The sequence below is a fragment of the Crinia signifera genome, chromosome 7, assembly GCF_055691185.1.
Source record: "Crinia signifera chromosome 7, ASM5569118v1, whole genome shotgun sequence".
In the NCBI taxonomy this organism is placed as follows: domain Eukaryota; kingdom Metazoa; phylum Chordata; class Amphibia; order Anura; family Myobatrachidae; genus Crinia; species Crinia signifera.
The window spans coordinates 29,250,720-29,394,898 of NC_139223.1; the positions used below are offsets into that span (position 1 = coordinate 29,250,720).

Sequence of the window (144,179 nt, forward strand, 5' to 3'; positions counted from 1 at the left end):
CAGCAGATAAGAGCGAAGGTTGGGTGCCCAGTTATCCACCATGGCTTCAGAAAAACAGAATTAACAGGTAAGACCAAAATTCCTGTTTTTTCCTTCAGCCTATGGTGGACCACTGGTACCATGGGACGTACTAAAGCAGTCCCTCAAGGGTGGGAACGCTCCCTAACTGCACTGAGGACTCCTCTACCAAATGCTGCATCAGCAGTGGCGAAGGAGTCAAACCTGTAAAAACGGATAAACGTATGTAGAGAAGACCAGGTAGCTGCACTGCAAATCTGCTCAGCAGAAGCACCCTGGCCCGCCGCCCAGGACGCTGCTACTGAGCGAGTAGAATGGGATCTAACGGAGACCGGAACTGGCTTACCCGAGAAAAGATAGGCTTGACGAATGGGCGTTCTGATCCATCGTGGAATGGACTGTTTAGAGGCTTGCCAGCCTCTCTTATGCCCATCATAAAGAATAAACAAAGAATACGTTTTTCGGAGAGCCTTGGTTCTCCGAACATAAAGGCGTAATGCACACACAACATCTAAAGTAACAACATCCAAATCGTCGGAAGAAGAACCAGAAGGAAAAAAAGCCGGGACAACAATCTCCTGGATACTACTTTAGGAAGATAGTCCAAACGAGTACGGAGTACCGCCCGGTCTTCGTGGAAAACTACAAAAGGTGTCTTAACTGATAAAGCACCTTGGTCCGAAACCCTCCGAGCCGAAGCCATGGCCAGGAGAAAAAACGTCTTCCACGTCAACCAAAGCAAAAGCGGCCTCCGCCAAAGGCTCAAACGGAGCCTTCTGTAAAGCCTCGAGAACAATAATCAAATCCCAAGGGTGAACTGGAGGAAACATAATGAGGCTGCAAGTGTAAAACACCCTGCAGGAAAGTCTTAAGAAGACTGAGCAATCCTCTTTTGAAATAAAACAGACAAGGCGGATACATGGACCTTTAAGGATGCCAGACGCAATCCTGTATCCAGTCCCTCTTGTAAAAAGTCAATAACCTTGACAAAAAATATTGCCTAGGCAAATGACGCGTTAAACACCACGCAAAATAAGTCCGCCACACCCTGTGGTAAACGCTAACTGTAGACGGTTTACGAGCAGAAATCATAGTATAAATAATTTGGTCTGAAAAACCTCTACCCTTTATGACCGACCGCTCAACCGCCATGCCATCAAATTCAGACGGGAAAGGTCTGGGTGAAGACAAAGGCCTTCCATGAGTAAGTCTGGCTGTAGAGGTAGACGCCACGGGGGTGCACTGGAGAGATCCTTGAGATCTGCGAACCACGCTCGCTTTGGCCAGTTGTGTGCAACCAGAATGGCTATAACCCTTTCCACCTGAATCTTTTGAAGAACCCACTGAAGCAGGGCAATCGGAGGAAAGAGATACACTGTTTGAAATGGCCACGGAACCGCCAGTGCGCCTATTAGAAATGCACCGGGTCTCTTGTGGATGCTCCTTAACAAAGAACCTTGTGGTTTTGCTGTGAGGCAAACAGGTCGATCTGAGGCCAAACCCACCGCACCACCAACTGGTGAAATGCCTCTGAATGGAGGGAAGGCACATGCAAGGTGAATGGAGACAGTCCTTAGATATAGGAACATCCGCACTAAGTCCTGAACAAGACTCTCTGTTGTCCTGGGGAGGAAAACCTGTTGCGACGAGGTATCCAGAAGGGTACCCAGGATAATCATGTGCTGGGAGGGAATCATGCTGGACTTACGCCAGTTGATGAACCATCCTTATCCCTGTAAAATTGTTACTGTCAGATTGACATGTTCCTGAAGACTGGCCTGAGAGTTTGCCATTGGAGAATATCATCTAGTTATTGTACGTCAGGATTCAAATCCCTTGCAGTAGCAAGTGGGCTGTTATCACTGCCATCTCCCTTGTGATCACACAAATTGCAATGAAGTGACCAAAAAGGCAAGACTCAGAACTGGAAGAGATTTCTCTGAACAGTGCACCTCAGGAATTTGTCAATCGAGTGACTGTGGACCTAGACATTGTCTATCTGTTATACCGTAGCCCTTGCTGTTGTCATAGTGGGAGGAGTTTCAGAGTCCCCCTGTGATTAGTGTCCACCAGCCTCTGCAGTGGCGCTCTCTCTCTAGCTGGATATATGGTCCTCTCACCCAGTCTTCTGAGGACGGTGACCATACGGCACTGTCACACTATCCAATTACAACTGTTGCCCTGTGCCAAAGGGATCTGGATTATAAGTCGATGATGTATAGGTCGAATTGACAAAAGGTGGACGTGCACGCGGTCAACTTTGACAATTGTTTTCTAATTTTTCATACGTTTCCGACTACGTGGACTTGGAAAGGTAAAGAGTTCTGGACACTACTCTAATAAGGGGGGCCGCATGTTAACTTGACATTGGCCCAAAAAAAAAACTTTTTCCACGTCGCTCTTTTTGTCAAATTTGACAGGAAGCAGGTAAGTTGTTTATTCGGTGATCATTAGCGTTTGTGTATTTCACACCTTGGCTTAAGTACAAATCTAAGCTGTTGGTGTAGGAGAATGGGTGTTACCGGTGCCTGAGGAAGGTAGACGTGTAGGAGAATGGGTGTTACCGGTGCCTGAGGAAGGTAGACGTGTAGGAGAATGGGTGTTACCGGTGCCTGAGGAAGGTAGACGTGTAGGAGAATGGGTGTTACCGGGGCCTGAGGAAGCTAGACGTGTAGGAGAAATGGGTGTTACCGGTGGCTGAGTAAGGTAGACGTGTAGGAGAATGGGTGACACGGTGCCTGAGGAAGGTAGACATGTAGGAGAATGGGTGTTACCGGTGCCTGAGGAAGGTAGACGTGTTGGAGAATGGGTGTTACCGGTGCCTGAGGAAGGTAGACGTGTAGGAGAATGGGTGTTACCAGTGCCTGAGGAAGGTAGATGTGTAGGGGAATGGATGCTACCGGTGCCTGAGGAAGGTAGACGTGTAGGAGAATGGGTGACACAGTGCCTGGGGAAGGTAGACGTGTAGGAGAATGGGTGTAACCGGTGCCTGAGGAAGGTAGATGTGTAGGAGAATGGGTGTTACCGGTGGCTGAGGAAGGTAGATGTGTAGGAGAATGGGTGTTACCGGTGCCTGAGGAAGGTAGACGTGTAGGAGAATGGGTGTTACCGGTGCCTGAGGAAGGTAGATGTGTAGGAGAATGGGTGTTACAGATGCCTGAGGAAGGTAGATGTGTAGGAGAATGGGTGTTACAGGTGCCTGAGGAAGGTAGATGTGTAGGAGAATGGGTGTAACCGGTGCCTGAGGAAGGTAGATGTGTAGGAGAATGGGTGTTACCGGTGCCTGAGGAAGGTAGACGTGTAGGAGAATGGGTGTTACTGGTGCCTGAGGAAGGTAGACGTGTAGGAGAATGGGTGTAACCGGTGCCTGAGGAAGGTAGATGTGTAGGAGAATGGGTGTTACCGGTGCCTGAGGAAGGTAGACGTGTAGGAGAATGGGTGTAACCGGTGCCTGGGGTAGGTAGTTGTGTAGGAGAATGGGTGTTACCGGTGCCTGAGGAAGGTAGACGTGTAGGAGAATGGGTGTAACCGGTGCCTGAGGAAGGTAGATGTGTAGGAGAATGGGTGTTACCGTGGCTGAGGAAGGTAGATGTGTAGGAGAATGGGTGTTACCGGTGCCTGAGGAAGGTAGATGTTTAGGAGAATGGGTGTTACCGGTGATTGAGGAAGGTAGATGTGTAGGAGAATGGGTGTTACCGGTGCCTGAGGAAGGTAGATGTGTAGGAGAATGGGTGTTACTGGTGGCTGAGGAAGGTAGACGTGTAGGAGAATGGGTATAACCGGTGCCTGAGGAAGGTAGATGTGTAGGAGAATGGGTGTTACTGGTGGCTGAGGAAGGTAGATGTGTAGGAGAATGGGTGTTACTGGTGGCTGAGGAAGGTAGATGTGTAGGAGAATGGGTGTTACTGGTGGCTGAGGAAGGTAGACGTGTAGGAGAATGGGTGTAACCGGTGCCTGAGGAAGGTAGATGTGTAGGAGAATGGGTGTTACTGGTGGCTGAGGAAGGTAGACCTGATAAGTGTGTAACAGTCTTTGCTCTTCCACTGCAGAACACGAGGGTCCGGTGAAGCTGCGTGTGCATCAGTCCAGAAGGTCTGCGCGTCCTATCCTGCACTAGAAGCGGAGAGCTGGGGGTTCTGGATGTGCCCTCCCGGGGTTACCAGACTCTAATGCGCTCACATACAGACTCTCTTCTAGCCTTTTCCACCCACCCATCTCAGCCTCAGCTGGCCACTGTGTCCAAGGACAACACGATCCAAATCTGGGACCTGTGTTCTCTGCAGCAGGTAATGTGGCACCATGCACACGTCTCTTATGTTGTGTCGCAGGCTTCTGTATGAACATTGACTCTTAGCAAGAAGTGTACCCGATCGCATAACAGGCCTGTGCAACAATGATGCCAATCTCACCAACTTGTACCCTTGTGGTGAGGTTATATGTAACTTCTGAAGCTGACATCATTGCTGTGTAACGTGATCCCTGTGATCTCACAGCCAGCAGAGGTTCTCATTGCTGAGCTCCCCATGTGTAATAATGTGACATCCCTATAAATCAGCATTTAGTGTCCGTAACCTGCGTGACAATGGCTCACAAGATTCAACCATCTGCAGCATGATTCAGTGCTCATTGGTGGGTCCCATCCCACAGTCCAGCAGCAGCGGTGGGTGCACCGTTGCGTTCTGCAGTGCAGGCTGAGCAGTACCAGGCAGGAGCTGTCCTGTCCCCTATTGCAGGTGTTAGCAGGGCTCCTGGGACAGAGCTGAGTAACTGTGCAGCAGCAGAGGGTGCGTTACAAAGCTCCATTGGAAGAGCAGGGATCCCACTGTGAACCAGCAGGTGCCTCTCTAGGAGCCCAGAGGCAGGAGTCTCCATTCCCTCTGGGAGTTACACCCCTGGTGTGACTTCTGAAGCTTGGTTAATGGGCCAGGGATGTGGCTGGGCCTCAAGGCTGAGCTTACAGTAAATCTGTTTGGGACTCTGCTTCTGTAATATCTGGTTTATAGATCTACAGTGTCTAGATAGACAGTCAATAGGTCTACCATAAAAGGTCGACATGAATTAAAAATCCCTGTCGGCATAGGAGGAGAATATTATAGCGAGCCCAGTGAGCATACGCATTACACTACGTGGGGTCCATGCCGACATTCACAACAATAAAAAAAAAAAACAACAACTCATGTCGATCTTTTTATGTGTCTACCTTTTTCATGTTGACCTATTGAATGTCGACCTTTTGAGGTCGACCTATTCTCTGTCTATCTAGACACTGTCTGTAGTGATCCCTGCAGGATTACAGGAGGGCACGGCGCTGGGGGATAGGGGGCCCCGGGCTGGGCCCAATGACATTGCTAATGTGGGCAGGCCCTCCTGCTAACTTCTCTATTGGGGCATTCCTCGCCAACACAGCCTCACCCTGCCAACACAGCCTCACCCTGCTAATACAGCCTCACCCTGCTAATACAGCCTCACCCTGCCAACACAGCCTCACCCTGCTAATACAGCCTCACCCTGCCAACACAGCCTCACCCTGCTAACACAGCCCCAACACAGCCTCACCCTGCCAACACAGCCTCACCCTGCTAACACCGCCTCACCCGGCTAACACAGCCCCAACACAGCCTCACCCTGCCAACACAGCCTCACCCTGCCAACACAGCCTCACCCTGCCAACACCGCCTCACCCTGCTAAAACAGCCTCACCCTGCTAACACAGCCTCACCCTACCAACACCGCCTTACCCTGCTAAAACAGCCTCACCCTGCTAACACAGCCTCACCCTACCAACACCGCATCACCCTGCCAACACGGCCTCACCCTGTTAACACAGCCTCACCCTGCCAACACGGCCTCACCCTACCAACACGGCCTCACCCTACCAACACCGCCTCACCCTGCCAACACAGCCTCACCCTGCCAACACGGCCTCACCCTGCCAACACGGCCTCACCCTGCCAACACGGCCTCAGCCTGTTAACACAGCCTCACCCTGCCAACTCGGCCTCACCCTGCCAACTCGGCCTCACCCTGCCGACTCGGCCTCACCCTGCTGACACGGCCTCACCCTGCTGACACGGCCTCACCCTGCCGACACGGCCTCACCCTGCCAACACGGCCTCACCCTGCCGACACAGCCTCACCCTGCCGACACCGCCTCACCCTGCTAACACAGCCGAGATTGAACACTTGCATACCCTTCCCCATAGTTACCAAAACCTGGGGTGGCGTGAATGTATTTTCCTGCAGAAACACTGTCTGGATGTTGTCAAATCCTGTTTTAGTGCATTGTTCAATGTTAGTGGAGATATGTGTCATTGTTTTTAATGTTGCTGTATGTAGAGACCTTGTGCTTGTAATAGTGGAGCGGATTATGGGCCTGATTCAGCTTCATTTGTACTTTTGGACGCCCTCCCCACAATGCAATAGCAGAAATGTAGCAAATACATCGCTATAATGCGAGTGCTGTGCCAGGTAGCCAAGCGCTTGCATAATACCAGTAAATAGCGATTTAAAAATAAAATGTTTGCATATCTGCGCTCACTGCTGATCTAGGTCCTATATGAGAGGGCACAGCCACACTATTGGTTATATCATCCAGCCCTAATAAATAGGCAGAACTTTTACCTCCATCTATTTTACTTTCCTAAAGCTAGAATTGCAATCCCATTCCTGTTCTCCTGTGTGTGACTGGGCTTGTTGCATTGTCTGACTTCCCTTCTGCATCTCCGTTTGCCTGATCTCCTGCCCCACTGCTCAGCCATGAAGGTTGCAGTATGCAGCGGGCTACAGTACATTTCTTATAGAAGCCGTATTGTATCCTTCTGAGGAAGCCGCTGAAATCAAAGGCGGGGAAACGCGTTAAGGAGCTACTCACCGGTACCGGTACCCCCTACTGCCACCACTGAGCATTTGACTGACTGCCCTGTAATCCGGGAGCGTGGACGAGTCCGCCTGGCTGCACTGCATTTGCAGAGAATCTGCAGCTGAAAAAATCCGGAACCTGGCAAGTTATCAAAACCTTTCAAGTACTAATAATACTAATTGGTCCTGTATGTGAACTTCCAGTGACACATAGGAGCTGTGAGAGAGCTGCCTAGTGTGAATGGGACTAACCGGCTAATATTCAGGCCAATATTATTACCACTAACCCCACTAATTGGTTACTGCATGCAAGAATACCCCTCAATATATAGGGGCTGTGAGAGAGTCACCTATTGTCTAAATTGGACTAACTCAATATCCACAGACTAACATCCAAACTGCCAGTTTTCATAACACAGGCTGAACTAAAATCTACTTGGCACCCCCAAAAGGAATCACTTCCTAATTAACTTACCCCCATCCCCCCTTTTTTCATTATTGTTTTAAATTGTGTACTGTGTAACACCGGCCGGTGACTAAATGCTATTATAAAGATATTAATTAAATTTTTTCAATAAATTTTGATATATTTACAAAAAAAACTTGAATCAGCGCTATCACTAATTTCTTTTCTATCCGTATTAGATCAGCTTGCACAATGCAGGGGAAAGTAGAATACGCTTTTCGTGTTGCTCTTTGAGTGTTGTGCACTTACCTTTAATTTTAGAGTTTCCCAATAAAGCGATCTTCTTCCCGCTAATTGTGTTTGTGTATTATATACCGGGACTCCCATTAATTGCATGTAGGTAGAAGCCAGTTGGTAAAGTATGCAGTCATCAGTTTGTGGTGTTGTTGTTAACGACCCGCGTGTATTACTTGGTGTGTATGCTGCCTATTGTCTAGTGTGTACGCACTATATTGTTAATGGTGCACGCTCCCGCAGGTTGTTAGTGACCCCAATGTCCTCTATCCATGCAGCTCAATCCTGGCTCTATGGCAGGCATGGCCAAACTGTGGCCTCCAGCTGTTGTGAAACTACACATACCAGCATGCCTTGCCATAGTTGTAGCGGTCCCTAATAGCAAAGCTATGGAGGGACTTGTAGTTTCACAACAGCTGGAGGGCCATAGTTTGGACATGCCTGCTCTATGGTCTGTGACAGTATACTCCTGGATGTGGCCACTGAAGTTACCTTAGAAGATTTTATTTTTTGTTTCTCCAAGATATCGTTTGTCAGTGAGTTCATGGGAATCATGAGCGACACTATCGCTGGAATATTGTCTAGTGTGTACCCAGCATTAGACTTCTTAAAAAAATATTGCGTTGGTCCATGGTGGCTGTGCCACTACCAATTCTTACAGAACTGGTAACCCCATCGCCAAGGGGCCACGCCCGATAGCCATGCAATAACAGCCACGGGTGGGGAGGGGGAAAGGGGAAGGGGAAGGGGAGGGGTGTGGGTGTCTTTGTCTCAGGTTCCCAAGCCTGTATGTGGGTCTCTTTGTCTTCAGTTCCCAAGCCTGTATGTGGGTCTCTTTGTCTTTGGTTCCCAAGCCTGTATTTGGGTCTCTTTTTGATTCCCAAGCCTGTATGTGGGTCTCTTTGTCTTTGGTTCCCAAGCCTGTATGTGGGTCTCTTTGTCTTCGGATCCCAAGCCTGTGTGTGGGTCTCTTTGTCTTCGGTTCCCAAGCCTGTATGTGGGTCTCTTTGTCTTCGGTTCCCAAGCCTGTATGTGGGTCTCTTTGTCTTCGGTTCCCAAGCCTGTATGTGGGTCTCTTTGTCTTCGGTTCCCAAGCCTGTATGTGGGTCTCTTTGTCTTCGGTTCCCAAGCCTGTATGTGGGTCTCTTTGTCTTCGGTTCCCAAGCCTGTATGTGGGTCTCTTTTTGGTTCCCAAGCCATTATGTGGGTCTCCTTGTCTTTGGTTGCCAAGCCTGTATGTGGGTCTCTTTGTCTTCGGTTCCCAAGCCTGTATGTGGGTCTCTTTGTCTTCGGTTCCCAAGCCTGTATGTGGGTCTCTTTGTCTTTGGTTCCCAAGCCTGTATGTGGGTCTCTTTTTGGTTCCCAAGCCTGTATGTGGGTCTCTTTGTCTTCGGTTCCCAAGCCTGTATGTGGGTCTCTTTGTCTTCGGTTCCCAAGCCTGTATGTGGGTCTCTTTGTCTTTGGTTCCCAAGCCTGTATGTGGGTCTCTTTTTGGTTCCCAAGCCAGAGCTGTACTGTCTTAAACTGATGGTATGAGCAGCTCTCCACCTTCAGCTTTAAGATCCTCCAAGATCTGGATGAAATATTTTGGATCCATATGGAAGCGGAGCATTTTTGCACTCATTAGGTTGAGAATAGAGAGGACACGGTTCCAGAAGGCTTCCCTCGAGCTGTCAATTACGAAATTGCTCATTGGGCAGTTTAGTTCCAGTGGCGTAACTAGAAATTTTGCTCCCCCCTGCCAAAAAAATTCTGGCGCCCCCCCCCCCCCCCCCTCCCATTTTTAATAAAACAAGCAGGACTATATCTTGGCGATTCAGCTCCCAGTGCAGACAGTAAAAATATCCCCCTCTTTACTTGAAAAAAAAAAGGATTTATGAAGAACATAAAGAACCTATAGCGTGCCCATTCCAAAAAGGGTATGTGGCAATGCTTAGTAGAAAATATGCCACACATTGTAATGCACATTACAGAATATGCCACACACCGTAATGACTCTTACACATTACAGTATGCCCAATATATAATGCCCATTACACATTATGTCACACACATGCAGAATGCACAGCGAAGCGTTTCTTCAGCTTGGCTGAAGCCCATAGTACGCTTATTGATGCTTTTATTTATTTTTTACAAAGAGGCATTTGAATGATATGAGAGGACAATGGGTACATCTGGACCAGAGAGGCTTGGAGGGTCAGGGCTTCCAATTCGGTTAAAAAAAATTTGCCTGCTGCTCCGACATCCCCATCTTACCCCATCATTTTTTTCAGTCACGGTGGTCAATGCTGCTTTGATGATGGCAGTATCAGACAGGACAGGGAGCCTGACTGTGATATACTGTCTGCATTGCGCTCCCGCCGTCTGGCATCCCTTGTAAGGTGAAAGGTCATGAGGTGTGGCAGAGGGTGCAAAGTGTTTTGTCCAGTGCCCCACTTCTAGCACTGCCTGCCAGCGTATAGCAGGCAGCGCCATTCACACAGCCTGTGCAGCCACTGCCCAGCAAGTTACAGGGAGCCCAAAGATATATTATAATACACATTGAAATGCCCATTACATACCACACTCATTTATGCCACTGACAACATTTTATGACACACAAAACATATTCAGGTAACAATATACCCAATAATGTAAACATACATTAAACTGAAAACACATAATATAATGTAGTAAAGAAAGTACTGTAAAATATCATGAAAAACAGGGTGGAGGCACTGGGGCGGGGGGGGGGGCAAGCAAAGTAAAAAAATAGGAAATAATACTATAAATGCAAACAATGATCTATATAATATACACACATAATTTATGACAGGCTGAATAGCAGAACATGGAGAGTGGTGGGCACTGAGATGATAAGTTTCAATGTGCTACCAACTTACCCGGAGTATGTAGTAAGTCAGGTAGGAGGCATGAGAGGAGCGTGGGACACAGAAGGGAGGAGGATAAGAGAATGAAGAAGAGGGATATTGTACTTGGGTGGGCAGCTGGGTGTGGGCATGCTACAGCACATTGCCGTCGGAGGGGGTGCGGATGCTTTTGGGAGTGCGGCACAAATTTGGTTTCACCCCACTGAAGGGTGACACCTGGCTGCAGGTCACTGCTGGGTCTGACCGCAGCAGCCACCGTTACCCGCAGCACAGAGTTAGTCACCTTACTTCATGGGGACCCAAGGAATACGCAGCACGATTGCTCTGTTCCTCTCCCCACGTGGACTGCTCCCGTCGGTAGTGGCAGCACTGAATCGCAGCAACTCCGTTCTCCTCGTAGGTGTCAGCCACACAGCTTTGCCTGCAGCACAGGCAGGCAGCCAGCTTGTGAGCTGACATCCGGTGGCTATAAAACAGCGGGGCAAGCCGTGCGGCGCACAGTGCACTGGTCCCTCACACAGACAGCCAGAGGCTGAGAAGGCTGCTGCAACTCTCAGGAATCTTGCCTCCAGCGCTGTTAGAACGCCGTGACCTTGCGCCCCAGTGGCACCTGCTCCCCCCCGCCATCGCTGGGGCTGCGGAGCGATAGTTACGCCAGTGGTTCACTGCCCATGTATGAATATGAGATGTACAGACAGGTTGACAGTGTTTCCATTAGTTCCCGCTTGGTGTCCAGCTCTGATGCAATCACTTCACGGCAGAGCATGTACAGAAACATTAAATTGGCCGGTGTGAGGAAGCCAAAGGGCTGCCAGGTTCCAGTGAGAGATTTGTCTACAGACACCATCCATTCAGCAATGCGTATTGGTGACACCCGCTGCTTGCACCTGCGACAGAGGAACACCGAAAGACAGGCCAGCAGCTCGCCGGTGGATGCCTGCACCTTCTTGCATTCTGGTGGTGATAACTCTTGCTTTTCTTCAGCAGGCTCGCAGTCAGGCTTCTTGCATTCTGGTGGTGATAACTCTTGCTTTTCTTCAGCAGGCTCACAGTCAGGCTTCTTGCATTCTGGTGGTGATAACTCTTGCTTTTCTTCTGCAGGCTCACAGACAGGCTTCTTGGCAATAGTATCTTGTGAGTCCTGTGTGTAGATTGATAAGTCAACACAGGAGATGGAATTCTTTAGGCTCTCATTGACAAGATGGGTAACATCAACCTGGCCATTTATGCGCGGCCTTCTTTTAGTCATAAATCGCCTCATTCGGCCGAAGAGCGGCTGTCTCTTGGCAGATCTTCCTATCTCACTGTTCTCGATAGCCGTGGGCTTGGCCCCACTTGATGTGTCTTCACCAGGGGTGCTTGCCTTGCGGCAGCATGGGAATGTCAAGCAATTCCACATTCTTATTCAGTATCCTGTTCTTTATAGCACTGATTGTGGTCTGTGGTGGCTCTGATTGCTGAATATACTCCAATAATAAGGGTCTGTTTCCAGCACGTTGTATATGATGCTTCCTGGTTCAGTCCAAGGCAGCAAATGAGTCCAGCAGATTGTAGCCAGAGGTGTTCTCTGCTTACACTGGGCATTGTGACATCACATGCTGATTGTGACATCACAGGCTGATTGTTATGTGTTATTTATGCCACTGATGATATCTAGGTAATTTCAAACAGTGATTAAAATTGGTGCAATATAGAATGTATAATCACCCTATTTAGATATAATTAGTTGAAATTCACCAAATAAAAAAAACTATTTCCCGTCAGCATACCTTCCAACATGACCCATTTCAGGAGGGACAAAATGCTCTTTTCCTGGTTTTCCTTGCCAGCTGCAGATGTGCAGCTGCAGCACAGTCCAAAATTCTATAGGGGAGCTAGATCAACTGTCACTCCAAACACTGACTACAGCCAGGGACTCACTGACAGTTGGTGTGCCACCCCTCTTGGCACTTTGGGCTGTGCTGTGGCTGCAACTGTCGCTGGCTAGGAAGTCCAGATACAGAGCATTTTGTACCTCCTGGAATGGGTCATTTTGGGAGGTATGCGTCAGTAATGGACCCAGCCTTCTCCTCCTATTTATTTAGAATTGTATCCCCTTTTATTATGAGATAGCAGCAGATCATTCATGTCTGTGGATGAAACGCTGAGATAATAGCGACTCAATGGCTATTTCCACTGGCATTGTAGTAACAGAAACTGAAGGTGCACTGACTGAGTATTGGGTGTTTGGCGGACACATGTGTGCTTATGGACAGCGCCTGTGTGCTTATGGACAGCGCCTGTGTGCTTGTGGACAGCTCCTGTGTGCTTGTGGACAGCGCCTGTGTGCTTATGGACAGCGTCTGTGTGCTTATGGACAGCGCCTGTGTGCTTGTGGACAGCGCCCGTGTGCTTATGGACAGGGCCTGTGTGCTTATGGACAGGGCCCGTGTGCTTATGGACAGCGCCTGTGTGCTTATGGGCCGCGCCCGTGTGCTTATGGGCCGCGCCCGTGTGCTTATGGGCTGCGCCCGTGTGCTTATGGGCTGCGCCCGTGTGCTTATGGGCCGCGCCCGTGTGCTTATGGTTAGCGCCTGTTTTCTCATATAATATAGTATTAGTAATAACTGACTGTAGGTAATTGTACAGTGGGTCACATGACTGTATCTTTCTAATGCCAAATACACCAATTCAGTTGCTACAGTGCCTTGCAAAAGTGTTCACGCCCCTGGAATTTTTTTTTATATTTTTGTTGCTTCACAACCTGGAATTAAAATGGATTGTGTGAAGGTTTGTATCATTGCGCTCACAGAACATGCCGGCAACTTTGTAGATGGTATTTGTGAAAAGCCCATGTGGTCCTAGACACTGTCCATCTTATGCCTGTGTCAACCTTCCATCCATGACCTTTAGTGGTGGACCCAATGTATGTTGCCCTAATATTATGCTAGTAAAATGTGCTGTTACACTGAAAGAAAGCAGGTTCTCCACCCAAATAGCACAATCCTATTGGTTAAGGTGACAATGCCCTGGAGAAAGCATTCTACCCCTTGGTCCATTGTCTCTGATAAAAGGTCTCTCTTATGTATCCGCAAAGTGTACAATTTATTCTCTGCTCTTGTGTGTGTTTGCAGCTGTATGACTTCACAGCCAATGAGGAGACTCCGTGCACTGTGACCTTTCACCCTGCCCGGCAGGCCCTGGCCTGCGGCTTCAGCAGCGGGGTGGTGAGATACTTTGATGTGACGGCTACCACTATGCAGCAGGAACACAAGTAAGTGCGGCTTTCTCACTCCTAGCCGGTTCTCTGGCCGGGGTGTAGCTGTGCTGGATGGAAGAGACAACGGGGTGGATGTAAGAAGGCTCGTTATGGGGGGGACGCGGTATCCGCACCATTATGTGCACTGATACTGCTTCTACCCCATGTATGAAGAAGTGTGGCTCCTGGTACAATGGGCCCCATTAAGGTTGGCTTGGTAAGCTGCAAACTTGCGAGCTTGCATACAGCTCGGCGACTATGTAAGTCACCGAATCCATCCGCAAAGGGGGCGGCACATGCGCATAATAGACCATGCACAAGCACGGTCCCCAGAGCACCGGGACGGGGCCGAACTCGCACAATTGGGAGTAGACCAGAATCATCCCCAATATTTGTCCTATGTTTAATAGAAATGTACTTTCCCGAAAAGACCCCGTACTGTCACTGGTGCTCAGCGGGAGACCCTTCATTACATCCTGAGCAGATGACGGGCGGCTGTCAGTCACTCCCATCATGACAGTATTTTCTATTGATCTGTTTGTACACCAGGCAGCACCGAGGTGCCATTACTGGCCTTCTCTTCTCTCCTGATGGCGGGCTGATGTACAGTGCCTGCACTGCGGGATCTCTGGCTCTCTACAGCATCGGACACCAGGAACAGCATGTTCTGCGGGTGCTTGGTGAGTGATGACATAGAAACATAGAATTTGACGGCAAATAAGAACCATTTGGCCCATCTAGTCTGCCCCTTTTTTACCCTTCAGGTAAACTCAACCCTTTTTAATCCTTATTTCTTTGTAAGGATATTCATGTGCCTATCCCAAGCATGTTTAAATTGTTCTACTGTCTTAGCCTCTACCACCTCTGATGGGAGGCTATTCCACTTATCCACTACCCTTTCTGTGAAGTAATTCTTTCTAACATTTCCCCTGAACCTACCTCCCTCCAGTTTCAGTGCATGTCCTCGTGTTTTATTACTTGTTTTCCTTTGAAGAAAATTTCCCACCTGTACTATGTTAAAACCCTTGATATATTTGAAGATTTCTATCATGTCCCCCCTTTCCCTTCTCTGCTCCAAACTATACATGTTAAGATCTTTTAGTCTATCCAGGTAAGTTTTGTGATGTAGGCCATGAACCATTTTAGTTGCCCTTCTTTGTACACTCTCCAATGTATTTATATCCTTCTGAAGATATGGTCTCCAGAACTGGACACAATACTCTGGATGAGGTCGTACCAATGACCTATAAAGTGGCATTATTACGTCTTTTTTTCTGCTACTGATTCCTCTCACTATGCAACCAAGCATCTGACTAGCCTTCCTCATTGCTTTGTTACATTGCCTCCCTGCCTTTAAGTCACTTGAAATAGTGACTCCTAGATCTCTTTCCTCCTCAGTAGTTTCCATTATAGTACCCTTGATACTATATTAAGCCTTTGGGTTTTTGAGTCCCAAGTGCATAATTTTGCATTTTTTAGCATTAAACTGTAGTTGCCATTCTCTTGACCAATTCTCAAGTTTACTTAGATCATCAGTCATTTGATTTACCCCTCCTGGTGTGTCTACTCTGTTGCATATCTTTGTATCATCTGCAAAAAGGCATACTTTCCCTTCAATACCATTTGCAATGTCACTAACAAAGATATTAAAGAGCACTGGTCCAAGTACAGATCCCTGGGGTACTCCGCTGGTAACATGTCCCTCCATAGAATGCACTCCATTTACGACAACTTTTTCCTATCCTGCAACCAGGTTCTTATCCATTTAATTGTTTTATAATCCAATCCCACACTTTCAAGTTTATTTAGCAGCCTGCGATGTGGGACAGTGTCAAATGCCTTACTAAAGTCTAGATATGCCACATCTACAGCCCCCATTTCATCTAGTATTTTGGTCACGGAGTCAAAAAAGTCAATAAGACTTGTTTGGCACGATCTCCCTGCAGTAAAACCATGCTGTTTTGGATCCTGTAAATTGTTTAATTTAAGATATTCCACTATTCTTTCTTTTAATAGTGTTTCCATTATTTTCCCTACTACTGATGTAAGGCTCACTGGTCTGTAGTTACTTGCTTCTTCTTTGCTTCCGCTTTTGTGCAGTGGAACTACATTTGCTTTTCTCCAGTCCTCTGGAACTGCACCTGTATCTAGTTACTGGTTGAATAAATCTGTTAATGGCGCTACCAACACATCTTTTAGTTCTTTTAGTATCCTTGGATGCACTCCGTCTGGCCCCATTGATTTATCCACTTTCAGTCTTGAAAGTTCTGTTAGGACTTTCTCCCTAGTAAATGTACCTCCATCTACCTTATTTTTCTGAATGTCCTTGCAACTTAACTGTGGTCCCTTCCCTTCTCCTTCTATAGTGAATACAGAGCAAAAGTAATTATTTAGATGATCTGCAATTGCCTTGTCTCCCTCCACCAAATTCTCAGTGTCTGTCCGCAGTCTTATTATACCTCCATTTGATTTTCTCCTTTCACTTATATACTTAAAAAAAGTTTTGTTTCCTTTATCTACCGACTGAGCCATTTTCTCCTCAGCTTGTGCCTTGGCACGCCTGATCACTTTCTTAGCCTCTTTGCATCTGGCAAGATACACTTCTTTGTCATTATTATTTTGAGTCTGCTTGTATGTCCCAAAGGCCATCTTTTTTGCTTTTACACTAGTTGATACCTCTTTTGTAAACCACACTGGCTTCCTTTTCCTGGTACTTTTCTTAACCCTTTTGATACAAAGGTCCGTTGCCTTTAGTATTGCACTTTTTAATTTTTTCCACCTCTCCTGCACTCCTTTCACGTTCCTCCAATCTGCTAATGAGTCGCTTAAACATCTCCCCATTTTTGCAAAGTCAGCCTTCCTAAAATCCAACACCTTAGTTTTTGTGTGACTGGAGTTGGACCCTGCCTTGATACTAAACCATACTGCTTGATGATCACTGGATCCCAGGTTCTCACCCACATATATGTCTGATATCCTGTCACCATTTGTGAGTATTAAATCTAATATTGAGTCTTTGCGAGTAGGCTCCCTCACCAATTGCTTGAGAGAGGCTCCCTGTAGGGAATTTAGAAATTTGCCACTTGTAGATGATCTTGCAAAAGACTCCTCCCAATTCACATCAGGTAGATTAAAGTCTCCCATGATTATGACTTCTCCCTTTAAAGCCATTTTAGTGACATCAAGCAATAGGCTCCTGTCCAAATCCTGCCCCTGGCCTGGTGGCCTATAGATGACCCCAGTACGAATAATGTCCTTCTCCCCCATTTCTATGGTCACCCAAAGGGCCTCAGTTTTTTCTTCAATGTTTTGTATTAAAGTAGCATTTATGTTTTTCTTTACATACATTGCTACCCCTCCTCCGATTCTTCCCATTCTGTCCTTCCTAAATAAATTGTATCCTGGTATAGCTACGTCCCAGCCATTGTTCTCATTCCACCATGTCTCTGTGAAAGCCACAATGTCTAGGTCATCCCTTGTCATTATTGCAATTAGATCAGGAATTTTGTCTCCTAGACTTCTAGCGTTTGTGTGACACCCCAGACCCTGTGTGTACTCTGGGGTGCTGCCCCAAGACATGGCCATGTAGTACCCCACAGAAGAGTTGCTAGGCAACCGTATCCCAGGCAGTCACATTACAGCAGGGCCTCACAGGGTTAATCCTGCAGCTGAAGCAGGGCGCGAAAGGAAGAGGGGAGGAGATGCCCCATGATTGGAGGAACCGGGAGCGAGAGGAGAGAGGGGTGTTCCTTGGCCCCAGCACGCAAAAAGAGCGAGGGAAGGAAGCACTGACCTGGGCAGCGTGCGTGCGGGAGCTGCCTAGAGAGAAGTCGGAGGGCAGCGTGTGAAGCGAGCAGAAGTCCGGCAGAGACGAGAGAGGCTGAGCCGGGCACGTGTGACGGACGGCGGGAGCCAGGAGGAGACCCGGCGGCGCGAGAGACCAGCCGCAGCATCGAGCCGCGTCATCAAGGAGCCCCCGGCAGCAGCCAGAGAGAGAGGCGCACGATCCCCACAGCCGCCGCACAGTGACCTGAGGCCCGGCGGTGATGGACAGATTGCCCGGCGCCGACCCCACCGCAGCAACCGCAGTGACAAGCGGACCAGGGTCCCAGCAGCTGGCGGGACGCTCCGGGGCCCCGCACCGCAGCACTGATAGTGCAGAAGGCCCCAGGAGGAATCCCCTTGCACCCACACGAGCCCAGCAGTTATCCGGGATGGCAGGTGCCGCATCCAAACAGTAAGTGCCACGCATATGCACCCTGATCCTCCAAGGCCCGCGCAGGCAAGCACACCAGATACTGCCTCCCCATACTCTTGACCACAAGTCTTGGCTGCACCCCCTTTACAGGTCAGCACAGTGACTCACAGACCCAGATAGTATAGTGTGGGAGCGGAGGGACAGCGACAGAGATCCTCAGCCACTGAGAACCCCTTACAAGGATCTGACCCCTGTACTGTAAAAACCAGGCACCCCACTAAGCAGAGTACTGCCATTTTCTTAATAGAGACCCTACAGCGCCATCTTGTGGCTCAAATCAGGAACTTCCCTTGCCAATCCTCAAGCAGAGACTTAAGTGCTTTCTGGATTTAGGACATTTTTCCTTCCGTGTCATCTGTATCCAACCAGGGAGACTGTTTTAGGTTCTAACGGACTGCGCAGTAGCGGAATAGAGGCCTCTAACAGACTTCAACACTAGGCCTGTGCACAGGCCTGCCTCAGAGGCAGTGGTTAAAGACACACTCATTGGATACCCAGTCACGTGACACTGTTGTGGGTTTAATGTTGAAGTGATTTATATTGTCTGCAATATTTATGTGGTTTAATGTTAACGTGATTTAGATTGCAAGGTATATTGAAGTGCAATTGTGTTGAGTATTCTCGTGACTTTTAGCGAGAGAAGTGTTAGAGTATTCCTCAAGTTGTCTGGCTGATTCACATCCGAGCGTAGCTTTGGGTTTGCCCACGTGAAATAGTACCTGTGCCGCTTGCACGTAACATAACAGCGCTAATGTGGATCAGTCACGGCGAGAGGACCTTTAATTAAGTACCGGAGTCTAACCTAAGTATTGGAGTATAATTATACGGGTTTACCTAACTGTTAGCAAGTGCCCGGTTGCATACGCACTTTATTTGAGGCGATACTGACATTGTTAATGTTTGCCAAATATATGCTGTTACATTGTTGTGAGTGTTTTACCTGTGACAAGTAAGTTGGTTACCTACCTCAGACTACGGGTATTCCGGTTAATAAACACCCTTGAAGCATACCCTCAGCCTGTTTATTGTCTCAGCCGCCAAGAAGAAAGAAGACATCTGTCCAGCTCCAGTATCAAGGTAATACAGAGGGTTACTGGCCGACCTTTCCGGTGCACCACATTTGCACACATAGTTTTAAAAATTTTGCCTGTGCATCTGTTATTCCTAGCCATGTTCATACAGTACAAATTCGAAATCTAAAGTTGAAATTACCTGTTTGATGATGTTGTTCAATGTCTGTTTTTATTTTTTACTGTTCAGAAAAGCTGCAGGTCACTAATTCTAAGAATATAGTGAGTCTGTTCAGGTCAGGCTACACCTGAACACTAACGGCCAAATGGTCAAAGGAGATAATTTGCACTGTGTTTGAGTAGACATCAGGCAGAATGCAACACTAAACTATGCTTCACTGAACAACGTCCCCAAACAAGTAATAACAATTACAATCAATTCATTACATCAGAACTTTTCAAATCATACAAGAGTTTGCATAACACAGAAATAAAGAGAGCATATTGGAGATGAATTAAATACTCTTGAGGTATCAATGCAGTCCATGTGTGTTTTTGTTGATTTGTAGTAGTTTGCCTTCAGTTTTCCTTCGGTGCAACGCAGGTATAACGCTCGTAGTTATGACTCTGTTTTCCCACTTTAAAACGGTCCCATTCAATACAGGGCCACAGCTAAACTATGGCCACAGCCGTATGCAATGAGAACTAAGATACTCTAACAATGCCTTCTTCCCAATTTCCAATAATTGGAATCTACACCCTCAGTCCCCACCCCCTGCTATACAGAGCAATAAAAGTGGCTTACAAAAACAGTTCTGGCATTCCAGGATACTACTGTATATCTCTTTTAGAATAAAAAATACATGCCTCACTACACACAGGCAAGGTACTGTTGTTATTTACACAGATCAGATATTTGGTTGAATTTAACTATAAGACAATCCCACACACAAGGGATGCAATGTTCTGCAGTGAAGACACTTGCTTGCAAATGTACCCAGTAGAGTTCAAAAGCATGTGGATGTTACAGCAGAGAGAGATAGTCTGCACGTATGCCTGTGACAAAGTTGAATTTACCTATAAGACAATCCCACACACAAGGGATGCTAGATGGACGCTCACATATTACACAGCGCAATACATGTGACCCGTCACATTGCCCCAGTGCTGTGAAGCCGGAATCCTTCTTGATCATCCAAATGCTTCTCTTCACCCCTCTCCTTGACGTACCCTATATCCTCTGTTCCCTTCTCTTCTGTCAGGCCGCAAAGGTCTAAACACTGTCTAATGCGCAGGTAACGTGGTGTGCAAGAACTCCGAGCAGGGGCCCCAGTCTCTGTCGCTGAGCATGGACGGATGTCTCCTGGCGTTCGTCGGACCTATCGAGTACACCGTGACTGTCATGCACGGCCGGTCATTAGATGAGGTACCTCTAGAACATTGGCCTAAAGCCCAGTTTAGTGTCTGCCCTCTGACCCCAGTACACCTCGTCCTCCTCTTCTGTAGCAGGAGCTCTCTTGGAAGAGCCGGTTCTCTCTGCCTCCTCGTCACTTGTTGTTCTTGTTCCTTCAGCTCCTGCGCATTGATGTCAGCATCCTGGATCTAGGCAGCACTAAGCTGGACTGTGCCCTGAGCCTCGCATTCAGCCCACTTCGCCCCTATCACTTGCTGGTCTCCACTTCCGGCAACAAGATCTTGTGGCTGGATCCTAAGACCGGACGTCTCACCAGAGAGGTGAGGGTTCTAGACCATAAAACACCAGATTTAGCACTTTGGTCTACATAAACACTGCAGCAGGTTACGCGTTTTGCCAGGAGACCAACGGTAAATGATCGTAATAAATACACATTTACATTTTGGATATCTCAGAAGCAGCAGACTCAGGTGGTACATCTGTCTATCCGCATGTCAGTGTTTGGTAAATAAAAAACCAGATTTACAGGTGTTTGGTAAAACCGTTGTTGTTGTGGTGATGTCCCACATGTAGGTGACACCTCTGATCTTCCTCAGGTGACACAAGTACATAAACAGCACTGCTACACCCTGGCAGTGAGTGATGACAACCTCTTCCTGCTGACTGCTGGGGACCGAATGATCAAAGTCTGGAACTATATGGAATCGCCCGCCCACAGGTAACGTGACCAAATAACGCTGTCTGGTTTCTCCTCTTTGTGGCGTCATTCTGTGGTTGCTATAGTTTATAGTCCTCTCTCGCTGCATCTGTGCATTCACGTCCCTGCATCTTGGCTCCTCCCCCCTTTCAGGTGTTCATCGGACACTCGGAACCTGTGCAGCAAGCAGACTTCTCCCCAGATCAGCAGAGTGTGATCACTGCTGGGGACGCCATTTTTATTTGGGACTTCGAAGCGGCCCCGATGTTCCAGTTAGAAGGTAATATTTTTTTATTTGATTTTTATATTTATGTGCTCCTTATATTTTGTATGTGTGTTTTTGGTAACTTTTAATTCTTATTAGCCTGCTAGTTTTTCTTTACTTATATACTAAAAGACAATTTTTATTTTATTTTACTAGCTTCATCCCTGGTGGAGGTTCAACGTTTGCCCGCCAGTTGAGTGTAAATGGCCCTTTACCCTCTGCCATCCATTCCAGCACTGGTAAGTGGATCAGTACAGTGGTGATTACTGGCTGCAGGTGATTTGGCCGCACCCCATGAACCTAATCTGGTTCTCCCGTAACAGGTCCCGTAGATCAGAGGAGAGATTCCACATTCATCTCTAGCGGAGTGCCAAGGGGCACAGCTCCTCATCCTTGTATCTCCTCCTCTCCGCGCCTGGATATCAGCCCAGTGCAGCATACAGGTTATGCAGGTGAGAGGAACTATCGCTGTAATATGGTATGGTGCGGTATAGAACACCCCTGTGAGATATCATCTTTGCACTCTTTCATTGCTGTCCTCCCATCTCGCTGCTTGCAGGGCTCCTTTCAGAGTCCGATGATGGGGACGCGGTGGCGGCCGGAGCTGCGCACGCAGAATCTGTGGTGGAAGAGGTGGAATTGCGAGATCCACTGGAAAGTGATAGGCAGTCATCTCTGATCATTATAGAGAGCCAGCCCAATAGGTCCAAGCTGCCCTGGGGTTCCAGGACCATCAGCAGCAGTCAGGGAGAAGGTAATGATGAACCCAACATTGTCAGACAGAATCACCGTAACCCAACGATGCTGATGTGTAGAGCAATGCATGTTCCCTGTATGCGGAGATGAGTGCGCGCTAAGCACCTGTCAGAGACGGCTGATTGCTGAGCGGACTATGGACGTCCATGTCAGTGTTGGGTAAATAAAGAACCAGATTTACAGGTGTTTGGTAAAACCGTTGTTGTTGTGGTGATGTCCCACATGTAGGTGACACCTCTGATCTTCCTCAGGTGACACAAGTACATAAACAGCACTGCTACACCCTGGCAGTGAGTGACGACAACTGCTGACTGCTGGGGACCCAATTATCAAAGTCTGGAACTATAGTCTGGCTGGAATCACCCGCCCACAGGTAACGTGACCAAATAACGCTGTCTGGTTTCTCCTCTTTGTGGTGTCATTCTGTGGTTGCTATGGTTTATCGTCCTCCCATGATGCATCTGTGCATTCACGTCCCTGTATCTTGGCTCCTCCCCCCTTTCAGGTGTTCATCGGACACTCGGAACCTGTGCAGCAAGCGGACTTCTCCCCAGATCAGCAGAGTGTGATCACTGCTGGGGACGCCATTTTTATTTTGGACTTCGAAGCGGCCCCCGATGTTCCAGTTAGAAGGTAATATTTTTTTATTTTTTTTATTTATGTGCTCCTTTTATTTTGTATGTGTGTTTTTGGTAACTTTTAATTCTTATTAGCCTGCTAGTTTTTCTTTACTTATATACTAAAAGACAATTTTTATTTTATTTTCCTAGCTTCATCCCTGGTGGAGGTTCAACGTTTTCCCGCCAGTCGAGTGTAAATGGTCCTTTACCCTCTGCCATCCATTCCAGCACTGGTAAGTGGATCCGTAGAGTGGTCATTACTGGCTGCAGGTGATTTGGCCACACCCCATGAACCTAATCTGGTTCTCCCGTAACAGGTCCCATAGATCAGAGGAGAGATTCCACATTCATCTCTAGCGGAGTGCCAAGGGGCACAGCTCCTCGTCCTTGTATCTCCTCCCCTCCGCGCCTGGATATCAGCCCAGTGCAGCATACAGGTTATGCAGGTGAGAGGAACTATCGCTGTAATATGGTATGGTGCGGTATAGAACACCCCTGTGAGATATCATCTGTGCACTCTTTCATTGCTGTCCTCCTATCTCGCTGCTTGCAGGGCTCCTTTCAGAGTCCGATGATGGGGACGCGGTGGCGGCCGGAGCTGCGCACGCAGAATCTGTGGTGGAAGAGGTGGAATTGCGAGATCCACTGGAAAGTGATGGGCAGTCATCTCTGATCATTATAGAGAGCCAGCCCAATAGGTCCAAGCTGCCCTGGGGTTCTAGGACCATCAGCAGCAGTCAGGGAGAAGGTAATGATGAACCCAACATTGTCAGACAGAATCACCGTAACCCAACGGTGCTGATGTGCAGAGCAATGCATGTTCCCTGTATGCGGAGATGAGTGCGCGCTAAGCACCTGTCAGAGACGGCTGATTGCTGAGCGGACTATGGACGTCCTTGTCCTCCATACTCCCCAGTTTGTGCGCACATTCTATATAATCTTATCTCCTGTGTTCCTTCATTAGATGTGAGGCAGGAGACGCCCCGTCCTGATGCTTACACTCATTTCAACCCTCGTTTCAAAGACCCCTGCTTGGCAAAGGTAAGAAGCTCACAGTGGGGCAGATGTATTACTCCTGGTGCAGGGATAAAGTGGAGACAGAGTAGGAGGTGGTAATGCACCAGCCAATCAGCTACGTTTGAAAAATGACAGGCGTTGATTGGCTGGTGAATTGATGTCATTGCACCTTGTGTATTGTACAGGGAATGTGCCCACCTCCGCCCGGCCAGGAAATGTTGCAGCTGAAAGCAGTCATTGGGTACAATGGTAACGGCAGAGGGAACATGGCGTGGAACCCAGATACAGGTACATGATATATACATAGCCTCGGCTCCACATGTCTTATACTGTACGCTGCAGCCACTGTGTGACAGTGTATATGAAAGGCTGCGTTACTGGGATATACTGTATAATATGCATGCTTCCTGTTACTGCCCCATGGCAGAGAGACGTGCGCCACACTCACTGACTGACCCCTTGCTGGACTTGCACTGCAGAAATGCTCCATGGTTGCTCCATACACCTGGGCTGTGCTTCTCCAATCCAGTCCTCAGGACAAACTGACAGTACATGTTTTCCATATATCCATGTCGAGGCACAGGTGTATTCATTGCTGACTGACACATTTTATAAGATCCACAGGTGGTGCTGATTATTTTACTTGGGATTCTGTGAGACCTGGCCAACATGCACTGCTAGTGTGTCCCGAGGCTTTGCAAAGACACTCACTAGTTTAAACACAGTGATGTCACAGTAGCTCAAATGACTGCAGTCTCCTCTTTTTGAAATTGAAATTTCTGCTTTCTTTCCACCGTGGCATGCTGAGCTTTGACATTTCATATGTAGAGGCAGCTTTGGGAATATTGCCATGGTCCTATGTCCCCCATGAGAGAGAAAATGGGATCCTTATATTGTATCCTTCTCCGAACCCATTGGGGAACACCGAGTGCCCATCCGGTTTTGCTCTAGTTAAAAGTACACTAACATTTTAACCCCTTTGAGTGAATTTGTCAACATCGTGGGAAATTTGCCAAGCACACATTTGTATCCATCATAATGACCGGTAATGTTACCTTATACAGGAAATTTCAGGCCTTATTTTGGTTCACTCTTTCTGACAAAATCCTTCTTAGATGGACAAAACCATGTGCACTGCAGGGGGGCAGATGTAAAATGTGCAGAGAGAATTAGATTTGGGTGAGTTATTTTGTTTCCTTGCAGGGTAAATACTGACTGCTTTATTTTTACACTGCAATATAGATCTCACTTTGAAGTAAAACCCCACCCAAATCTAATTCTCTCTGCACAAGTAACATCTGCCCCACCTGCAGTGCATATGGTTTTGTCCATCTAAGAAGGATTTTGTCAGAGAGTGAACCAAAATAAGGCCCATAATCTTTTTTTACACCACATTTTTATTTGCATTTATATAACAAATGAGAGCGACGCTGGCATTATTAGCGGATATTTTGCACATCTCTCACAGAGATAGAATCTGATTGGTTGCTACGGGCAACATTCCATCTTCAATAGAACTCCCATCTTAGTAAATTTACTACCCCTCCGTGTCCCATTCAGAGAAAAGGATATGATGCAAGAATAACATTTCCATTGTGATGCTGTCCTAAGAATATGGAGGGGTCCGACTGTCCGTAGGGGTGCGAGGGTGTGATCATTGATAATGGCGGTGATAGGACGTGAATGGGATTGTCAGTGATTGCCGTGTACTGTGCAGGGTTCTTTGCGTACACGTGCGGCTGTGTGATTGTGGTGGAGGATCTGCATTCTGGGATGCAGCGACACTGGTTGGGACACCCCGAGGAGATCTCTACCCTGGCACTGACTCATGATGCCATGGTGAGTATGGCCCAACTGTTCCCTTCTTGTCATTTATGTGCATCAATAAATCTCACAAGATTTCTTTCACACCATTATATTGCCTCACTCTTACTTCTATTGCCCCAACCAGCCCCGTTCTAGCCACATAACTCCCATTCTCTACTCCCTCCACTGACTTTACCTGGACAAATCATCTTCAAGATAAACCTACTGAGTTTCAAAGCCCAACATGAGCAAGGCCCGAGGTACCTGCAGCAGCTTCTTATCCCATACTGTCCCACCCGATTACTGCGATCTGTAGATGAAGGACTTTTAGCAGTATCTAGAATCTCCCATAATTCACCTGCTTTTCCTCTACCTCCCCCATGGCAGCCCTCACTCATGGGTTTCTCCCCTCTGGGTAGTGCCTTGGAAAGGAAGAAAAGACACCAGCCCCTATAGAAGGGCCCCTCCTCTTTCCTTCTGTGTCTTTTTTTCCTTTCCGGGTAAGTGCAAGTGAGGTGGCAGGTGGACACTGGCTTACCCTACATGGGGAAACGTCCCTGCCGCGGCCCAGGCCCCTTGCAGAGGATGTGGGATCCAGTCAAAGAGACCCGGTGGATCTGTTCATGAGGCCGCATGCGGACCCCCCTGGGGGCAGCTACAGGCGGTGGCGTCCGCAGGAGTGATTGCTATGGCGGCACGGGATAGCGACTGCCGCGTCACTACCTGGCCCGCGTGCGTCTGCACAGGGCGAACGTCGACGGCAGTGCGCGGCGCCGGCGAGTGACGCGCTTCCGCCGCGAGCGGAAGCGTACTTAGCCGGCGTCGGTATCTGAGCAGCGCTGTACTGGATAGTCAGCGTCTGGGGTCGCCAGCGTGTCTGAGGTCTTCAGTACAAGCCGGGTAAGGTGCCTATCGGGCAACTGGTTTTTGGCTCTTTTTTGCTGCGTTAACGCTGGAGGCTAATTAGTGTCGTGCATCAGGAGAGTTTTTTCTTGTTCTTAGCAGAGTATAGGTGCGCACTGCTGTCATGTAGGACGATGGTCGTGCTGTGAAAAAGTCAGGGTAAGCCACATTGTTTATGGGTGTCCACCTTAGCCTATACGCTTATATAAGTGATTGTTATGGTTCTATTATAAATCAGAGACCAGACCTCATTTAGACAAATGTGCAGCCTGTGAGAAAGTGTTACCTGAGAAACACGTGGGCATCTTATGTGAAAGTTGTAAAGGTGGCCATACATCAGAAAGATATTGTACCCAATCATACAATCTCAATTGATTGTAAGATGGATTGTATGCAGATTGTGCGCACATCTTGTGTACACAAATCATACAATCAATCAGGAGGACTTGAGCCTCCAAGAAATGTTATTTAAGGATAAGAAACGTAAAGGTAAAGTGTTCCCTCTGTCCAATACTCTGAAAGAAGTAATTTCAGAAGAATGGAAACACCCGGACAAACGGGGGGTTATCTCAAACAGGATCAATAAGATGTATCCATTTGACAAAGAGCAGGTTTCCTCCTGGGAGGCAGCACTGAAAATAGATGCAGCAGTGGCAAGACTGTCTAGAAAGACCACTTTGCCCCTAGAGGAGGCCAATATATTTAAAGACCCTATGGCAGGGGTTCCCAATCTTTTTTCATTCACGGCACCCTAGAGCATCAGAATTTTTTTCACGGCACCCTTAGGTCCCAAAAAAATTAACTAGATTGGGTTTATATTCGATTCTTAGCAGCAGTTATGTGGTAAAGGGCAGGATTTGCTTCTGTTTGTACACATTCTATGATTGGCAGCCACCAGCACTGGTTTTGCTCATAAATAATTAACCATTAATAATTTGAGTTGGTCCTAGACCACCAAGCCGCGGCACCCCTGCATGTGTCCAGAGGAACCCCAGGGAGCCACGGCACACAGTTTGGGAACCACTGCCCTATGGAGAGAAAAATCGAGTTGGGTCTTAGGAAGCTGCAGTTGGTGGCAGGTGCGGCGTTGAAACCAGCAGCGGCTATGGCTGTTACCTCCAGAGTACTGTGGGGCTGGTGCCAGCAGCTGGAGAGCGATTTACTGGATGGAATCAAAAGATCTGAGCTAGTCAGGATGGTGCAGGATGTGCAACTTGTGGTGAAGTTCGTGTGTGAGGCCTCATTGGACTCAGTGCGCCTAGCGGCGAGAGCTGGAGCAGCGGCAGCGGCCACTAGGAGAGCCCTCTGGCTAAAGCCTTGGGCAGCAGAAGTGCAGTCTAAAAACAGACTACTTTCCATGCCCTTTCAGGGTGATTACCTTTTTGGCAAACAATTGGATGACTTCGTTTCTAAAATTTCTGGAGGTAAATCCGTGTGGTTACCTCAGGATAATGTAGCTAAGAAGACTCCCCCGCCAAGGTTTAATAGATACCAGCAGCAAGAATTTAGGGAATCAAGGGCTTATAGGCCTGGGAGACCGTACAGAAGGGGATCATGGATTTCCAGGGCCAATTTTCGTGGCCAAGGGAACAAGGAGAGTAGATTCTCTTCTAAAAAAGACTCCCAATGACGCCAACCCACAAGGGGTAGGAGCCAGGCTGCTGAAGTTTCAAAGCGCTTGGCAGAGATCCACTTCAGACGAGTGGGTTCTAGAAGTGGTTCGTTCGGGCTACAAAATAGACTTTGTGAAAAAACCAGGGGAACTCCTGGTGCAGTCCCCTATTCCAGAAGACATGGAAGAAAGGGGAGCATTATTGTCCAGTCTAAAAGAAATGCTAGATCAAAATGTGGTCAGCATAGTGACAAAGTCACAAGAGTTTCGGGGATGGTTTTCCCGATTCTTCGTGGTGAGGAAGGCCGCGGGCGGTTTTCGAACCATCTTAGATCTGCGCAGGTTTAACAAGTTTATAAGAATAAAATCTTTCAGGATGGAATCAATAAAGTCTATCATTGCGGACCTAAATCAAGACGACTTCATGTCCTCGATAGACCTCAAGGACGCTTATCTACATGTTCCAATTTTCAAAGGGCATCGGAAATTCCTGAGGTTCCGGGTCCAAGGGGTCACTTATCAGTTCAACGCGCTCCCTTTTGGCCTGGCAACTTTTCCCAGGACTTTTACAAAAATACTAGTGGTAGTAATCGCCTGGCTGAGACAAAGAGGAATAAGACTATATCCCTACCTGGACGACATCCTGATCGTGGCAGAATCAGAGGCTCAGCTGGTATTGCATACGGCAGAGGTAGTGGAATGCCTAAGGACAATGGATGGTTAATAAACGAGAAAAAGAGTCGTCTTGTTCCAACACGAGAAATACAGTATCTGGGCGTGATCATAAATACCCAGAACCTGAATGTGTCCTTAACAATAGCCAGAAGAGAGAAACTGCTCAAGAAAATAATATGGATGCTGAAGAGAACGATGGTATCCTCTCGAGACTGCATGGAAACTTTGGGCCTCATGTCGGCAGCGCTAGAAACGATCCAATGGTCTCGTTTTCACATGAGAAAGCTTCAAACATGCTTTTTAATGCAGTGGGACAAAAACAGCAGGGGACTAAATCAACGAATAACTGTCAAAAGCGGCGAAAAAAGGTTTGGACTGGTGGTCAGACGCGGAACGTCTGGCAACAGGGAGAAGTTTTGCAATAGAAAAACAAATAGTAATTACTACAGACGCCAGTCAGTACGGCTGGGGGGCAACATGTGCCAGCCAGGTGGCTCAAGGACGTTGGTCAACATAATGGCAAACAGCCCATTCCAATCTGAGAGAGATAGAAGCAGTATATCGGGCTTGCGTTCACTTCCAAAGCCTAATACGAGGCAGGGAATTGATTATAAGATTCGACAACCAGGCGGTGGTGTCTTATATAAACCACCAGGGGGGCACAAGGAGCAGGGCTCTGTTAGAAGAGACATCCAAGCTATTCGAGTGGGCAGAAGCTCGCGTGGTAAATATCTCAGCAGTGTTCCTCGCGGGGAAGGACAATGTGGTCGCGCATCAGCTAAGCAGAGAAGATTGTCTACCGGGAGAATGGTCTCTCAACAGTATAGTGTTCGACTTGTTGGTAAAGAAGTGGGGTGTACCTCAAGTAGACTTGATGGCGACAGAAAGAAACAGAAAAGTACCAGTCTACTTTTCAAGATTTCGGGACCCTCAGGCGGCTCAAGTAGATGCTCTGACAGCTGTGTGGAACATGGAAATGGCTTATGTGTTTCCTCCAATTCCCATAATCCCAAGACTACTGAAGAAGATCCAGAGAGAGAATGTGAAAGTCATAGCAGTGTTACCACATTGGCAAAGGAGGGCGTGGTTCAGTACAGTATGCAGGCTGGCAGTGGACAAACCATGGAGGTTGCCATCGACTCAGGATCTGCTGTCGCAGGGACGAGTGACAAGGGCGCAGCCCCCGTCCTGGAACCTGACGGCTTGGTTGCTGAGACCAAGGCGCTAACAGCAAAGGGGTTTGACAAGGAGGTCATTGTGACGCTACTTAAAGCCAGAAAAAGCTCCACAGTAAAGACATATTACAGAATATGGAAAAGATATGTGTATTGGTCAAAAAGTGAGCATAAGGATCCGAAGACTGTAGCCACGATATTGAGCTTCCTACAACAGGGTCTCCAGATGGGTCTCTCGGTGAGTACCTTGAAGGTACAAGTATCAGCGCTTGCTTCCATGTTAGACTGGGATGTGGTAAACAACAGAGACGTACGCAGGTTTATGCAAGCAGTAAAAAGGCTGAAACCAAGAATTAGAAGTCCATTACCACCCTGGGACTTAAATTTAGTACTAGGGGTGCTCATGGAAGCGCCATTTGAACCTATGCATGAAGTATCACTGAAATTGTTATCATGGAAAGTCCTATTTTTGGTAGCAATAACGTCGGCCCGTAGAGTTTCAGAGTTACAGGCATTGTGGGTAGATGAGCCCTATCTAAACTTCTACGAAGATAAGGTAACCTTAAGGACGAACCCGTTGTTTGTCCCAAAAGTAGCATCGGAATTCCACATAAACCAAGAAATTGTACTCCCGTCCTTCTGTTCCAATCCATCCAATAGTAAGGAGGAACGTTTGCATACATTGGATGTCGTCAGGGCCCTAACTATTTACAAACAAAGAACTGCAGAATTTCGCCAAGCCAAAAATCTGTTCATACTAACAGTAGGAAATAAAAGAGGACAAATGGCGTCCAAACAGACTTTGTCAAGATGGATCAGAGAGTGCATCCTGAAGGCATACCAAATAAGGCGGAAGGAGCCGCCAGAAGGGCTTAGGGCTCACTCCACAAGATCGGTGGCCGCATCCTGGGCGGAGAAGGAATCCGTCTCGGTCTTAGAATTGTGTAAGGCAGCAGGATGGTCATCGGTCCATACCTTCACGAGGCATTACAGAGTTGATGTAATGTCATCATCAGACGCCAAGTTTGGGAGAAGAATCCTTAGCGCGGCAGTATTGTGGAAAAAAAAAAAGAAGATTTTCTTTTGTTGTTATAGCCGAGCTGGCTTATGTTTCTGTTTACGTGAGTATTACCCCCCTCTGGATTTATGTACTGCTTGGGTATGACCCATGAGTGAGGGCTGCCATGGGGGAGGTAGAGGAAACACCGGGTTATTACCTGGTAATGGGTTTTCCTCTACTCCACCATGGCAGCATATATTCCCGACCCTCACTCGTTTTTAATGTGTTGTGTACTAATCTGTTATGTTTTTAAGCTGGAGAATGCAAAGACACAGAAGGAAGGAGGAGGGGCCCTTTTATAGGGGCTGGTGTCTTTTCTTCCTTTCCAAGGCACTACCCAGAGGGGAGAAACCCATGAGTGAGGGCTGCCATGGTGGAGTAGAGGAAAACCCATTACCAGGTAATAAACCCGGTGTTTAGCCATGTGGCTCTGACTCTATGGAACTCACTTCCCCGCACAGTTAGAGAGGCCCCCACTCTAGAATCCTTTCACAAAACAGATCCAAGACTTTCCTGTTTACTCAAGCATTTACTTAATTCCCTTAAGAATCTCCATGCTCTCTGGAGTTTATGAAAATATTTTCTGAACTTTATTGTTCCTGTACTGTACTACATTCATTCGATCTGTTAAGTGCCTTGAGCCCCATTGGAGAAAGAGCTCTATATAAATAACATTATTATTATGTTCTGAGCACTGTAGCCTTGTGTATTATTTCTGCCTAGATTCTGGCGTCCTCATCGGGCTCGGGAGATGGGTGTTCTCTGTGCCAGATTAGAATCTGGGACACACAAGAAGGCGTCTGTAAGAAAATCCTGCAGTATCACCAGGCGGAGGTGCAGGCCATGAGCTTCTCCCGGGATGACCGGCTTCTCGTCACTGTCGGTCAGTATGCAGCTCATTGGAGATTAGTCATTGGTCATCCAGCTGTCACATGTTTCTTAATGGGTGATCGACTCGCACAGCAAGGCAATCACATTGGATTTGGACTATATCGGACAGATCTGTACTATATAGGTTTGCCTGCACAGGTTATTTTTCTATTTGATATCGATGTCGCGGGGCCACACATCGGAATCTCATGTGTTTTGATTTCCGTTCGATTACGATTCGGTTTTGATTATATAAGCAGAATAAAATCGAAAAATAGACCACATGGAACCATCTGTATGAGGCATTACGTTCTTACTGAACCATAAGTACTATATAGTGTTTAGACTCCCACCATTGTCAGCACTAAAACTGCGGAAGGGAAGATGGAGTTTATTCTCTGTGATCTGGATCCGCAGCATTTCCTGAAATCTACTATTGACCTCTGGGTTCCATATAAATGTGACAGGCCGGCGATTACCGCCACATGGATGTTTTTGTTTAGCGTACTAGATTTATACGCTAAACACACTCACAGTTCTGACTGAGTTTTATTACCGAAGGGGGGGGGAGGAATCTTCCGATCATTTGGCGCTGACCTGGTCACTAGGCTGTGAGGGAACCCAGCCTAGCGATCAGATTTGAATTAGGCCTTTAACCCCTTCCCGACATTTGACGTACATGTACGTCATGGTCGGGAAGTACTTCCCGACATTTGACGTACATGTACGTCATGGCTTCTAACTGTCACTGCGTCTATAGACGCGGTGACAGTTAGGAGATGTCTGCTGTCCCTGACAGCAGACATCCCCCCTCGCAGCCCAGGGGGGGCAGGGGTGCCCCCCCCGGTCGGCGATCGCTGTGATTGTCTGTTCAGATTTGAACAGCCAATCACAGCGTTTCCTGTGTTACCGGCAGATTTTGGGGTGCTTTGTCTCCTTCATTCCTTGCGAAAATGAAAAATTTTGAGCCAGAACTGCATTTTTGTGTAAAAAATTACATTTTTTTACACAAAAATGCAGATCTGGCTCAAAATTTTTCATTTTCACAAGGAATGAAGGAGACAAAGCACCCCAAAATCTGTGCCCCAATTTCTCCCGAGTATGGCAATGCCTCACATGTGACCAAAAAATACCAGTTGGGTGCATGGCAGGACTCAGAAGGGAAGGAGTGATTTTTGGATTTTGCAGCACAGATTCTGGTTGAATGACCCCTGAAGCACCCATACAGTGGAACCCCCCCACAAGTGACCCCATTTTGCAAACTACACCCCTCAGGGAATTCATCTAGGGGTATAGTGTACATTTCAAACCCCCAGGGGTTTCACCAATTTTGATACAACTGAGCTGTGAAAATGAAAAATTAAATTTTTTCATTTTCACAGCCCAGTTGTATCAAAATTGGTGAAACCCCTGGGGGTTTGAAATGTACACTATACCCCTAAATGAATTCCCTGAAGGGTGTAGTTTGCAAAATGGGGTGACTTGTGGGGGAGGTTCCTAACTTTTAGCACTTATGGTGCCTAGAAACCTACATGGTGCCTAAAAAAAAATCTCATAAAAAGGAGGCTCCAAAATCAAGTAGGTGCTCCTTCTATTATGAAGCCTGTGGTTTGGTCAACGTGCACACTAGGGCCACATATAGGATATTTATGAAAACAAAAGAATTGGGGGAATCAATTTTTAGTCACATTTCTCTAGTAAAATCTACTGTGTTTGTTAGAAAAATGTATTAAAATTGAAACTCTGCAAAAAAAAAGAAATTTTGAAATTTCACCTACACTTTGTTTTAATTCCTGTGAAACACATAAAGGGTTAACAAACTTCCAAAATGCTGTTTTGAATACTGTGAGGGGTGCAGTTTTTGAAATGGCATCATTTATGGGGGTGTCTCACATACAAGTCCCTCAAAGTCACATCAGAACTGAACTGGTCCCTAAAAAAATCAGTGTTTGAAATTTTCTTGAAAATTTGAGAATTTGCTATTCATATTTGAAGCCTCCTAGTGTCCAAAAAAATGAAAAGGAGGTTGAAATAATGATTGCAACATAAAGTAGACATATGGTCTTTGTTAGTTATTAACTATTTTGAGTGGTATGTTTATTTGTCTCACAAGCAGAAAATGTGACATTTTGCAAATTGCAAAATTTTCCATTTTTTCACGACATTTTGGTATTTTTCACAAAAAAACACAGACTGTATCGACCCAAATTTACCACTAACTTGAAGTACAATGTGTCACGAGAAAACAATCTCAAAATCACTGGGATAAGTAAAAGCAAAAAAAAGTTATCCCCACTTAAGTGAAACATGTCAGATTTGAAAAAAATGGCTCTGTCAGGAACGCAAAAACTGGCTCTGTCAGGAAGGGGTTAATGGTTGCTCTTTCGCCTTTTATTTGAAATCCCTTCAAATAAACATACATGCAATAAAATAAAATGACTTTCCCTCCTTTGTTTCTGGCCGGTCCATCAATGGCGGTGGCGGTCTGGGCAGCATTTGTTGGCACTTGGTGGAGTTCTCCCGTAAATCAGTGTTTTTGTCTGGCAGGAGATTTCCGGGATGGGAAGCTTGCACTGTGGAGCACCAGGACCTACAAACTGTTGGCGAGTAGTAAGATGATCCAGCCTGTGCACGCCGTCGCCTTTAACCCGACACATGCCAATTCTTTGGCTTGTGTGGGCACCGCTGCTGTAAATTTCTGTCGCCTAGAGGAAAATGGGACATCATCTCAGCTGAAGGTAAGCAAGCTTTCCCATTGGACAGCAAAAGCTACAGAATATGTGATTGGTGAAGTCCTGCTGTCTACTCTAGTAAGGGCCTCTGTAATGAACTCTTACTTGTGTCTGCTCACTGTGGAACTGGGAGATCGTGTCGGTCCCAAGTGTAGCCACAGACCCATTGATGCATCCCTGTCTTATCTCAGTTATACAGAGCCGCGGTACCGGATGAGGTTGGTTCAGCAGAGCTGACGTCCCTCACCTATAACCCCACCTCTCTGCTGTATACGGGCTGCAGCACAGGGCAGGTGTGCGTGTGGGATGCCCAGACTCACCGATGCTTTATGACGTGGGAAGCGGACCAGGGGGAGATCGGTGAGTGCCAGCTCCTTCAGCTGTCCGGCAAGAACTGAGTTCATTTCACAACAGGATAATTCTTTTATTTCTATCTGCCCCAAGGTGTTCTGCTGTGCAGAGGCAACAGGCTGGTGACTGGTAGTAACACTCGCAGGATAAGGCTGTGGTCCGTGGCTGCCGTGCAGGAGCTGAGAGAGAAGGGGTCCGAGGCCAGGTACGGGAGTTATTGTGTGACTGCGACGCGCCACCAAACGCAGCGATGGAAGGCTTGGCGCATGCAGGACAGGGCAATGAACTGGATCTCTCTGTAGGAATTTACTGTGACTCTTAGGAGAGTAACTGCTGCCGCTATGTAATGGTGATGGGTGCACTTTGCACATTAGTGATCCCCCCCCATGTGAATGGTACAATCTGCCGTGCTATACGCCTGGTTGCTTTGTGCAAGGAAATGTTTTCCATTATTTCTGGTTGGACTGTGATTTATTGCTTCTCCTCTGTAGCTCCTCGTCTGTCCTAATGGAACAAGAGATGACACTAGATGGCGCCGTTGTCAGTGCGACCTTTGACGATGCCCTGGAGATGGGTATCGTGGGTACCACAGCTAGCACGTTATGGTACATCAACTGGGTGGAGAATAGCAGTATCCGACTCATCAGTGGTCATAGGAACAAGGTACAGACACATTATTCTGGGAGAGCAAATTCATCCATAGGGGCTCATTTATCAACTAGTGATCAGACTCATTGTGTTCCAGCCAATCAGCTCCTAACTGTTATGTGGTTGAAAAATGACATTTGTGAGCTGATTGGCTGGTGCCCCATTTATGATACGCACTTAGTTCTGTACACAACGGGTTTTATCACTCGTTGATATATGGCCCCATAGTTTGGTAACTACTTGGTCCCTTCTTAGAACAGAGAATTTTCTGTCTCTGTAGGTGACCGATTTGGTGGTGGGTCCGGGGGAGACGCACTGTGCGACATGCGGGGAAGATGGCAGCGTCCGGGTCTGGTCCCTCCATAGCTGCGAGCTGCTTCTTCAGTTCCAAGTCCTCAACCAGGTACCACCAGCCCCATTGTACATCTCCTGCTCGGGGATCTGCCGTGCCCGGTGTAAGGTTACTGCTATTACAGCATGGTATACTCCTTATGCCACAGAGCTGCTTGTGTCTGGACTGGAGCCGCCATGCCAGCACCGGGCAGAGGATCGCCGCCGGTTACAGCGATGGGACAATCCGTATCTTCAGTGTGTCTAAGACGGAGATGGAGATGAAGATTCATCCTCACCCTTGTGCCGTGACCGCCATTGCCTTCTCCCGGACTGGTTAGTGACTGCTGGGCCCATCCATGTGTCTCTGGCTATGGTTCTTGTGTCAGTGACGGCCATACTTTTATACAGGTGACGTACTGCTGTCCGGCGGGAAGGATGGACTGATGGCCATCAGCAGCCCGCGTACAGGAATGACTATCCGGATACTGAGTGACCACAAGGATTCCCCCATCACCACCATCCAGTGCTCACCTAGAAAGGTACCAAATGGGCTGTCAGACTGCAACCTGTACTGTGTTTGCACCCTTGTATTACCTGGTGCACATCTCAGATGTTACAGCTAGGGGGCGATGGAATATGACAGTTACTTATGTTTCTGTCTTTTAAAGCCGGATGAACTAGGCCTGCAGGAAGGAGAGATCTGGTTGGCGGCCAGTTTGGACAGGCGTGTAAGTGTCTGGGCCTCTGATTGGCTAAAAGACAAGTGCGAACTCTTGGATTGGTTGAGTTTCCCAGCTCCAGACAGTGAAAAGGTGAGTGGTGAGACTGCGGCTGGAGACCGCATTGCATGGTATATATACACCTGGTGCAGTTACACATGTACTATCAGACTGCTGTATTATACACTTGGCCTGTAGCATTATATGCTGATGTCACGCGTGTCGCCTGTACGTCTCATTATCTGATACATGTTACCATTGTTTGTAGCCCTGCGTCCTTACATCTGATGCAGTTGCCTAAAGTTTGTTTTGTCACACAGGAAGCGGAGACCCCCATTCCCACCCTGGCAGCGTTCTGCCCGTGGCAGCCGGGCATGGTGGTGTACACAGGATTTGGGATACAGAAGGAGGTTCTGTTCTATAGCCTGGCACAGAAGCAGGTACTGCTATACTGGGATGGCACCGGCTATAACTCTGCCTCCGTTCTCCCAGCTCCTGCCCTCCGCTACTCCTGTAGTCTCATGCTTTCATCCCTGTTCTTCCTCCAGGTGTTCCTGAAAACTTCCCATGCTGTATCTGTTCTTGTAGCCTTTGCCAGCTGACCAGTCAGCGATTTAGCCAGGGTATTAACTACGCCCGGGCCTAGACTGAAAAACCTAATTAGAAGTAATGAAAGGTGCTCTCATGCTGAGACTTGTAGTGCCACACACGGAAACACATTACTAATTAGATATGTAATCATTTAGCAATTTAACATCAAGTAAAAGTGAGGTTATTTGTGTCATTTTGGCTAAAATTATAGGCCCACCCACCACATCCAGCTAACCTCATCATCTGGTAGATCCCTAATATTCTAATCATTAGGTCCAGGGCGTGGGACACCCCACCACACCACCCCCAATGCATCACACATGTGAGAGTTAGCAAGTGATCAGCCCCATACACACTAGATGAGAAAGTAAGAGGGAGGTCCCTTATCACCATCACGTCCAGCGTGTGTACAGCTCCCGCACATCCATAATGACCCCCTCCCCCATAACCTCGTTAACCACGGACATGCTGCATGGCCTGCGCCCCCCCCCCCCCCCACGATCGCCCTCTTCTGCTCCGCCATCAACAATTGTGTATGTACTTACCAATGCCGGGTCACCGTCCCAGACTGTATCGCCAAGTACACACATTGGACCTTATTCTGGTCCTCGCGCTCCCCTGCAGGGGAACGAACATGCCCGCTTTCCGTACAGGGCGCCAGCAGATCTACGACACCACAGAGGAGTCTTAGGTCTGCGAGCACTTGCAAAATCATTCGATGGTCGGCAACCATTGAATAATTTTGTCCCTGCACGCAAGGCTGTGAGTGGATGTATATGCAAAACATCCATTTGCATGTGTGCGGGGGATTGCGGCGTGTGAAGGGGGGGGTCAGGGTTTCAATACCTCTTTCACACCAGAAAATGCAGCGACCCACCCGGGAATATGGCCCAGGGATCATGCCGGGCCATTCCCGAGTTGGCCCCTTGCACACCAGAAAAGTCCCTGTATTTTCTGGTGTGTGAAGGGGGTGTGAAGGAGGCGGGCAGGCGGCGAGTACTCACCCTGTTTGCTGGTCCTGGGTGCAGGCCGGGGATCCACACAGGCGGCGGGCGCAGATGATAGGTCAGATGGCGGGTGCAGATGACGCAGCTCTCTGGCGGCAGTGAGGGCGCCAGGGAGCTGCATTATCTTCATCCGTCGCTGTCATGTCATTTGCGCCCGCCGCCTGTGTGGATCCCCGGCCTGTCAGCACACAGAGGACCTGCAACGTGGGTAAGTACCCCCTAGCCCTTTTGCCGGGTTTTTGGCTGGTGTGAAAGCAGCCGTTACTGTGGTAGGTTAGCGAGTGTTAGGTAAGTGGGAGAAGTTACTGTGGTAGGTTAGGGAGTGTTAGATAAGTGGGCGCAGTTACTGTGGTAGGTTAGGGAGTGTTAGATAAGTGGGAGCAGTTACTGTGGTAGGTTAGGGAGTGTTAGATCAGTGGCAGCAGTTCCTGTTTTAGGTTAGGGAGTGTTAGATCAGTGGCAGCAGTTACTGTGGTAGGTTAGGGAGTGTTAGATCAGTGGCAGCAGTTACTGTGGTAAGTTAGGGAGTGTTAGATAAGTGGGAGCAGTTACTGTGGTAGGTTAGGGAGTGTTAGATAAGTGGGCGCAGTTACTGTGGTAGGATAGGGAGTGTTAGAAAAGTGGGAGCAGTTACTGTGGTAGGTTAGGGAGTGTTAGATCAGTGGCAGCAGTTACTGTGGTAGGTAAGGGAGTGTTAGATAAGTGTGAGCAGTTACTGTGGTAGGTTAGGGAGTGTTAGATCAGTGGGAGCAGTTACTGTGGTAGGTTAGGGATGGTTAGATCAGTGGCAGCAGTTACTGTGGTAGGTTAGGGAGTGTTAGATCAGTGGCCGCAGTTACTGTGGTAGGTTAGGGAGTGTTAGATCAGTGGCAGCAGTTACTGTGGTAGGTTAGGGATGGTTAGATCAGTGGCAGCAGTTACTGTGGTAGGTTAGGGAGTGTTAGATAAGTGGGAGCAGTTACTGTGGTAGGTTAGGGAGTGTTAGATCAGTGGCAGCAGTTACTGTGGTAGGTTGGGGAGGGTTAGATCAGTGGCAGCAGTTACTGTGGTAGGTTAGGGAGTGTTAGATCAGTGGCAGCAGTTACTGTGGTAGGTTAGGGAGTGTTAGATCAGTGGCCGCAGTTATTGTGGTAGGTTAGGGAGGGTTAGATCAGTGGCCGCAGTTACTGTGGTAGGTTAGGGATGGTTAGATCAGTGGCAGCAGTTACTGTGGTAGGTTAGGGAGTGTTAGATCAGTGGGAACAGTTACTGTGGTAGGTTAGGTAGTGTTAGATCAGTGGCCACAGTTACTGTGGTAGGCTAGGGAGGGTTAGATCAGTGGCAGCAGTTACTGTGGTAGGTTAGGGATGGTTAGATCAGTGGCAGCAGTTACTGTGGTAGGCTAGGGAGGGTTAGATCAGTGGCCGCAGTTACTATGGTAGGCTAGGGAGGGTTAGATCAGTGGCAGCAGTTACTGTGGTAGGTTAGGGAGGGTTAGATCAGTGGCAGCAGTTACTGTGGTAGGTTAGGGAGTGTTAGATCAGTGGCCGCAGTTACTGTGGTAGGTTAGGGAGTGTTAGATCAGTGGGAGCAGTTTCTGTGGTAGGTTAGGGAGGGTTAGATAAGTGGGAGCAGTTACTGTGGTAGGTTAGGGAGGGTTAGATCAGTGGCAGCAGTTACTGTGGTAGGTTAGGGAGTGTTAGATCAGTGGCCGCAGTTACTGTGGTAGGTTAGGGAGTGTTAGATCAGTGGGAGCAGTTTCTGTGGTAGGTTAGGGAGTGTTGTATCAGTGGCAGCAGTTACTGTGGTAGGTTAGGGAAGGTTAGATCAGTGGGAGCAGTTACTGTGGTAGGTTAGGGAGTGTTAGATCAATGGCCGCAGTTCCTGTGGTAGGTTAGGGAGTGTTAGATAAGTGGGAGCAGTTACTGTGGTAGGTTAGGGAGGGTTAGATCAGTGGCAGCAGTTACTGTGGTAGGTTAGGGAGTGTTAGATCAGTGGCCGCAGTTACTGTGGTAGGTTAGGGAGTGTTAGATCAGTGGCCGCAGTTACTGTGGTAGGTTAGGGAGTGTTAGATCAGTGGCCGCAGTTACTGTGGTAGGTTAGGGAGGGTTAGATCAGTGGCCGCAGTTACTGTGGTAGGGGGCTATAAAGTGCTAAAAGAAGTGTTTTACACTGTGATGCCCTGACCATTACAATACTCATTAGATCTGTTTGGCGAGTTCAGACCTGATTTCAAAGCTGTTTTTTTAGCAAATGGAGAAAACCATGCTGCACTGCAGGTGGGGCAGATGTAACATGTGCTTGTGTCTGTGCGGGGAAGACCATTAAGGTGTTGTGTGTCCTACTGTATATGGCCTCCTCTGCTGATTTCTCCGCATTGGCCAGGTGGGGGGGGGGGATTAACCAGTACACAGAGTAGCTGAGTGTGGGGTAGAACAGTGAGGGTGTCTCTGCCTGCTGTTAGATTACAAAAACAAATGGAGGAATAACCGAGCTACAACTGGGAGCGGAGGACATGTCAGGTTGCTGCACAGTTACCGCCTGGACTCTCTATGCCACTGACTCCTTTCCTGCTATTTTATACGTATGTGTGTAATATTCACTACACAAAACACAGCCTGTGGACATCCCTACCCTGACATTGCCTCTCTCTCTCTCTTCACATCTCTCGCTCTCTCCTACAGGTCCTGCTGAGTATCCCTCTGTCGCATTTCGCCACATCTCTCTCCATGTCACCAGCAGCCTCACTCCTAGCCCTGGGCAGCAGCGGTAAGTCCCCAGATATTAGTATTCAAGTTGGAATAAACAGCCAAAATACTTCTAATTTTACACCTCCATTTAACCCCTTGAGTGGTACCACCTCTAGGACCAACTGCTCCTCAGTGTTGTGTGCACCCGTGGCCACTAGATGGCGCCCAGCAGAACAAGTCCAGTGCTGCTCCGTTCGGTCATTTTGACGCGCGACGATAACGATTTACTAGTTTATAATCAGATCAAATGTCGTCAGTGAGCAATTATTTTAGCCCTTTAGAAATCTCACAATATATTATAGTAAGGTCATTATAAGGGGGGTATTTAATGTGTAGGTCACGGCGGTCCAGCTTGACCGAGAACATGCAGGCAGGATTCAATGTCCCGCCTGCTGGGGAGCGAGAAGGGGGCGTGGCCGCGAGTTGTGACCGGGAAGTGACGAGCTGCAGGCGGCAGCTCGTCTCTTCCCAGCCGTTCTTGGCAGAACGAGCCCGACAGCTTGTGAAGTCGGGCTCATTCTGCCGAGAAACCCTGCTTAATTCTGTCGGGAAAGACAGCATTGAATAGGGCCCGACATCCAACTCCCCCGTGAGGAGATGGTTGCCGGCGATTGAATACCCCCCCCCTAAGACTTAATACAGGTTGTAGCAGAATGTTATCTGGACATTGAGGCTAATTCAGTCCTGATCGCACGATAGTGAATTTGCAGAGGCCAGCGTTCAGTTACGCAGCTGCCCCTCTCGAGGGAAATCCCGACATGCAAATTAACCATGGAATGATTGTTACACTGGGAACCGAGGCTCAGAGTAACCAGGGACTTATTCAGCGACTGCAATGGAGAAAGGGATATCCGGCCTGGCACTAGTGTCGCACACCCTCCCCTAGCCGGTTACCGCCCACAGATGCCTATTTCCTGTCAATCACCTTACGAACGGCTTGCCAATATATAAATGAGCAGGATTTGATTGCAGCGCGGCCGCGGGCATGCGTACTACGGGCTGTACGTATGTGCAGTCTGTCACTGATTAGGTTCTTCAGGGGTTTATAAGCTGCTGTGTATTTGGGACGGGTGATGGGCGATACAGTCTGATGCTGCCCATAATTATACACGATTATCCTTATACGTCTAACATCAGCCAGCGCCATCACATAAGCCATTCAATGGATTACTTCCATTCTACACCTTTGGAGAGTGGTACCTTCATTTATAGTAAGGAAATTATCCAGGACATTCACCATCTACTAATATTTGCAAATTACAATTGATTAATAAAGTGGCTCCAAAAAAGTGGCTTAAAAAAAGTGGCTCACCTTTCCCGTTTCAAGCTACTTCGTGCTCAAAATCCCCTAGTGTGTATGGGCGGACTATGAGCGGTGAGACTGATAATCGCTGACAATCACCCTGGAAATCACTGGGCCAGTGTGAAAATTGCTCAGTTTGTATGCACTAAGTGATTTATTGGCCAAAAACGCTCAGTGTATGTACGCACCTTCAGGATGACATCACCCAGTGTGTGTGCGCACCTTCAGGATGACATCACCCAGTGTGTGTGCGCACCTTCAGGATGACATCACCCAGTGTGTGTGCGCACCTTCAGGATGACATCACCCAGTGTGTGTACGCACCTTCAGGATGACATCACCCAGTGTGTGTACGCACCTTCAGGATGACATCACCAAGTGTGTGTACGCACCTTCAGGATGACATCACCAAGTGTGTGTGCGCACCTTCAGGATGACATCACCCAGTGTGTGTACGCACCTTCAGGATGACATCACCCAGTGTGTGTACGCACCTTCAGGATGACATCACCCAGTGTGTGTGCGCACCTTCAGGATGACATCACCCAGTGTGTGTGCGCGCACCTTCAGGATGACATCACCCAGTGTGTGTACGCACCTTCAGGATGACATCACCCAGTGTGTGTACGCACCTTCAGGATGACATACAGTATAAACACAATTTACTCCATTTAATATTTTGTTTCTAAATTTCTCAATTACAAAATTTTGGGAACCACTGGATTAAAATGTGCATATAACCTAAATGTTGTATTGTGTCAATCCTAATTTCTAGCAAAAAAAAAAAAATGATATGAATCCATCTAATTAAAACTATTTATTAATGTACTATAGGAATAAGTTTTCTTAAAATTGTTTACACAATATTTCGCTTTTTATGCTCCTTGGTTTCCCCGCCATGGTAACCTGCGTTACTTCTCCACAGAGCGACTCCTGCGCGTCATTGACTCGTCCACGGGCACACAACAAGACTTTTCAGCTCACGACGACTGCGTACATCTCTGCCGAGTATCTCCTTCAGGCAACCTTCTCTTCACCGCGTCCTATAACCAAGTGCTTGTCTGGGACATACAGAATTCATAATGCACCGTGTAACTCTGGGGGTCCTGTAGCTAATCCCACCACTGTCCGGACAGTCGCCCAAATTACTGCTCTCCAATACTAGGAGCTAGATAAGAAAGTGCCTTTTGTATATACACCTTGTAAATATTTGTTCCCTTTGCCATAATGTAATGTTTTATTAGAATTTTTTAATTTAAATAAAAAAAACGAAACCGGTATAACGCAGGGGGGTTATGGGTCGACATTGTGAAGGTCTACATACATTAAATCGACAATGGGAAAGTAGACCGTCAAAAGGTCGACATGAGTTTTTTACAGTTTTTTTTTTTTTTGTCCCGAATTTCAAAGAATATCGACATGACACCATATCAATGTACCGCGTCCCCTGGCATGAGTCACTGCCCTCGCCATGCTTCGGGCGCGGTGACTCGTTTCTCTGGGCACACTATTATATTCTCCCTCTACGCCCCAGTGGGTGTAGGGTATGAAATAGCTCAAATAAACCTGAAAAACCTCATGTTGACCTTTTGACTGCCGACCTTCCCATTGTTGACCTAATGCTTATGTTGACCTTTCAGTTGTCGACATAATGTATGTTGACCTAGCGATTGTATTCCCGCAGGAGCTACTGGAAGCTGCTTTTATGTTTTGTACATTTTATTTTTTTTATTTTTTATGTAAGTGATGTTTTTATTGCATTTTTGATAAATATTTGAACAGATGGATTTTTCACGTTTTTCTTCTCAGTAAGTTTTGGCGTTTGCGCGCTGTGCGTTACTATTGTGTGTAAGACGCCGATCGCTACTGGCGTTCCAGGTTTGTGTGAAGGTTCCAGGTTTGTGTGAAGGGTCATATAGTGATAAAGGGGTTAGACAAATGCTTAGAAGAACAAGTATCCCGGGATATAACCAGTAATTATAATGTACAGACGGAGCTCATCTCAGTGTTTCTGGGAATCGCCGGCGGAGAGACGCTCAATCCCACAGGGACGCGTGAGCGTCTCACACGTACGCGCGTCCCCTGCATTTGGTGGTGGGCGGCAGAATCCCAGCCCGTCTCCGCTTCAGAGAGACAGGCAGGGTTAGGGGGAGCAAGGGGCAGCTGAAGTGGGCGTCGGAGGGCTCCGCCGGAATGGGGCACAAGAGTGTCGTCTCGTGCGCACGCCCCCCCCCCCCCCCTTTCCGGTGGATGGCGGGGGCTGGCATTTGGCAGTTCTATTTCCAGACCCCAGCTAAAAGAAAAGTGCTCTATCTGTTCTTATTCCTTTCTGGTCTAATATACAATTTGGGGTATCGGGAGATAGATAGTGAATTTATTTGGGTCTATTTTAAAATTCTATTCAACATTAAATCTAATCTGTGCACAGCAGTAATTCAAGAATAGGTTAAATTTGATGGACTAATGTATTTTTTCAACCTCATCAACCATGTTTCTAGTCCAAAGGTGTCTTAATAATAATTAATAATAATTTCTGTACAGATGGAGCCACTCTCAGCCAGCCCACCATATTGTAGTTTCTCGCTCGCTCATCCCATTGCTATGTGGCGGGGTGTACCCCGGAGCAGGCTTCGTGTAGGATGCTGGTGCAGAGCGCTGGTAAATGGCCCGCTTAATGGTCGCGAAAGGTGCGCGCTCGCATGTCCTATACCTGGCGGACGGTGCACCTGGTGCATAGCAATTGTCACTCCAGGTTCGCGTCTAAACCTTCGTGCGAATCATCACGGTATTGGCCGCACTTTACGGCGGGCTGAATTTTTTTAAAAGCGCTCGCACCTCCATGGGGGTGCATGTAATTTTAAGAAAATTTGGCCCAGTGAAGGGTGCCAGATCGGTATAATTCGGGTGCCGTTTTCAGCGTTTAAACGGCACCTCGCACCCTTCGGACCTAATAGGATCGACCCCATAATCTTGTAGTGTGTATGAGCCTTTAGACGCCTTATCAGTCCATGTTTTCAGGATATGCATGCTTAAGCACAGGTGACTTCATTAGTACCCCAGTCAGTTTGATTATACCATCTGTGTACAAGCCTTAAGAATCAAGATTGGGAAACCCTGGTTAAAGAGGGTGTGGTATGTTTCACCGACAGTTGGGATCCCGACAGTCATTATCCCGGGATCCCGACTGGCCAGTCTCAGACAGCGGGCACGGGCTATGCTCGCCACCTATTCTATTCTCTCTCTATGGGGGTCGTGGACCCCCACGAGGGAAAATAGCCGACGGCCGTCTGTGTTTTAACAGTCGGGATCCCGACGTCGGGTTAATGACTGTCTGGACCCCGTCCAGCACCCGGTTAAAGAAAGGATCTGGCTTCCTCCGCATCACCACTTCTATGCCCAGGCCCGTAGAACGACCCCTCGCTGGATGTGGATCACTCCTTTAGATATACAGTACGTGTCCATGACACAAGCATTGCATTGGAAGTTTTGTTAATTCTTTTTAATGCACTTAAGAAGCCTTCAGTCTCCACCTTGTTTCAGAATGCTATACCAGTCCTGTCTATGGAAAACGCAGGCGTGCCCAGGCATTGGAAGGGAAAACGCAGGCGTGCCCAGGCATTGGAAGGGAAACCGCAGGCGTGCCCAGGCATTCGAAGGGAAAACGCAGGCATGCCCAGGCATTGGAAGGGAAAACGCAGGCATGCCCAGGCATTGAAAGGGAAAACGCAGGCGTGCCCAGGCATTGGAAGGGAAGTCATGTGACATCAGCTCCGGCCCTGTTCAGCCTGATTCTATCGCAGTCACCAAGTAACTCCTGGGCTACACACAGAAAACAACAAATGAACACTGCGTCCTGGGAATAAATACAGATAAATCTGTAATTATATAGTGTGGCGAGCGCAGCAAGCCACCGAGCCCCGCGCAGTAATCCGCGGGGCTCGGTGGCTTGCTGCGCTCGCCACACTATATAATATCAACTCCTTGCGTAGTGGATAACAGGAATTTTGGTCTTACCTGTTAATTCTGTTTTTCTGAAGCCATGGTGAATCACTGGTACCATGGGATATTGTAGGTCCTCCAGACCGGGCACCAAGGAGTTAAACTTCTGATAGTGCAGCTGGGATGGTCTCCTTAATACCCTGCCCTGCCCCCAGGCTAATCAGTTTACTTACTACCAAAGCCCAAGGAACAGGAAAAGGCGAAGCCGACCCACACACACACCCCAATACCAGAGTCTTGAAGAAACAAGACAGAGATACACTCAAACACAGCAGATCAGAGCGAAGCGTGGGTGCCCAGTTATCCACCATGGCTTCAGAAAAACAGAATTAACAGGTAAGACCAAAACTCCTGTTTTTTCCTTCAGCCTATGGTGAACCACTGGTACCATGGGACGTACTAAAGCAGTCCCTCAAGGGTGGGAACGCTCCCTAACTGCACTGAGGACTCCTCTACCAAATGCTGCATCAGCAGTGACGAAGGAGTCAAACCTGTAAAAACGGATAAACGTATGTAGAGAAGACCAGGTAGCTGCACTGCAAATCTGCTCAGCAGAAGCACCCTGGCCCGCCGCCCAGGACGCTGCTACTGAGCGAGTAGAATGGGATCTAACGGAGACCGGAACTGGCTTACCCGAGAAAAGATAGGCTTGACGAATGGGCGTTCTGATCCATCGTGGAATGGACTGTTTAGAGGCTGGCCAGCCTCTCTTATGCCCATCATAAAGAATAAAAAAAGAATAAGTTTTTCGGAGAGCCTTGGTTCTCCGAACATAAAGGCGTAATGCACACACAACATCTAAAGTAACAACATCCAAATCGTCGGAAGAAGAACCAGAAGGAAAAAAAGCCGGGACAACTATCTCCTGATTCAAATGAAAACTGGATACTACTTTAGGAAGATAGTCCAAACGAGTACGGAGTACCGCCCGGTCTTCGTGGAAAACTACAAAAGGTGTCTTAACTGATAAAGCACCTATGTCCGAAACCCTCCAAGCCGAAGCCATGGCCAGGAGAAACACCGTCTTCCACGTCAACCAAAGCAAAAGCGGCCTCCGCCAAAGGCTCAAGCGGAGCCTTCTGTAAAGCCTCGAGAACAATAATCAAATCCCAAGGGTGAACTGGAGGAAACATAAGGAGGCTGCAAGTGTAAAACACCCTGCAGGAAAGTCTTAAGAAGACTGAGCAATCCTCTTTTGAAATAAAACAGACAAGGCGGATACCTGGACCTTTAAGGATGCCAGACGCAATCTTGTATTCAGTCCCTCTTGTAAAAAGTCAATAACCTTGACAAAAAATATTGCCTAGGCAAATGACGCGTTAAACACCACGCAAAATAAGTCCGCCACACCCTGTGGTAAACGCTAACTGTAGACGGTTTACGAGCAGAAATCATAGTATAAATAATTTGGTCTGAAAAACCTCTACCCTTTATGACCGACCGCTCAACCGCCATGCCATCAAATTCAGAAGGGAAAGGTCTGGGTGAAGACAAAGGCCTTGCATGAGTAAGTCTGGCTGTAGAGGTAGACGCCACGGGGTTGCACTGAAGAGATCCTTGAGATCTGCGAACCACGCTCGCTTCGGCCAGTTGGGTGCAACCAGAATGGCTATTACCCTTTCCACCTGAATCTTTTGAAGAACCCACTGAAGCAGGGCAATCGGAGGAAAGAGATACGCTGTTTGAAATGGCCACGGAACCGCCAGTGCGCCTATTAGAAATGCACCGGGTCTCTTGTGGATGCTCCGTAACAAAGAACCTTGTGGTTTTGCTGTGAGGCAAACAGGTCGATCTGAGGCCAAACCCACCGCACCACCAACTGGTGAAATACCTCTGAATGGAGGGAAGGCACATGCAAGGTGAATGGAGATGGTCCTTAGATATAGGAACATCCGCACTAAGTCCTGAACAGACTCTCTGTTGTCCTGAAGAGGAAAACCTGTTGCGACGAGGTATCCAGAAGGGTACCCAGGAGAATCATATGCTGGGAGGGAATCATGCTGGACTTACGCCAGTTGATGAACCATCCGTATCCCTGTAAAATTGTTACTGTCAGATTGACATGTTCTTGAAGACTGGCCTGAGAGTTTGCCATTGGAGAATATCGTCTAGTTACTGTACGTCAGGATTCAAATCCCTTGCAGTAGCAAGTGGGCTGTTATCACTGCCATCTCCCTTGTGATCACACAAATTGCAATGAAGTGACCAAAAAGGCAAGACTCGGAACTGGAAGAGATTTCTCTGAACAGTGCACCTGAGGAATTTGTCAATCCTGTGGCTGTGGACCTAGACATTGTCTATCTGTTATACCGTAGCCCTTGCTGTTGTCATAGTGGGAGGAGTTTCAGAGTCTCCCTGTGATTAGTGTCCACCAGCCTCTGCAGTGGCGCTCTCTCTGTAGCTGGATATATGGTCCTCTCACCCAGTCTTCTGAGGACGGTGACCATACGGCACTGTCACACTATCCAATTACAACTGTTGCCCTGTGCCAAAGGGATCTGGATTATAAATCGATGATGTATAGGTCGAATTGACATAAGGTGGACGTGCACGCGGTCAACTTTGACAATTGTTTTCTAATTTTTCATACGTTTCCAACTACGTGGACTTGGAAAGGTAAAGAGTTCTGGACATTACTCTAATAAGGGGGGCCGCATGTTCACTTGACATTGGCCCCAAACAAACACAAACCTTTTCCACTTCGTTCTTTTTGTCAGATTTGACAGGAAGCAGGTAAGTTGTTACTTCGGTGATCATTAGCGTTTGTGTATTTCACACCTTGGCTTAAGTACAAATCTAAGCTGTTTGTGTTGGTGTAGGAGAATGGGTGTTACCGGTGCCTGAGGAAGGTAGACGTGTAGGAGAATAGGTGTTACCGGGGCCTGAGGAAGGTAGACGTGTAGGAGAATGGGTGTTACCGGTGCCTGAGGATGGTAGACTTGTAGGAGAATGGGTGTTACTGGTGCCTGAGGAAGGTAGACGTGTTGGAGAATGGGTGTTACCGGTGCCTGAGGAAGGTAGACGTGTAGGAGAATGGGTGTTACCGGGGCCTGAGGAAGGTAGACGTGTAGGAGAATGGGTGTTACCGGTGACTGAGGAAGGTAGACGTGTAGGAGAATGGGTGACACGGTGCCTGAGGAAGGTAGACATGTCGGAGAATGGGTGTTACCGGTGCCTGAGGAAGGTAGACATGTCGGAGAATGGGTGTTACCGGTGCCTGAGGAAGGTAGACGTGTTGGAGAATGGGTGTTACCGGTGCCTGAGGAAGGTAGACGTGTAGGAGAATGGGTGTTACCGGTGCCTGAGGAAGGTAGACGTGTAGGAGAATGGTTGTTACCATTGGCCGAGGAAGGTAGTCGTGTAGGAGACTGGGTGTTACCGGTGGCCGAGGAAGGTAGACGTGTAGGAGAATGGGTGTTACCGGTGCCTGAGGAAGGTAGATGTGTAGGAGAATGGGTGTTACCGGTGGCTGAGGAAGGTAGATGTTTAGGAGAATGGGTGTTACCGGTGCCTATGGAAGGTAGACGTGTAGGAGAATGGGTGTTACTGGTGCCTGAGGAAGGTAGACGTGTAGGAGAATGGGTGTTACCGGTTACCGAGAAAGGTAGACGTAAAGGATAATGGGTGTTACCGGTGCCTGAGGAAGGTAGACGTATAGGAGAATGGGTGTTACCGGTGCCTAAGGAAGGTAGACGTGTAGGAGAATGGGTGTTACCGGTGCCTGAGGAAGGTAGATGTGTAGGGGAATCGATGCTACCGGTGCCTGAGGAAGGTAGACGTGTAGGAGAATGGGTGACACAGTGCCTGAGGAAGGTAGACGTGTAGGAGAATGGGTGTTACCGGTGCCTGAGGAAGGTAGACGTGTAGGAGAATGGGTGTTACCGGTGCCTGAGGAAGGTAGATGTGTAGGAGAATGGGTGTTACAGGTGCCTGAGGAAGGTAGATGCGTAGGAGAATGGGTGTTATAGGTGCCTGAGGAAGGTAGATGTGTAGGAGAATGGGTGTAACCGGTGCCTGAGGAAGGTAGATGTGTAGGAGAATGGGTGTTACCGGTGCCTGAGGAAGGTAGATGTTTAGGAGAATGGGGGTTACCGGTGCCTGAGGAAGGTAGACGTGTAGGAGAATGGGTGTTACCGGTGCCTGAGGAAGGTAGACGTGTAGGAGAATGGGTGTTACTGGTGCCTGAGGAAGGTAGACGTGTATGAGAATGGGTGTAACCGGTGCCTGAGGAAGGTAGATGTGTAGGAGAATGGGTGTTACCGGTGCCTGAGGAAGGTAGACGTGTAGGAGAATGGGTGTTACCGATGCCTGGGGAAGGTAGATGTGTAGGAGAATGGGTGTTACCGGTGCCTGAGGAAGGTAGACGTGTAGGAGAATGGGTGTAACCGGTGCCTGAGGAAGGTAGATGTGTAGGAGAATGGGTGTTACCGGTGCCTGAGGAAGGTAGACGTGTAGGAGAATGGGTGTAACCGGTGCCTGAGGAAGGTAGATGTGTAGGAGAATGGGTGTTACCGGTGCCTGAGGAAGGTAGACGTGTAGGAGAATGGGTGTAACCAATGCCTGAGGAAGGTAGATGTGTAGGAGAATTGGTGTTACCGGTGCCTGAGGAAGGTAGATGTGTAGGAGAATGGGTGTAACCGGTGCCTGAGGAAGGTAGACGTGTAGGAGAATGGGTGTTACCGGTGCCTGGGGAAGGCAGACGTGTAGGAGAATGGGTGTTACCGGTGCCTGAGGAAGGTAGACGTGTAGGAGAATGGGTGTTACCGGTGCCTGAGGAAGGTAGACGTGTAGGAGAATGGGTGTAACCGGTGCCTGAGGAAGGTAGATGTGTAGGAGAATGGATGTTACCGGTGCCTGAGGAAGGTAGATATGTAGGAGAATGGGTGTTACCGGTGCCTGAGGAAAGTAGATGTGTAGGAGAATGGGTGTTACCGGTGGCTGAGGAAGGTAGATGTGTAGGAGAATGGGTGTTACCGGTGCCTGAGGAAGGTAGACGTGTAGGACAATGGGTGTAACCGGTGCCTGAGGAAGGTAGATGTGTAGGAGAATGGGTGTTACTGGTGGCTGAGGAAGGTAGATATGTAGGAGAATGGGTGTTACTGGTGGCTGAGGAAGGTAGACCTGATAAGTGTGTAACAGTCTTTGCTCTTCCACTGCAGAACACGAGGGTCCGGTGAGCTGCGTGTGCATCAGTCCAGAAGGTCTGCGCGTCCTATCCTGCACCAGAAGCGGAGAGCTGGGGGTTCTGGATGTGCCCTCCCGGGGTTACCAGACTCTAATGCGCTCACATACAGACTCTCTTCTAGCCTTCTCCACCCACCCATCTCAGCCTCAGCTGGCCACTGTGTCCAAGGACAACACGATCCGAATCTGGGACCTGTGTTCTCTGCAGCAGGTAATGTGGCACCATGCACAGGTCTCTTATGTTGTGTCGCAGGCTTCTGTATAAACATTGACTCTTAGCAAGAAGTGTACCCGATCGCATAACAGGCCTGTGCAAAAGTGATGCCAATCTCACCAACTTGTACCCTTGTGGTGAGGTTATATGTAACTTCTGAAGCTGACATCATTGCTGTGTAACGTGATCCCTGTGATCTCACAGCCAGCAGAGGTTCTCATTGCTGAGCTCCCCATGTGTAATAATGTGACATCCCTATAAATCAGCATCTAGTGTCCGTAACCTGCGTGACAATGGCTCACAAGATTCAACCGTCATTGGTGGGTCCCATCCCACAGTCCAGCAGCAGCGGTGGGTGCACCCTTGCGTTCAGCAGCGCAGGCTGAGCAGTACCAGGCAGGAGCTGTCCTGTTCCCTATTGCAGGTGTTAGCAGGGCTCCTGGGCATAGGCGAATCTAGAAATATGGTAATGGGTGGTCCCAGATCTAGACCTATGAGAAGGTGGACCTTTGCGCGGGGTAGTGGCATAATGGGAAGGAGGCGTGGCCCCATGGGAAGGAGGCGTGGCATCACAAAAAGGGGTGTGGTATTACAGTTTAGACCATACACAGTAATGCCCATTACACATTTTAGCAAACTCTGTAATACCCATTACACATAAAGCCACACACCGTAATGCCAATTACACATAAGGCCACACACCATAATGCCCAGTACACATTGTGCCACACATCATGATGCCTATTACATACTATATAACAAACCGTAATGCCCATTACATATTTGCCACATAAGTGCTGCTTACCTACGTGCTCATTGCTAGGGGGTTCTTGCTTGGTGGCACCATAGTACCCATTACACATGATGCAGCACACATAATGCCCCTTACACATGATGCTGCACACATAATGCCCCTTACACATGATGCTGCACACATAATGCCCCTTAAACATGATGCTGCACACCGTAATGCCCCTTACACATTAAGCTGCACATTATGCGTAATGCCCCCATATACCGCCACTTGTAGCCCCCCCTAAGCAATGCCCACAAAAGTGCCACTTACTGTACATTTTTATCAGCGGTGTAGCTAGGAGCCATGGTGCCCGGAGCAAGGTCATATTTCGCCCCCCCCCCCCCCCCCCCGGTAATGAATTGGGGGTGTGGCTAACATGCGTTGGCATGTTACTTTTGAAATATATGACACTGTGGCAGAATCTGCTGTGCAATATAAGACGCTGTAACGGAATTTGCTGCGCCATATAAGACCCTGTAATAGAATCTGCTGCGCTATATAAGACCCTGTAACGGAATCTGCTGCGCTATATAAGACCCTGTAATGGAATCTGCTGCGCTATAGAAGACCCTGTAACGGAATCTGCTGCGCTATATAAGACCCTGTAACGGAATCTGCTGCGCTATATAAGACGCTGTAACTGAATCTGCTGTGCTATATAAGACACTGTAACGGAATCTGCTGCTATATAAGACGCTGTAACGGAATCTGCTGCGCTATATAAGATGCTGTAACGGAATCCACTGCGCTATATAAGACGCTGTAACGGAATATGCTGCTCTATATAAGACGCTGTAACGGAATCTCCTGCGCTATATAAGACGCTGTAACAGAATCTGCTGCTATATAAGACGCTGTAACAGAATCTGCTGCTATATAAGACGCTGTAACGGAATCTGCTGCGCTATATAAGACGCTGTAACGGAATCTGCTGCGCTATATAAGACGCTGTAACGGAATATGCTGCTCTATATAAGACGCTGTAACGGAATCTCCTGCGCTATATAAGACGCTGTAACAGAATCTGCTGCTCTATATAAGACGCTGTAACGGAATCTGCTGCGCTATATGAGACACTGTAACGGAATCTGCTGCGCTATATGAGACACTGTAACGGAATCTGCTGCGCTATATAAGACGCTGTAACGGAATCTGCTGTGCTATATAAGACGCTGTAACGGAATCTGCTGCGCTATATAAGACGCTGTAACGGAATCTGCTGCGCTATTTAAGACACTAACGGAATCTGCTGCGCTATATAAGGCCCTGTAACGGAATCTGCCGCGCTATATAAGACACTGTAACGGAATCTGCTGCACTAGATAAGACACTGTAACGGAATCTGCTGCGCTATATGAGACACTGTAACGGAATCTGCTGCGCTATATAAGACACTGTAACGGAATCTGCTGCGCTATATAAGACCCTGTAACGGAATCTGCTGCGCTATATAAGACACTGTAACGGAATCTGCTGCGCTATATAAGACACTGTAACGGAATCTGCTGCGCTATATAAGACACTGTAACGGAATCTGCTGCGCTATATAAGACACTGTAACGGAATCTGCTGTGCTATATAAGACACTAACAGAATCTGCTGCGCTATATAAGACACTGTAACGGAATCTGCTGTGCTATATAAGACGCTGTAACGGAATCTGCTGCGCTATATAAGACACTGTAACGGAATCTGCTGCGCTATATAAGACACTGTAACGGAATCTGTTGCGCTATATAAGACGCTGCTCCCCTATCTGTCCCTGTTGCCGCACAGAGGTGATCTTCTCCTGTCCCCCAGCTCCGCAGCCGCATTGCACCAGAAGTAGGCGCCGTCTCCAGGCACCGCTGCCAGGTATAGCTCATAAGCAGCTGTTCCAGGGCCAGTGCAAGTTATGAATGCTTCTCACCAGTCCACTCCAGCAGCTTGTCAGCAGACAGGCAGCCCAGCACGGAGGTATTCTGTTTTTAAAGGGAGGGGGAATGCACATGCCCCAACACTATGTGTGCCCATGCAATATGTGTGTCAGTGTGCCCCTGCAATGTATATGTGTGTCAGTGTGCCCCTAGTGCCCAAGCAATGTGTCCTTGTGTGTCAATGTGCCCCTGGTACCAATACAATGTGTGTATTGGTGTGCCCCTGGCCCCCTGCAATGTATATGTGTGTCAATGTGCCCCTAGTGCCCAAGCAATGTGTCCTTGTGTGTCAATGTGCCCCTGGTGCCAATGCAATATGTGTGTCAGTGTGCCCCTGCAATGTATATCTGTGTCAATGTGCCCCATCTCTCTCGGCTGTCTTTATCTCTCTCTCGGCTGTCTTTATCTCTCTCTCTCTGCTGTCCTTATCTCTCTCTGCTGTCCTTATCTCTCTCTCTCTCTCTCTCTGCTGTCCTTATCTCTCTCTCTGCTGTCCTTCTCTCTCTCTCTCTCCGCTCTTTCTGCTGTCCCGCTCTCCCATGTCTTTTCTGTTTCTGTTGTCCTTTTGTCTCTCTCCACTCTTAGTGAGTACATGCATCCTGGCAAAATATATATATATATATATATATATATATATATATATATATATATATATATATATATATATAAGAAAGACGGGATGTCACTCAGAAACTTTCAATGAAGAAAAAATACGCTGACTGCGGTAGGTTACGATCAACGTTTCAGGGTTGTACCCCTTTTATCAAGACCTGTTTAAGCAATGTGACATAAGACATATATATAGACATGACAGACTTACAGTTAGTGCGCCCTACACCTGCCGCGCTGTCCATTCGGGGTCCGGTGACGTCACTGGTGTGCGTTCCCAGGGACTCCCGGCACCTCCCAGAGGGCGCGGCTTCACCCAGGGTCTGATATCCATGGCAACCAGTGATGCGTACATTGACACAGTTCGTGTAGACTGTGAAGCTGGGGCTTGTCACTCTGGCGCACTGACGGCCGGTGATACCCACTTAGGATCGCTGCTGGTGTCTGGAAAGACTCCTGTGAATAATATAAACAAAAAAACAAATTACCAATAATGAAAAAAGAACGGGGGATGGGGGACAGAGGAATAAGTATGTTGAAGCAACAGGGGAAGGAAAAACACAGTGGAAACCGCATCAGAGCACAATGTAGCCATATAACAATAATGAACAGGCCCATCCAAGGTTTCTAAAAGACACCACCTCATTTTTAAAAAAATTACAGACGTGGTCAGTGGGGCAAGAAAAATTACTACTCTGCACCATAGACGTTGCAAGTCTGTATACTAGCATTCCGCAAAGAGCTGGTCTCCAATCCATGAGACGCTTCCTGACGGATAATTTGCAATATGATGGCCCGGACCTGAGCTTGTTTTTGCATCTCCTTGAACTGACCCTGACACGCAACTACTTTCTATTCAATGGTAACATGTATATTCAACAAGCTGGGTGTGCGATGGGATCTTGCGTTGCTCCCAGCTTCGCAAATGTGTACATGTTTGAAATAGAAAATGACTTCTTCTTCTCAGACCCCAAAATCGCGAATCAGATTGCAGGCTATACACGGTATATAGACGATATATTCCTGCTATGGAAGGGCACTGAAGAAACGTTTGAAGCATTAATAAACACACTGAATTCATTCGATTGTCCAATTAAATTAACCTATGACCGCAGCTTCGAAAGTGTACATTACCTGGATGTTAAGGTCATGCAATCAGCCACTGGACAGCTCACAAGTTCCATGTTCTTTAAGCCCACGGACAGAAACACCTGTCTACAGGGCACCAGTCACCATCCTGACCCTTTGAAAAACTCTCTACCGTTTTCCCAGTTTCTGCGGGTTAAACGTATCTGCAGCGATCCAGATGATGCAAAATTACAAATGGACAATATGCTCCTGAAATTCCTCCAGAGAGGCTACAAATATAAAACACTGGTAGCGGCAAAAAATAAAGCACTTGCCATCACTAGAGAAGAGGCATTGGAAGGCAAATTGCTTAAGAACAAAGACAATGCCGTCATATGGACACAAGAATACTCTACAGCCAGCAAAGCCTTAATGCAAAAAGCAAAAGGCATATGGCCCATCGTCTCTCAAGATTCTACATTGCCAGCACTGAAAGGTACCAATATATTACCGTCATACCGCAGAAGCAGAAACATCAAAGATATTGTGGTACACAATGATGTCACTAATATGGACGTGCAAAGACCAAGCCACTTCCTCACACGTAAGCCAGGGAACTATCGCTGCACTGGATGCGTCACCTGCAGCACTATGGAAACGGGGGATAAATTCAGTCATCCACACACTGGGCGATACTATCCCATAAAATTTCCTCTCACCTGTTCCAGTAGGTACGTGATATACCAAATTAAATGCCCGTGTGGTCTACTGTATATTGGCAAGACGACACGCCAAATTAAGGAACGTATTGCCTTACATAGAAGCCATATAAAAGCAGCACTAGAAGGCAAATCAGCGGACCAACCAGTGGCTCGCCATTGGAAGGACTTCCATCATAGCATGACTAACATCAAAATGAAAATGATTGATCATGTGCCAGCGAATCGAAGAGGCGGCGACAGGGGTCGTATTCTCCTGCAACGTGAGACTTTCTGGATACACACTTTACAAACAATGCATCCCAAAGGACTGAACGAACTACTGTCATATAATGCTTTTCTTTAAATCAGTGTGACCTGCGTATTCTAACATTTCCAGTGCGCCACGAACAGAGCGTATATGCTCTCAGCCAGTAGCACACTCTGTCTGGAGGTCCCAGTGGGACACTACACAGACAGTTCATTATGTTGTTCAGGATGCATAGCAGCATCTTATCTCCGTGTTCATTATTGTTATATGGCTACATTGTGCTCTGATGCGGTTTCCACTGTGTTTTTCCTTCCCCTGTTGCTTCAACATACTTATTCCTCTGTCCCCCATCCCCCGTTCTTTTTTCATTATTGGTAATTTGGTTTTTTGTTTATATTATTCACAGGAGTCTTTCCAGACACCAGCAGCGATCCTAAGTGGGTATCACCGGCCGTCAGTGCGCCAGAGTGACAAGCCCCAGCTTCACAGTCTACACGAACTGTGTCAATGTACGCATCACTGGTTGCCATGGATATCAGACCCTGGGTGAAGCCGCGCCCTCTGGGAGGTGCCGGGAGTCCCTGGGAACGCACACCAGTGACGTCACCGGACCCCGAATGGACAGCGCGGCAGGTGTAGGGCGCACAAACTGTAAGTCTGTCATGTCTATATATATGTCTTATGTCACATTGCTTAAACAGGTCTTGATAAAAGGGGTACAACCCTGAAACGTTGATCGTAACCTACCGCAGTCAGCGTATTTTTTCTTCATTGAAAGTTTCTGAGTGACATCCCGTCTTTCTTATATACATCTCTACCTTGGAGGCGCACCGGAACAAGCTGCATTGTCTATTGAGAGTGCCAGACCCTTGGACAGAATTATATATATATATATATATATATTTGTGTGTGTGTGGGGGGGGGGGGGGCGCCACAATTTTTTTAGCAGGGGGGAGCAAAATTTATAGTTACGCCACTGACTGTAACGGAATCTGCTGTGCTATATAAGACACTGTAACAGAATCTGCTGTGCTATATAAGACACATATAAGAAAGATTCACACCCCCCCCCCCCACAAATCCCCCAAACCCCATGATTATCCCCATAATTATTTATCTTTAGTAAAAAACTAAAATCCACCTTGAGAAGAGCAGGGTGGCAGCAGAAACCAGAGAGATCCCCCCTCCCCGGACCCCACCAAACCCCATGATTATTCCCTCAATTCTTTATTAAAAAAAAAATAAAAATAAAATAAATCTACCTTGAGGAGCACAGCACAGACATTCTGTGTAGAGGCAGGGGAGGAGTCTTCCTTTTTTCTGCTGCTCAGCGCTGCCCGGGAGCCGGCCCGAGCAGCAGCAGCAGCAGCTTGGATAGGGACTGGACTGGACTGGAGCAGTGAGTCACGTGACGTGACCTCATTGTTTTCGCGCTGGCAGGCCGGGACCAGGTGAGCAGGGCAGACGGGGGTAGGCGCCGGGCAGGGCAGCCACTGGCGCACACTGCCCTGCGTATGTGAAATTAATTATTGCAGGGCAGCAGGACTTCACCTCATTTGCGGAGGGGGGGCAGCGTCCTGCGCCCCAACTGCGCCCGGAGCGTGTGCTACGCCTCTGATTTTTATATGAGCCTTCGCTGCTGCTGCAGGGAGAGATGGAGAGCGCAGCACAGAGCACAGCTCCCACTCCCCTCCTGGTGTCCCCTCTAGCCGAGTGGACATTTGAAATAAAATATTGTGCGTACTGTTGTTGTGCGTGACGTCGGGGGAGCACGCCGGGCGCCGGCACCACATGATTAAAGGGAGGGCGGGCTGAGGTGAAAGCAGGGAGAAGAATTGGAGCAGAAGCTGCAGGGGTGACAGTCATTGACAGCTGGGCAGAGAACAGGGGGCTGCCCGGCTGTATTCAGAGCACTGCAGGCAGTGGCGTAACTAGATACATGTGGGCCCCATAGCAAAAGTTTGTAAGGGCCCCTATTTATTACCTTATGCTGAAAAATGTATACAGCACATGATACTTTGACAGGCAAAGTGGGCCCCTCTCAGCTCTGGGCCCCATAGCAGCTGCACCCAGAGGCGGAACTAGCGAGTAGTGGGCCCAGGTGCAAAAAATATTCTTTGGGCCCCCCGCCCCACTCAAAATGGGAACAGTGCGCCAAAGACGGCTGCAGTGTTGTGTGTGTGTGCGTAAGATTAGGGCTACAGGCTGTGGGATGTGTGTGTATGGTTAGGTTTACAGGCTGTGGGATGTGTGTGTATGGTTAGGGCTATAGGCTGTGGGGTGTGTGTGTATGGTTAGGGTTATAGGCTGTGTGTGTGTGTGTGTGATTAAGGTTATAGGCTGCGGGGTGTGTGTGTGTATGGTTAGGTTTATAGGCTGCGGGGTGTGTGTGTGTGTGTATGGTTAGGTTTATAGGCTGCGGGGTGTGTGTGTGTGTGTATGGTTAGGGGTACAGGCTGCGGGGTGTGTGTATGGTTAGGGGTATAGGCTGTGGTGTGTGTGTGTGGTTAGGGTTATAGGCTAAAGGGTGTGTGTATATGGTTAGGGGTATAGGCTGCGGTGTGTGTGGTTAGGGGTATAGGCTGCGGTGTGTGTGTGTGGTTAGGGGTATAGGCTGTGGTGTGTGTGTGTGTATGGTTAGGGTTATAGGCTGCAGTGTGTGTGGTTAGGGTTATAGGCTGCAGGGGGTGTGGTTAGGGTTATAGGCTGCAGTGTGTATGGTTAGGGTTATAGGCTGCAGGGGGTGTGGTTAGAGTTATAGGCTGCAGACTGTGTGCCTGCATGGTTAGTGCTATAGACTGCTATGGGCGGGAGAGTATGGGTAGGTTTAGGCTGTGGGGAGGGGGATGGGTGGGGTTAGGCTGTAGGTGGGTGGTGAATGGTTGTGCTGTGGACGGGGTGTATATATAGGGTTAAGTCTATGGGGGATGTATAGTTAGGGCTAGGTTACTGGGTGTGTATAACTAAGGTTAGGCTGAGGGCGGGGTGTGTTACAGTTGGGCAGCAGGGGAAGGGGGGTGTATGGTTAGTTAGGCTGGGAGGGTTAGGGTTTGAGCCCATATTACATTTTTAGTTAATTTCTTCGGCACCCTCCACCCCCCATTCCCCCCCCCTCCCCCCCCCCCTTTAATATGATAAGACACACATTTTCTTGCCTCCAGCTTCCGTTTTATTTTAACAAGTTTTATGTAGCGCGCCGCCCCCCCCCCCCTTATAATTCCCAATGTTTCAGCATCGTGATGCGCTCTCCCCCTCCCTCCAAATAACTTACCCCTGGCACGGCAGCGCTGCTGTCTGTGACGCTCCGCCACTCCTCCTGGAGCCCTCCGTGCTCAGCCTCAGAGCAGACAGGAATTCACTTCCTTTCAGGCTCCAAGGCTGAGAGCAGCAACAGGCAGCCTTGCGATTGGCTGCCTGTTGGAAGGAGGACGGTCGGTCAGTCACCGCCGGACACAGAATGGATGCAGGGCGCTGCTGCATTTGCTTCTGCATCCATGTCTGCCCCACATGTACGTGCACCTGCTGCCCTGCCATGTACCCACTGCCATCCGTGCGCGGCCATGCACAATATAAAAAAAAAACCCATGGAACTTTGTCATCGGGCAGGTAGCAGCACCGGGCCCCTTTAACTCCTTGGGCCCCGGTGCACTGCCCCGTCTGCACCGGCGGTAGTTCCGCCCCTGGCTGCACCCCATGCACCTATGGTAGTTACGCCCTTGACTGCAGGTCACGGCTATTTGAAATAATACCCCTTTCACAACAGAAAATGCAGGGATTTACCCGGGAATATGGTCCCAGGATCATTTAGGGACATTCCCAGGCTGACCCCTTATACACCAGCCTAGTCCCTGCATTTTCTGGTGTGAGGGGGAGAGACAACCACTCCCCTCTCCCTACCCCCCTTTAACCAACCAGCTATATCTTCGGAACCAACTGACCCATTTACATGAGACCAGTATCATATTGAAGAACTTTTGAGTTGGCTTCGAATGATTTTGGTCCCGTGAAACTGGGCTGTTTGGTTCCAGAGAAACAGTCATGAAATTACATTTAAGAAATGAAAAAAAAAAAAACGGTTTAACCTCAATATCCCTGGAACTAATTAACTCATATGGATCCAGCCTGGTATCAGATTGAAGGCCCAGCGATTTAGGTTCGACTAAGATCAACCTCGAGCTTCAGTGATGCCGAAGGGGGAACTGGCAGCCGTTGAACTGGGTGGGGGTCGGAATTAGCGGGTCCCATGTTATCCTATAGGGAAAACATTCCAGATTTGCCTGGCAGTATCTCCGGTTCCCAAGGGGCTAGAGACATGGGGCTGGGCTCGTTGGAAAGCCCAATCCCTCAGCTACAAAATGGGTGGTCCTGTGCACCCCCGGACCACCCCCTAGATTCGCCTATGCTCCTGGGACAGAGCTGAGTAACTGTGCAGCAGCAGAGGGTGCGTTACAAAGCTCCATTGGAAGAGCAGGATCCCACTGTGAACCAGCAGGTGCCCCTCTAGGAGCCCGGAGGCAGGAGTCTCCATTCCCTCTGGGAGTTACACCCCTGGTGTGACTTCTGAAGCTTGGTTAATGGGCCAGGGATGTGGCTGGGCCTCAAGGCTGAGCTTACAGTAAATCTGTTTGGGACTCTGCTTCTGTAATATCTGGTTACTAGATCTACAGTGTCTAGATAGACAGTCAATAGGTCTACCATAAAAGGTCGACATGAATTAAAAATCCCTGTCTGCATAGGAGGAGAATATTATAGCGAGCCCAGCGAGCATACGCATTACACTACGTGGGGTCCATGCCGACATTCACAACAATAAAAAAAAAAAAAAACCTCATGTCGATCTTTTTACGTGTCTACCTTTTTCATGTTGACCTATTGAATGTCGACCTTTTGAGGTCGACCTATTCTCTGTCTATCTAGACACTGTCTGTAGTGATCCCTGCAGGATTACAGGAGGGCACGGCGCTGGGGGATAGGGGGCCCCGGGCTGGGCACAATGACATCACTAATGTGGGCAGGCCCTCCTGCTAACTTCTCTATTGGGGCATTCCTCGCCAACACAGCCTCACACTGCCAACACGGCCTCACCCTGCCAACACAGCCTCACCCTGCTAACACAGCCCCAACACAGCCTCACCCTGCCAACACAGCCTCACCCTGCCAACACCGCCTCACCCTGCCAACACCGCCTCACCCTGCTAACACAGCCTCACCCTGCCAACACAGCCTCACCCTGCCAACACAGCCTCACCCTGCCAACACAGCCTCACCCTGCCAACACAGCCTCACCCTGCCAACACCGCCTCACCCTGCTAACACAGCCCCAACACAGCCTCACCCTGCTAACACAGCCCCAACACAGCCTCACCCTGCCAACACGGCCTCACCCTGCCAACACGGCCTCACCCTGCCAACACGGCCTCACCCTGCCAACACGGCCTCACCCTGCCAACACCGCCTCACCCTGCCAACACCGCCTCACCCTGCCAACACAGCCTCACCCTGCCAACACAGCCTCACCCTGCCAACACAGCCCCAACACGGCCTCACCCTGCCAACACAGCCTCACCCTGCTAACACAGCCCCAACACAGCCTAACCCTGCCAACACATCCTCACCCTGTTAACACCGCCTCACCCTATCCATCCTCCTAACCTCTTTTGATCCTCCTATCCTGCCTCCGTTCCCCTCCGTTCCTACTTATCCTATTGTATTTCGTTTGTCCACCCACCTATTTTTAGTATGTTAACTCTTATGAGTAGGGTCCTCCTGCCTCACGTACTCACCCTACCTCTTTACCTCACCTGTGCTTCTGTCCTGTTCTTCCCTTCCTCTACTTCATCTTCGGTCTCCTCGACAACTTTGACACCTACTTCTGAACTGATGCTGATTTTAGTTCTACCAGCTATACCCCTATTTATACCGTATTTTTCAACACACTCTCTACGTTACCTTGTAATTTGTTTTTTTGTTTGCTATGTACGGCGCAGCGGACACTTTGCGGCCTCACCCTGCTAACACAGCCTCACCCTGCCAACACCGCTTACCCAACCAACACAGCCTCACCCTGCCAACACCGCCTCACCCTGCCAACACGGCCTCACCCTGCCAACACGGCCTCACCCTGCCAACACCGCCTCACCCTGCCAACACCGCCTCACCCTGCCAACACCGCCTCACCCTGCCAACACAGCCTCACCCTGCCAACACAGCCTCACCCTGCCAACACAGCCCCAACACGGCCTCACCCTGCCAACACAGCCTCACCCTGCTAACACAGCCCCAACACAGCCTAACCCTGCCAACACATCCTCACCCTGTTAACACCGCCTCACCCTATCCATCCTCCTAACCTCTTTTGATCCTCCTATCCTGCCTCCGTTCCCCTCCGTTCCTACTTATCCTATTGTATTTCGTTTGTCCACCCACCTATTTTTAGTATGTTAACTCTTATGAGTAGGGTCCTCCTGCCTCACGTACTCACCCTACCTCTTTACCTCACCTGTGCTTCTGTCCTGTTCTTCCCTTCCTCTACTTCATCTTCGGTCTCCTCGACAACTTTGACACCTACTTCTGAACTGATGCTGATTTTAGTTCTACCAACTATACCCCTATTTATACCGTATTTTTCAACACACTCTCTACGTTACCTTGTAATTTGTTTTTTTGTTTGCTATGTACGGCGCAGCGGACACTTTGCGGCCTCACCCTGCTAACACAGCCTCACCCTGCCAACACCGCTTACCCAACCAACACAGCCTCACCCTGCCAACACCGCCTCACCCTGCCAACACCGCCTCACCCTGCCAACTCGGCCTCACCCTGCCAACACCGCCTCACCCTGCCCACCCTGCCAACACGGCCTCACCCTGCCAACACAGCCTCACCCTGCCAACACAGCCGAGATTGAACACTATTGCATACCCTTCCCCGTAGTTGTGGTTCTAGCTTTCCAATTATTTAATAATAGGCAAAACCGGTGTTAGTGGCTGCCAATCAGTGTGACCATAAATCATTTGTTTTGGTCATTGCCATGTGCCTGGAGGCACCCCAGGGTGCCTAGGAACAGATTGGGTACAACTGCACTAAGTGACACACCAAGCACAGGCATGCAATGGCTACGTATGGGGCAGGCAGGATAGGTACCGAGACCTGGGGTGGCGTGAATGTTTTTTTCCTGCAGAAACACTGTCTGGATGTTGTCAAATCCTGTTTTAGTGCATTCTTCAATGTTAGTGGAGATATGTGTCATTGTTTTGTTGTATGTAGAGACCTTGTGCTTGTAATAGAGGAGCGGATTATGGGCCTGATTCCGCTTCATTTGTACTTTTGGGACGCCCTCCCCACAATGCAATAGCAGAAATGTAGCAAATACATCGCTATAATGCGAGTGCTGTGCCAGGTAGCGAAGCGCTTGCATAATACCAGTAAATAGCGATTTAAAAATAAAATGTTTGCATATCTGCGCTCACTGCTGATCTAGGTCCTATATGAGAGGGCACAGCCACACTATTGGTTATATCATCCAGCCCTAATAAATAGGCAGAACTTTTACCTCCATCTATTTTACTTTCCTAAAGCTAGAATTGCAATCCCATTCCTGTTCTCCTGTGTGTAACTGGGCTTGTTGCATTGTCTGACTTCCCTTCTGCATCTCCGTTTGCCTGATCTCCTGCCCCACTGCTCAGCCATGAAGGTTGCAGTATGCAGCGGGCTACAGTACATTTCTTATAGAAGCCGTATTAGATCAGCTTGCACAATGCAGGGGAAAGTAGAATACGCTTTTCGTGTTGCTCTTTGAGTGTCGTGCACTTACCTTTAATTTTAGAGTTTCCCAATAAAGCGATCTTCTTCCCGCTAATTGTGTTTGTGTATTATATACCGGGACTCCCATCAATTACATGTAGGTAGAAGCCAGTTGTAAAGTATGCGGTCATCAGTTTGTGGTGTTGTTGTTAACGACCCGCGTGTATTACTTGGTGTGTATGCTGCCTATTGTCTAGTGTGTACGCACTATATTGTTAATGGTGCGCGCTCCCGCAGGTTGTTAGTGACCCCAATGTCCTCTATCCATGCAGCTCAATCCTGGCTCTATGGCAGGAATGGCCAAACTGTGGCCTCCAGCTGTTGTGAAACTACACATCCCAGCATGCCTTGCCATAGTTGTAGCGGTCCCTAATAGCAAAGCTATGGAGGGACTTGTAGTTTCACAACAGCTGGAGGGCCATAGTTTGGACATGCCTGCTCTATGGTCAGTTACAGTATACTCCTGGATGTGGCCACTTAAGTTACCTTAGAAGATTTTATTTTTTGTTTCTCCAAGATATCGTTTGTCAGTGAGTTCATGGGAATCATGAGCGACACTATCGCTGGAATATTGTCTAGTGTGTACCCAGCATTAGACTTCTTAAAAAAATATTGCGTTGGTCCATGGTGGCTGTGCCACTACCAATTCTTACAGAACTGGTAACCCCATCGCCAAGGGGCCACGCCCGATAGCCATGCAATAACAGCCACGGGTGGGGAGGGGGAAAGGGGAAGGGGAAGGGGAGGGGTGTGGGTGTCTTTGTCTCAGGTTCCCAAGCCTGTATGTGGGTCTCTTTGTCTTCGGTTCCCAAGCCTGTATGTGGGTCTCTTTGTCTTCGGTTCCCAAGCCTGTATTTGGGTCTCTTTTTGGTTCCCAAGCCTGTATGTGGGTCTCTTTGTCTTTGGTTCCCAAGCCTGTATGTGGGTCTCTTTGTCTTCGGTTCCCAAGCCTGTGTGTGGGTCTCTTTGTCTTCGGTTCCCAAGCCTGTATGTGGGTCTCTTTGTCTTCGGTTCCCAAGCCTGTATGTGGGTCTCTTTGTCTTCGGTTCCCAAGCCTGTATGTGGGTCTCTTTGTCTTCGGTTCCCAAGCCTGTATTTGGGTCTCTTTGTCTTCGGTTCCCAAGCCTGTATGTGGGTCTCTTTGTCTTCGGTTCCCAAGCCTGTATGTGGGTCTCTTTGTCTTCGGTTCCCAAGCCTGTATGTGGGTCTCTTTTTGGTTCCCAAGCCATTATGTGGGTCTCCTTGTCTTTGGTTGCCAAGCCTGTATGTGGGTCTCTTTGTCTTCGGTTCCCAAGCCTGTAGGTGGGTCTCTTTGTCTTCGGTTCCCAAGCCTGTATGTGGGTCTCTTTTTGGTTCCCAAGCCTGTATGTGGGTCTCTTTGTCTTCGGTTCCCAAGCCTGTAGGTGGGTCTCTTTGTCTTTGGTTCCCAAGCCTGTATGTGGGTCTCTTTGTCTTTGGTTCCCAAGCCTGTACGTGGGTCTCTTTGTCTTCGGTTCCCAAGCCTGTATGTGGGTCTCTTTGTCTTCGGTTCCCAAGCCTGTATGTGGGTCTCTTTTTGGTTCCCAAGCCAGAGCTGTACTGTCTTAAACTGATTGTATGAGCAGCTCTCCACCTTCACCTTTAAGATCCTCCAAGATCTGGATGAAATATTTGGGATCCATATGGAAGCGGAGCATTTTTGCACTCATTAGGTTGAGAATAGTGAGGACACGGTTCCAGAAGGCTTCCCTCGAGCTGTCAATTATGAAATTGCTCATTGGGCAGTTTAGTTCACTGCCCATGTATGAATATGAGATGTACAGACAGGTTGACAGTGTTTCCATTAGTTCCCGCTTGGTGTCCAGCTCTGATGCAATCACTTCACGGCAGAGCATGTACAGAAACATTAAATTGGTCGGTGTGAGGAAGCCAAAGGGCTGCCAGGTTCCAGTGAGAGATTTGTCTACAGACACCATCCATTCAGCAATGCGTATTGGTGACACCCGCTGCTTGCACCTGCGACAGAGGAACACCGAAAGACAGGCCAGCAGCTCGCCGGTGGATGCTTGCACCTTCTTGCATTCTGGTGGTGATAACTCTTGCTTTTCTTCAGCAGGCTCACAGTCAGGCTTCTTGCATTCTGGTGGTGATAACTCTTGCTTTTCTTCAGCAGGCTCACAGTCAGGCTTCTTGCATTCTGGTGGTGATAACTCTTGCTTTTCTTCAGCAGGCTCACAGTCAGGCTTCTTGCATTCTGGTGGTGATAACTCTTGCTTTTCTTCTGCAGGCTCACAGACAGGCTTCTTGGCAATAGTATCTTGTGAGTCCTGTGTGTAGATTGATAAGTCAACACAGGAGATGGATTTCTTTAGGCTCTCATTGACAAGATGGGTAACATCAACCTGGCCATTTATGCGCGGCCTTCTTTTAGTCATACATCGCCTCATTCGGCCGAAGAGCGACTGTCTCTTGGCAGATCTTCCTATCTCACTGTTCTCGATAGCCGTGGGCTTGGCCCCACTTGATGTGTCTTCACCAGGGGTGCTTGCCTTGCGGCAGCATGGGAATGTCAAGCAATTCCACATTCTTATTCAGTTTCCTGTTCTTTATAGCACTGATTGTGGTCTGTGGTGGCTCTGATTGCTGAATATACTCCAATAATAAGGGTCTGTTTCCAGCACGTTGTATATGATGCTTCCTGGTTCAGTCCAAGGCAGCAAATGAGTCCAGCAGATTGTAGCCAGAGGTGTTCTCTGCTTACACTGGGCATTGTGACATCACAGGCTGATTGTGACATCACAGGCTGATTGTTATGTGTTATTTATGCCACTGATGATAACAGTGATTAAAATTGGTGCAATATAGAATGTATTATCACCCTATTTAGAGCCCTATAAGGAAGATAATCCTTTTAAAAGATAGAAAATTAGATTGGACATTTGAATAATCTGAGATCTAATTAGTTGAAATTCACCAAATAAAAAAAACTATTTCCCGTCAGCATACCTTCCAACATGACCCATTTCAGGAGGGACAAAATGCTCTGTTCCTGGACTTCCTTTCCAGCTGCAGATGTGCAGCTGCAGCACGGTCCAAAATTCTATAGGGGAGCTAGATCAACTGTCACTCCAAACACTGACTACAGCCAGGGACTCACTGACAGTTGGTGTGCCACCCCTCTTGGCACTTTGGGCTGTGCTGTGGCTGCAACTGTCGCTGGCTAGGAAGTCCAGATACAGAGCATTTTGTACCTCCTGGAATGGGTCATTTTGGGAGGTATGCGTCAGTAATGGACCCAGCCTTCTCCTCCTATTTATTTAGAATTGTTTCCACTTTTATTATGAGATAGCAGCAGATCATTCATGTCTGTGGATGAAACGCTGAGATAATAGCGACTCAATGGCTATTTCCACTGGCATTGTAGTAACAGAAACTGAAGGTGCACTGACTGAGTATTGGGTGTTTGGCGGACACATGTGTGCTTATGGACAGCGCCTGTGTGCTTATGGACAGCGCCTGTGTGCTTATGGACCGCGCCGTGTGCTTATGGACCGCGCCCGTGTGCTTATGGACAGCGCCTGTGTGCTTATGGACAGCGCCTGTGTGCTTATGGGCAGCGCCCGTGTGCTTATGGGCAGCGCCCGTGTGCTTATGGGCAGCGCCTGTGTGCTTATGGGCAGCGCCTGTGTGCTTATGGGCAGCGCCTGTGTGCTTATGGGCAGCGCCTGTGTGCTTATGGGCCGCGCCCATGTGCTTATGGGCAGCGCCTGTTTTCTCATATAATATAGTATTAGTAATAACTGACTGTAGGTAATTGTACAGTGGGTCACATGACTGTATCTTTCTAATGCCAAAAACACCAATTCAGTTGCTACAGTGCCTTGCAAAAGTGTTCACGCCCCTGGAATTTTTTTTTACATTTTTGTTGCTTCACAGCCTGGAATTAAAATGGATTGTGTGACGGTTTGTATCATTGCGCTCACAGAACATGCCGGCAACTTTGTAGATGGTATTTGTGAAAAGCCCATGTGGTCCTAGACACTGTCGGTCTTATGCTTGTGTCAACCTTCCATCCATGACCTTTAGTGGTGGACCCAATGTATGTTGCCCTAATATTATGCTAGTAAAATGTGCTGTTACACTGAAAGAAAGCAGGTTCTCCACCCAAATAGCACAATCCTATTGGTTAAAGTGACAATGCCCTGGAGAAAGCGTTCTACCCCTTGGTCCATTGTCTCTGATAAAAGGTCTCTCTTATGTATCCGCAAAGTGTACAATTTATTCTCTGCTCTTGTGTGTGTTTGCAGCTGTATGACTTCACAGCCAATGAGGAGACTCCGTGCACTGTGACCTTTCACCCTGCCCGGCAGGCCCTGGCCTGCGGCTTCAGCAGCGGGGTGGTGAGATACTTTGATGTGACGACTACCACTATGCAGCAGGAACACAAGTAAGTGCGGCTTTCTCACTCCTAGCCGGTTCTCTGGCCGGGGTGTAGCTGTGCTGGATGGAAGAGACAACGGAGTGGATGTAAGAAGGCTCGTTATGGGGGAGAAGCGGTATCCGCACCATTATGTGCACTGATACTGCTTCTACCCCATGTATGAAGAAGTGTGGCCCCTGGTACAATGGGCCCCATTCAGGTTGGCTTGGTAAGCTGCAAACTTGCGAGCTTGCATACAGCTCGGCGACTATGTAAGTCACCGAATCCATTCGCAAAGGGGGCGGCACATGCGCGTAATAGACCATGCACAAGCGCGGTCCCCAGAGCACTGGTACGGGGCAGAACTCGCACAATTGGGAGTAGACCAGAATCATCCCCAATATTTGTCCTATGTTTAATAGAAATGTACTTTCCCGAAAAGACCCCATATTGTCACTGGTGCTCAGCGGGAGACCCTTCATTACATCCTGTAGCAGAGCAGATGACGGGCGGCTGTCAGTCACTCCCATCATGACAGTATTTTCTATTGATCTGTTTGTACACCAGGCAGCACCGAGGTGCCATTACTGGCCTTCTCTTCTCTCCTGATGGCGGGCTGATGTACAGTGCCTGCACTGCGGGATCTCTGGCTCTCTACAGCATCGGACACCAGGAACAGCATGTTCTGCGGGTGCTTGGTGAGTGATGACATCATAGCTAGATGGACGTTTACATATTACACAGCGCAATACATGTGACCCGTCACATTGCCCCAGTGCTGTGAAGCCGGAATCCTTCTTGATCATCCAAATGCTTCTCTTCACCCCTCTCCTTCACGTACCCTATTCCTTCTGTTCCATTCTCTTCTGTCGGACCGCAAAGGTCTAAACGCTGTCTAATGCGCAGGTAACGTGGTGTGCAAGAACTCCGAGCAGGGGCCCCAGTCTCTGTCGCTGAGCATGGACGGATGTCTCCTGGCGTTCGTTGGACCTATCGAGTACACCGTGACTGTCATGCACGGCCGGTCATTAGATGAGGTACTTCTAGAACATTGGCCTTAAGCCCAGTTTAGTGTCTGCCCTCTGACCCCAGTACACCTCGTCCTCCTCTTCTGTAGCAGGAGCTCTCTTGGAAGAGCCGGTTCTCTCTGCCTCCTCGTCACTTGTTGTTCTTGTTCCTTCAGCTCCTGCGCATTGATGTCAGCATCCTGGATCTAGGCAGCACTAAGCTGGACTGTGCCCTGAGCCTCGCATTCAGCCCGCTTCGCCCCTATCACTTGCTGGTCTCCACTTCTGGCAACAAGATCTTGTGGCTGGATCCTAAGACCGGACGTCTCACCAGAGAGGTGAGGGTTCTAGACCATAAAACACCAGATTTAGCACTTTGGTCTACATAAACACTGCAGCAGTTTATGCGTTTCGCCAGGAGACAAGCGGTAAATGACCGTAATAAATACACAGTTACATTTTGGATATCACAGAAGCAGCAGACTCAGGTGGTACATCGGTCTATCCACATGTCAGTGTTGGGTAAATGAAGAACCAGATTTACAGGTGTTTGGTAAAACCATTGATGTTGTGTTGATGTCCCAAATGTAGGTGACACCTCTGATCTTCCTCAGGTGACACAAGTACATAAACAGCACTGCTACACCCTGGCAGTGAGTGACGACAACCGCTTCCTGCTGACTGCTGGGGACCGAATTATCAAAGTCTGGAACTATAGTCTGGCTGGAATCGCCCGCCCACAGGTAACGTGACCAAATAACGCTGTCTGGTTTCTCCTCTTTGTGGCGTCATTCTGTGGTTGCTATGGTTTATCGTCCTCCCATGATGCATCTGTGCATTCACTTCCCTGTATCTTGGCTTCTCCCCCATTTCAGGTGTTCATCGGACACTCGGAACCTGTGCAGCAAGCGGACTTCTCCCCAGATCAGCAGAGTGTGATCACTGCTGGGGACGCCATTTTTATTTGGGACTTCGAAGCGGCCCCCGATGTTCCAGTTAGAAGGTAATATTTTTTTTATTTATTTATTTATGTGCTCCTTTTATTTTGTATGTGTGTTTTTGGTAACTTTTAATTGTTATTAGCCTGCTAGTTTTTCTTTACTTATATACTAAAAGACAATTTTTATTTTATTTTACTAGCTTCATCCCTGGTGGAGGTTCAACGTTTGCCCGCCAGTCGAGTGTAAATGGTCCTTTACCCTCTGCCATCCATTCCAGCACTGGTAAGTGGATCCGTAGAGTGGTCATTACTGGCTGCAGGTGATTTGGCCGCACCCCATGAACCTAATCTGGTTCTCCCGTAACAGGTCCCGTAGATCAGAGGAGAGATTCCACATTCATCTCTAGCGGAGTGCCAAGGGGCACAGCTCCTCGTCCTTGTATTTCCTCCCCTCCGCGCCTTGATATCAGCCCAGTGCAGCATACAGGTTATGCAGGTGAGAGGAACTATCGCTGTAATATGGTATGGTGCGGTATAGAACACCCCTGTGAGATATCATCTTTGCACTCTTTCATTGCTGACCTCCCATCTCGCTGCTTGCAGGGCTCCTTTCAGAGTCCGATGATGGGGGCGTTGGGGCGGCCGGAGCTGCGCACGCAGAATCTGTGGTGGAAGAGGTGGAATTGCGAGATCCACTGGAAAGTGATGGGCAGTCATCTCTGATCATTATAGAGAGCCAGCCCAATAGGTCCAAGCTGCCCTGGGGTTCCAGGACCATCAGCAGCAGTCAGGGAGAAGGTAATGATGAACCCAACATTGTCAGACAGAATCACCGTAACCCAACGATGCTGATGTGTAGAGCAATGCATGTTCCCTGTATGCGGAGATGAGTGCGCGCTAAGCACCTGTCAGAGACGGCTGATTGCTGAGCGGACTATGGACATCCTTGTCCTCCATACTCCCCAGTTTGTGCGCACATTCTATATAATCTTATCTCCTGTCTTCCTTCATTAGATGTGAGGCAGGAGACGCCCCGTCCTGATGCTTACACTCATTTCAACCCTCGTTTCAAAGCCCCCTGCTTGGCAAAGGTAAGAAGCTCACAGTGGGGCAGATGTATTACGCCTGGTGCAGGGATAAAGTGGAGACAGAGTAGGAGGTGGTAATGCACCAACCAATCAGCTACGTTTGAAAAATGACAGGCGTTGATTGGCTGGTGAATTGATGTCATTGCACCTTGTGTATTGTACAGGCAATGTGCCCACCTCCGCCCGGCCAGGAAATGTTGCAGCTGAAAGCAGTCATTGGGTACAATGGTAACGGCAGAGGGAACATGGCGTGGAACCCAGATACAGGTACATGATATATACATAGCCTCGGCTCCACATGTCTTATACTGTACACTGCAGCCACTGTGTGACAGTGTATATGAAAGGCTGCGTTACTGGGATATATAATATGCATGCTTCCTGTTACTGCCCCCTGGCAGAGAGACGTGCGCCACACTCACTGACTGACAGCTTGTTGGACTTGCACTGCAGAAATGCTCCATGGTTGCTCCATACACCTGGGCTGTGCTTCTCCAATCCAGTCCTCAGGACAAACTGACAGTACATGTTTTCCATATCTCCATGTCGAGGCACAGGTGTATTCATTGCTGACTGACACATTTTATAAGATCCACAGGTGGTGCTGATTATTTTACTTGGGATTCTGTGAGACCTGGCCAACATGCACTGCTAGTGTGTCCCGAGGCTTTGCAAAGACACTCACTAGTTTAAGCACAGTGATGTCACAGTAGCTCAAATGACTGCAATCTCCTCTTTTTTAAATTTACCTTACACAGGAAATATAATCTTTCTTTACACAACATTTTTATTTGAATTTGGATAACAAATGTGAGTGACGCTGGCGTATTTAGCGGATATTTTGCATATCTCTCACAGAGAGAGAATCTGATTGGTTGCTACGGGCAACATTCCATCTTCAATAGAACTCCCATCTTAGTAAATTTACTACCCCTCCGTGTCCCATTCAGAGAAAAGGATATGATGCAAGAATAACATTTCCATTGTGATGCTGTCCTAAGAATATGGAGGGGTCCGACTGTCCGTAGGGGTGCGAGGGTGTGATCATTGTTAATGGCGGTGATAGGACGTGAATGGGATTGTCAGTGATTGCCGTGTACTGTGCAGGGTTCTTTGCGTACACGTGCGGCTGTGTGATTGTGGTGGAGGATCTGCATTCTGGGATGCAGCGACACTGGTTGGGACACCCCGAGGAGATCTCTACCCTGGCACTGACTCATGATGCCATGGTAAGTATGGCCCAACTGTTCCCTTCTTGTCATTTATGTAAATCTCACAAGATTTCTGTCACACCATTATATTGCCTCACTCTTACTTCTATTGCCCCAACCAGCCCCGTTCTAGCCACATAACTCCCATTCTCTACTCCCTCCACTGACTTTACCTGGACAAATCATCTTCAAGATAAACCTACTGAGTTTCAAAGCCCAACATGACCAAGGCCCGAGGTACCTGCAGCAGCTTCTGATCCCATACTGTCCCACCCGATTACTGCGATCTGTAGATGAAGGACTTTTAGCAGTATCTAGAATCTCCCATAATTCACCTGCTTTTAGCCATGTGGCTCTGACTCTATGGAACTCACTTCCCCGCACAGTTAGAGAGGCCCCCACTCTAGAATCCTTTCACAAAACAGATTCAAGACTTTCCTGTTTACTCAAGCATTTACTTAATTCCCTTAAGAATCTCCATGCTCTCTGGAGTTTATGAAAATATTTTCTGTACTTTATTGTTCCTGTATTGTACTACATTCATTCGATCTGTTAAGCGCCTTGAGCCCCATTGGAGAAAGAGCTCTATATAAATAACATTATTATTATGTTCTGAGCACTGTAGCCTTGTGTATTATTTCTGCCTAGATTCTGGCGTCCTCATCGGGCTCGGGGGATGGGTGTTCTCTGTGCCAGATTAGAATCTGGGACACACAAGAAGGCGTCTGTAAGAAAATCCTGCAGTATCACCAGGCGGAGGTGCAGGCCATGAGCTTCTCCCGGGATGACCGGCTTCTCGTCACTGTCGGTCAGTATGCAGCTCATCGGAGATTAGTTATTGGTCATCCAGCTGTCACATGTTTCTTAATGGGTGCACACAAGGTGCGATTGCCTTGCTATTTGATTCTGATCCGATCTGGATCGACTCGCACAGCAAGGCAATCGCATTGGATTTGGACTATATCGGACAGATCTGTACTATATAGATTTGTCTGCACAGGTTATTTTTCTATTTGATATCGATGCCGCGGGGCCACACATCGGAATCGCATGTGTTTGATTTCCGTTCGATTTCGATTCGCTTTTGCTTATATAAGCAGAATTAAATTGAAAAATAGACCACATGGAACCATCTGTATGAGGCATTACGTTCTTACTGAACCATAAGTACTATATATTGTTTAGACTCCCACCATTGTCAGCACTAAAACTGCGGAAGGGAAGATGGCGTTTATTCTCTGTGATCTTTATCCGCAGCAATTCCTGAAATCTACTATTGACCTCTGGGTTCCATATAAATGTGACAGGCCGGCATTACCGCCACATGGATGTTTTTGTTTAGCGTACTAGATATATACGCCAAACACACTCGCAGTTCTGACTGAGTTTTATTACCGAAGGGGGGGAGGAATCTTCCAATCAGGCGGCGCTGACCTGGTCACTAGGCTGTGAGGGAACCCAGCCTAGCGTACAGGTCTGAATTAGGCCTTTTAATGCTTGGTCTCGCTAAACAAAATCTATTTCTCTTTCACCTTTTATTTGAAGTCCCTTCGGCAATGTTAAAATAAAATTACTTTCACCCCCCTATTTCTGGCCGGTCCATCAATGGCGGTGGCGGTCTGGGCAGCACTTGTTGGCACTCGGTGGAGTTCTCCCGTAAATCAGTGTTTATGTCTGGCAGGAGATTTCCGGGATGGGAAGCTTGCACTGTGGAGCACCCGGACCTACGAGCTGTTGGCGAGTAGTAAGATGATCCAGCCTGTGCACGCCGTCGCCTTTAACCCGACACATGCCAATACTTTGGCTTGTGTGGGCACCGCTGCTGTAAATTTCTGTCGCCTAGAGGAAAATGGGACATCATCTCAGCTGAAGGTAAGCAAGCTTTCCCATTGGACAGCAAAAGCTACAGAATATGTGATTGGTGAAGTCCTGCTTTCTACTCTAGTAAGGGCCTCTGTAATGAACTCTCTTACTTGTGTCTGCTCACTGTGGAACTGCGAGATCGTGTCGGTCCCAAGTGTAGCCACAGACCCATTGATGCATCCATGTCCCCCTCCTGTCTTATCTCAGTTATACAGAGCCGCGGTACCGGATGAGGTTGGTTCAGCAGAGCTGACGTCCCTCACCTATAACCCCACCTCTCTGCTGTATACAGGCTGCAGCACAGGGCAGGTGTGCGTGTGGGATGCCCAGACTCACCGATGCTTTATGACGTGGGAAGCGGACCAGGGGGAGATCGGTGAGTGCCAGCTCCTTCAGCTGTCCGGCAAGAATTGCGTTCATTTCACAACAGAATAATTCTTTTATTTCTATCTGCCCCAAGGTGTTCTGCTGTGCAGAGGCAACAGGCTGTTGACTGGTAGTAACACTCGCAGGATAAGGCTGTGGTCCGTGGCTGCCGTGCAGGAGCTGAGAGAGAAGGGGTCCGAGGCCAGGTACGGGAGTTATTGTGTGACTGCGACGCGCCACCAACCGCAGCGATGGAAGGCTTGGAGCATGCAGGACAGGGCAATGAACTGGATCTCTCTGTAGGAATTTACTGTGACTCTTAGGAGAGTAACTGCTGCCGCTATGTAATGGTGATGGGTGCACTTTGCACACCAGTGATCCCCCCCCCCCACGTGAATAGTACAATCTGCCGTGCTATACGCCTGGTTGTTGTTTTCCATTATTTCTGGATGGACTGTGATTTATTGCTTCTCCTCTGTAGCTCCTCGTCTGTCCTAATGGAACAAGAGATGACACTAGATGGCGCCGTTGTCAGTGCGACCTTTGACGATGCCCTGGAGATGGGTATCGTGGGTACCACAGCTAGCACGTTATGGTACATCAACTGGGTGGAGAATAGCAGCATCCGACTCATCAGTGGTCATAGGAACAAGGTACAGACACATTATTCTGGGAGAGCAAATTCATCCATAGGGCTCATTTATCAACCAGTGATCAGACTCATTGTGTTCCAGCCAATCAGCTCCTAACTGTTATGTGTTTGAAAAATGACATTTGTGAGCTGATTGGCTGGTGCCCCATTTATGATACGCACTTAGTTCTGTACACAACGGGTTTTATCACTCGTTGATATATGGCCCCATAGTTTGGTAACTACTTGGTCCCTTCTTAGAACAGAGAATTGTCTGTCTCTGTAGGTGACGGATTTGGTGGTGGGTCCGGGGGAGACGCACTGCGCGACATGCGGGGAAGATGGCAGCGTCCGGGTCTGGTCCCTCCATAGCTGCGAGCTGCTTCTTCAGTTCCAAGTCCTCAACCAGGTACCACCAGCCCCATTGTACATCTCCTGCTCGGGGATCTGCCGTGCCCGGTGTAAGGTTACTGCTATTACAGCATGGTATACTCCTTATGCCACAGAGCTGCTTGTGTCTGGACTGGAGCCGCCATGCCAGCACCGGGCAGAGGATCGCCGCCGGTTACAGCGATGGGACAATCCGAATCTTCAGTGTGTCTAAGACTGAGATGGAGATGAAGATTCATCCTCACCCTTGTGCCGTGACCGCCATTGCCTTCTCCCGGACTGGTTAGTGACTGCTGGGCCTATCCACATGTCTCTGGCTATGGTTCTTGTGTCAGTGACGGCCATACTTTTATACAGGTGACGTACTGCTGTCCGGCGGGAAGGATGGACTGATGGCCATCAGCAGCCCGCGTACAGGAATGACTATCCGGATACTGAGTGACCACAAGGGTTCCCCCATCACCACCATCCAGTGCTCACCTAGAAAGGTACCAAATGGGCTGTCAGACTGCAGCCTGTACTGTGTTTGCACCCTTGTATTACCTGGTGCACATCTCAGATGTTACAGCTAGGGGGCGATGGAATATCACAGTTACTTATGTTTCTGTCTTTTAAAGCCGGATGAACTAGGCCTGCAGGGAGGAGAGATCTGGTTGGCAGCCAGTTTGGACAGGCGTGTAAGTGTCTGGGCCTCTGATTGGCTAAAAGACAAGTGCGAACTCTTGGATTGGTTGAGTTTCCCAGCTCCAGACAGTGAAAAGGTGAGTGGTGAGACTGCGGCTGGAGACCGCATTGCATGGTATATATACACCTGGTGCAGTTACACATGTACGATCAGGCTGCTGTATCATACACATGGCCTGTAGCGTTACATGCTGATGTCACGCGAGTCGCCTGTACGTCTCATTATCTGATACATGTTACCATTGTTTGTAGTCCTGCGTCCTTACATCTGATGCAGTTTCCTAAAGTTTGTTTTGTCACACAGGAAGCGGAGACCCCCATTCCCACCCTGGCAGCGTTCTGCCCGTGGCAGCCGGGCACGGTGGTGTACACAGGATTTGGGATACAGAAGGAGGTTCTGTTCTATAGCCTGGCACAGAAGCAGGTACTGCTATACTGGGATGGCATCGGCTGTTTCTCGTAACTCTGCCTCCGTTCTCCCAGCTCCTGCCCTCCGCTACTCCTGTAGTCTCATGCTTTCATCCCTGTTCTTCCTCCAGGTGTTCCTGAAAACTTGTCATGCTGTATCTGTTCTTGTAGCCTTTGCCAGCTGACCAGTCAGCGATTTAGCCAGGGTATTAACTATGCCCGGGCCTAGACTGAAAAACCTAACTAGAAGTAATGAAAGGTGCTCTCATGCTGAGACTTGTAGTGCCACACACGGAAGCACATTACTAATTAGATATGTAATCATTTAGCAAGTCCCTGCATTTTCTGGTGTGTGAAGGAGGCGGGCAGGCGGCGAGTACTCACAGGGGTTGCTGGTCCTTGGTGCAGGCCGGGGATCCACACAGGCGGCGGGCGCAGATGACGCAGCTGTCTGGCGGCAGTGAGGGTGCCAGAGAGCTGCATCATCTTCATCAGTCGCTGTCATGTCATTTGCGCCCGCCGCCAGTGTGGATCCCCGGCCTGACAGCACATAGAGGACCTGCAACGTGGGTAAGTACCCCCTAGCCCTTTTGCCAGGATTTTGGCTGGTGTGAAAGGGGTATAAGTGGGAGCAGTTACTGTGGTAGGTAAGGGAGTGTTAGATCAGTGGCAGCAGTTACTGTGGTAGGTTAGGGAGTGTTAGAGCAGTTGCTGTGGTAGGTTAGAGAGTGTCAGATGAGTGGCAGCTGTTACTGTGGTAGGTTAGAGAGTGTTAAGCTGGGTACACATATGTACAATTTCATTTTTCTTGCGACCGTTCGATCGACCGAATACACGTTCGGCCGTCCAAAACATACGACCGTTCTGCGCGTACACATATGTACAATTTTACTTGCGACGTCCGATGTACTCCCGTCCAAACAATCGCAAGAAGAAGTATATGAGAGACCCTGTAACCCTTTGCCTGCTGTTTTAACTAATGTGTGTTTAATGCCTCACTGCCCAACACTTTAGAGGCATCACTTTAAGACATTAATCAATGTTGAAGTTTTAATAGTGTGTTATGGTGCTCTGCAAAGAGCTTCCAGCACACTCTATTAAAACTTCAACATTGATTAATGTCTTAAAGTGATGCCTCTAAAGTGTTGGGCAGTGAGGCATTAAACACACATTAGTTAAAACAGCAGGCAAAGGGTTACAGGGTCTCTCATAATGCAGCATACCACCGTGCTTTGTCAAACTGTCAAGCATATCGATCGAACGTGCGTACACACTTCACTTTTGTTCCGATATGGAGCCGTCCTGTCGGATGAAATATTAAGCAGCAAAGAACCTTCGACCGACCGACCATGGACGGCCAAGAGCGTTTTTGGCCGTTTATCGATCGCACAGCAGCAATTGGGACAGCGTACACACCTATACAATCGAACGACCGTTTGCCCCCAGATTGGAAGAACGGCCCGACGATTGTACATATGTGTACCCAGCTTAAGATCAGTGGCAGCAGTTATTGTGGTAGGTTAGGGACGGTTAGATCAGTGGCAGCAGTTTATGTGGTAGGTTAGGGAGTGTTAGATAAGTGGGAGCAGTTACTGTGGTAGGTTAGGGAGTGTTAGATCAGTGGCAGCAGTTACTTTGGTAGGTTAGGGAGTGTTAGATCAGTGGCAGCAGTTACTGTGGTAGGTTAGGGCGTGTTAGATCAGTGGCAGATGTTACTGTGGCAGGTTAGGGAGTGCCAGATCAGTGGCAGCAGTTACTGTGGTAGGCTAGGGAGGGTTAGATCAGTGGCAGCAGTTTCTGTGGTAGGTAAGTGAGTGTTAGATCAGTGTCAGCAGTTACTGTGGTAGGTTAGGGAGGGTTAGATAAGTGGGAGCAGTTACTGTGGTAGGTTAGGGAGGGCTAGATCAGTGGCAGCAGTTACTGTGGTAGGTTAGGGAGTGTTAGATAAGTGGGAGCAGTTACTGTGGTAGGTTACGGAGGGCTAGATCAGTGGCAGCAGTTACTGTGGTAGGTTAGGTAGTGTTAGATCAGTGGCAGCAGTTACTGTGGTAGTTTAGGTAGTGTTAGATCAGTTGCAGCAGTTACTGTGGTAGGTTAGGGAGTGTTAGATCAGTGGCAGCAGTTACTGTGGTAGGTTAGGGAGTGTTGTATCAGTGGCAGTAGTTACTGTGGTCGGTTAGGGAGTGTTAGATCAGTGGGAGCAGTTTCTGTGGTAGGTTAGGGAGTGTTAGATCAGTGGGAGCAGTTTCTGTGGTAGGTTAGGGAGTGTTAGATAAGTGGGAGCAGTTACTTTGGTAAGTTAGGGAGTGTTAGATCAGTGGCAGCAGTTACTGTGGTAGGTTAGGGAGTGTTAGATCAGTGGCAGCAGTTACTGTGGTAGGTTAGGGAGGGTTAGATCAGTGGCAGCAGTTACTGTGGTAGGTAAGGGAGTGTTAGATAAGTGGCAGCAATTACTGTGGTAGGTTAGAGAGTGTTAGATCAGTGGGAGCAGTTTCTGTGGTAGGTTAGGGAGTGTTAGATAAGTGGGAGCAGTTACTGTGGTAGGTTAAGGAGTGTTAGATCAGTGGGAGCAGTTTCTGTGGTAGGTTAGGGAGTGTTAGATCAGTGGGAGCAGTTACTGTGGTAGGTAAGGGAGTGTTAGATCAGTGGCAGCAGTTACTGTGGTAGGTTAGGGAGTGTTAGATCAGTGGCAGCAGTTACTGTGGTAGGTTAGGGAGTGTTAGATCAGTGGCAGCAGTTACTGTGGTAGGTTAGAGAGTGTTAGATAAGTGGAAGCAGTTACTGTGGTAGGTTAGGGAGGGTTAGATCAGTGGCAGCAGTTACTGTGGTAGGTTAGGGAGTGTTAGATAAGTGGCAGCAGTTACTGTGGTAGGTTAGGGAGGGTTCGATCAGTGGCAGCAGTTACTGTGGTAGGTTAGAGAGTGTTAGATCAGTGGGAGCAGTTTCTGTGGAAGGTTTTGGAGTGTTAGATAAGTGGGAGCAGTTACTGTGGTAGGTTAGGGATTGTTAGAACAGTGGCAGCAGTTTCTGTGGTAGGTTAGGGAGTGTTAGATCAGTGGCAGCAGTTACTGTGGTAGGTTAGGGAGTGTTAGATCAGTGGGAGCAGTTTCTGTGGTAGGTTAGGGAGTGTTAGATAAGTGGGAGCAGTTACTGTGGTAGGTTAGGGATGGTTAGATCAGTGGCAGCAGTTACTGTGGTAGGTTAGGAAGTGTTAGATAAGTGGGAGCAGTTACTGTGGTAGGTTAGGGAGGGTTAGATCAGTGGGAGCAGTTTCTGTGGTAGGTTAGGGAGTGTTAGATAAGTGGGAGCAGTTACTGTGGTAGGTTAGGGAGGGTTAGATCAGTGGCAGCAGTTACTGTGGTAGGTTAGGAAGTGTTAGATAAGTGGGAGCAGTTACTGTGGTAGGTTAGGCAGTGTTAGATCAGTGGGAGCAGTTTCTGTGGTAGGTTAGGGAGTGTTAGATAAGTGGGAGCAGTTACTGTGGTAGGTTAGGAAGGGTTAGATCAGTGGCAGCAGTTACTGTGGTAGGTTATGGAGTGTTAGATAAGTGGCAGCAGTTACTGTGGTAGGTTAGGGACGGTTAGATCAGTGGCAGCAGTTACTGTGGTAGGTTAGGGAGGGTTAGATCAGTGGGAGCAGTTACTGTGGTAGGTTAGGGAGTGTTAGATCAGTGGGAGCAGTTTCTGTGGTAGGTTAGGGAGTGTTAGATCAGTGACAGCAGTTCCTGTGGTAGGTTAGAGAGGGTTAGATCAGTGGCAGCAGTTACTGTGGTAGGTTAGGGAGGGTTAGATAAGTGGCAGCAGTTTCTGTGGTAGGTTAGGAAGTGTTAGATCAGTGGCAGCAGTTACTGTGGTAGGTTAGGAAGTGTTAGATCAGTGGCAGCAGTTACTGTGGTAGGTTAGGGAGTGTTAGATCAGTGGCAGCAGTTACTGTGGTAGGTTAGGGAGTGTTAGATAAGTGGCAGCAGTTACTGTGGTAGGTTAGGGACGGTTAGATCAGTGGCAGCAGTTACTGTGGTAGGTAAGGGAGTGTTAGTTAAGTGGCAGCAGTTACTGTGGTAGGTTAGGGAGTGTTAGATAAGTGGCAGCAGTTACTGTGGTAGGTTAGGGAGTGTTAGATCAGTGGCAGCAGTTACTGTGGTAGGTTAGGGAGGGTTAGATCAGTGGGAGCAGTTACTGTGGTAGGTTAGGGAGGGTTAGATCAGTGGGAGCATTTACTGTGGTAGGTTAGGTAGTGTTAGATCAGTGACAGCAGTTACTGTGGTAGGTGAGGGAGTGTTAGATCAGTGACAGCAGTTAGTGTGGTAGGTTAGGGAGGGTTAGATCAGTAGGAGCAGTTACTGTGGTAGGTAAGGGAGTGTTAGATAAGTGGCAGCAGTTACTGTGGTAGGTTAGGGAGGGTTAGATCAGTGGGAGCAGTTACTGTGGTAGGTTAGGGAGTGTTAGATCAGTGGCAGCAGTTACTGTGGTAGGTTAGGGAGTGTTAGATCAGTGGCAGCAGTTACTGTGGTAGGCTAGGGAGGGTTAGATCAGTGGCAGCAGTTACTGTGGTAGGTTAGGGAGTGTTAGATCAGTGGCAGCAGTTACTGTGGTAGGTTAGGGAGTGTTGGATCAGTGGCAGCAGTTACCGTGGTAGGTTAGGGAGTGTTAGATCAGTGGCAACAGTTACTGTGGTAGGTTAGGGAGGGTTAGATCAGTGGCAGCAGTTACTGTGGTAGGTTAGGGAGGGTTAGATCAGTGGCAGCAGTTACTGTGGTAGGTTAGGGAGGGTTAGAACAGTGGGAGCAGTTTCTGTGGTAGGTTAGGGAGTGTTAGATAAGTGTGAGCAGTTACTGTGGTAGGCTAGGGAGGGTTAGATCAGTGGGAGCAGTTACTATGGTAGGTTAGGGAGTGTTAGATCAGTGACAGCAGTTAGTGTGGTAGGTTAGGGAGGGTTAGATCAGTGGCAGCAGTTACTGTGGTAGGTTAGGGAGTGTTAGATAAGTGTGAGCAGTTACTGTGGTAGGTTAGGGAGTGTTAGATAAGTGGCAGCAGTTACTGTGGTAGGTTAGGGAGTGTTAGATCAGTGGCAGCAGTTACTGTGGTAGGTTAGGGAGGGTTAGATCAGTGGGAGCAGTTACTGTGGTAGGTTAGGGAGGGTTAGATCAGTGGGAGCATTTACTGTGGTAGGTTAGGTAGTGTTAGATCAGTGACAGCAGTTACTGTGGTAGGTGAGGGAGTGTTAGATCAGTGACAGCAGTTAGTGTGGTAGGTTAGGGAGGGTTAGATCAGTAGGAGCAGTTACTGTGGTAGGTAAGGGAGTGTTAGATAAGTGGCAGCAGTTACTGTGGTAGGTTAGGGAGGGTTAGATCAGTGGGAGCAGTTACTGTGGTAGGTTAGGGAGTGTTAGATCAGTGGCAGCAGTTACTGTGGTAGGTTAGGGAGTGTTAGATCAGTGGCAGCAGTTACTGTGGTAGGCTAGGGAGGGTTAGATCAGTGGCAGCAGTTACTGTGGTAGGTTAGGGAGTGTTAGATCAGTGGCAGCAGTTACTGTGGTAGGTTAGGGAGTGTTGGATCAGTGGCAGCAGTTACCGTGGTAGGTTAGGGAGTGTTAGATCAGTGGCAACAGTTACTGTGGTAGGTTAGGGAGGGTTAGATCAGTGGCAGCAGTTACTGTGGTAGGTTAGGGAGGGTTAGATCAGTGGCAGCAGTTACTGTGGTAGGTTAGGGAGGGTTAGAACAGTGGGAGCAGTTTCTGTGGTAGGTTAGGGAGTGTTAGATAAGTGTGAGCAGTTACTGTGGTAGGCTAGGGAGGGTTAGATCAGTGGGAGCAGTTACTATGGTAGGTTAGGGAGTGTTAGATCAGTGACAGCAGTTAGTGTGGTAGGTTAGGGAGGGTTAGATCAGTGGCAGCAGTTACTGTGGTAGGTTAGGGAGTGTTAGATAAGTGTGAGCAGTTACTGTGGTAGGTTAGGGAGTGTTGGATCAGTGGGAGCAGTTACTATGGTAGGTTAGGGAGTGTTAGATCAGTGACAGCAGTTACTGTGGTAGGTTAGGGAGGGTTAGATCAGTGGCAGCAGTTACTGTGGTAGGTTAGGGAGGGTTAGATCAGTGGCAGCAGTTACTGTGGTAGGTTAGGGAGGGTTAGATCAGTGGCAGCAGTTACTGTGGTAGGTTAGGGAGTGTTAGATAAGTGTGAGCAGTTACTGTGGTAGGCTAGGGAGGGTTAGATCAGTGGGAGCAGTTACTGTGGTAGGTTAGGGAGTGTTAGATCAGTGACAGCAGTTAGTGTGGTAGGTTAGGGAGGGTTAGATCAGTGGCAGCAGTTACTGTGGTAGGTTAGGGAGGGTTAGATCAGTGACAGCAGTTTCTGTGGTAGGTTAGGGAGGGTTAGATCAGTGGCAGCAGTTACTGTGGTAGGGGGCTATAAAGTGCTAAAATAAGGGTTTTACACTGTGATGCTGTGACCATTACAATTCTCATTAGATCTGTTTGGCGAGTGCACCTACTTTTCTTTCTATGGGTCTAGTTCCGACCTGATTGCAAAGCTGATTTCTTAGCAAATGGAGAAAACTATGCTGCACTGCAGGTGGGGCAGATGTAACATGTGCTTGTGTCTGTGTGGTGTTGTGTGTCCTACTGTATATGGCCTCCTCTGCTGATCTCTCCGCATTGGCCAGGTGGGGGGGGGATTAACCAGTACACAGAGTAGCTGAGTGTGGGGTAGAACAGCGAGGGTGTCTCTGCCTGCTGTTAGATTACAAAACCAAATGGAGGAATAACCGAGCTGCAACTGGGAGCGGAGGACATGTCAGGTTGCTGCACAGTTACCGCCTGGACTCTCTGTGCCACTGACTCCTTTCCTGCTATTTTATACATATGTTTGTAATATTCACTACACAAAACAGCCTGTGGACATCCCCACCCTGACATTGCCTCTCTCTCTCTTCACATCTCTCTCCTACAGGTCCTGCTGAGTATCCCTCTGTCGCATTTCGCCACATCTCTCTCCATGTCACCAGCAGCCTCACTCCTAGCCCTGGGCAGCAGCGGTAAGTCCCCAAATTTTAGTATTCAAGTTGGAATAAGCAGCCAAAATTACACTCCCCCCCCCCCCCGTTGCTTTTGCCCGCCTCCCCATCACCTCCGCTCTGTCAATCATGCGCCGGAGCTCCCCAGACCCCGGGGATGTTCGGGGGGACTCTGGAGCACTCAGGAGTTCAGGCTCTCCAGCCGCCGCGAACATCCTCGAGTCTGCCGCCTGTGGTCACTGCTGTGACTGGCGGCGGTGGCAGGGGAGCTCATCCGGAGCGAAGGTGAGGCGGGGGCTCCTATGTTCTGTGGTAGGTTTTGCTGGGGCAGGACAAATTTGCCCTGGTAGGTTTGTCCTGCCCCAGCATAACCCACCACTCAAGGGGTTAATGTCTCTTCTAATGGATTCTAATGACAATGTAATTGCACAATAGATATGTTTTTGTCCCCATTAATTATTTGTCTAAAATAATTAATTAACACTGCTCCTCAGTGTTGTGTGCACCCGTGGCCACTAGATGGCGCCCAGCAGAACAAGTCCAGTGCTGCTCCGTTCGGTCATTTTGACGCGCGCCGATAACTATTTACTAGTTTATAATCAGATCAAATGTCGTCAGTGAGCAATTATTTTAGAAATCTCACAATATATTATAGTAAGGTCATTATAAAGGGGGTATTCCATGTGTAGGTCATGACCCTGTCCCGTTCTCGGTCAGCTCGACTGAGAACATGCAGGCGGGATTCAATGTCCCACCTGCCGGGGAGGGAGAAGGGGGCGTGGCCGGGAAGTGACGAGCTGCAGCCGACAGCTTGTGAAGTCGGGCTCGTTCTGCCGAGAAACCCTGCTCAATGCTGTCTGGAAAGACAGCATTGAATAGGGCCCGGCGACCATCTCCCCCATGGGCGATTGAAGACCCCCTAAGACTTAATACAGGTTGTAGCAGGATGTTATCTGGACATTGAGGCTAATTCAGTCCTGATCGCACGATAGTGAATTTGCAGAGGCCAGCGTTCAGTTACGCAGCTGCCCCTCTCGAGGGAAATCCCGACATGCAAATTAACCATGGAATGATTGTTACACTGGGAACCGAGGCTCAGAGTAACCAGGGACTTATTCAGCGGCTGCGATGGAGAAAGGGATATCCGGCCTGGCGCTGGCGTCGCACACCCTCCCCTAGCCGGTTACCGCCCACAGACACCTATTTCCTGTCAATCACCTTATGAACGGCTTGCGAATATATAAATGAGCAGGATTTGATTGCAGCGCGGCCGCGGGCATGCGTACTACGGGCTGTACGTATGTGCAATCTGTCACTGATTACTTTCACAGTGCTGTGTATTTGGGACGGGTGATGGAGGGGCGATACAGTCTGATGCTGCCCATAACTATACACGATTATCCTTATACGTCTAACATCGGCCAGCGCCATCACATAAGCCATTCAATGGGTTACTTCCATTCTACACCTTTGGAGAGTGGTACCTTCATTTATAGTAAGGAAATTATCCAGGACATTCACCATCTACTAATAATTGCAAATTAGAATTGATTAATAAAGTGGCTCCAAAAAAGTGGCTTAAAAAAAGTGGCTCACCTTTCCTGTTTCAAGCTACTTCGTGCTCAAAATCCCCTAGTGTGTATGGGCGGACTATGAGCGGTGAGACTGGAAATCGCTGGGCCAGTGTGAAAATTGCTCAGTTTGTATGCATCAAGTGATTTATTGGCCAAAAACATTCATGGGCAAAAACGCTCAGTGTATGTACGCACCTTCAGGATGACATCACCCAGTGTGTGTGCGCACCTTCAGGATGACATCACCCAGTGTGTGTACGTACCTTCAGGATGACATCACTCAGTGTGTGTGCGCACATTCAGGATGACATCACCCAGTGTGTGTACGCACCTTCAGGATGACATCACCCAGTGTGTGTGCGCACCTTCAGGATGACATCACCCAGTGTGTGTGCGCACCTTCAGGATGACATCACCCAGTGTGTGTGCGCACCTTCAGGATGACATCACCCAGTGTGTGTGCGCACCTTCAGGATGACATCACCCAGTGTGTGTACGCACCTTCAGGATGACATCACCCAGTGTGTGTACGCACCTTCAGGATGACATCACCCAGTGTGTGTGTACGCACCTTCAGGATGACATCACCCAGTGTGTGTGCGCACCTTCAGGATGACATCACCCAGTGTGTGTGCGCACCTTCAGGATGACATCACCCAGTGTGTGTACGCACCTTCAGGATGACATCACCTAGTGTGTGTACGCACCTTCAGGATGACATCACCCAGTGTGTGTGCGAACCTTCAGGATGACATCACCCAGTGTGTGTGCGCACCTTCAGGATGACATCACCCAGTGTGTGTACGCACCTTCATGATGACATCACACAGTGTGTGTGCGCACCTTCAGGATGACATCACCCAGTGTGTGTGCGCACCTTCAAGATGACATCACCCAGTGTATGTACGCACCTTCAGGATGACATCACCCAGTGTGTGTGCGCACCTTCAGGATGACATATAAACACAATTTACTCCATTTAATATTTTGTTTCTAAATTTCTCAATTACAAAATTTTGGGAACCACTGGATTAAAATGTGCATATAACCTAAATGTTGTATTGTGTCAATCCTAATTTCTAGCAAAAAAAAAAATGATAAGAATCCATCTATTTAAAACTATTTATTAATGTACTATAGGAATAAGTTTTCTTAAATTTGTTTACACAATATTTAGCTTTTTATGCTCCTTGGTTTCCCCGCCATGGTAACCTGCGTTACTTCTCCACAGAGCGACTCCTGCGCGTCATTGACTCGTCCACGGGCACACAACAAGACTTTTCAGCTCACGACGACTGCGTACATCTCTGCCGAGTATCTCCTTCAGGCAACCTTCTCTTCACCGCGTCCTATAACCAAGTGCTTGTCTGGGACATACAGAATTCATAATGCACCGTGTAACTCTGGGGGTCCTGTAGCTAATCCCACCACTGTCCGGACAGTCGCCCCAATTACTGCTCTCCAATACTAGGAGCTAGATAAGAAAGTGCCTTTTGTATATACACCGTGTAAATATTTGTTACCTTTGCCATAATGTAATGTTTTATTAGAATTTTTTAATTTAAATAAAAAAAAACTAAAACGTTATAACGCAGGGGGTTATGGGTCAACATTGTGAAGGTCTACATACATTAAATTGGCAATGAGAAAGTAGACAGTGAAAAGGTCGACATGAGTTTTTTACAGTTTTTTTTTTTTTTTGTCCCGAATTTCAAAGAATATCGACATGACACCATATCAATGTACCGCGTCCCCTGGCATGAGTCACTGCCCTCGCCATGCTTCGGGCGCGGTGACTCGTTTCTCTGGGCACACTATTATATTCTCCCTCTACGCCCCAGTGGATGTAGGGTATGAAATAGCTCAAATAAACGTGAAAAACCTCATGTTGACCTTTTGACTTCCGACCTTCCCATTGTTGACCTAATGCTTGTGTTGACCTTTAGTTGTCGACATAATGTATGTCGACCTAGCGATTGTATTCCCGCAGGAGCTACTGGAAGCTGCTTTTATGTTTTGTACATTTTTAAAAGAAAAATTTGTTTAGTGATGTTTTTATTGCATTTTTGATAAATATTTGAACAGATGGATTTTTCACGTTTTTCTTCTCAGTAAGTTTTGGCGTTTGCGCGCTGTGCGTTACTATTGTGTGTAAGACGCCGATCGCTACTGGCGTTCCAGGTTTGTGTGAAGGTTCATATAGTGGTCACTGCTGTGACTGGCGGCGGTGGCAGGGGAGCTCATCCGGAGCGAAGGTGAGGCGGGGGCTCCTATGTTCTGTGGTAGGTTTTGCTGGGGCAGGACAAATTTGCCCTGGTAGGTTTGTCCTGCCCCAGCATAACCCACCACTCAAGGGGTTAATGTCTCTTCTAATGGATTCTAATGACAATGTAATTGCACAATAGATATGTTTTTGTCCCCATTAATTATTTGTCTAAAATAATTAATTAACACTGCTCCTCAGTGTTGTGTGCACCCGTGGCCACTAGATGGCGCCCAGCAGAACAAGTGCAGTGCTGCTCCGTTCGGTCATTTTGACGCTCGCCGATAACTATTTACTAGTTTATAATCAGATCAAATGTCGTCAGTGAGCAATTATTTTAGAAATCTCACAATATATTATAGTAAGGTCATTATAAAGGGGGTATTCCATGTGTAGGTCATGACCCTGTCCCGTTCTCGGTCAGCTCGACTGAGAACATGCAGGCGGGATTCAATGTCCCACCTGCCGGGGAGGGAGAAGGGGGCGTGGCCGGGAAGTGACGAGCTGCAGCCGACAGCTTGTGAGGTCGGGCTCGTTCTGCCGAGAAATCCTGCTCAATGCTGTCTGGAAAGACAGCATTGAATAGGGCCCGGCGACCATCTCCCCCATGGGCGATTGAAGACCCCCTAAGACTTAATACAGGTTGTAGCAGGATGTTATCTGGACATTGAGGCTAATTCAGTCCTGATCGCACGATAGTGAATTTGCAGAGGCCAGCGTTCAGTTACGCAGCTGCCCCTCTCGAGGGAAATCCCGACATGCAAATTAACCATGGAATGATTGTTACACTGGGAACCGAGGCTCAGAGTAACCAGGGACTTATTCAGCGGCTGCGATGGAGAAAGGGATATCCGGCCTGGCACTGGCGTCGCACACCCTCCCCTAGCCGGTTACCGCCCACAGACACCTATTTCCTGTCAATCACCTTATGAACGGCTTGCGAATATATAAATGAGCAGGATTTGATTGCAGCGCGGCCGCGGGCATGCGTACTACGGGCTGTACGTATGTGCAATCTGTCACTGATTACTTTCACAGTGCTGTGTATTTGGGACGGGTGATGGAGGGGCGATACAGTCTGATGCTGCCCATAACTATACACGATTATCCTTATACGTCTAACATCGGCCAGCGCCATCACATAAGCCATTCAATGGGTTACTTCCATTCTACACCTTTGGAGAGTGGTACCTTCATTTATAGTAAGGAAATTATCCAGGACATTCACCATCTACTAATAATTGCAAATTAGAATTGATTAATAAAGTGGCTCCAAAAAAGTGGCTTAAAAAAAGTGGCTCACCTTTCCTGTTTCAAGCTACTTCGTGCTCAAAATCCCCTAGTGTGTATGGGCGGACTATGAGCGGTGAGACTGGAAATCGCTGGGCCAGTGTGAAAATTGCTCAGTTTGTATGCATCAAGTGATTTATTGGCCAAAAACATTCATGGGCAAAAACGCTCAGTGTATGTACGCACCTTCAGGATGACATCACCCAGTGTGTGTGCGCACCTTCAGGATGACATCACCCAGTGTATGTACGCACCTTCAGGATGACATCACCCAGTGTGTGTACGCACCTTCAGGATGACATCACCCAGTGTGTGTGCGCACCTTTAGGATGACATCACCCAGTGTGTGTGCGCACCTTTAGGATGACATCACCCAGTGTGTGTGCGCACCTTCAGGATGACATCACCCAGTGTGTGTGCGCACCTTCAGGATAACATCACCCAGTGTGTGTACGCACCTTCAGGATGACATCACCCAGTGTGTGTACGCACCTTCAGGATGACATCACCCAGTGTGTGTACGCACCTTCAGGATGACATCACCCAGTGTGTGTGCGCACCTTCAGGATGACATCACCCAGTGTGTGTACGCACCTTCAGGATGACATCACCTAGTGTGTGTACGCACCTTCAGGATGACATCACCCAGTGTGTGTGCGAACCTTCAGGATGACATCACCCAGTGTGTGTGCGCACCTTCAGGATGACATCACCCAGTGTGTGTACGCACCTTCATGATGACATCACACAGTGTGTGTGCGCACCTTCAGGATGACATCACCCAGTGTGTGTGCGCACCTTCAAGATGACATCACCCAGTGTGTGTACGCACCTTCAGGATGACATCACCCAGTGTGTGTGCGCACCTTCAGGATGACATCACCCAGTGTGTGTGTGTGCGCACCTTCAGGATGACATCACCCAGTGTGTGTGCGCACCTTCAGGATGACATCACCCAGTGTGTGTACGCACCTTCAGGATGACATCACCCAGTGTGTGTGCGCACCTTCAGGATGACATCACCCAGTGTGTGTGCGCACCTTCAGGATGACATCACCCAGTGTGTGTGCGCACCTTCAGGATGACATCACCCAGTGTGTGTACGCACCTTCAGGATGACATCACCCAGTGTGTGTACGCACCTTCAGGATGACATCACCCAGTGTGTGTACGCACCTTCAGGATGACATCACCCAGTGTGTGTACGCACCTTCAGGATGACATCACCCAGTGTGTGTACGCACCTTCAGGATGACATCACCCAGTGTGTGTGCGCACCTTCAGGATGACATCACCCAGTGTGTGTGCGCACCTTCAGGATGACATCACCCAGTGTATGTACGCACCTTCAGGATGACATCACCCAGTGTGTGTACGCACCTTCAGGATGACATCACCCAGTGTGTGTGCGCACCTTTAGGATGACATCACCCAGTGTGTGTGCGCACCTTTAGGATGACATCACCCAGTGTGTGTGCGCACCTTCAGGATGACATCACCCAGTGTGTGTGCGCACCTTCAGGATGACATCACCCAGTGTGTGTACGCACCTTCAGGATGACATATAAACACAATTTACTCCATTTAATATTTTGTTTCTAAATTTCTCAATTACAAAATTTTGGGAACCACTGGATTAAAATGTGCATATAACCTAAATGTTGTATTGTGTCAATCCTAATTTCTAGCAAAAAAAAAAATGATAAGAATCCATCTATTTAAAACTATTTATTAATGTACTATAGGAATAAGTTTTCTTAAATTTGTTTACACAATATTTAGCTTTTTATGCTCCTTGGTTTCCCCGCCATGGTAACCTGCGTTACTTCTCCACAGAGCGACTCCTGCGCGTCATTGACTCGTCCACGGGCACACAACAAGACTTTTCAGCTCACGACGACTGCGTACATCTCTGCCGAGTATCTCCTTCAGGCAACCTTCTCTTCACCGCGTCCTATAACCAAGTGCTTGTCTGGGACATACAGAATTCATAATGCACCGTGTAACTCTGGGGGTCCTGTAGCTAATCCCACCACTGTCCGGACAGTCGCCCCAATTACTGCTCTCCAATACTAGGAGCTAGATAAGAAAGTGCCTTTTGTATATACACCGTGTAAATATTTGTTACCTTTGCCATAATGTAATGTTTTATTAGAATTTTTTAATTTAAATAAAAAAAAACTAAAACGTTATAACGCAGGGGGTTATGGGTCAACATTGTGAAGGTCTACATACATTAAATTGGCAATGAGAAAGTAGACAGTGAAAAGGTCGACATGAGTTTTTTACAGTTTTTTTTTTTTTGTCCCGAATTTCAAAGAATATCGACATGACACCATATCAATGTACCGCGTCCCCTGGCATGAGTCACTGCCCTCGCCATGCTTCGGGCGCGGTGACTCGTTTCTCTGGGCACACTATTATATTCTCCCTCTACGCCCCAGTGGATGTAGGGTATGAAATAGCTCAAATAAACGTGAAAAACCTCATGTTGACCTTTTGACTTCCGACCTTCCCATTGTTGACCTAATGCTTGTGTTGACCTTTAGTTGTCGACATAATGTATGTCGACCTAGCGATTGTATTCCCGCAGGAGCTACTGGAAGCTGCTTTTATGTTTTGTACATTTTTAAAAGAAAAATTTGTTTAGTGATGTTTTTATTGCATTTTTGATAAATATTTGAACAGATGGATTTTTCACGTTTTTCTTCTCAGTAAGTTTTGGCGTTTGCACGCTGTGCGTTACTATTGTGTGTAAGACGCCGATCGCTACTGGCGTTCCAGGTTTGTGTGAAGGTTCCAGGTTTGTGTGAAGGTTCATATAGTGATAAAGGGGTTAGACAAATGCTTAGAAGAACAAGTATCCAGGGATATAACCATTAATTATAATGTACAGATGGAGCTCATCTCAGTTTTGCTGGGAATCGCCGGAGGAGAGACGCTCAATTCGACAGTGTCGCGTGAGCGTCTCACACGTACGCGCGTCCCCTGCATTTGGTGGTGGGCGGCAGAATCCCTGCCCGTCTCCGCTTCAGAGAGACAGGCAGGGTTAGGGGGAGCTGGGGGCAGCTGAAGTGGGCGTCGGAGGGCTCCGTCGGAATGGGGCACGCGAGTGTCGTCTCGTGCGCACGCCCCCCCCCCCCTTTCCGGTGGATGGCGGGGGCTGGCATTTGGCAATTCTATTGCCAGACCCCAGCTAAAAGAGAGGTGCTCTATCTGTTCTTATTCCTTTCTGGTCTAATATACAATTTTGGGTATCGGAAGATAGATAGTGAATTCATTTGGGTCTATTTTAAAATTCTATTCAAAATTAAATCTAATCTGTGCAGAGCAGTAATTCAAGAATAGGTTGAATTTGATGGACTAATGTATTTTTTCAACCATGTTTCTAGTCCAAAGGTGTCTTAATAATAATTTCTGTACAGATGGAGCCACTCTCAGCCAGCCCACCATATTGTAGTTTCTCGCTCGCTCATCCCATTGCTATGTGGCGGGGTGTACCCCGGAGCAGGCTTCGTGTAGGATGCTGGTGCAGAGCGCTGGTAAATGGCCCGCTGAATGGTCGCGAAAGGTGCGCGCTTGCATGTCCTATACCTGGCGGACGGTGCACCTGGTGCATAGCAATTGTCACTCCAGGTTCGCGTCTAAACCTTCGTGAGTGCGAATCATCACGGTATTGGGCGCACTTTACGGCGGGCTGAATTTTTTTTAAAAGAGCTCGCACCTCCATGGGGGGTGCATGCAATTTTAAGAAAATTTGGCCCGGCGAAGGGTGCCAGATCGGCATAATTCGGGTGCCATTTTCAGCGTTTAAACGGCACCTCGCACCCTTCGGACCTAATAGGATCGACCCCATAATCTTGTAGTGTGTATGAGCCTTTAGACGCCTTATCAGTCCATGTTTTCAGGATATGCATGCTTAAGCACAGGTGACTTCATTAGTACCCCAGTCAGTTTGATTATACCATCTGTGTACAAGCCTTAAGAATCAAGATTGGGAAACCCTGGTTAAAGAGGGTGTGGTATGTTTCACCGACAGTTGGGATCCCGACAGTCATTATCCCGGGATCCCGACTGGCCGGTCTCAGACAGCGGGCACGGGCTATGCTCGCCACCTATTCTATTCTCTCTCTATTCTATTCTCTCTCTAAGAAAGGATCTGGCTTCCTCCGCATCACCACTTCTATGCCCATGCCCGTAGAACGCCCCCTCGCTGGATGTGGATCACTCCTTTAGATATACAGTATGTGTCCATGACACAAGCATTGCATTGGAAGTTTTGTTAATTCTTTTTAATGCACTTAAGAAGCCTTCAGTCTCCACCTTGTTTCAGAATGCTATACCAGTCCTGTCTATGGAAAACGCAGGCGTGCCCAGGCATTGGAAGGGAAAACGCAGGCGTGCCCAGGCATTGGAAGGGAAAACGCAGGCGTGCCCAGGCATTGGAAGGGAAAACGCAGGCGTGCCCAGGCATTGGAAGGGAAAACGCAGGCGTGCCCAGGCATTGGAAGGGAAAACGCAGGCGTGCCCAGGCATTGGAAGGGAAAACGCAGGCGTGCCCAGGCATTGGAAGGGAAGTCATGTGACATCAGCTCCGGCCCTGTTCAGTCTGATTCTATCGCAGTCACCAAGTAACTCCTGGGCTACACACAGAAAACAACAAATGAACACTGCGTCCTGGGAATAAATACAGATAAATCTGTAATTAATGCAAAATTTGGTACTTGTTTAGTGTCACGGCGGCCGATATATCAGATGCGATCCGATGCAATTTTTTTGCCTGTTCATAACTCCACTATCCACTATGCATGGAGTTGATTTTATATAGTGTGGCGAGCGCAGTAATCCGCAGGGCTCGGTGGCTTGCTGCGCTCGCCACACTATATAATATCAACTCCTTGCGTAGTGGATAACAGGAATTTTGGTCTTACCTGTTAATTCTGTTTTTCTGAAGCCATGGTGAATCACTGGTACCATGGGATATTGTAGGTCCTCCAGACCGGGCACCAAGGAGTTAAACTTCTGAGAGTGCAGCTGGGATGATCTCCTTAATACCCTGCCCTGCCCCCAGGCTAATCAGTTTACTTACTACCAAAGCCCAAGGAACAGGAAAAGGCGAAGCCGACCCACACACACACCCCAATACCAGAGTCTTGAAGAAACAAGACAGAGATACACTCAAACACAGCAGATAAGAGCGAAGGGTGGGTGCCCATTTATCCACCATGGCTTCAGAAAAACAGAATTAACAGGTAAGACCAAAATTCCTGTTTTTTCCTTCAGCCTATGGTGGACCACTGGTACCATGGGACGTACTAAAGCAGTCCCTCAAGGGTGGGAACGCTCCCTAACTGCACTGAGGACTCCTCTACTAAATGCTGCATCAGCAGTGGCGAAGGAGTCAAACCTGTAAAAACGGATAAACGTATGTAGAGAAGACCAGGTAGCTGCACTGCAAATCTGCTCAGCAGAAGCACCCTGGCCCGCCGCCCAGGACGCTGCTACTGAGCGAGTAGAATGGGATCTAACGGAGACCGGAACTGGCTTACCCGAGAAAAGATAGGCTTGACGAATGGGCGTTCTGATCCATCGTGGAATGGACTGTTTAGAGGCTGGCCAGCCTCTCTTACGCCCATCATAAAGAATAAACAAAGAATACGTTTTTCGGAGAGCCTTGGTTCTCCGAACATAAAGGCGTAATGCACACACAACATCTAAAGTAACAACATCCAAATCGTCGGAAGAAGAACCAGAAGGAAAAAAAGCCGAGACAACAATCTCCTGGATACTACTTTAGGAAGATAGTCCAAACGAGTACAGAGTACCGCCCGGTGTCTTAACTGAAAAGGTGTCTTAACTGATAAAGCACCTATGTCCGAAACCCTCCGAGCCGAAGCCATGGCCAGGAGAAAAACCGTCTTCCACGTCAACCAATGCAAAAGCGGCCTTCTGTAAAGCCTCGAGAACAATAATCAAATCCAGGGGCGGGCTGGGCCGGGGGGCAGGGTGCCATATGCCCCCCAGGCCGCTCTACCAGTAGTCTTGCAGGCCGCCTGTTCCTCCTGATTACTGCCCATGACAGATGCTGTGTGGGGACGTCAGGACGCTGACGCCGCCCACCCAGGCATCTGTAGAGGATCTGGCGGATGGAGGACAGGCTGAGGTGTTCAGCCTGTGGCTGCGGCACAAGAAGGGAACAGAATCGGGGAGCCGCAAACATGGCCGCTGCTTCAGAAACATGGCGGCCGGCCTCCAGGGCTACGTGGAGGAGGGCCCGGCGGCCTGTTCCTCCTGATTACTGCCCATGACAGATGCTGTGTGGGGACGTCAGGACGCTGACGCCGCCCACCCAGGCGTCTGTAGAGGATCTGGCGAATGGAGGACAGGCTGAGGTGTTCAGCCTGTGGCTGCGGCACATGGAAGGAAGAGAATCGGGGAGCCACAGCAGGAACGGGGGGAGAAACTTCAAAGGCAAAAGCAGCTTAAGCAGGTGAGCATCTAACTCAGGGCTGGGCAATTGCGGCCCTCCAGATGTTGTGGAACTACACATCCCAGGATGCTTTGCATTAGTTTAGCTATGTGGCCATGCTGAAACTGATGCAAGGCATGCTGGGATGTGTAGTTCCTCAACATCTGGAGGGCTGCAATTGCCCAGCCCTGATCTAACTAAAAAAAATGTATTTCTGCTGTCCTCCTGTTATTTTGCAGGGGGAGCAGCCTGTGGAGTCCTGATGTTGTTGTGCAGGGGAAGCAGCCTGTGGAGTCCTGATGTTGTTGTGCAGGGGGAGCAGCCTGTGGAGTCCTGATGTTGTTGTGCAGGGGGAGCATCCTGTGGAGTCCTGATGTTGTTGTGCAGTGGGAGCATCCTGTGGAGTCCTGATGTTGTTGTGCAGGGGGAGCAGCCTGTGGAGTCCTGATGTTGTTGTGCAGGGGGAGCATCCTGTGGAGTCCTGATGTTGTTGTGCAGGGGGAGCAGCCTGTGGAGTCCTGATGTTGTTGTGCAGGGGGAGCAGCCTGTGGAGTCCTAAAGTTGTTGTGCAGGGGGAGCAGCCTGTGGAGTCCTGATGTTGTTGTGCAGGGGGAGCAGCCTGTGGAGTCCTGATGTTGTTGTTGTGCCCTGTTATGATTATACAGGAGGAGCAGCCTGTCGTGTCCTGCTATTATTATACATGTGGAGCAGGGGGTTTTCCCAGCCCTCAGGAACCCACCCCCTCTCTAATGGAGTGTTTTAATTTTTTATTTTTTTGTCTGATTGTGGGTCGCAATCGTAGCTCCGCCCTCTTACGGAATTATTCACCCATTTGCGGCAATATTTCTCCCGGAATCGATGATGCGCTGTTAATTATGGGCCAGTGCTTATGGGCCAGTGCTCTGGACTTGCCCCCCAGGCTAAAATTTGCCAGCCAGCCCCTGATCAAATCCCAAGGGTGAACTGGAGGAAACATAAGGAGGCTGCAAGTGTAAAACACCCTGCAGGAAAGTCTTAAGAAGACTGAGCAATCCTCTTTTGAAATAAAACAGACAAGGCGGATACCTGGACCTTTAAGGATGCCAGACGCAATCCTGTATTCAGTCCCTCTTGTAAAAAGTCAATAACCTTGACAAAAAATATTGCCTAGGCAAATGACGCGTTAAACACCACGCAAAATAAGTCCGCCACACCCTGTGGTAAACGCTAACTGTAGACGGTTTACGAGCAGAAATCATAGTATAAATAATTTGGTCTGAAAAACCTCTACCCTTTATGACCGACCGACGGGAAAGGTCTGGGTGAAGACAAAGGCCTTGCATGAGTAAGTCTGGCTGTAGAGGTAGACGCCACGGGGGTGCACTGGAGAGATCCTTGAGATCTGCGAACCACGCTCGCTTCGGCCAGTTGGGTGCAACCAGAATGGCTATTACCCTTTCCACCTGAATCTTTTGAAGAACCCACTGAAGCAGGGCAATCGGAGGAAAGAGATACACTGTTTGAAATGGCCACAGAACCGCCAGTGCGACTATTAGAAATGCACCGGGTCTCTTGTGGATGCTCCGTAACAAAGAACCTTGTGGTTTTGCTGTGAGGCAAACAGGTCGATCTGAGGCCAAACCCTCCGCACCACCAACTGGTGAAATACCTCTGAATGGAGGGAAGGCACATGCAAGGTGAATGGAGATGGTCCTTAGATATAGGAACATCCGCACTAAGTCCTGAACAGACTCTCTGTTGTCCTGGAGAGGAAAACCTGTTGCGACGAGGTATCCAGAAGGGTACCCAGGAGAATCATATGCTGGGAGGGAATCATGCTGGACTTACGCCAGTTGATGAACCATCCGTATCCCTGTAAAATTGTTACTGTCAGATTGACATGTTCCTGAAGACTGGCCTGAGAGTTTGCCATTGGAGAATATCGTCTAGTTACTGTACGTCAGGATTCAAATCCCTTGCAGTAGCAAGTGGGCTGTTATCACTGCCATCTCCCTTGTGATCACACAAATTGCAATGAAGTGACCAAAAAGGCAAGACTCGGAACTGGAAGAGATTTCTCTGAACAGTGCACCTGAGGAATTTGTCAATCCTGTGGCTGTGGACCTAGACATTGTCTATCTGTTATACCGTAGCCTATGCTGTTGTCATAGTGGGAGGAGTTTCAGAGTCTCCCTGTGATTAGTGTCCACCAGCCTCTGCAGTGGCGCTCTCTCTGTAGCTGGATATATGGTCCTCTCACCCAGTCTTCTGAGGACGGTCACCATACGGCACTGTCACACTATCCAATTACAACTGTTGCCCTGTGCCAAAGAGATCTGGATTATAAATCGATGATGTATAGGTCGAATTGACAAAAGGTGGACGTGCACGCGGTCAACTTTGACAATTGTTTTCTAATTTTTCATACGTTTCCAACTACGTGGACTTGGAAAGGTAAAGAGTTCTGGACACTACTCTAATAAGGGGGGCCGCATGTTCACTTGACATTGGCCCCAAACAAACACAAACCTTTTCCACTTCGTTCTTTTTGTCAGATTTGACAGGAAGCAGGTAAGTTGTTACTTCGGTGATCATTAGCGTTTGTGTATTTCACACCTTGGCTTAAGTACAAATCTAAGCTGTTTGTGTTGGTGTAGGAGAATGGGTGTTACCGGTGCCTGAGGAAGGTAGACGTGTAGGAGAATAGGTGTTACCGGTGCCTGAGGAAGGTAGACGTGTAGGAGAATGGGTGTTACCGGTGCCTGAGGATGGTAGACTTGTAGGAGAATGGGTGTTACTGGTGCCTGAGGAAGGTAGACGTGTTGGAGAATGGGTGTTACCGGTGCCTGAGGATGGTAGACTTGTAGGAGAATGGGTGTTACTGGTGCCTGAGGAAGGTAGACGTGTTGGAGAATGGGTGTTACCGGTGCCTGAGGAAGGTAGACGTGTAGGAGAATGGGTGTTACCGGGGCCTGAGGAAGGTAGACGTGTAGGAGAATGGGTGTTACCGGGGCCTGAGGAAGGTAGACGTGTAGGAGAATGGGTGTTACCGGTGACTGAGGAAGGTAGACGTGTAGGAGAATGGGTGACACGGTGCCTGAGGAAGGTAGACATGTCGGAGAATGGGTGTTACCGGTGCCTGAGGAAGGTAGACGTGTTGGAGAATGGGTGTTACCGGTGCCTGAGGAAGGTAGACGTGTAGGAGAATGGGTGTTACCGGTGCCTGAGGAAGGTAGACGTGTAGGAGAATGGTTGTTACCATTGGCCGAGGAAGGTAGTCGTGTAGGAGACTGGGTGTTACCGGTGGCCGAGGAAGGTAGACGTGTAGGAGAATGGGTGTTACCGGTGCCTGAGGAAGGTAGATGTGTAGGAGAATGGGTGTTACCGGTGGCTGAGGAAGGTAGATGTTTAGGAGAATGGGTGTTACCGGTGCCTATGGAAGGTAGACGTGTAGGAGAATGGGTGTTACTGGTGCCTGAGGAAGGTAGACGTGTAGGAGAATGGGTGTTACCGGTTACCGAGAAAGGTAGACGTAAAGGATAATGGGTGTTACCGGTGCCTGAGGAAGGTAGACGTATAGGAGAATGGGTGTTACCGGTGCCTAAGGAAGGTAGACGTGTAGGAGAATGGGTGTTACCGGTGCCTGAGGAAGGTAGATGTGTAGGGAAATCGATGCTACCGGTGCCTGAGGAAGGTAGACGTTTAGGAGAATGGGTGACACAGTGCCTGAGGAAGGTAGACGTGTAGGAGAATGGGTGTTACCGGTGGCTGAGGAAGGTAGATGTGTAGGAGAATGGGTGTTACCGGTGCCTGAGGAAGGTAGACGTGTAGGAGAATGGGTGTTAACGGTGCCTGAGGAAGGTAGATGTGTAGGAGAATGGGTGTTACAGGTGCCTGAGGAAGGTAGATGCGTAGGAGAATGGGTGTTACAGGTGCCTGAGGAAGGTAGATGTGTAGGAGAATGGGTGTAACCGGTGCCTGAGGAAGGTAGATGTGTAGGAGAATGGGTGTTACCGGTGCCTGAGGAAGGTAGATGTTTAGGAGAATGGGGGTTACCGGTGCCTGAGGAAGGTAGACGTGTAGGAGAATGGGTGTTACCGGTGCCTGAGGAAGGTAGACGTGTAGGAGAATGGGTGTTACTGGTGCCTGAGGAAGGTAGACGTGTAGGAGAATGGGTGTAACCGGTGCCTGAGGAAGGTAGATGTGTAGGAGAATGGGTGTTACCGGTGCCTGAGGAAGGTAGACGTGTAGGAGAATGGGTGTTACCGGTGCCTGGGGAAGGTAGATGTGTAGAAGAATGGGTGTTACCGGTGCCTGAGGAAGGTAGACGTGTAGGAGAATGGGTGTAACCGGTGCCTGAGGAAGGTAGATGTGTAGGAGAATGGGTGTTACCGGTGCCTGAGGAAGGTAGACGTGTAGGAGAATGGGTGTAACCGGTGCCTGAGGAAGGTAGACGTGTAGGAGAATGGGTGTTACCGGTGCCTGAGGAAGGTAGACGTGTAGGAGAATGGGTGTAACCGGTGCCTGAGGAAGGTAGATGTGTAGGAGAATGGATGTTACCGGTGCCTGAGGAAGGTAGATATGTAGGAGAATGGGTGTTACCGGTGCCTGAGGAAGGTAGACGTGTAGGAGAATGGGTGTTACCGGTGCCTGGGGAAGGCAGACGTGTAGGAGAATGGGTGTTACCGGTGCCTGAGGAAGGTAGACGTGTAGGAGAATGGGTGTAACCGGTGCCTGAGGAAGGTAGATGTGTAGGAGAATGGGTGTTACTGGTGGCTGAGGAAGGTAGATATGTAGGAGAATGGGTGTTACTGGTGGCTGAGGAAGGTAGACCTGATAAGTGTGTAACAGTCTTTGCTCTTCCACTGCAGAACACAAGGGTCCGGTGAGCTGCGTGTGCATCAGTCCAGAAGGTCTGCGCGTCCTATCCTGCACTAGAAGCGGAGAGCTGGGGGTTCTGGATGTGCCCTCCCGGGGTTACCAGACTCTAATGCGCTCACATACAGACTCTCTTCTAGCCTTCTCCACCCACCCATCTCAGCCTCAGCTGGCCACTGTGTCCAAGGACAACACGATCCGAATCTGGGACCTGTGTTCTCTGCAGCAGGTAATGTGGCACCATGCACAGGTCTCTTATGTTGTGTCGCAGGCTTCTGTATAAACATTGACTCTTAGCAAGAAGTGTACCCGATCGCATAACAGGCCTGTGCAACAGTGATGCCAATCTCACCAACTTGTACCCTTGTGGTGAGGTTATATGTAACTTCTGAAGCTGACATCATTGCTGTGTAACGTGATCCCTGTGATCTCACAGCCAGCAGAGGTTCTCATTGCTGAGCTCCCCATGTGTAATAATGTGACATCCCTATAAATCAGCATCTATTGTCCGTAACCTGCGTGACAATGGCTCACAAGATTCAACCGTCTGCAGTATGATTCAGTGCTCATTGGTGGGTCCCATCCCACAGTCCAGCAGCAGAGGTGGGTGCACCCTTGCGTTCAGCAGCGCAGGCTGAGCAGTACCAGGCAGGAGCTGTCCTGTTCCCTATTGCAGGTGTTAGCAGGGCTCCTGGGCATAGGCGAATCTAGAAATATGGTAATGGGTGGTCCCAGATCTAGACCTATGAGAAGGTGGACCTTTGCGCGGCGTAGTGGCATAATGGGAAGGAGGCGTGGCCCCATGGGAAGGAGGCGTGGCATCACAAAAAGGGGTGTGGTATTACAGTTTAGACCATACACAGTAATGCCCATTACACATTTTAGCAAACTCTGTAATACCCATTACACATAAAGCCACACATCGTAATGCCAATTACACATAAGGCCACACACCATAATGCCCAGTACACATTGTGCCACACATCATGATGCCCATTACATACTATATAACAAACCGTAATACCCATTACATATTTGCCACATAAGTGCTGCTTACCTACGTGCTCATTGCTAGGGGGTTCTTGCTTGGTGGCACCATAGTACCCATTACACATGATGCAGCGGGATGCGGTCATTCGTCAGACTGCATTTAGGTCTACAGTTATTAGGTCGACCCCACTAGGTCGACTGGCAGGAAGGTCGACCTGACTTAAGGTCGACATGGGCCAAGGTCGACATGACTTAAGGTCGAATTTGCATAAAGGTCGACATGAGGAAGGTCGACTGGTCATAAGGTCGACATGGGTTTTTCACTGTTTTTTGAGCCGACATGTGCCGACAGGCGGTATTTCATGCCCTACCATCCACTAGGGCGTGGTGGGAGAATAAAATAGTGTGCCGAGCGCAGCGAGGCACCGTGCCCGAAGCATTGCGAGCGAAGCGAGCGATGCGAGGGTCCGATTCTCATTGCCAACTGTGTCCATGTCGACTGTGTCGACATTCGGATCAAAAAACAGTGAAAAACCCATGTCGACCTTATGACCAGTCGACCTTCCTCATGTCGACCTTTATGCAAATTCGACCTTAAGTCATGTCGACCTTGGCCCATGTCGACCTTAAGTCAGGTCGACCTTCCTGCCAGTCGACCTAGTGGGGTCGACCTAATGACTGTAGACCTAAATGCAGTCTGACGAATGATCCCATTCCGATGCAGCACACATAATGCCCCTTACACATGATGCTGCCCCCCCTAAGCAATGCCCACAAAAGTGCCACTTACTGTACATTTTTATCAGCGGTGTAGCTAGGTGCCATGGTGCCCGGAGCAAGGTCATATTTCGCGCCCCCCCCCCCCCCCCCGGTAATGAATTGGGGGTGTGGCTAACATGCGTTGGCATGTTACTTTTGAAATATATGACACTGTGGCAGAATCTGCTGTGCAATATAAGACGCTGTAACGGAATTTGCTGCGCCATATAAGACCCTGTAATAGAATCTGCTGCGCTATATAAGACGCTGTATCGGAATCTGCTGCGCTATATAAGACCCTGTAACGGAATCTGCTGCGCTATATAAGACCCTGTAATGGAATCTGCTGCGCTATAGAAGACCCTGTAACGGAATCTGCTGCGCTATGTAAGACGCTGTATCGGAATCTGCTGCGCTATATAAGACCCTGTAACGGAATCTGCTGCGCTATATAAGACCCTGTAATGGAATCTGCTGCGCTATAGAAGACCCTGTAACGGAATCTGCTGCGCTATATAAGACCCTGTAACGGAATCTGCTGCGCTATATAAGACGCTGTAACGGAATCTGCTGTGCTATGTAAGACGCTGTATCGGAATCTGCTGCGCTATATAAGACCCTGTAACGGAATCTGCTGCGCTATATAAGACGCTGTAACGGAATCTGCTGCGCTATGTAAGACGCTGTATCGGAATCTGCTGCGCTATATAAGACCCTGTAACGGAATCTGCTGCGCTATATAAGACCCTGTAATGGAATCTGCTGCGCTATAGAAGACCCTGTAACGGAATCTGCTGCGCTATATAAGACCCTGTAACGGAATCTGCTGCGCTATATAAGACGCTGTAACGGAATCTGCTGTGCTATATAAGACACTGTAACGGAATCTGCTGCTATATAAGACGCTGTAACGGAATCTGCTGCGCTATATAAGACACTGTAACAGAATCTGCTGTGCTATATAAGACACATATAAGAAAGATTCACACCCCCCCCCCCACAAATCCCCCAAACCCCATGATTATCCCCATAATTATTTATCTTTAGTAAAAAACTAAAATCCACCTTGAGAAGAGCAGGGTGGCAGCAGAAACCAGAGAGATCCCCCCCTCCCCGGACCCCACCAAACCCCATGATTATTCCCTCAATTCTTTATTAAAAAAAAATAAAAATAAAATAAATCTACCTTGAGGAGCACAGCACAGACATTCTGTGTAGAGGCAGGGGAGGAGTCTTCCTTTTTTCTGCTGCTCAGCGCTGCCCGGGAGCCGGCCCGAGCAGCAGCAGCAGCTTGGATAGGGACTGGACTGGACTGGAGCAGTGAGTCACGTGACGTGACCTCATTGTTTTCGCGCTGGCAGGCCGGGACCAGGTGAGCAGGGCAGACGGGGGTAGGCGCCGGGCAGGGCAGCCACTGGCGCACACTGCCCTGCGTGTGTGAAATTAATTATTGCAGGGCAGCAGGACTTCACCTCATTTGCGGAGGGGGGGCAGCGTCCTGCGCCCCAACTGCGCCCGGAGCGTGTGCTACGCCTCTGATTTTTATATGAGCCTTCGCTGCTGCTGCAGGGAGAGATGGAGAGCGCAGCACAGAGCACAGCTCCCACTCCCCTCCTGGTGTCCCCTCTAGCCGAGTGGACATTTGAAATAAAATATTGTGCGTACTGTTGTTGTGCGTGACGTCGGGGGAGCACGCCGGGCGCCGGCACCACATGATTAAAGGGAGGGCGGGCTGAGGTGAAAGCAGGGAGAAGAATTGGAGCAGAAGCTGCAGGGGTGACAGTCATTGACAGCTGGGCAGAGAACAGGGGGCTGCCCGGCTGTATTCAGAGCACTGCAGGCAGTGGCGTAACTAGATACATGTGGGCCCCATAGCAGCTGCACCCCATGCACCTATGGTAGTTACGCCCTTGACTGCAGGTCACGGCTATTTGAAATAATACCCCTTTCACAACAGAAAATGCAGGGATTTACCCGGGAATATGGTCCCAGGATCATTTAGGGACATTCCCAGGCTGACCCCTTATACACCAGCCTAGTCCCTGCATTTTCTGGTGTGAGGGGGAGAGACAACCACTCCCCTCTCCCTACCCCCCTTTAACCAACCAGCTATATCTTCGGAACCAACTGACCCATTTACATGAGACCAGTATCATATTGAAGAACTTTTGAGTTGGCTTCGAATGATTTTGGTCCCGTGAAACTGGGCTGTTTGGTTCCAGAGAAACAGTCATGAAATTACATTTAAGAAATGAAAAAAAAAAACAACGGTTTAACCTCAATATCCCTGGAACTAATTAACTCATATGGATCCAGCCTGGTATCAGATTGAAGGCCCAGCGATTTAGGTTCGACTAAGATCAACCTCGAGCTTCAGTGATGCCGAAGGGGGAACTGGCAGCCGTTGAACTGGGTGGGGGTCGGAATTAGCGGGTCCCATGTTATCCTATAGGGAAAACATTCCAGATTTGCCTGGCAGTATCTCCGGTTCCCAAGGGGCTAGAGACATGGGGCTGGGCTCGTTGGAAAGCCCAATCCCTCAGCTACAAAATGGGTGGTCCTGTGCACCCCCGGACCACCCCCTAGATTTGCCTATGCTCCTGGGACAGAGCTGAGTAACTGTGCAGCAGCAGAGCGTGCGTTACAAAGCTCCATTGGAAGAGCAGGATCCCACTGTGAAGCAGCAGGTGCCCCTCTAGGAGCCCGGAGGCAGGAGTCTCCATTCCCTCTGGGAGTTACACCCCTGGTGTGACTTCTGAAGCTTGGTTAATGGGCCAGGGATGTGGCTGGGCCTCAAGGCTGAGCTTACAGTAAATCTGTTTGGGACTCTGCTTCTGTAATATCTGGTTGCTAGATCTACAGTGTCTAGATAGACAGTCAATAGGTCTACCATAAAAGGTCGACATGAATTAAAAATCCCTGTCTGCATAGGAGGAGAATATTATAGCGAGCATACGCATTACACTACGTGGGGTCCATGCCGACATTCACAACAATTAAAAAAAACAACAACTCATGTCGATCTTTTTACGTGTCTACCTTTTTCATGTTGACCTATTGAATGTCGACCTTTTGAGGTCGACCTATTCTCTGTCTATCTAGACACTGTCTGTAGTGATTCCTGCAGGATTACAGGAGGGCACGGCGCTGGGGGATAGGGGGCCCCGGGCTGGGCCCAATGACATCACTAATGTGGGCAGGCCCTCCTGCTAACTTCTCTATTGGGGCATTCCTCGCCAACACAGCCTCACACTGCCAACACGGCCTCACCCTGCCAACACAGCCTCACCCTGCTAACACAGCCCCAACACAGCCTCACCCTGCCAACACAGCCTCACCCTGCCAACACCGCCTCACCCTGCCAACACCGCCTCACCCTGCTAACACAGCCTCACCCTGCCAACACAGCCTCACCCTGCCAACACAGCCTCACCCTGCCAACACAGCCTCACCCTGCCAACACAGCCTCACCCTGCCAACACCGCCTCACCCTGCCAACACCGCCTCACCCTGCTAACACAGCCCCAACACAGCCTCACCCTGCTAACACAGCCCCAACACAGCCTCACCCTCCAACACGGCCTCACCCTGCCAACACGGCCTCACCCTGCCAACACGGCCTCACCCTGCCAACACGGCCTCACCCTGCCAACACGGCCTCACCCTGCCAACACCGCCTCACCCTGCCAACACAGCCTCACCCTGCCAACACAGCCTCACCCTGCCAACACAGCCCCAACACGGCCTCACCCTGCCAACACAGCCTCACCCTGCTAACACAGCCCCAACACAGCCTAACCCTGCCAACACATCCTCACCCTGCTAACACCGCCTCACCCTATCCATCCTCCTAACCTCTTTTGATCCTCCTATCCCAAAATAGCGATTTAAAAATAAAATGTTTGCATATCTGCGCTCACTGCTGATCTAGGTCCTATATGAGAGGGCACAGCCACACTATTGGTTATATCATCCAGCCCTAATAAATAGGCAGAACTTTTACCTCCATCTATTTTACTTTCCTAAAGCTAGAATAGCAATCCCATTCCTGTTCTCCTGTGTGTAACTGGGCTTGTTGCATTGTCTGACTTCCCTTCTGCATCTCCGTTTGCCTGATCTCCTGCCCCACTGCTCAGCCATGAAGGTTGCAGTATGCAGCGGGCTACAGTACATTTCTTATAGAAGCCGTATTAGATCAGCTTGCACAATGCAGGGGAAAGTAGAATACGCTTTTCGTGTTGCTCTTTGAGTGTCGTGCACTTACCTTTAATTTTAGAGTTTCCCAATAAAGCGATCTTCTTCCCGCTAATTGTGTTTGTGTATTATATACCGGGACTCCCATCAATTACATGTAGGTAGAAGCCAGTTCGTAAAGTATGCGGTCATCAGTTTGTGGTGTTGTTGTTAACGACCCGCGTGTATTACTTGGTGTGTATGCTGCCTATTGTCTAGTGTGTACGCACTATATTGTTAATGGTGCGCGCTCCCGCAGGTTGTTAGTGACCCCAATGTCCTCTATCCATGCAGCTCAATCCTGGCTCTATGGCAGGAATGGCCAAACTGTGGCCTCCAGCTGTTGTGAAACTACACATCCCAGCATGCCTTGCCATAGTTGTAGCGGTCCCTAATAGCAAAGCTATGGAGGGACTTGTAGTTTCACAACAGCTGGAGGGCCATAGTTTGGACATGCCTGCTCTATGGTCAGTTACAGTATACTCCTGGATGTGGCCACTGAAGTTACCTTAGAAGATTTTATTTTTTGTTTCTCCAAGATATCGTTTGTCAGTGAGTTCATGGGAATCATGAGCGACACTATCGCTGGAATATTGTCTAGTGTGTACCCAGCATTAGACTTCTTAAAAAAATATTGCGTTGGTCCATGGTGGCTGTGCCACTACCAATTCTTACAGAACTGGTAACCCCATCGCCAAGGGGCCACGCCCGATAGCCATGCAATAACAGCCACGGGTGGGGAGGGGGAAAGGGGAAGGGGAAGGGGAGGGGTGTGGGTGTCTTTGTCTCAGGTTCCCAAGCCTGTATGTGGGTCTCTTTGTCTTCGGTTCCCAAGCCTGTATGTGGGTCTCTTTGTCTTCGGTTCCCAAGCCTGTATTTGGGTCTCTTTTTGGTTCCCAAGCCTGTATGTGGGTCTCTTTGTCTTTGGTTCCCAAGCCTGTATGTGGGTCTCTTTGTCTTCGGTTCCCAAGCCTGTGTGTGGGTCTCTTTGTCTTCGGTTCCCAAGCCTGTATGTGGGTCTCTTTGTCTTCGGTTCCCAAGCCTGTATGTGGGTCTCTTTGTCTTCGGTTCCCAAGCCTGTATTTGGGTCTCTTTGTCTTCGGTTCCCAAGCCTGTATGTGGGTCTCTTTGTCTTCGGTTCCCAAGCCTGTATGTGGGTCTCTTTGTCTTCGGTTCCCAAGCCTGTATGTGGGTCTCTTTTTGGTTCCCAAGCCATTATGTGGGTCTCCTTGTCTTTGGTTGCCAAGCCTGTATGTGGGTCTCTTTGTCTTCGGTTCCCAAGCCTGTAGGTGGGTCTCTTTGTCTTCGGTTCCCAAGCCTGTATGTGGGTCTCTTTTTGGTTCCCAAGCCTGTATGTGGGTCTCTTTGTCTTCGGTTCCCAAGCCTGTAGGTGGGTCTCTTTGTCTTTGGTTCCCAAGCCTGTATGTGGGTCTCTTTGTCTTTGGTTCCCAAGCCTGTACGTGGGTCTCTTTGTCTTCGGTTCCCAAGCCTGTATGTGGGTCTCTTTGTCTTCGGTTCCCAAGCCTGTATGTGGGTCTCTTTTTGGTTCCCAAGCCAGAGCTGTACTGTCTTAAACTGATTGTATGAGCAGCTCTCCACCTTCACCTTTAAGATCCTCCAAGATCTGGATGAAATATTTGGGATCCATATGGAAGCGGAGCATTTTTGCACTCATTAGGTTGAGAATAGAGAGGACACGGTTCCAGAAGGCTTCCCTCGAGCTGTCAATTATGAAATTGCTCATTGGGCAGTTTAGTTCACTGCCCATGTATGAATATGAGATGTACAGACAGGTTGACAGTGTTTCCATTAGTTCCCGCTTGGTGTCCAGCTAGAGCATGTACAGAAACATTAAATTGGTCGGTGTGAGGAAGCCAAAGGGCTGCCAGGTTCCAGTGAGAGATTTGTCTACAGACACCATCCATTCAGCAATGCGTATTGGTGACACCCGCTGCTTGCACCTGCGACAGAGGAACACCGAAAGACAGGCCAGCAGCTCGCCGGTGGATGCTTGCACCTTCTTGCATTCTGGTGGTGATAACTCTTGCTTTTCTTCAGCAGGCTCACAGTCAGGCTTCTTGCATTCTGGTGGTGATAACTCTTGCTTTTCTTCAGCAGGCTCACAGTCAGGCTTCTTGCATTCTGGTGGTGATAACTCTTGCTTTTCTTCAGCAGGCTCACAGTCAGGCTTCTTGCATTCTGGTGGTGATAACTCTTGCTTTTCTTCTGCAGGCTCACAGACAGGCTTCTTGGCAATAGTATCTTGTGAGTCCTGTGTGTAGATTGATAAGTCAACACAGGAGATGGATTTCTTTAGGCTCTCATTGACAAGATGGGTAACATCAACCTGGCCATTTATGCGCGGCCTTCTTTTAGTCATACATCGCCTCATTCGGCCGAAGAGCGACTGTCTCTTGGCAGATCTTCCTATCTCACTGTTCTCGATAGCCGTGGGCTTGGCCCCACTTGATGTGTCTTCACCAGGGGTGCTTGCCTTGTGGCAGCATGGGAATGTCAAGCAATTCCACATTCTTATTCAGTGTCCTGTTCTTTATAGCACTGATTGGGGTCTGTGGTGGCTCTGATTGCTGAATATACTCCAATAATAAGGGTCTGTTTCCAGCACGTTGTATATGATGCTTCCTGGTTCAGTCCAAGGCAGCAAATGAGTCCAGCAGATTGTAGCCAGAGGTGTTCTCTGCTTACACTGGGCATTGTGACATCACATGCTGATTGTGACATCACAGGCTGATTGTTATGTGTTATTTATGCCACTGATGATATCTAGGTAATTTCAAACAGTGATTAAAATTAGTGCAATATAGAATGTATTATCACCCTATTTAGAGCCCTATAAGGAAGATAATCCTTTTAAAAGATAGAAAATTAGATTGGACATTTGAATAATCTGAGATATAATTAGTTGAAATTCACCAAATAAAAAAAACTATTTCCCGTCAGCATACCTTCCAACATGACCCATTTCAGGAGGGACAAAATGCTCTGTTCCTGGACTTCCTTTCCAGCTGCAGATGTGCAGCTGCAGCACGGTCCAAAATTCTATAGGGGAGCTAGATCAACTGTCACTCCAAACACTGACTACAGCCAGGGACTCACTGACAGTTGGTGTGCCACCCCTCTTGGCACTTTGGGCTGTGCTGTGGCTGCAACTGTCGCTGGCTAGGAAGTCCAGATACAGAGCATTTTGTACCTCCTGGAATGGGTCATTTTGGGAGGTATGCGTCAGTAATGAACCTAGCCTTCTCCTCCTATTTATTTAGAATTGTTTCCCCTTTTATTATGAGATAGCAGCAGATCATTCATGTCTGTGGATGAAACGCTGAGATAATAGCGACTCAATGGCTATTTCCACTGGCATTGTAGTAACAGAAACTGAAGGTGCACTGACTGAGTATTGGGTGTTTGGCGGACACATGTGTGCTTATGGACAGCGCCTGTGTGCTTATGGACAGCGCCTGTGTGCTTATGGACAGCGCCTGTGTGCTTATGGACAGCGCCTGTGTGCTTATGGACCGCGCCCGTGTGCTTATGGGCAGCGCCTGTGTGCTTATGGGCAGCGCCTGTGTGCTTATGGGCAGCGCCTGTGTGCTTATGGACCGCGCCCGTGTGCTTATGGACAGCGCCCGTGTGCTTATGGACAGCGCCTGTGTGCTTATGGACAGCGCCCGTGTGCTTATGGACCGCGCCCGTGTGCTTATGGACCGCGCCCGTGTGCTTATGGGCCGCGCCCGTGTGCTTATGGGCCGCGCCCGTGTGCTTATGGGCAGCGCCCGTGTGCTTATGGGCAGCGCCCGTGTGCTTATGGGCAGCGCCCGTGTGCTTATGGGCAGCGCCCGTGTGCTTATGGGCAGCGCCCGTGTGCTTATGGGCAGCGCCCGTGTGCTTATGGACCGCGCCCGTGTGCTTATGGACCGCGCCCGTGTGCTTATGGGCAGCGCCCGTGTGCTTATGGGCAGCGCCCGTGTGCTTATGGGCAGCGCCCGTGTGCTTATGGGCAGCGCCCGTGTGCTTATGGGCAGCGCCCGTGTGCTTATGGGCAGCGCCCGTGTGCTTATGGACAGCGCCCGTGTGCTTATGGACCGCGCCCGTGTGCTTATGGGCCGCGCCCGTGTGCTTATGGGCAGCGCCCGTGTGCTTATGGGCAGCGCCCGTGTGCTTATGGGCAGCGCCCGTGTGCTTATGGGCAGCGCCCGTGTGCTTATGGGCCGCGCCCGTGTGCTTATGGGCAGCGCCCGTGTGCTTATGGGCAGCGCCCGTGTGCTTATGGGCAGCGCCCGTGTGCTTATGGGCAGCGCCCGTGTGCTTATGGGCAGCCCCCGTGTGCTTATGGGCAGCGCCCGTGTGCTTATGGGCAGCGCCCGTGTGCTTATGGACAGCGCCTGTGTGCTTATGGGCCGTGCCCGTGTGCTTATGGGCAGCGCCCGTGTGCTTATGGACAGCGCCTGTTTTCTCATATAATATAGTATTAGTAATAACTGACTGTAGGTAATTGTACAGTGGGTCACATGACTGTATCTTTCTAATGCCAAAAACACCAATTCAGTTGCTACAGTGCCTTGCAAAAGTGTTCACGCCCCTGGAATTTTTTTAAATATTTTTGTTGCTTCACAACCTGGAATTAAAATGGATTGTGTGACGGTTTGTATCATTGCGCTCACAGAACATGCCGGCAACTTTGTAGATGGTATTTGTGAAAAGCCCATGTGGTCCTAGACACTGTCGGTCTTATGCTTGTGTCAACCTTCCATCCATGACCTTTAGTGGTGGACCCAATGTATGTTGCCCTAATATTATGCTAGTAAAATGTGCTGTTACACTGAAAGAAAGCAGGTTCTCCACCCAAATAGCACAATCCTATTGGTTATAGTGACAATGCCCTGGAGAAAGCGTTCTACCCCTTGGTCCATTGTCTCTGATAAAAGGTCTCTCTTATGTATCCGCAAAGTGTACAATTTATTCTCTGCTCTTGTGTGTGTTTGCAGCTGTATGACTTCACAGCCAATGAGGAGACTCCGTGCACTGTGACCTTTCACCCTGCCTGGCAGGCCCTGGCATGCGGCTTCAGCAGCGGGGTGGTGAGATACTTTGATGTGACGGCTACCACTATGCAGCAGGAACACAAGTAAGTGCGGCTTTCTCACTCCTAGCCGGTTCTCTGGCCGGGGTGTAGCTGTGCTGGATGGAAGAGACAACGGGGTGGATGTAAGAAGGCTCGTTATGGGGGGACGCGGTATCCGCACCATTATGTGCACTGATACTGCTTCTGCCCCATGTATGAAGAAGTGTGGCTCCTGGTACAATGGGCCCCATTCAGGTTGGCTTGGTAAGCTGCAAACTTGCGAGCTTGCATACAGCTCGGCGACTATGTAAGTCACCGAATCCATCCGCAAAGGGGGCGGCACATGCGCATAATAGACCATGCACAAGCGCGGTCCCCAGAGCACCGGGACGGGGCCGAACTCGCACAATTGGGAGTAGACCAGAATCATCCCCAATATTTGTCCTATGTTTAATAGAAATGTACTTTCCCGAAAAGACCCCGTACTGTCACTGGTGCTCAGCGGGAGACCCTTCATTACATCCTGAGCAGATGACGGGCGGCTGTCAGTCACTCCCATCATGACAGTATTTTCTATTGATCTGTTTGTACACCAGGCAGCACCGAGGTGCCATTACTGGCCTTCTCTTCTCTCCTGATGGCGGGCTGATGTACAGTGCCTGCACTGCGGGATCTCTGGCTCTCTACAGCATCGGACACCAGGAACAGCATGTTCTGCGGGTGCTTGGTGAGTGATGACATAGAAACATAGAATTTGACGGCAGATAAGAACCATTTGGCCCATCTAGTCTGCCCCTTTTTTACCCTTCAGGTAAACTCAACCCTTTTTAATCCTTATTTCTTTGTAAGGATATTCATGTGCCTATCCCAAGCATGTTTAAATTGTTCTACTGTCTTAGCCTCTACCACCTCTGATGGGAGGCTATTCCACTTATCCACTACCCTTTCTGTGAAGTAATTCTTTCTAACATTTCCCCTGAACCTACCTCCCTCCAGTTTCAGTGCATGTCCTCGTGTTTTATTACTTGTTTTCCTTTGAAGAAAATTTCCCACCTGTACTATGTTAAAACCCTTGATATATTTGAAGATTTCTATCATGTCCCCCCTTTCCCTTCTCTGCTCCAAACTATACATGTTAAGATCTTTTAGTCTATCCAGGTAAGTTTTGTGATGTAGGCCATGAACCATTTTAGTTGCCCTTCTTTGTACACTCTCCAATGTATTTATATCCTTCTGAAGATATGGCCTCCAGAACTGGACACAATACTCTGGATGAGGTCGTACCAATGACCTATAAAGTGGCATTATTACGTCTTTTTTTCTGCTACTGATTCCTCTCACTATGCAACCAAGCATCTGACTAGCCTTCCTCATTGCTTTGTTACATTGCCTCCCTGCCTTTAAGTCACTTGAAATAGTGACTCCTAGATCTCTTTCCTCCTCAGTAGTTTCCATTATAGTACCCTTGATACTATATTAAGCCTTTGGGTTTTTGAGTCCCAAGTGCATAATTTTGCATTTTTTAGCATTAAACTGTAGTTGCCATTCTCTTGACCAATTCTCAAGTTTACTTAGATCATCAGTCATTTGATTTACCCCTCCTGGTGTGTCTACTCTGTTGCATATCTTTGTATCATCTGCAAAAAGGCATACTTTCCCTTCAATACCATTTGCAATGTCACTAACAAAGATATTAAAGAGCACTGGTCCAAGTACAGATCCCTGGGGTACTCCACTGGTAACATGTCCCTCCATAGAATGCACTCCATTTACGACAACTTTTTCCTATCCTGCAACCAGGTTCTTATCCATTTAATTGTTTTATAATCCAATCCCACACTTTCAAGTTTATTTAGCAGCCTGCGATGTGGGACAGTGTCAAATGCCTTACTAAAGTCTAGATATGCCACATCTACAGCCCCCATTTCATCTAGTATTTTGGTCACGGAGTCAAAAAAGTCAATAAGACTTGTTTGGCACGATCTCCCTGCAGTAAACCCATGCTGTTTTGGATCCTGTAAATTGTTTAATTTAAGATATTCCACTATTCTTTCTTTTAATAGTGTTTCCATTATTTTCCCTACTACTGATGTAAGGCTCACTGGTCTGTAGTTACTTGCTTCTTCTTTGCTTCCGCTTTTGTGCAGTGGAACTACATTTGCTTTTCTCCAGTCCTCTGGAACTGCACCTGTATCTAGTTACTGGTTGAATAAATCTGTTAATGGCGCTACCAACACATCTTTTAGTTCTTTTAGTATCCTTGGATGCACTCCGTCTGGCCCCATTGATTTATCCACTTTCAGTCTTGAAAGTTCTGTTAGGACTTTCTCCCTAGTAAATGTACCTCCATCTACCTTATTTTTCTGAATGTCCTTGCAACTTAACTGTGGTCCCTTCCCTTCTCCTTCTATAGTGAATACAGAGCAAAAGTAATTATTTAGATGATCTGCAATTGCCTTGTCTCCCTCCACCAAATTCTCAGTGTCTGTCCGCAGTCTTATTATACCTCCATTTGATTTTCTCCTTTCACTTATATACTTAAAAAAAGTTTTGTTTCCTTTATCTACCGACTGAGCCATTTTCTCCTCAGCTTGTGCCTTGGCACGCCTGATCACTTTCTTAGCCTCTTTGCATCTGGCAAGATACACTTCTTTGTCATTATTATTTTGAGTCTGCTTGTATGTCCCAAAGGCCATCTTTTTTGCTTTTACACTAGTTGATACCTCTTTTGTAAACCACACTGGCTTCCTTTTCCTGGTACTTTTCTTAACCCTTTTGATACAAAGGTCCGTTGCCTTTAGTATTGCACTTTTTAATTTTTTCCACCTCTCCTGCACTCCTTTCACGTTCCTCCAATCTGCTAATGAGTCGCTTAAACATCTCCCCATTTTTGCAAAGTCAGCCTTCCTAAAATCCAACACCTTAGTTTTTGTGTGACTGGAGTTGGACCCTGCCTTGATACTAAACCATACTGCTTGATGATCACTGGATCCCAGGTTCTCACCCACATATATGTCTGATATCCTGTCACCATTTGTGAGTATTAAATCTAATATTGAGTCTTTGCGAGTAGGCTCCCTCACCAATTGCTTGAGAGAGGCTCCCTGTAGGGAATTTAGAAATTTGCCACTTGTAGATGATCTTGCAAAAGACTCCTCCCAATTCACATCAGGTAGATTAAAGTCTCCCATGATTATGACTTCTCCCTTTAAAGCCATTTTAGTGACATCAAGCAATAGGCTCCTGTCCAAATCCTGCCCCTGGCCTGGTAGCCTATAGATGACCCCAGTACGAATAATGTCCTTCTCCCCCATTTCTATGGTCACCCAAAGGGCCTCAGTTTTTTCTTCAATGTTTTGTATTAAAGTAGCATTTATGTTTTTCTTTACATACATTGCTACCCCTCCTCCGATTCTTCCCATTCTGTCCTTCCTAAATAAATTGTATCCTGGTATAGCTACGTCCCAGCCATTGTTCTCATTCCACCATGTCTCTGTGATAGCCACAATGTCTAGGTCATCCCTTGTCATTATTGCAATTAGATCAGGAATTTTGTCTCCTAGACTTCTAGCGTTTTTGTGACACCCCAGACCCTGTGTGTACTCTGGGGTGCTGCCCCAAGACATGGCCATGTAGTACCCCACAGAAGAGTTGCTAGGCAACCGTATCCCAGGCAGTCACATTACAGCAGGGCCTCACAGGGTTAATCCTGCAGCTGAAGCAGGGCGCGAAAGGAAGAGGGGAGGAGATGCCCCATGATTGGAGGAACCGGGAGCGAGAGGAGAGAGGGGTGTTCCTTGGCCCCAGCACGCAAAAAGAGCGAGGGAAGGAAGCACTGACCTGGGCAGCGTACGTGCGGGAGCTGCCTAGAGAGAAGTCGGAGGGCAGCGTGTGAAGCGAGCAGAAGTCCGGCAGAGACGAGAGAGGCTGAGCCGGGCACGTGTGACGGACGGCGGGAGCCAGGAGGAGACCCGGCGGCGCGAGAGACCAGCCGCAGCATCGAGCCGTGTCATCAAGGAGCCCCCGGCAGCAGCCAGAGAGAGAGGCGCACGATCCCCACAGCCGCCGCACAGTGACCTGAGGCCCGGCGGTGATGGACAGATTGCCCGGCGCCGACCCCACCGCAGCAACCGCAGTGACAAGCGGACCAGGGTCCCAGCAGCTGGTGGGACGCTCCGGGGCCCCGCACCGCAGCACTGATAGTGCAGAAGGCCCCAGGAGGAATCCCCTTGCACCCACACGAGCCCAGCAGTTATCCGGGATGGCAGGTGCCGCATCCAAACAGTAAGTGCCACGCATATGCACCCTGATCCTCCAAGGCCCGCGCAGGCAAGCACACCAGATACTGCCTCCCCATACTCTTGACCACAAGTCTTGGCTGCACCCCCTTCACAGGTCAGCACAGTGACTCACAGACCCAGATAGTATAGTGTGGGAGCGGAGGGACAGCGACAGAGATCCTCAGCCACTGAGAACCCCTTACAAGGACCTGACCCCTGTACTGTAAAAACCAGGCACCCCACTAAGCAGAGTACTGCCATTTTCTTAATAGAGACCCTACAGCGCCATCTTGTGGCTCAAATCAGGAACTTCCCTTGCCAATCCTCAAGCAGAGACTTAAGTGCTTTCTGGATTTAGGACATTTTTCCTTCCGTGTCATCTGTATCCAACCAGGGAGACTGTTTTAGGTTCTAACGGACTGCGCAGTAGCGGAATAGAGGCCTCTAACAGACTTCAACACTAGGCCTGTGCACAGGCCTGCCTCAGAGGCAGTGGTTAAAGACACACTCATTGGGTACCCAGTCACGTGACACTGTTGTGGGTTTAATGTTGAAGTGATTTATATTGTCTGCAATATTTATGTGGTTTAATGTTAACGTGATTTAGATTGCAAGGTATATTGAAGTGCAATTGTGTTGAGTATTCTCGTGACTTTTAGCGAGAGAAGTGTTAGAGTATTCCTCAAGTTGTCTGGCTGATTCACATCCGAGCGTAGATTTGGGTTTGCCCACGTGAAATAGTACCTGTGCCGCTTGCACGTAACATAACAGAGCTAATGTGGATCAGTCACGGCGAGAGGACCTTTAATTAAGTAACGGAGTCTAACCTAAGTATTGGAGTATAATTATACGGGTTTACCTAACTGTTAGCAAGTGCCCGGTTGCATACGCACTTTATTTGAGGCGATACTGACATTGTTAATGTTTGCCAAATATATGCTGTTACATTGTTGTGAGTGTTTTACCTGTGACAAGTAAGTTGGTTACCTACCTCAGACTACGGGTATTCCGGGTAATAAACACCCTTGAAGCATACCCTCAGCCTGTTTATTGTCTCAGCCGCCAAGAAGAAAGAAGACATCTGTCCAGCTCCAGTATCAAGGTAATACAGAGGGTTACTGGCCGACCTTTCCGGTGCACCACATTTGCACACATAGTTTTAAAAATTTTGCCTGTGCATCTGTTATTCCTAGCCATGTTCATACAGTACAAATTCGAAATCTAAAGTTGAAATGACCTGTTTGATGATGTTGTTCAATGTCTGTTTTTATTTTTTACTGTTCAGAAAAGCTACAGGTCACTAATTCTAAGAATATAGTGAGTCTGTTCAGGTCAGGCTACACCTGAACACTAACGGCCAAATGGTCAAAGGAGATAATTTGCACTGTGTTTGAGTAGACATCAGGAAGAATGCAACACTAAACTATGCTTCACTGAACAACGTCCCCAAACAAGTAATAACAATTACAATCAATTCATTACATCAGAACTTTTCAAATCATACAAGAGTTTGCATAACACAGAAATAAAGAGAGCATATTGGAGATGAATTACATACTCTTGAGGTATCAATGCAGTCCATGTGTGTTTTTGTTGATTTGTAGTAGTTTGCCTTCAGTTTTCCTTCGGTGCAACGCAGGTATAACGCTCGTAGTTATGACTCTGTTTTCCCACTTTAAAACGGTCCCATTCAATACAGGGCCACAGCTAAACTATGGCCACAGCCGTATGCAATGAGAACTAAGATACTCTAACAATGCCTTCTTCCCAATCTCCTATATATTTGGCTACATCTGTCACTCAAAGTGGGTGTCTGTGTCTATAACGCTCTGTTCCTGGACTTTCCTCTTAATGTGTGATTGCCTTCATCTGTGCTGAACACCTTTGATACAAAGGTCCGTTGCCTTTAGTATTGCACTTTTTAATTTTTTCCACCTCTCCTGCACTCCTTTCACGTTCCTCCAATCTGCTAATGAGTCGCTTAAACATCTCCCCATTTTTGCAAAGTCAGCCTTCCTAAAATCCAACACCTTAGTTTTTGTGTGACTGGAGTTGGACCCTGCCTTGATACTAAACCATACTGCTTGATGATCACTGGATCCCAGGTTCTCACCCACATATATGTCTGATATCCTGTCACCATTTGTGAGTATTAAATCTAATATTGAGTCTTTGCGAGTAGGCTCCCTCACCAATTGCTTGAGAGAGGCTCCCTGTAGGGAATTTAGAAATTTGCCACTTGTAGATGATCTTGCAAAAGACTCCTCCCAATTCACATCAGGTAGATTAAAGTCTCCCATGATTATGACTTCTCCCTTTAAAGCCATTTTAGTGACATCAAGCAATAGGCTCCTGTCCAAATCCTGCCCCTGGCCTGGTGGCCTATAGATGACCCCAGTACGAATAATGTCCTTCTCCCCCATTTCTATGGTCACCCAAAGGGCCTCAGTTTTTTCTTCAATGTTTTGTATTAAAGTAGCATTTATGTTTTTCTTTACATACATTGCTACCCCTCCTCCGATTCTTCCCATTCTGTCCTTCCTAAATAAATTGTATCCTGGTATAGCTACGTCCCAGCCATTGTTCTCATTCCACCATGTCTCTGTGATAGCCACAATGTCTAGGTCATCCCTTGTCATTATTGCAATTAGATCAGGAATTTTGTCTCCTAGACTTCTAGCGTTTGTGTGACACCCCAGACCCTGTGTGTACTCTGGGGTGCTGCCCCAAGACATGGCCATGTAGTACCCCACAGAAGAGTTGCTAGGCAACCGTATCCCAGGCAGTCACATTACAGCAGGGCCTCACAGGGTTAATCCTGCAGCTGAAGCAGGGCGCGAAAGGAAGAGGGGAGGAGATGCCCCATGATTGGAGGAACCGGGAGCGAGAGGAGAGAGGGGTGTTCCTTGGCCCCAGCACGCAAAAAGAGCGAGGGAAGGAAGCACTGACCTGGGCAGCGTGCGTGCGGGAGCTGCCTAGAGAGAAGTCGGAGGGCAGCGTGTGAAGCGAGCAGAAGTCCGGCAGAGACGAGAGAGGCTGAGCCGGGCACGTGTGACGGACGGCGGGAGCCAGGAGGAGACCCGGCGGCGCGAGAGACCAGCCGCAGCATCGAGCCGCATCATCAAGGAGCCCCCGGCAGCAGCCAGAGAGAGAGGCGCACGATCCCCACAGCCGCCGCACAGTGACCTGAGGCCCGGCGGTGATGGACAGATTGCCCGGCGCCGACCCCACCGCAGCAACCGCAGTGACAAGCGGACCAGGGTCCCAGCAGCTGGCGGGACGCTCCGGGGCCCCGCACCGCAGCACTGATAGTGCAGAAGGCCCCAGGAGGAATCCCTTTGCACCCACACAAGCCCAGCAGTTATCCGGGATGGCAGGTGCCGCATCCAAACAGTAAGTGCCACGCATATGCACCCTGATCCACCAAGGCCCGCGCAGGCAAGCACACCAGATACTGCCTCCCCATACTCTTGACCACAAGTCTTGGCTGCACCCCCTTTACAGGTCAGCACAGTGACTCACAGACCCAGATAGTATAGTGTGGGAGCGGAGGGACAGCGACAAAGATCCTCAGCCACTGAGAACCCTTTACAAGGACCTGACCCCTGTACTGTAAAAACCAGGCACCCCACTAAGCAGAGTACTGCCATTTTCTTAATAGAGACCCTACAGCGCCATCTTGTGGCTCAAATCAGGAACTTCCCTTGCCAATCCTCAAGCAGAGACTTAAGTGCTTCCTGGATTTAGGACATTTTTCCTTCCGTGTCATCTGTATCCAACCAGGGAGACTGTTTTAGGTTCTAACGGACTGCACAGTAGCGGAATAGAGGCCTCTAACAGACTTCAACACTAGGCCTGTGCACAGGCCTGCCTCAGAGGCAGTGGTTAAAGACACACTCATTGGGTACCCAGTCACGTGACACTGTTGTGGGTTTAATGTTGAAGTGATTTATATTGTCTGCAATATTTATGTGGTTTAATGTTAACGTGATTTAGATTGCAAGGTATATTGAAGTGCAATTGTGTTGAGTATTCTCGTGACTTTTAGCGAGAGAAGTGTTAGAGTATTCCTCAAGTTGTCTGGCTGATTCACATCCGAGCGTAGATTTGGGTTTGCCCACGTGAAATAGTACCTGTGCCGCTTGTACGTAACATAACAGCGCTAATGTGGATCAGTCACGGCGAGAGGACCTTTAATTAAGTACCGGAGTCTAACCTAAGTATTGGAGTATAATTATACGGGTTTACCTAACTGTTAGCAAGTGCCCGGTTGCATACGCACTTTATTTGAGGCGATACTGACATTGTTAATGTTTGCCAAATATATGCTGTTACATTGTTGTGAGTGTTTTACCTGTGACAAGTAAGTTGGTTACCTACCTCAGACTACGGGTATTCCGGTTAATAAACACCCTTGAAGCATACCCTCAGCCTGTTTATTGTCTCAGCCGCCAAGAAGAAAGAAGACATCTGTCCAGCTCCAGTATCAAGGTAATACAGAGGGTTACTGGCCGACCTTTCCGGTGCACCACATTTGCACACATAGTTTTAAAAATTTTGCCTGTGCATCTGTTATTCCTAGCCATGTTCATACAGTACAAATTCGAAATCTAAAGTTGAAATTACCTGTTTGATGATGTTGTTCAATGTCTGTTTTTATTTTTTACTGTTCAGAAAAGCTGCAGGTCACTAATTCTAAGAATATAGTGAGTCTGTTCAGGTCAGGCTACACCTGAACACTAACGGCCAAATGGTCAAAGGAGATAATTTGCACTGTGTTTGAGTAGACATCAGGCAGAATGCAACACTAAACTATGCTTCACTGAACAACGTCCCCAAACAAGTAATAACAATTACAATCAATTCATTACATCAGAACTTTTCAAATCATACAAGAGTTTGCATAACACAGAAATAAAGAGAGCATATTGGAGATGAATTACATACTCTTGAGGTATCAATGCAGTCCATGTGTGTTTTTGTTGATTTGTAGTAGTTTGCCTTCAGTTTTCCTTCGGTGCAACGCAGGTATAACGCTCGTAGTTATGACTCTGTTTTCCCACTTTAAAACGGTCCCATTCAATACAGGGCCACAGCTAAACTATGGCCACAGCCGTATGCAATGAGAACTAAGATACTCTAACAATGCCTTCTTCCCAATCTCCTATATATTTGGCTACATCTGTCACTCAAAGTGGGTGTCTGTGTCTATAACGCTCTGTTCCTGGACTTTCCTCTTAATGTGTGATTGCCTTCATCTGTGCTGAACACCTTTCTGAGAAATTAACCTGTTTAAAACAGGTGATGGCAATCATACATTAAGGGGAAGTCTAGAAACAGAGCATTGTGTCCCTCCTGGAGAGGGTCATGTTGGGAGGTATGTGACAGAGAACCAGCCCAGTGAGCCCACAGACAGTGCCAGACACCCACTGCCTTCCCATGTTGCCCAGCACTGCTACTCCACAGCCACCAGGTGAGCGCCCCCCTCCCGCGATTTGCGGCAAAATCTCCCCCCCCCCACGCGCCCCCCCCACCTCCCGCGATTTGCGGCAAAAACACCCGCTCCCCCGCGACCCCCCCTACCGCGATTCGCAGCAAAAACACCCCCGCGACCCCCCCCTCCCGCGATTCGCTGCAAAAAGAACCCCCCCACGACCCCTCCCGCAATTCGCGGCAGCCCCAGGATTAAATGGCACATGAAAAACACTGACATGGCTATGGTCGACAATGAAAAAGGTTGACATGAGTTTTTGAAGATTTATTTTTAATTTTTTTAATTTTTTCATATTCATTGTCATGTGTCGACATGGACACCAATGAAATGGCACACTTATGTCAACATTTACATGTGTTGACCTTTCTGTGTTGATTTTTTCTTGTGGCGATTCGCGTCACACCCCCCCTGCAACCCCCCCTCCCGCGATTCGCGGCACCCCCCGTGACCCCCCACCTCCCGCAATTCGCGGCAACCCCCCACCGGAACCCCTGTGAACCCCGCCCTCCTGCGATTCGCGGCACCCACCCCCGCGACCCCCCCTCCCGCAATTCGCGGCACCCCCCCGTGATTCGCGGCAGCTCCAGAATTAAATTGCACATGGAAAACACTGACATGGCTATGGTCGACAATGAAAAAGGTTGACATGAGTTTTTGAAGTTTTTTTTTTCATTTTTTGAATATTTTCATATTCATTCTCATGTGTCGACATGGACACCAATGAAGTGCCACACTTATGTCAACATTTACATGTGTTGACCTTTCTGTGTTGATTTTTTCTTGTGGCGATTTGCGTCACACCCCCCCCACCCCCCACTCCCGCGATTCACGGCACACACACACACCTCCCCCGCGATTCTCGGCACCCCACCCCGTGACCCCCCCTCCCGTGATTCACGGCACACCCCCGCGACCCCCCCTCCCATGATTCGCCGCAACCCCCGCCCCGTAACCCCCCCTCCCGCGATTCGCGGCACCCACCCCCGCGACCCCCCCTCCCGCAATTCGCGGCACCCCCCCGCGATTCGCGGCAGCTCCAGAATTAAATTGCACATGGAAAACACTGACATGGCTATGGTCGACAATGAAAAAGGTTGACATGAGTTTTTGAAGTTTTTTTTTTCATTTTTTGAATGTTTTCATATTCATTCTCATGTGTCGACATGGACACCAATGAAGTGCCACACTTATGTCAACATTTACATGTGTTGACCTTTCTGTGTTGATTTTTTCTTGTGGCGATTCGCGTCACCCCCCCCATCCCCCCCCCTGCAACCCCCACTCCCGCGATTCACGGCACACACACCCCCCCCCCCGCGATTCTTGGCACCCCACCCCGTCACCCCCCCTCCCGTGATTCACGGCACACCCCCCGCGACCCCCCCTACCATGATTCGCCGCAACCCCCGCCCCCGTAACCCCCCTCCCGCGATTTGCGGCAACCCACCCCGCGACCCCCCTCCCGCGATTCTCTGCAATCCCTCCCCTCCCGCGATTCGCAGCATCCACCCCCCCATAACCCCCCCTCCTGCAATTCGCGGCACCCCCCGCGACCCCCCCTCCTGCAATTCGCGGCACCCTCCGCGACCCCCCCTCCCGCGATTTGCGGACACCTAAGTTGCAATACAGGGCATCTTTCATACAATTCTAACCATATTTCTCATATACAAACGTTCACAAATTAAGGGGGCGCAGCCCCTTACGACGGTGTGAAGAGCGCCCGTAGGGCGCGATGAATCACCTAGTTTCCAATAATTGGAATCTACACCCTCAGTCCCCACCCCCTGCTATACAGAGCAATAAAAGTGGCTTACAAAAACAGTTCTGGCATTCCAGGATACTATATCTCTTTTAGAATAAAAAATACATGCCTCACTACACACAGGCAAGGTACTGTTGTTATTTACACAGATCAGATATTTGGTTGAATGTACCTATAAGACAATCCCACACACAAGGGATGCAATGTTCTGCAGTGAAGACACTTGCTTGCAAATGTACCCAGTAGAGTTCAAAAGCATGTGGATGTTACAGCAGAGAGAGATAGTCTGCACGTATGCCTGTGACAAAGTTGAATTTACCTATAAGACAATCCCACACACAAGGGATGCTAGATGGACGCTCACATATTACACAGCGCAATACATGTGACCCGTCACATTGCCCCAGTGCTGTGAAGCCGGAATCCTTCTTGATCATCCAAATGCTTCTCTTCACCCCTCTCTTTGACGTACCCTATATCCTCTGTTCCCTTCTCTTCTGTCAGGCCGCAAAGGTCTAAACACTGTCTAATGCGCAGGTAACGTGGTGTGCAAGAACTCCGAGCAGGGGCCCCAGTCTCTGTCGCTGAGCATGGACGGATGTCTCCTGGCGTTCGTCGGACCTATTGAGTACACCGTGACTGTCATGCACGGCCGGTCATTAGATGAGGTACCTCTAGAACATTGGCCTAAAGCCCAGTTTAGTGTCTGCCCTCTGACCCCAGTACACCTCGTCCTCCTCTTCTGTAGCAGGAGCTCTCTTGGAAGAGCCGGTTCTCTCTGCCTCCTCGTCACTTGTTGTTCTTGTTATTTCAGCTCCTGCGCATTGATGTCAGCATCCTGGATCTAGGCAGCACTAAGCTGGACTGTGCCCTGAGCCTCGCATTCAGCCCACTTCGCCCCTATCACTTGCTGGTCTCCACTTCCGGCAACAAGATCTTGTGGCTGGATCCTAAGACCGGACGTCTCACCAGAGAGGTGAGGGTTCTAGACCATAAAACACCAGATTTAGCACTTTGGTCTACATAAACACTGCAGCAGGTTACGCGTTTTGCCAGGAGACCAACGGTAAATGATCGTAATAAATACACATTTACATTTTGGATATCTCAGAAGCAGCAGACTCAGGTGGTACATCTGTCTATCCGCATGTCAGTGTTGGGTAAATAAAGAACCAGATTTACAGGTGTTTGGTAAAACCGTTGTTGTTGTGGTGATGTCCCACATGTAGGTGACACCTCTGATCTTCCTCAGGTGACACAAGTAAATAAACAGCACTGCTACACCCTGGCAGTGAGTGACGACAACTGCTGACTGCTGGGGACCGAATTATCAAAGTCTGGAACTATAGTCTGGCTGGAATCACCCGCCCACAGGTAACGTGACCAAATAACGCTGTCTGGTTTCTCCTCTTTGTGGTGTCATTCTGTGGTTGCTATGGTTTATCGTCCTCCCATGATGCATCTGTGCATTTGTGACACCCTGGAAATGCGGGTGTCCCTGCTTCCCTGCCCCACCTGGGGATGCCCCAATTGCCCCAGGACTCTAGCTGCACGGTGCCCTTTAAAAGGAGCCAAGACTGATAGGTTGCCAGGCAACCGACTTACCAGGCCTGCCCGGGGTGCTGCGGGAGAGAGGAGACCTGGGATTGGTGTCGCCGAACAGGTGACCTGTGACGCGATCCCCGGTGTGTAAGGCCCTCGCTGATTGGAGAAAGGGCAAGAGCGCGAAAAAGAAGAGGAGGAGTGTGCGTGCGGCGGCGCGGGAGAGAGAACGGTGTGAAGGGAAGAAGAAGCCCAGCAGTGCAGCATCCAGCCCACGTCCTGCAGCAGAGACCGGCGCGGAGGAGAAGACCCGGCGGGGATAGAAGCGGACGGCGTGATCCTGCGGCATCCAGCAACAGCGCGGGCGGCACACGTCACCTGCACCCGGCTGTTAAGAAGGGAGAAGATCAGCGTACGTCACCCTGCGCCCGGCGGCAAGTGGAGAGACGGGTGACGCGAGTCGGAAGCGTCCACCCGCCCAGCGGAGACCCGACAGCAGCCTGCAGCTTCTCCCGGAGCCCAACAGAGGATCCCCGGACGGCAGGTGCCGCACCAAAACGTAAGTGCTGCCCAGCAAGCCAGGCCTGCACCTCAACCTCCGGCCCACCTGAGCCTTCACTAACTAAGTGCTGCCCAGCAAGCCAGGCCTGCACCTCAACCTCCGGCCCACCTGAGCCTTCACTAACTAAGTGCTGCCCAGCAAGCCAGGCCTGCACCCCAACCTCCGGCCCACCTGAGCCCTCGCTAAATAAGTGCTGCCCAGTAAGCCAGGCCTGCACCCCAACCTCCGGCCCACCTGAGCCCTCGCTAAATAAGTGGTGCCCAGCAAGCCAGGCCTGCACCCCAACCTCCGGCCCACCTGAGCCCGCACCAGGCTGAAGGGAGACCTGCCACCCTGATCCACCCTTGCGGCCAGCACTCCGCTGAGGACCCCTCTACCAGGCCCTTATTAACCTTGAGACAGTAAAGAGCCCCAGGAGACAGAAGCTTGCCTCCCTTTAAGGCGCAGCCCTACACCAAGAGCTCACTGAGCGTATCCCCATAGCCCACTGGGGTATCAGGAGAGACTCTCTTAATAAATTTATGGACAAGCCGACCCTGCAGTGAGACCCTAATGCACCTTTGTTGATAGCCTCTGCACTGTGGAGTAAACCTGCTGAAAAGTTGATTGTGGTCCCAGCTCAGGAGACAAGCTTACAGTGCCATCTTGTGGCGCAACTAGGAACTGCCTTGCCATAGGAAGAAAAAGGGACGTCACAATCATTATTCCCTCTGTTCCGGAATTCTGCCCCTTTAAAGTTGTCCCCTTCGCCATCTTGAAGGAGTGTTATCTCACGTGCCTTGAACCTTGCGCAGGATTACCTGAGGCCTCCAACGGACCTTAAATCCCTATGCATAGGTGCTGTCGCCAAGACAGTTTAGTATGAGTATCTGGGTACCCAGTCACGTGACCGCGTTTACAGTATAGTCTTAAATGTGTGGTCCTAAATGTTACTGTGATTGATGTGCTGCAGTAATTTGTTATAACCTGTTATTGTCATATTTTGCCGTCACAGTGAATGTATTGATTTAGCATTACCTGTCTTAGATGTGTTAATTGACTAGGGAATTGATTAGATTGTTATTTGTGCCTTGTTCTATAACCTCGCCTCTGACAAAAATTGCACTTTGCTACTCTGATTACTATTGTGGGTGAACCCGCTGGTTATCCGCTCAGGTGTTATCGTTGTTGTTAATAAATACCTTTGAACCGCTATTTTAGTCTCATTTCTGTCTTGGCTGAGGCTCAGGCCGAAAGGACACGTCGCGCTCAAGACTCCCGAGGTCAAGATCAAGGTAAAGGGTTACTGGCCGTCTCTTCCGGTTCATCACATCTAACTTTGGCGTCCACGAACAGGACCGGAAAATGTCGGAAGACGGTACCCCAATACCATCACCCCGCAGACGTCTCCCACCACTACCGGAAGACAAAGAACCGCCAAAGGCAGCGGCGGCACAGATCACGATGCCCTACTACTTCGGGGCCACGTGGCTCCTCACATTCTCGGGAGATACGCGGACGAAAGGCACAAGCACTTTCAAGGCATTCAAGGACCGCATGAACTCGACGTTCACCCTATACCAACTGAACGAGGAACAAAGCAAGGAAATACTGCTGGCACAGCTGAGAGGGTCCGCCCTGAGAGAAGTAAAGTCATGGTCGAAAAGCGACAGGGAGACGGCGGACAAGATCTTAAAAAAACTGGCAAAGATCTTCGATGCCAAAACCGTGCCAATGCTGAAGAGCAGGTTGTATGCCAGGAAGCAGAAACAAGGAGAATCACTGCGTGATTTCGCACTGGCATTACACGAAGCAATGAAGGCAGTCCAAGCCGCAGACCCAAGAGAAGTACAATTGGCGGACGAAATGCTGATAGACCTTTTCGTCGAAGGGGCGAGAGAAGAGACCACCCGCGCCCAGCTCCGAATGATAAAGCGACAAGAACAAGGCTGCACCTTCGAGGAACTCAAAGAATCAGCACTACAGGTGTTGGAAAAAATCCAGAATGAAGAGCCGGAAGAAGGAGCTACGGCGGGAGAAGAAGAGGCGGAGGACCACTGGGAAGCCAGACACCAGGGACCTGGTAGTGCGAAGAAGAGAACAGTATTTCAGGAAGCGCAATCGCCGGCAGGCCCAGATCCATTGTCCGCTATAAATAGCAAGCTCACAGAATTGACTCTAAACATGGCCAGAATGGGGCAAAGGCTGGAGCAGAGCGAAGCTAGACAAAATGAGTGGCGCCCGCGAAGAGAAAGAGGAGGAAGACCGCGGTGGAGTACGCCCAGAGAATCGGGAAGACGATCGACCGACCGGTTCGACGAAGAAGGCAGACCAATCTGCCGGAGATGTAACCAAAGCGGCCACGTTGAGAGAAACTGCCCTCAGGGCGATTTAAACGGGGAGACCCCGAGGAGGAGGACCGACCCTCGGGAGGAGACCCGCTACTAGGTCCCCCGAAAGAAGACTGGTGGCCTCGCTTTGTAGGGAAGTGCCCCCACATCAGTGTGGAGATCGATGGGGTGACAATGGAGGCGCTACTGGACACTGGCTCTCAAGTTTCAACTATCAAGCTGGAGGAATTTGACCGCCACTGGCCTAGAGAGAACATTGTCGCACCCCCCACCACGTGGCTCCACCTGTTGGCAAGTAATGGTCAACCCATCGACTATCAAGGCTACTGGGAGACAGATGTCAAGATAGGCAAAACCACCCTACAGAGACAAGGCTGCCTAGTCACGACCGCCCATTGTGGACATCTGCCCCCGATGATCCTGGGGATGAATATCCTCAAACACTGTCCAGAAGAGATGGTCGAGGCCCTGAAGAAAGGGATGAGGACAGCTGGCCCTAGAGAGAAAAAGACGATGCAGCGGACGATGCGGGTTCTGGAAGGACAACGGAGGTTCACGGACGACCGAGGCGAAGTCGGCAAAGCTCGAGTCGCAGACCGACGACCGATCCTGCTCCTGCCTAATTCGGAACACATCATCTGGTGTAAGGCCAGGATTGGCCCAGGAGGAGGAGCATACGATGCCATCCTGGAACCTTATGAACATGACGGCCACCCACCGTTTGCTGTGGCCAGAACGTTGGCTCGAGTCCAGGACGGTAGGGTACCGGTCCGAATTGTCAATCCTCACAATTACCCGATCAAGCTCCATCAACATTGCCCAGTCGCCCGAATCTTCCAGGTCGACTTCCAGGACGTGGTTGGGCATAACGTGACCTCCGTGACGGACGGCAAGGGAAACGAGGAGAGCCCACCAGATGGGTGTGGTGAGAAAGTGTGGTGGGAAGACATCAAAATAGGAGGCCCCGACACCACCGACCCAGAACGCCAAGGCGTCCTCGAGATCGTCAGGAGGAATGCGGTGGCGTTTAGCCAAAGCCCGTCCGATTTTGGAAGAGCGAAGGATGTGTGCCACTACATCTCGACAGGGACCAACCCTCCCATCAAAGAGAGGCATCGGCCTATCCCTCCCGCAATGTACCAGCCGGTGAGGAAGATGATTGACGAGATGAAGGAAGCGGGAGTCGTACGAGAAAGCCATAGCCCGTGGGCCTCTCCGATAGTCATTGTGAAAAAGAAAGACGGCAGTCTACGGTTTTGCGTTGACTATCGCAAGCTCAACGCGGTGACCCACAAAGACGCCTATCCACTGCCCCGCATAGAGGAGTCGCTGACAGCGTTGAAGACCGCAGCCTTCTTCTCCACGTTGGACCTCATGAGCGGGTACTGGCAGGTCCCGATGGCCCCCGAAGATATGCAGAAGACCGCGTTCACGACGCCGATGGGACTCTTCGAATTCGAGAGGATGCCCTTCGGATTGTGCAATGCGCCCGCCACGTTCCAACGGCTTATGGAGCATTGTCTGGGCCACCACAACTTCGAAATGATATTGTTGTACCTAGACGATGTTATCATATTCTCGAGGACCTACGAAGAGCATCTCCAGCACCTAGAAGAGGTATTCCGGCTGCTAGCCAAGTCTGGGTTGAAGCTAAAACCCGCCAAGTGTCACCTTCTCAAGCCTGAAGTAGCCTACCTGGGACATATCGTCGGTGCAGAGGGCGTGAGACCAGACCCCGATAAGATCCAGGTCGTCCGAGACTGGCCAGTGCCCCGCTCAGTGCGGGAGGTGAGGAGCTTCCTCGGCTTCGCCGGCTACTACCGCCGATTCGTAGAGGGCTTCGCCGGCATCTCCGCTCCACTCCACGAATTGCTGAGAGGAAAGTCTGGGCAAGAGAGAAAGGGGTCTGCCCCGGTCGATTGGGGGCCCGAGCAACAGCAGGCATTCGAGCAGTTAAAAGCCTCTTTGACGAATACCCCTTTGTTGGCTTATCCCGACTACGAGAAGCCTTTTCAAGTATACACAGACGCGAGCCACAGAGGACTGGGAGCGGTCCTGTCCCAGATACAGGACGGGAAGGAAAGGGTGATCGCGTATGCCAGCAGGGGACTCCGCAAGACCGAGCGCAACTGCGAGAATTACAGCACCTTCAGACTCGAGTTGCTCGCCCTGATCTGGGCCGTCACTGAAAAATTTAAGAATTACCTCGCCGCGACGCCCTTCGTCATCAAGACGGACAATAATCCTCTGGCCCATCTGACCACAGCTCAGCTAGGGGCCATGGAGCAACGCTGGGTCTCACGCCTCGCCAACTTTCGATATACAGTGTCCTACCGAAGTGGCAAAGAAAACGGGGACGCAGACGCCCTATCCCGCCTCCCTGTGGCAGACGTAGCCGAAGAGAGTGGAGAAGTTGCCGAAGACCTGGAAACTCCGCTCTTCCAGGCCGAGAGGAGAACTATGGTCTATTCCGAACCTCTGTTGGTTGCCGCCAATCAGACCGACACCGCCCCCACCTTTGGGATGCCCGAGGTAGACTGGGTCGAAGTTCAACAGAAGAGCCCGGTGATTCAAGATCTCGCCCGCCTCCTTCGACGACGCAGTGGCCTAACTAGAGAGCAGAGACAGGCAGCGGACCCTGAACTGGTGAAGCTACTAAGACACCGAAGCCAGCTACAGAAGCGACAGGGCCTGCTAGTACGTGTTAGTCTCCACCCAGGAGCTGGCATTATTAGCGGATATATTGCACATCTCTCACAGAGATAGAATCTGATTGGTTGCTACGGGCAACATTCCATCTTCAATAGAACTCCCATCTTAGTCAATTTACTACCCCTCCGTGTCCCATTCAGAGAAAAGGATATGATGCAAGAATAACATTTCCATTGTGGTGCTGTCCTAAGAATATGGAGGGGTCCGACTGTCCGTAGGGGTGCGAGGGTGTGATCATTGTTAATGGCGGTGATAGGACGTGAATGGGATTGTCAGTGATTGCCGTGTACTGTGCAGGGTTCTTTGCGTACACGTGCGGCTGTGTGATTGTGGTGGAGGATCTGCATTCTGGGATGCAGCGACACTGGTTGGGACACCCCGAGGAGATCTCTACCCTGGCACTGACTCATGATGCCATGGTGAGTATGGCCCAACTGTTCCCTTCTTGTCATTTATGTGCATCAATAAATCTCACAAGATTTCTTTCACACCATTATATTGCCTCACTCTTACTTCTATTGCCCCAACCAGCCCCGTTCTAGCCACATAACTCCCATTCTCTACTCCCTCCACTGACTTTACCTGGACAAATCATCTTCAAGATAAACCTACTGAGTTTCAAAGCCCAACATGAGCAAGGCCCGAGGTACCTGCAGCAGCTTCTGATCCCATACTGTCCCACCCGATTACTGCGATCTGTAGATGAAGGACTTTTAGCAGTATCTAGAATCTCCCATAATTCACCTGCTTTTCCTCTACCTCCCCCATGGCAGCCCTCACTCATGGGTTTCTCCCCTCTGGGTAGTGCCTTGGAAAGGAAGAAAAGACACCAGCCCCTATAGAAGGGCCCCTCCTCTTTCCTTCTGTGTCTTTTTTTCCTTTCCGGGTAAGTGCAAGTGAGGTGGCAGGTGGACACTGGCTTACCCTACATGGGGAAACGTCCCTGCCGCGGCCCAGGCCCCTTGCAGAGGATGTGGGATCCAGTCAAAGAGACCCGGTGGATCTGTTCATGAGGCCGCATGCGGACCCCCCTGGGGGCAGCTACAGGCGGTGGCGTCCGCAGGAGTGATTGCTATGGCGGCACGGGATAGCGACTGCCGCGTCACTACCTGGCCCGCGTGCGTCTGCACAGGGCGGACGTCGACGGCAGTGCGCGGCGTCGGTATCTGAGCAGCGCTGTACTGGATAGTCAGCGTCTGGGGTCGCCAGCGTGTCTGAGGTCTTCAGTACAAGCGGGGTAAGGTGCCTATCGGGCAACTGGTTTTTGGCTCTTTTTTGCTGCGTTAACGCTGGAGGCTAATTAGTGTCGTGCATCAGGAGAGTTTTTTCTTGTTCTTAGCAGAGTATAGGTGCGCACTGCTGTCATGGAGGACGATGGTCGTGCTGTGAAAAAGTCAGGGTAAGCCACATTGTTTATGGGTGTCCACCTTAGCCTATACGCTTATATAAGTGATTGTTATGGTTCTATTATAAATCAGAGACCAGACCTCATTTAGACAAATGTGCAGCCTGTGAGAAAGTGTTACCTGAGAAACACGTGGGCATCTTATGTGAAAGTTGTAAAGGTGGCCATACATCAGAAAGATATTGTACCCAATCATACAATCTCAATTGATTGTAAGATGGATTGTATGCAGATTGTGCGCACATCTTGTGTACACAAATCATACAATCAATCATCAGATGGATTGTATGACTGATTGTATGATGGATTGTATGCAGATTGTGTGCACATCTTGTATACACAATCATACAGCAGATGGATTGTATGACTGATTGTAAGGTGGATTATGTGTAGATTGTGTGTCCAAAAACCACCAAGGACTGCCGGGGATTTCAAGGGAAATTGTACACAATCATGAGCGTAATCTATCTTAAGATCGGTCTTTCTGATGTATGGCCAGCTTAAGGCCCCTCAACAGTTGCCGCCAGCACAAATGTCGAGTCTAGTGGAAATGCTGACAGCAGCGTTGGCAGAGAAATTTGTGGCCAGGGAGGATTTGGAGAAAAGGTCCACTAAAAGGAAACATGTCATCCTTAGTGAGGACTCAGATGATTCTGTCCATCAGTCAACTAGTGCGCTTATGCCGGAGTTTGACTTGGATCAGATAGAGGATATGCCCAGTCAGGATAAGTTAGAGACTGAGGTGAATCCGGATATGATTGATAATCTGCTGAACCTGATCTACAAATCTCTGAATATTGATGATCCACAGGAGGACTTGAGCCTCCAAGAAATGTTATTTAAGGATAAGAAACGTAAAGGTAAAGTGTTCCCTCTGTCCAATACTCTGAAAGAAGTAATTTCAGAAGAATGGAAACACCCGGACAAACGTGTGGTTATCTCAAACAGGATGTATCCATTTGACAAAGAGCAGGTTTCCTCCTGGGAGGCAGCACCGAAAATAGATGCAGCAGTGGCAAGACTGTCTAGAAAGACCACTTTGCCCCTAGAGGAGGCCAATATATTTAAAGACCCTATGGAGAGAAAAATCGAGTTGGGTCTTAGGAAGCTGCAGTTGGTGGCAGGTGCGGCGTTGAAACCAGCAGCGGCTATGGCTGTTACCTCCAGAGTACTGCGGGGCTGGTGCCAGCAGCTGGAGAGCGATTTACTGGATGGAATCAAAAGATCTGAGCTAGTCAGGATGGTGCAGGATGTGCAACTTGTGGTGGAGTTCGTGTGTGAGGCCTCATTGGACTCAGTGTGCCTAGCGGCGAGAGCTGGAGCAGCGGCAGCGGCCACTAGGAGAGCCCTCTGGCTAAAGCCTTGGGCAGCAGATGTGCAGTCTAAAAACAGACTACTTTCCATGCCCTTTCAGGGTGATTACCTTTTTGGCAAACAATTGGATGACTTCGTTTCTAAAATTTCTGGAGGTAAATCCATGTGGTTACCTCAGGATAAGGTAGCTAAGAAGACTCCCCTGCCAAGGTTTAATAGATACCAGCAGCAAGAATTTAGGGAATCAAGGGCTTATAGGCCTGGGAGACCGTACAGAAGGGGATCATGGATTTCCAGGGCCAATTTTCGTGGCCAAGGGAACAAGGAGAGTAGATTCTCTTCTAAAAAAGACTCCCAATGACGCCAACCCACAAGGGGTAGGAGCCAGGCTGCTGAAGTTTCAAAGCGCTTGGCAGAGATCCACTTCAGATGAGTGGGTTCTAGAAGTGGTTCGTTCGGGCTACAAAATAGACTTTGTGAAAAAACCAGGGGAACTCCTGGTGCAGTCCCCTATTCCAGAAGACATTTAAGAAAGGGGAGCGTTATTGTGCAGTCTAAAAGAAATGCTAGATCAAAATGTGGTCAGCATAGTGACAGTCACAAGAGTTTCGGGGATGGTTTTCCCGATTCTTCGTGGTGAGGAAGGCCACGGGCGGTTTTCGAACCATCTTAGATCTGCGCAGGTTTAACAAGTTTATAAGAATAAAATCTTTCAGGATGGAATCAATAAAGTCTATCGGACCTAAATCAAGACGACTTCATGTCCTCGATAGACCTCAAGGACGCTTATCTACATGTTCCAATTTTCGAAGGGCATCGATAATTCCTGAGGTTCCGGGTCCAAGGGGTCACTTATCAGTTCAACGCGCTCCCTTTTGGCCTGGCAACTTCTCCCAGGACTTTTACAAAAATACTAGTGGTAGTAATCGCCTGGCTGAGACGAAGAGGGATAAGACTATATCCCTACCTGGACGACATCCTGATCGTGGCAGAATCAGAGGCTCAGCTGGTATTGCATACGGCAGAGGTAGTGGAATGCCTAAGGACACATGGATGGTTAATAAACGAGAAAAAGAGTCGTCTTGTTCCAACAAGAGAAATACAGTATCTGGGCGTGATCATAAATACCCAGAACCTGAATGTGTCCTTAACAATAGCCAGAAGAGAGAAACTGCTCAAGAAAATAATATGGATGCTGAAGAGAACGATGGTATCCTCTCGAGACTGCATGGAAACTTTGAGCCTCATGTCGGCAGCGCTAGAAACGATCCCATGGTCTCGTTTTCACATGAGAAAGCTTCAAACATGCTTTTTAATGCAGTGGGACAAAAACAGCAGGGGACTAAATCAACGAATAACTCTGTCAAAAGCGGCGAAAAAAGATTTGGACTGGTGGTCAGACGCGGAACGTCTGGCAACAGGGAGAAGTTTTGCAATAGAAAAACAAATAGTAATTACTACAGACGCCAGTCAGTACGGCTGGGGGGGCAACATGTGCCAGCCAGGTGGCTCAAGGACGTTGGTCAACAGAATGGCAAACAGCCCATTCCAATCTGAGAGAGATGGAAGCAGTATATTGGGCTTGCGTTCACTTCCAAAGCCTAATACGAGGCAGGGAATTGATTATAAGATCCGACAACCAGGCGGTGGTGTCTTATATAAACCACCAGGGGGGCACAAGGAGCAGGGCTCTGTTAGAAGAGACATCCAAGCTATTCGAGTGGGCAGAAGCTCGCGTGGTAAATATCTCAGCAGTGTTCCTCGCGGGGAAGGACAATGTGGTCGCGGATCAGCTAAGCAGAAAAGATTGTCTACCGGGAGAATGGTCTCTCAACAGTATAGTGTTCGACTTGTTGGTAAAGAAGTGGGGTGTACCTCAAGTAGACTTGATGGCGACAGAAAGAAACAGAAAAGTACCAGTCTACTTTTCAAGATTTCGGGACCCTCAGGCGGCTCAAGTAGATGCTCTGACAGCTGTGTGGAACATGGAAATGGCTTATGTGTTTCCTCCAATTCCCATAATCCCAAGACTACTGAAGAAGATCCAGAGAGAGAATGTGAAAGTCATAGCAGTGTTACCACATTGGCCAAGGAGGGCGTGGTTCAGTACAGTATGCAGGTTGGCAGTGGACAAACCATGGAGGTTGCCATCGACTCAGGATCTGCTGTCGCAGGGACGAGTGACAAGGGCGCAGCCCCCGTCCTGGAACCTGACGGCTTGGTTGCTGAGACCAAGGCGCTAACAGCAAAGGGGTTTGACAAGGAGGTCATTGTGACGTTACTTAAAGCCAGAAAAAGCTCCACAGTAAAGACATATTACAGAATATGGAAAAGATATGTGTATTGGTCAAAAAGTGAGCATAAGGATCCGAAGACTGTAGCCACGATATTGAGCTTCCTACAACAGGGTCTCCAGATGGGTCTCTCGGTGAGTACCTTGAAGGTACAAGTATCAGCGCTTGCTTCCATGTTAGACTGGGATGTGGCAAACAACAGAGACGTACGCAGGTTTATGCAAGCAGTAAAAAGGCTGAAACCAAGAATTAGAAGTCCATTACCACCCTGGGACTTAAATTTAGTACTAGGGGTGCTCATGGAAGCGCCATTTGAACCTATGCATGAAGTATCACTGAAATTGTTATCATGGAAAGTCCTATTTTTGGTAGCAATAACGTCGGCCCGTAGAGTTTCAGAGTTACAGGCATTGTGGGTAGATGAGCCCTATCTAAACTTCTACGAAGATAAGGTTAAGGACGAACCCGTTGTTTGTCCCAAAAGTAGCATCGGAATTCCACATAAACCAAGAAATTGTACTCCCGTCCTTCTGTTCCAATCCATCCAATAGTAAGGAGGAACGTTTGCATACATTGGATGTCGTCAGGGCCCTAACTATTTACAAACAAAGAACTGCAGAATTTCGCCAAGCCAAAAATCTGTTCATACTAACAGTAGGAAATAAAAGAGGACAAATGGCGTCCAAACAGACTTTGTCAAGATGGATCAGAGAGTGCATCCTGAAGGCATACCAAATAAGGCGGAAGGAGCCGCCAGAAGGGCTTAGGGCTCACTCCACAAGATCGGTGGCCGCATCCTGGGCGGAGAAGGAATCCGTCTCGGTCTTAGAATTGTGTAAGGCAGCAGGATGGTCATCGGTCCATACCTTCACGAGGCATTACAGAGTTGATGTAATGTCATCATCAGACGCCAAGTTTGGGAGAAGAATCCTTAGCGCGGCAGTATTGTGGAAAAAAAAAAGAAGATTTTCTTTTGTTGTTATAGCCGAGCTGGCTTATGTTTCTGTTTACGTGAGTATTACCCCCCTCTGGATTTATGTACTGCTTGGGTATGACCCATGAGTGAGGGCTGCCATGGGGGAGGTAGAGGAAACACCGGGTTATTACCTGGTAATGGGTTTTCCTCTACTCCACCATGGCAGCATATATTCCCGACCCTCACTCGTTTTTAATGTGTTGTGTACTAATCTGTTATGTTTTTAAGCTGGAGAATGCAAAGACACAGAAGGAAGGAGGAGGGGCCCTTTTATAGGGGCTGGTGTCTTTTCTTCCTTTCCAAGGCACTACCCAGAGGGGAGAAACCCATGAGTGAGGGCTGCCATGGTGGAGTAGAGGAAAACCCATTACCAGGTAATAAACCCGGTGTTTAGCCATGTGGCTCTGACTCTATGGAACTCACTTCCCCGCACAGTTAGAGAGGCCCCCACTCTAGAATCCTTTCACAAAACAGATTCAAGACTTTCCTGTTTACTCAAGCATTTACTTAATTCCCTTAAGACTCTCCATGCTCTCTGGAGTTTATGAAAATATTTTCTGTACTTCATTGTTCCTGTACTGTACTACATTCATTCGATCTGTTAAGTGCCTTGAGCCCCATTGGAGAAAGAGCTCTATATAAATAAGATTATTATTATGTTCCGAGCACTGTAGCCTTGTGTATTATTTCTGCCTAGATTCTGGCGTCCTCATCGGGCTCGGGAGATGGGTGTTCTCTGTGCCAGATTAGAATCTGGGACACACAAGAAGGCGTCTGTAAGAAAATCCTGCAGTATCACCAGGCGGAGGTGCAGGCCATGAGCTTCTCCCGGGATGACCGGCTTCTCGTCACTGTCGGTCAGTATGCAGCTCATTGGAGATTAGTCATTGGCCATCCAGCTGTCACATGTTTCTTAATGGGTGCACACAAGGTGCGATTGCCTTGGTATTCGATCCCGATCCGATCTGGATCGACTCGCACAGCAAGGCAATCGCATTGGATTTGGACTATATCGGACAGATCTGTACTATATAGGTTTGCCTGCACAGGTTATTTTTCTATTTGATATCGATGTCGCGGGGCCACACATCGGAATCTCATGTGTTTGATTTCCGTTCGATTACGATTCGGTTTTGATTATATAAGCAGAATCAAATCGAAAAATAGACCACATGGAACCATCTGTATGAGGCATTACGTTCTTACTGAACCATAAGTACTATATATTGTTTAGACTCCCACCATTGTCAGCACTAAAACTGCGGAAGGGAAGATGGCGTTTATTCTCTGTGATCTGGATCCGCAGCATTTCCTGAAATCTACTATTGACCTCTGGGTTCCATATAAATGTGACAGGCCGGCGATTACCGCCACATGGATGTTTTTGTTCAGCGTACTAGATTTATACGCTAAACACACTCACAGTTCTGACTGAGTTTTATTACCAAAGGGGGGGAGGAATCTTCCAATCAGGCGGCGCTGACCTGGTCACTAGGCTGTGAGGGAACCCAGCCTAGCGTACAGGTCTGAATTGGGCCTTTTAATGCTTGGTCTCGCTAAACAAAATCTATTTCTCTTTCGCCTTTTATTTGAAGTCCCTTCGGCAATGTTTTACATACATTAAAATAAAATGGCTTTCACCCCCTTATTTCTGGCCGGTCCATCAATGGCGGTGGCGGTCTAGGCAGCACTTGTTGGCACTCGGTGCAGTTCTCCCGTAAATCAGTGTTTGTCTGGCAGGAGATTTCCGGGATGGGAAGCTTGCACTGTGGAGCACCAGGACCTACGAGCTGTTGGCCAGTAGTAAGATGATCCAGCCTGTGCACGCCGTCGCCTTTAACCCGACACATGCCAATACTTTGGCTTGTGTGGGCACCGCTGCTGTAAATTTCTGTCGCCTAGAGGAAAATGGGACATCATCTCAGCTGAAGGTAAGCAAGCTTTCCCATTGGACAGCAAAAGCTACAGAATATGTGATTGGTGAAGTCCTGCTGTCTACTCTAGTAAGGGCCTCTGTAATGAACTCTCTTACTTGTGTCTGCTCACTGTGGAACTGGGAGATCGTGTCGGTCCCAAGTGTAGCCACAGGACCCATTGATGCATCCATGTCCCCCTCCCTGTCTTATCTCAGTTATACAGAGCCGTGGTACCGGATGAGGTTGGCTCGGCAGAGCTGACGTCCCTCACCTATAACCCCACCTCTCTGCTGTATACGGGCTGCAGCACAGGGCAGGTGTGTGTGTGGGATGCCCAGACTCACCGATGCTTTATGACGTGGGAAGCGGACCAGGGGGAGATCGGTGAGTGCCAGCTCCTTCAGCTGTCCGGCAAGAATTGCGTTCATTTCACATCAGGATAATTCTTTTATTTCTATCCGCCCCAAGGTGTTCTGCTGTGCAGAGGCAACAGGCTGGTGACTGGTAGTAACACTCGCAGGATAAGGCTGTGGTCCGTGGCTGCCGTGCAGGAGCTGAGAGAGAAAGGGTCCGAGGCCAGGTACGGGAGTTATTGTGTGACTGCGACGCGCCACCAACCGCAGCGATGGGAGGCTTGGCGCATGCAGGACAGGGCAATGAACTGGATCTCTCTGTAGGAATTTACTGTGACTCTTAGGAGAGTAACTGCTGCCGCTATGTAATGGTGATGGGTGCACTTTGCACACCAGTGATCCCCCCCCCCCCACGTGAATAGTACAATCTGCCGTGCTATACGCCTGGTTGTTGTTTTCCATTATTTCTGGTTGGACTGTGATTTATTGCTTCTCCTCTGTAGCTCCTCGTCTGTCCTAATGGAACAAGAGATGGCACTAGATGGCGCCGTTGTCAGTGCGACCTTTGACGATGCCCTGGAGATGGGTATCGTGGGTACCACAGCTAGCACGTTATGGTACATCAACTGGGTGGAGAATAGCAGCATCCGACTCATCAGTGGTCATAGGAACAAGGTACAGACACATTATTCTGGGAGAGCAAATTCATCCATAGGGGCTCATTTATCAATCAGTGATCAGACTCATTGTGTTCCAGCCAATCAGCTCCTAACTGTTATGTGTTTGAAAGCTGATTGGCTGGAGCCCCATTTATCATACGCACGGTGTTCTGTACACAGCGGGTTTTATCACTCGTTGATAAATGGCCCCATAGTTTGGTAACTACTTGGTCCCTTCTTAGAACAGAGAATTGTCTGTCTCTGTAGGTGACGGATTTGGTGGTGGGTCCGGGGGAGACGCACTGCGCGACATGCGGGGAAGATGGCAGCGTCCGGGTCTGGTCCCTCCATAGCTGCGAGCTGCTTCTTCAGTTCCAAGTCCTCAACCAGGTACCACCAGCCTCATTGTACATCTCCTGCTCGGGGATCTGCCGTGCCCGGTGTAAGGTTACTGCTATTACAGCATGGTATACTCCTTATGCCACAGAGCTGCTTGTGTCTGGACTGGAGCCGCCATGCCAGCACCGGGCAGAGGATCGCCGCCGGTTACAGCGATGGGACAATCCGTATCTTCAGTGTGTCTAAGACGGAGATGGAGATGAAGATTCATCCTCACCCTTGTGCCGTGACCGCCATTGCCTTCTCCCGGACTGGTTAGTGACTGCTGGGCCCATCCACGTGTCTCTGGCTATGGTTCTTGTGTCAGTGACGGCCATACTTTTATACAGGTGACGTACTGCTGTCCGGCGGGAAGGATGGACTGATGGCCATCAGCAGCCCGCGTACAGGAATGACTATCCGGATACTGAGTGACCACAAGGGTTCCCCCATCACCACCATCCAGTGCTCACCTAGAAAGGTACCAAATGGGCTGTCAGACTGCAACCTGTACTGTGTTTGCACCCTTGTATTACCTGGTGCACATCTCAGATGTTACAGCTAGGGGGCGATGGAATATGACAGTTACTTATGTTTCTGTCTTTTAAAGCCGGATGAACTAGGCCTGCAGGGAGGAGAGATCTGGTTGGCGGCCAGTTTGGACAGGCGTGTAAGTGTCTGGGCCTCTGATTGGCTAAAAGACAAGTGCGAACTCTTGGATTGGTTGAGTTTCCCAGCTCCAGACAGTGAAAAGGTAAGTGGTGAGACTGCGGCTGGAGACCGCATTGCATGGTATATATATACACCTGGTGCAGTTACACATGTACGATCAGGCTGCTGTATTATACACATGGCCTGTAGCGTTACATGCTGATGTCACGCGAGTCGCCTGTACGTCTCATTATCTGATACATGTTACCATTGTTTGTAGTCCTGCGTCCTTACATCTGATGCAGTTGCCTAAAGTTTGTTTTGTCACACAGGAAGCGGAGACCCCCATTCCCACCCTGGCAGCGTTCTGCCCGTGGCAGCCGGGCACGGTGGTGTACACAGGATTTGGGATACAGAAGGAGGTTCTGTTCTATAGCCTGGCACAGAAGCAGGTACTGCTATACTGGGATGGCATCGGCTGTTTCTCGTAACTCTGCCTCCGTTCTCCCAGCTCCTGCCCTCCGCTACTCCTGTAGTCTCATGCTTTCATCCCTGTTCTTCCTCCAGGTGTTCCTGAAAACTTGTCATGCTGTATCTGTTCTTGTAGCCTTTGCCAGCTGACCAGTCAGCGATTTAGCCATGGTATTAACTATGCCCGGGCCTAGACTGAAAAACCTAACTAGAAGTAATGAAAGGTGCTCTCATGCTGAGACTTGTAGTGCCACACACGGAAGCACATTACTAATTAGATATGTAATCATTTAGCAAGTCCCTGCATTTTCTGGTGTGTGAAGGAGGCGGGCAGGCGGCGAGTACTCACAGGGGTTGCTGGTCCTTGGTGCAGGCCGGGGATCCACAAAGGCGGCGGGCGCAGATGACGCAGCTGTCTGGCGGCAGTGAGGGTGCCAGAGAGCTGCATCATCTTCATCCGTCGCTGTCATGTCATTTGCGCCCGCCGCCAGTGTGGATCCCCGGCCTGACAGCACATAGAGGACCTGCAACGTGGGTAAGTACCCCCTAGCCCTTTTGCCGGGATTTTGGCTGGTGTGAAAGGGGTATAAGTGGGAGCAGTTACTGTGGTAGGTTAGGGAGTGTTAGATCAGTGGCAGCAGTTACTGTGGTAGGTTAGGGAGTGTTAGAGCAGTTGCTGTGGTAGGTTAGAGTGTGTCAGATCAGTGGCAGCTGTTACTGTGGTAGGTTAGGGAGTGTTAGATCAGTGGCAGCAGTTATTGTGGTAGGTTAGGGACGGTTAGATCAGTGGCAGCAGTTTCTGTGGTAGGTTAGGGAGTGTTAGATAAGTGGGAGCAGTTACTGTGGTAGGTTAGGGAGTGTTAGATCAGTGGCAGCAGTTACTGTGGTAGGTTAGGGAGTGTTAGATCAGTGGCAGCAGTTACTGTGGTAGGTTAGGGCGTGTTAGATCAGTGGCAGATGTTACTGTGGCAGGTTAGGGAGTGCCAGATCAGTGGCAGCAGTTACTGTGGTAGGCTAGCGAGGGTTAGATCAGTGGCAGCAGTTTCTGTGGTAGGTAAGTGAGTGTTAGATCAGTGTCAGCAGTTACTGTGGTAGGTTAGGGAGGGTTAGATAAGTGGGAGCAGTTACTGTGGTAGGTTACGGAGGGCTAGATCAGTGGCAGCAGTTACTGTGGTAGGTTAGGTAGTGTTAGATCAGTGGCAGCAGTTACTGTGGTAGTTTAGGTAGTGTTAGATCAGTTGCAGCAGTTACTGTGGTAGGTTAGGGAGTGTTAGATCAGTGGCAGCAGTTACTGTGGTAGGTTAGGGAGTGTTGTATCAGTGGCAGTAGTTACTGTGGTAGGTTAGGGAGTGTTAGATCAGTGGCAGCAGTTACTGTGGTAGGTTAGGGAGTGTTAGATCAGTGGGAGCAGTTTCTGTGGTAGGTTAGGGAGTGTTAGATCAGTGGCAGCAGTTACTGTGGTAGGTTAGGGAGTGTTAGATCAGTGGCAGCAGTTACTGTGGTAGGTTAGGGAGTGTTAGATCAGTGGCAGCAGTTACTGTGGTAGGTTAGGGAGTGTTAGATAAGTGGGAGCAGTTACTGTGGTAGGTTAGGGAGGGTTAGATCAGTGGCAGCAGTTACTGTGGTAGGTTAGGGAGTGTTAGATAAGTGGCAGCAGTTACTGTGGTAGGTTAGGGAGGGTTCGATCAGTGGCAGCAGTTACTGTGGTAGGTTAGGGAGTGTTAGATCAGTGGGAGCAGTTTCTGTGGTATGTTAGGAAGTGTTAGATAAGTGGGAGCAGTTACTGTGGTAGGTTAGGGATTGTTAGAACAGTGGCAGCAGTTTCTGTGGTAGGTTAGGGAGAGTTAGATCAGTGGCAGCAGTTACTGTGGTAGGTTAGGGAGTGTTAGATCAGTGGGAGCAGTTTCTGTGGTAGGTTAGGGAGTGTTAGATCAGTGGGAGCAGTTTCTGTGGTAGGTTAGGAAGTGTTAGATAAGTGGGAGCAGTTACTGTGGTAGGTTAGGGAGGGTTAGATCAGTGGGAGCAGTTTCTGTGGTAGGTTAGGGAGTGTTAGATAAGTGGGAGCAGTTACTGTGGTAGGTTAGGGATGGTTAGATCAGTGGCAGCAGTTACTGTGGTAGGTTAGGGAGTGTTAGATCAGTGGCAGCAGTTACTGTGGTAGGTTAGGGAGTGTTAGATCAGTGGGAGCAGTTTCTGTGGTAGGTTAGGGAGTGTTAGATAAGAGGGAGCAGTTACTGTGGTAGGTTAGGGAGGGTTAGATCAGTGGCAGCAGTTACTGTGGTAGGTTAGGAAGTGTTAGATAAGTGGGAGCAGTTACTGTGGTAGGTTAGGGAGTGTTAGATCAGTGGGAGCAGTTTCTGTGGTAGGTTAGGGAGTGTTAGATAAGTGGGAGCAGTTACTGTGGTAGGTTAGGGAGTGTTAAATCAGTGGCAGCAGTTACTGTGGTAGGTTAGGGAGGGTTAGATCAGTGACAGCAGTTACTGTGGTAGGTTAGGGAGTGTTAGATCAGTGGGAGCAGTTACTGTGGTAGGTTAGGGAGTGTTAGATAAGTGGGAGCAGTTACTGTGGTAGGTTAGGGAGGGTTAGATCAGTGGCAGCAGTTACTGTGGTAGGTTAGGGAGTGTTAGATCAGTGGCAGCAGTTCCTGTGGTAGGTTAGAGAGGGTTAGATCAGTGGCAGCAGTTACTGTGGTAGGTTAGGGAGGGTTAGATAAGTGGCAGCAGTTTCTGGGGTAGGTTAGGAAGTGTTAGATCAGTGGCAGCAGTTACTGTGGTAG

General features: G+C 48.9%; 3 protein-coding genes and 1 pseudogene across 3 annotated transcripts; 2 read left to right on the top strand and 2 right to left on the bottom strand.

Moving 5' to 3' along the window:
* Positions 1-9,095: 9,095 nt before the first annotated feature.
* On the bottom strand, positions 9,096-11,845 carry LOC146021117 (cyclin-dependent kinase 5 activator 1-like; annotated as a pseudogene).
* A 1,355-nt stretch (positions 11,846-13,200) lies between these two features.
* On the top strand, positions 13,201-44,022 carry LOC146021118 (WD repeat-containing protein 90-like). The gene is given in 27 exon segments (XM_083154919.1): positions 13,201-13,215; positions 13,560-13,699; positions 14,234-14,364; positions 20,248-20,378; positions 20,525-20,686; positions 20,963-21,062; positions 21,065-21,084; positions 21,217-21,343; positions 21,652-21,758; positions 22,590-22,717; positions 22,855-22,937; positions 25,439-25,560; positions 27,800-27,854; positions 27,910-28,715; positions 29,732-30,892; positions 31,676-31,835; positions 34,370-34,560; positions 34,746-34,914; positions 34,999-35,110; positions 35,397-35,568; positions 35,834-35,956; positions 36,054-36,219; positions 36,295-36,425; positions 36,510-36,698; positions 36,926-37,045; positions 40,867-40,951; positions 43,161-44,022. Coding segments are annotated over 27 exon segments (5,064 nt in total). The 3' UTR covers positions 43,319-44,022.
* Positions 44,023-66,123: 22,101 nt separating this feature from the next.
* Positions 66,124-67,357, bottom strand: LOC146021119 (cyclin-dependent kinase 5 activator 1-like). The gene has a single exon (XM_083154920.1). The coding sequence runs from the start codon at positions 67,355-67,357 to the stop codon at positions 66,377-66,379; it is 981 nt and encodes a 326-aa protein (XP_083011046.1). The 3' UTR covers positions 66,124-66,376.
* A 72,744-nt stretch (positions 67,358-140,101) lies between these two features.
* Positions 140,102-141,553, top strand: LOC146021120 (WD repeat-containing protein 90-like). Its single transcript, XM_083154921.1, has 4 exons — positions 140,102-140,762; positions 140,892-141,035; positions 141,265-141,384; positions 141,500-141,553. Exons 1-4 carry the CDS (start codon positions 140,667-140,669, stop codon positions 141,551-141,553), a joined length of 414 nt encoding a protein of 137 aa, XP_083011047.1. The 5' UTR covers positions 140,102-140,666.
* Positions 141,554-144,179: the final 2,626 nt, after the last annotated feature.

Excerpts from the sequence above, each read along its gene's own strand:
- LOC146021119 (XM_083154920.1), bottom strand. The coding sequence starts at position 67,357 with ATGTGGAATTGCTTGACATTCCCATGCTGCCGCAAGGCAAGCACCCCT.
- LOC146021120 (XM_083154921.1), top strand. The coding sequence starts at position 140,667 with ATGGCCATCAGCAGCCCGCGTACAGGAATGACTATCCGGATACTGAGT. Across the intron at positions 140,763-140,891 it reads TCCAGTGCTCACCTAGAAAG|CCGGATGAACTAGGCCTGCA; the intron begins GTACCAAATGGG and ends TGTCTTTTAAAG. Across the intron at positions 141,036-141,264 it reads CAGCTCCAGACAGTGAAAAG|GAAGCGGAGACCCCCATTCC; the intron begins GTAAGTGGTGAG and ends TTTGTCACACAG.